At 42.6% G+C, this 144179-nt stretch overlaps 2 protein-coding genes and 2 pseudogenes across 3 annotated transcripts; 1 reads left to right on the forward strand and 3 right to left on the reverse strand.

Moving 5' to 3' along the window:
* Nucleotides 1–49205: 49205 nt before the first annotated feature.
* Nucleotides 49206–52172, reverse strand: SLC25A5 (solute carrier family 25 member 5). The gene is made up of 4 exons (XM_036443492.2): nt 51975–52172; nt 50479–50965; nt 50118–50258; nt 49206–49628 (listed from the first exon to the last, which is right to left on the reverse strand). The coding sequence occupies exons 1-4, from the start codon at nt 52083–52085 to the stop codon at nt 49471–49473; spliced, it is 897 nt and encodes a 298-aa protein (XP_036299385.1). The 5' UTR covers nt 52086–52172; the 3' UTR covers nt 49206–49470.
* A 2873-nt stretch (nt 52173–55045) lies between these two features.
* LOC118722103 lies at nt 55046–55626 on the forward strand (annotated as a pseudogene).
* A 10991-nt stretch (nt 55627–66617) lies between these two features.
* Nucleotides 66618–101649, reverse strand: SLC25A43 (solute carrier family 25 member 43). 2 transcript variants are annotated; one of them, XM_036443501.2, is made up of 5 exons: nt 101217–101643; nt 90201–90442; nt 86871–87043; nt 68317–68451; nt 66618–67326 (listed from the first exon to the last, which is right to left on the reverse strand). In XM_036443501.2, exons 1-5 carry the CDS (start codon nt 101489–101491, stop codon nt 67126–67128), a joined length of 1026 nt encoding a protein of 341 aa, XP_036299394.1. In that variant the 5' UTR covers nt 101492–101643; the 3' UTR covers nt 66618–67125. The 2 variants fall into 2 exon arrangements, with proteins under 2 accessions (XP_036299394.1, XP_036299396.1); XM_036443503.2 differs by lacking the exon at nt 68317–68451 and having other exon boundaries at nt 101217–101649.
* A 34897-nt stretch (nt 101650–136546) lies between these two features.
* LOC118722224 lies at nt 136547–136688 on the reverse strand (annotated as a pseudogene).
* Nucleotides 136689–144179: the final 7491 nt, after the last annotated feature.

The following is a 144179-nucleotide window of genomic DNA, read 5'->3' on the forward strand; positions in this document are numbered from 1 at the left end:
GTTAATGAATCGTAATGTAAATATCTGTGTTTTCCGATGGTCTTAGGTGACCCTGCTAGTGGTTCTCAACCTGTGGGTTGAGAGCTGCTGCTGTAGAGTAGCAATGAACATAATTTTATGTTATAAAATAGTTATGAAGTAGCAATGAAAATAATTTTATGGTTGGGGGTCACCACAACATGAGGAACTGTATTAAAGGGTTGAGGCATTAGAAAAGTTGAGAACCACTGGACTAGAGGGAGCAAGTGGCTACAAGCCCATCATGCCCTCACTATCTCAAAGGACAAATGAATAGAGTACTCTCTGGAGGTGAAAAGATGAACTGTTTAAACTCTAAAGGCCAATTCATAATCTCAGTTTGCTTCTGCAAGTTTAGCCCAAATCTCAGACTGAGGAGGAAACTCAAGGAAGGCCCTGACTATTCTCCAAGGTGGCTGGGGGTTGGGGGTGGAGTAGGGAGTCCAGTCATGCTTTTGAAATGGAGCTGGAGAGAGTAACTTATTTTTTTCATTGAATTTATTGGATAACATTGATTAATAGAATTATATAGATTTCAGGAGTACAATTCTATAATATATCATCTGTATATTGTATTGTGTGTTCACCACCCCAAGTCAAGTGACATTTATCCTGCCTTTAATGTCTTTTATCTCTCCCCACCCCTCTTCCCTCTGGCAATCACCACGCTGTTGTCTGTATCCATGAGTCTTTTTTCCCCTTTGCTTAATCCCTTCACCCTTCTCACCACCCCCCACACTCTGCCCTCCAACAGCTGTCTGTTCTCTATATCCATGAGAGTGAGTTATTAATAGACATTCTTGTGGGGCCTCCACTCTCCCTTGAGTTCCAGCAGGATTTGGAGGGCTTCCACATTGTGGGACCAGCTTGGTTCCCATATTCCCAGGCACCAGACACAATCTCCTCTACTTGTTCATTCATTCTGACCTCAACCCCTACTACAATCTCCCTCAACTTACTCCCCTACCGCTCCAAGAGTCTCCTCCCTGGCCCTCAAATATTCCAGGCACACCACACTCTTAGGCCTTTGCATTTGCTGTTTGCTCTGCTGCATACACTCTTCCCTCAGATATCTGCGTGGCCTGCTCCCTCACCTGCTTTAGGTCTTCACTTAAATGCCATTCTATCTGAAATTTTATCACCTCCCCATGCTTCCTTGCTTTCCCCCTAAAAATCCCTATATATTTTTGTTGCTGGTTTTATTGTTTGGCAATCCCTCTGTAATGTATATGATTGTCTCACCATTATGATACACACCTAAAACTTATACAAAATAATATTAAGTGTAAACTATAATTGAAAAATAAAATATTTTCAAAAAATATCACCTGTACTTTGGCCTAGCCTGTGTGGCTCAGTGACTGATAATCAACCTATGAACCAGGAGGTCACTGTTCGATTCCCAGACGTGGCACATGTCCAGGTTGCGGCTGGATCCTCAGTGTGGGGCATGCAAGAGGCAGCTGGTCAATGATTCTTTCTCATCATTGATGTTTCTCTCTCCTTCCTTCCTCTCTGAAATCAATAAGAATATATATTTTTAAAAAGACTACCTGTGTGTGCACATGTGTGTGCATGCATGTGTCTTTCTAACACTGGAATAAGGGATGGGGAACAGTAATTGCAGTTCCTGGAAATGGTACTGAGTAGTCAGGAAGGCAGGTGGAAAGAGCCATCTCTATATATAAAAGGCTAATATGCCAAGTGTCCTTCCCACCATCAGGGTAATAACATCATGTAGCAAAGCCTGGCTTCCTCTCCCTAGTGACGACTAGCCTCCTTGCAGTTTCTTCAGTACAGAAACACTTTAGCCAGGTGGAGACATTTTACACTGTAACCAAATGTCTGTGAAGTGTTTTCCTGTGCCTCATCTCATTTTATCCTCACAGAAGTCCTGGAGTAGGTAGATAGGAGACTTGGTGGAATCCTATTTTCTTTTCATTAGCCGGAAAATGGAGATTTAGAAAGCTTAGAAACTTGACCCAACTGAAAAGAAGTAAGAAATGGTGGACCTTGAAAATGACTTCAGCCCGGACCGGTTTAGCTCAATGGATAGAGCGTCGGCTTGGGGACTGAAGGGACCCGGGTTCGATTCCAGTCAAGGGCATGTACCTTGGTTGCGGGCATATCCCCAGTAGGGGGTGTGCAAGAGGCAACTGATCGATGACTCTCTCTCATCGATGTTTCTAACTCTCTATCTCTCTCCCTTCCTCTCTGTACAAAATCAATAAAATATATATATTTAAAAAAAAGAAAATGACTTCAGGTTTTCTCACTGTGCAGGATATATAATAGTCAAACACTGCTGCAGTTAAATATTTTACCTTTTGTTCTCCCTGCATGATCTAAAATAATAATCTGCTTCATATTGATATTTACTGATGTGTTGCTGACAATTACCTGAAAGAGAAGTTGGGGTGCTTCACTGGGCTGGAAAAGGTTTAGCTAAATCAGAAAGCATGTCTAATTAAGCAAGTTTATTCTATATATATAAAAGGCTAAGTTGACTCATGCATGCATGATACATATAAAGCTCTCGCTGGTGCCAATCACACACATGTGTTTTGATCTGTCATTGTTGATCATGAATTTGGTTGACACTTCTATTATAGAGAAAGGGCGAGTAGCGATAATTAAAGTATTTCTTCTAATTAATTTCCTTTCAACATGCACAAATCCATGCATCGGGTCACTAGTAAGATGATAATTTGATGGGAGTGATTGGCCCCTAAAGGCTGTGGGGAGCCCCATCTCTCCTCTAAGGTAGAGCTGGAAGCAATACTGACTCACTTTGTATCTGTAATGAGATAGGATGCATCAAAGTAATACCTACTGCATAGCAACTCTATAGGTCTGCTCTTCTCCATGTCCTAAAATTTCTACACTTAGAGTCATAGCTTAGGCAACAAAGCCTTTGTTAAAATGTATGCTCAGCGATAACTCTATGCAGAGAAGCAGGATGAGGCTCCATCACAGACGTTGATTTTGTTCTTGAATTGGATATTTCTTTTTTCCCCTGGGAACCACATTGCTACTGCCAGTTTCTGCTACTGACTCCTAGCTACTCATGGTTGATAAGCTGGTGTCCTGAGCTAGGCACAGTTGGCCGCCTAGCCCACGCTTAGGGCTTTAAGCGAGTGAGTTCTTATTCTAACCACTCCTCATGCAGAGACCCTTTCTTCTCAGAACAGCAAGGTACTGTTGTTGAATGATTGACCATGTAATTCCTGCGTGGATTTTAAAAGCCCGTTTAAATAGGCAGTATACTTACCTTTTGTCACTCTACTACCTGATGGATCATCTATTCTACATTTCACCATTATAGCAGCAGTTTTTCCTTTGTAGTTCATAATTTGTTTTCCTTTGTAATTTTCTACATTTTGTATTTGCCTGCTAATTAGGTTTAATCTTGACTCCTGTAATTTTTGTCTGTTCATAAACAAGCATTTCTTTTCGTTAATGTCCACTCTAAAATAATTTTTTAACTTTATTTTATTGTTTTTTCAATATATTTTATTGATTTTGTACAGAGAGGAAGGGAGAGAGACAGAGAGCCAGAAACATCGATGAGAGAGTCATCGATCAGCTGCCTCTTGCACACCCCCTACTGGGGATATGCCCACAACCAAGGTACAGTACGTGCCCTTGACCAGAATCGAACCCAGGACCCTTCAGTCCCCAAGCCGACGCTCTATCCATTGAGCCAAACCGGTCTCGGCTAAAATAATTTTCTTGATTGGTTGATTGGTTTATGATATTTTAATATAATAGTTTTATTTGCCATTAGCCAGATTGTTGCCATTAGCATAAGTAACTGTTGTAACAAAAATAATAGTTATCTACTGAAGTCCTTGAATACAGATTTTGTTTATGAAATGATTTAGATAAGAAGTTTGTGAATTTAGGAAATAGATGAAAAGTTTGCAAAAGGAACACTGTATCATAATATGTTTTTCTGATTGTCGTGGCTCAGTGGTTCAACCTTGATCTATGAACCAGGAGGTCAGGGTTTGATTCCCGGTCAGGACACATGCCTGGGTTGTGGGCTCGGTCCCCAGTAGTGGGTGTGCAGGAGGCAGCTGATCAATGATTCTCTCTTGTCTCTCATGTTTCTATCTCTCTCTTCCATTTCCTTCCTCCCTGAAATCAATTAAAATGTATTATAAAATTAAAAATAAATGCATAAATAATATAGACATCTCTTGATACAAACTAACTAAAACCTTGAAATCTGATCGCATAGGCCTACCAAAATGATTTATCCTCTGATTTCATTTAAGACCCAAACACCACTTGGCAATCCTATTATATGTCCCTGATCAGCTCCTCTTCAGGGTCCTGAAGCAACCACCCCACAGCCATTTTACTTTCCTCCAGCCCTAAGCCCCATCCTTTTCAGCAGAAGGGCTTGTTTTCATTCCACAGAGAAAATTCAGGCCAACAATGTAAACTTCAGCTTCTCACTAACCCACAGATTCAATGCAAATGCAATAGCACCCCCTTCCTTTCTGTAGTGGACACAGTATGTGCTTCCCTGACTCCCTTCAGTACTGAAGGACTCAGTGCCTGCAGCAGACACCCTTCAGCTGTCAGATCCCTTTGGGGTTTGCCTCAGCTGAAGAAACCTGCTTTGCCCAAGGCCATGCCCCCTTTCCAGGGCAGCCTGAACCCAGTGAATGACTGATGGGGGTATAAGGCTTGGCTCCCTGACCCCAACTCCTAGCTTCAGTGCTTCCCATGGTGCAGGCTGAGGTCTTTGTCAAACCTGCAGTGCAGACCAATGGCTCCCTCCTCCAATTCCTTCTCTTCCATGGCTGGTGTACCCAAGAGTGCTCTCTAATAAACATCCTGCATGCTGATCTCCAAGTCAAATTGGCTTCTCAGCAAATCCAACCTGGAATGCTCTCTTCTATCCCAATTCCATCCTCCTGCCAAAGGCTGAGACCCTGCCCCTGTGTGCTCAGGTCCTGTTCTCCCCTTGGGCCTTCCCTAGGAACCATATTGTTTATTGTTCCATCATGTCATCTCTCTTTCCTGTAACTTCAACTTCTCTATCTCTTCTGCTACACCTGGAACTTTGAACAAATACCTTCAGCAAAAACTCTGACACAGAGTCCCCTTCTAGCTTTTGTTATTTCTTCCCCTTCACGGTCTAAACTTCTGGGACTAGCCCACTGCAATTTAGCTTCTGCCTCCACCACTTGCTGGCATATTTTTGTCCTCCTTGTTCAACCCTGTCTTATTATTGTATTTAAAAAAAAAAAAAATATATATATATATATATATATATATATATATATATATATATATATATATTTTATTGATTTTGTACAGAGAGAAAGGGAGAGAGATACAAAGTTAGAAACATCGATGAGAGAGAGTCATCAATCAGCTGCCTCTTGCACACCTCCCACCAGGGATATGCCCGCAACCAAGGCACATTCCCTTGACCGGAATCGAACCCGGGACCCTTCAGTCCCCAAGCCGACAACCCTGTCTTATTTGACTGCTCTGATGCATCGGGCTCTGACAGCCATTCTCTCCTCCCTTCACTGCCAGAACAATTGGCTCTCCCACTTTTGTTACATTTCTTAAATGTTTGTGATCTTCAGCGCTCCATCCTCAGCTCTCTTCTCTTCTTATTCATCATCTCATTCAGAACTATGGCTTCAATTACCCCATATGTGGAAGATGCCCAAATTCATATCTCTAGCCCAGACCTCTGCTACTGAGCGATAACACTTTTATATCCAAGCAGACATCCCCACCTCCATGTCCCACAAGTATCTCAAACCCCACATATCCACAATGGCCCTTGTCTCCAACCCTGCCCCAGCCTAGGTCTTCTCTGTGTTCCAGAACTCGGTTAATAGCACCACTATGTATTCAGTTACTCAAGTCAGAAAACTTGCACTTCCCTTGGCACAACTTCTCTCCCTTATCACCTACTTCCCACCAACCACCACATTCTGTTAATTCTGCTGATTTAAGGATTCTCAAAGTCCTCCTTTACACCCTCCCTGACAATGTCCTAGTTTGGGCTTTGAGCCTCTATAACCCAAATAATTGCAACAGCTTCCTCACCCATCTCCCTGCCTGGAAGACCCTGCCATTCTCTCTGTTGCCAGAGCAGTTTCTTTAAAAATATTTTTTAATTGATTTCAGAGAGGAAGGAAAAGGGAGAGAGAGAAAAACATCAATGATGAGGGGATCATTGATTGGTTGCCACACTGGGAGATGGAGCCTGCAACCTGGGCATGTGCCTTGACTGGGAATCAAACCTTGATTTCCTGGTTCATAGGTTGATGCTCAACCACTTAGCCATGCTGGCTGGGCCAGAGCAGTACTTTTTTTTTTTTTTTTTTTTTTTTTTTTTTTTTTTGACTTTGAGGTTGCCATATATTTCTTTTTTTTAAATATATTTTATTAATTTTTTTGCCCCCCTCCCTCCCTCCCTCCCTCCTATACATATCCTCCCTCCCCAGAGTTTTATGTCCATTGGTTGTACTTATATGCATGTACACAAGTCCTTCGGTTGATCTATTATCTCCCCCAGATCTTCCTCCCCTCTCCACAGTAATCCCACTTCTAGGAATATATCCCAAGAAACTAGAAACACCAATCAGAAAGGATATATGCACCCCTATGTTCATAGCAGCACAATCTACAATAGCCAGAATTTGGAAACAGCCTAGGTGCCCGTCAGCAGATGATTGGATTCAAAAACTATGGTACATCTACACAATGGAATACTATGCTGCCATAAAAAAGAAGGAATTCTCATCATTTGCAGCAACCTGGATGGAATTGGAGAACATCATGCTGAGTGAAATAAGCCAATCAATGAAAGAGAAACACCACATGACCTCACTCATTTGTGGATGATAAAGAACATTATAAATTGATGAACCAAGAGACAGATACAGAGCAGTACTTCTTAAAAGTAATTTGGATATGGTGCTTGCCTATTCAGAATGCCCCAGGGGCCCCCTATTGCCTGTAGAATCAAATGAAAACTCCTTTAACTGGCACCTCTTAGATCTAGCTGCTGTCTGCCTGGCTTCATCACCCCCACCCCTGCCCCGCCTCCATCTAGCATTGAATATTCTATCACAACTGGACAACTTGAAGTGCTTTGAACATGTTTCACTCTCTCACATCTCAATGCCTCCTTTGTACATGTCCTCTCTGGATAGCGGCTTTGTTACTCCCCAGTTACTCCTCCCTCTCCAGCCCCCATTTATTCTTCAAGCATCCTTGCAAACTTGCCTGACTCTGAAGCTACCTTAGGCCCTGGCACTTCTTTACCTTTTTACAGACACCACTGGACTTATCGCACCCTTACCCAGCTCCTCTCTTTCCATGTCTTTCTACCAGACTGAGTTCCTTGAAGCCAATAGTACTAACCCATAATCCCAGTACCTGGCACAGGGTTTGGCAATTGGTTGCCACTGTGTAAGGGCTTTTTGAATGAATGCTTCAATGGGGCAAGAGTGGGTAGCAGGAGGAGGAAAGGGAACAAGAGCTTGAGGGGAGACCAATGCTCCTGTCTCACAATTTTGTTTTGCCTATACGTCCTGTCTTTAGTATCTGACAGATTGTCCTAAAATGCAATGCGCTTTGCCCAGAGGTCCGTGGGTGGCTGCGATGTCCCCACCTCTGTGCATTAGGAAAGGAGCACAAGTGAGTCGGAGACCACAGAGCCCCTCCATGTGGCTGGGGCAGGCATATAAATAAGACCCTTGCCCTCTGCTCAGTGACCATTCCCACCTGTGGTCTCTTCGGGTCTCTGAGAGGCAGGGCCACCCAATCAAACCTTTGCTGGCTGACTAATACGAAAGAGAGAAAAGAACTGCTTCTTTGACTGCTTTGACATAACCCTTTTAAAGGATTCTAGGAAGACAGAGATATCATACCCTCCAACTTCGGTGTAGCTGGGCCAAATCTGGAACAGCGTTGCTCACTTCCTTTTACTCCAGTGTGTTAGACAAATATTTTCTGTGTGTGCTGTGACATAAAAAAGGGTCATAAACAAAAAAAGTCATAAACATTGTTCAATAATACCGAATAATTCTAGTCAGGTACCAAGAATTTTATGAGTACCCCTCTGGAGCCTTGGCATCTTGAATCTACCTGCACATTTCCTCCCAATTAAAACTTTTTCTCAGGTTTTAAAATATGGTGGAGGTCTGTCTGCCCAGATGGTGTGGCTCAGTGGTTGGACTTGATCCCCAATAGGGGGTGTGCATGAAACAGCCAATCAATGATTCTCTCTCATCATTGATGTTTCTATCTCTCCCTTTCTGAAAACAATAAAAAATATTTTTTAAAAATATGGTGGGGGCCCTAGTTGGTTTGACTCAGTGGGTAGAACATTGGCCTATGGACTGAGGGGTTTTGGGTTCAATTCCAGTCAAGGGCACATGCCCAGATTGCGAGTTTCATCCCTAATAGGGGTGTGCAGAAAGCAGCCAATCAATGATTTGCTCTCATAATTGATATTTATCTCTATCTTTCTCCCTCTCCCCCTCTGAAATCAATATAAATATATATTAAAAAATATGGTGGGGATCTTTGTTTACCTCCATTTTTTAGATAAAGAAATGGAGGCGCCATGAGGTCGAGACAGCAGTCAGAGTCAAATCAAAGCTTACAAGGGTTAGCTGGCTTCCAACGAACAGGAAAATATGGGAGCACAGCTCTTTGTAGTGCAGCAGGCAGAGTGAGGGCCAAGCCCTCTAAGGATGTCCGGCCTTCGTGCATTTACACTCTGCCCACAAGAGGTCAGTAGGTTCCACAGGAGCAGAGTGGGGTACTTAGAAGCAGCCATATTGTGGAAGGTGGAGCCAAGGTGGAGCCGTCCTGTCCTTGCTGATAGGAGCACTGGTTCCTGGCTACACAACAGCTCCCTAAAAGGAAATCCTCTAGCACAGAACTTCCAGGAAGTGCCTCCTCCGTGATGGACCAGAGGTTGTGACTGGCCAAGGGTGTGCTTCTCCCTGGAAGGCTGTGGAAATTTCCTAGGGCAGCCACCTTATTATACGGCCAATCCTTGGGGTATGAGTCATTTGTGGTGGGCAGTGCCTGTAGATGGGGCAGCTGGCATATGTGCCCTCTGCCTGGAGGGATGCAGCCATATTCACAGAAATAACTGGACCCCCCCCCCCCCCCCCCCCCCCAAAAAAATCACAGGACTGTGTCTGTTAGTTGAGGATAGGGGAAACTTGAAGATTATATATATTCTTCCGAATTTAGAGTCAGACAGACCTGGGTTTGAACCCTGACTCTTCCTCTTACTTAACTTCCCTAAGCCTTACTCTCCTAATTGGTAGAACATATTGTAGAATAATAATGCCTGCTTTTCAGGATTGGTCTGAAAAGGGTTGTTTGTTATGCACTTTCTCATTTGACAAACAGCAGAGGGCTCATCTGAGACTTGCTACTACATTCAGGGTATGCGATGCTTAGATTCAATGCCTCGCACGAAGTAAACACTGAATTCATGATAACTTCTCTTTGAAGGTCAGGCCATGAATTTACATGCAAAATAGCTGTCAGTTGGAGGCATTTTGAACAGCAGGGAAATGCTGTTAGGGAACACTCATGTGCAGTATGTAGGCAGGATTGGAAAATGCCAGCATATTATTTCCACAGCATTTTCTGAGCACTGGGAAATACAGGCAGAACAAGTGGCTGAGGGCTAACACTGGCCAGGACTTGAGCCCACCTTGCAGTTGGGGATTGAGAAGAAGCCTCCTGTTCTTTCCCTGGAAGCTGACAGACTTCACTTTGCAGATCACCTTGCATGTCTCTGGGCAGTGGTTCAGGATGTGGGGAGAAGGTGTGGGCACGCATACCCAGCAGCGTGGACTTGAGCCAAGGCATTTGAAGGACATGCAAACACAAGAGCATAAAAATGCCACATTGTGGGTTGGGCCTGATTCCTGTGACTCAGGCAAGGGCATCATGGGCTATGAATACCCAAATGCTGTCTTTGAGTTTCTAGTAAACTATCAGCCATAGCCCAGCCAGTGTTGCTCAGAGGTTGAGAGTCGACCTATGAACCAAGAGGTCATGGTTCGATTCCCAGTCAGGGCACGTGCCCAAGTTGTAGGCTTGATTCCCAGTGGGGTGTGTGCAGGAAGCAACCAATTAATAACTCTCTCATCATTGATATTTCTATCTCTCCCTCTCCCTTCCTCTGTGAAATCAATAAAAAATAAAAAATAAAAAAACGATCAGCCATGAATTGATCTAAGCCTTTCAGAAGCTGCAGTGTTTATTTTCTTTCCAGCCTGCCTCATCATCTGGGATGTTTTCCACACACTTTTGCTTCCTCCTATATCAAAGTGATTTGTTAGGTGTGGAGGCACCAGGCCAGTCCAGGACAATTTCTAGAGAGACAGTATCCGTGAAGCAAAGCAGCAGACTTTCCTGTCAGGCACCAATGCAACATGCTGGTGTGGGAGTCCTTCCAGAGCTGGACTGAGAGTGAAGCAAGGACCCTGTGGAGAGGGGAATATTTAGGCTAAGGAGTATAGGCCTGGGTCTCTAGTCAGGGTCATCTCTGGGTGGTATTGTAAGAAGCAACTAGATCAGATAGTTGACATAGAAAAATCATTTATTTTTTTCTGGAAGAATTGATTGAGCACCTCCAGTGTATCAGGTACTGCCTGGGCGCCGAGGATATCACTATGAATGAAAAGCAAGGTCCCTACTTTCATGGAGTTAGTGAGGTTTTCTTTTGTTTGCTTTTTAAAAAAAGACATATACGTTTTTCAGTCACGTGTCTGTCCTCTACCAGATGTTGGTCAGGGTTGGAGTACCTCTTGAATCTTTGGACCTTGTGTTTCTGGTGCCAAAGGAGTTCTGAACCTTGGGCTTAATCAGTGGTGTGATGGTAAATGTTTAACAACTGGCTCTCTGGGGAGAAGTGTGTGTATGTATATCTGTAAAGAAGTTAATTATAAATTTTACTGATATAAAGGATGTATACCACACAAATTAAACATAATAATAAAACAGACAATGTTATTAAAATAAATATTAATATTTGTAATATTTGTTAATATTAATGATAACATCAATATTATTTACTGCTCAGTAGCCAACTGATTCTCACAGAATGCTTTCATTAATTTTTGCCAGACTCTTGTATTTGGAGCCAAACTATGGTTTGCAATTGATGAACAAATGTAGTTCTAACATGAATGTTGGCTGATATTTTCATTTATGTGTGCAACAGCAAAGACATGTCAGAACTTTCATTAATTCTTCAGTAATGTGAATGACTGCTGAACAGGTTCATGGTTTTCAAACACTGGAAGATCATTTCCTCATATTTTGGTATGATTCACAGTGTAACAGTTACATGGCACACAGCTGAGTTTAATCTGCTTTAGTAACATTTTCTTCCATCACTTTCTTAGATCCAGGTAATGAATAAAATAAATCAAGCCACAATTTGCAGCTTTTACTGACTTCTGGGTTGTAAATACTGCCACCATGGCTGATTTCAAGCTGCCTATCTTAGGTACAATCGCACAGTATTTCAACCATGCAGACAATAAATAATGTCAAGTGCACAGGTAATAATAAAATATAGTAAACTGATTAGGAAGTGATGAGTTTTGGGGATATTTATTACCTTAGTTTTAATAGGATTTATTTCATTGTAAATATGTGTATATATACACACACACCACACACACACACACACACACACACACACACATATGTTTTTATTCATTTCAGAGAGAGGAGGGGAGAGGGAGAGAGGGAGAGAAATAACAATGTTGAGAGAGAATCATTGATTGGCTGTCTCTTCCACGCCTCAATGGGATATAGCGTGCAATCCAGGCACGTGCCCTGACCAGGAATTGAACCTTGACCTCTTAGTTCATGGGTCGACATTCAATGACTGAGTCACACTGCTGGGGCCTATGCATTTTTTTTAAACAATAGCTGTGTTTAACAACTAGCTCATAACATTTCTGAACATGTAGCATTTGGCTTTCAGGTGCCAGAATTAGCCAGCGCCAGCACACCCCTTGGCCTGAGTATAGTTCTAGGTCCTGAACCACCCTCATCCCTACTCCAATTCTGCTTCGTCATTAATTCAGCCCACCACTATGGATAGGGAACTCTAGAACTAACTCTAGCTACCACCTTGAATGAGAGTTCTGGAGACAGTTTGACAATGCTTTACCAGGCTGGGTGGTCTCTTTCTGCCTTAAAAAAAAAAAAAAAAAAAGCAGTGGCCAAGAGCCGGGGACACTTGCAGTGACTCTGGAAGGCACATTGGGCAAGCACTCAAGACTGAGAGAAAGAGAAGAATGAAGGAGTGAGGTCAGGGGAGCTCTGGCTCAGTCCTCTTTCTGTCCACTTGGCCCTGCTCCTGACTGGGCTGTTATTTATTGTCACTAGAAAGGCTGGTGACACTGGAGACTGTAGTTTGGGGATGGGACCAAACCCTTGTCTCTTGCCTTTCAGATGTCAGCCAGAGCCCTGGAAGCTACTCCTGCGGGTAGCCCAGAATCTGCATTTTGTAGCCGTTTCCTTTCCATCAGGTGAGGGTGGCGTTGGGACTGTGTGTCTGTAGTCAGGCGTCTTGCTGACTAGCTCAGTCTGCTTTGGATCTGATGGAAAGCCCATCAGGCATTCGGGGCCATCCTGTGTGTCAGGCCTTGAATGAACCCTGGCTTCTCCGGAGCCACTTGCACTTGTCTCCACTCCCCAGGTCACCCCCAGATAACTTATCAGGCACAACTGCGCTGATGTAGTTGGGGCCGTGTTGGGATATGCTGCTCTGATGTCACTGCACAATTGAGTGTTCTGTGTTTGCACCTAGGCTGGCAGCCCTCCAGGGGCACAGTCCTCAGCCCCGCCCCACCCAGCACTCAGTACAAAGACCAGCCCTCAGTGACTGAATGAATCAATGAGTACAAGCCTGGCTGACATTCAAGATTTCCTCCTGGTGAAACAGAAGCCCAGTGTGGAGTCCTGTGTAGGAGTCCTCTAGTCATCTTTAAAAGGAGTGTCCTTTATTATTGCTAACACTTGGGGGAGGGGAAACTACCCACCCCCCACCCCTTTACACATGCAGGTTTTTATTAGCCAGATGTTCTCTAACCAGGAAGTTCAGACACCAATTGTGTTTTTTTCCCCAACCTATGAGGAAAGTCACCTCTGCCCCCCATGGCCACGCATGCTGCTCCACCCTGTGCCTAGGAGGCTGGCAGAAGTGCTGACTGGAACTGATTTGCTCTTGGCATCAGCCTGAGAACATCCTGTGCAATTGAGAGGGTGGTGCTGCTCTTCCGTTAGTACACGGGATGGGGATTGACCAGGGTGAGAAGGCAGACACTGAGGGCTCAATGCACTCTGAAAAGGAAGGGATCAAACTCTACAGATTTATGAGCGTTCCACTCCCAGTCAGGCGCCCCCGCCCAGCCCACACCCACACAGCATTCCCACACATCCTCCAGCAAATGCCTTATGACAACACTATTCAAAGGGGGGTGGGAAAGAGGGGAGGCCTGCTATAAAGTCTACAGGGAGGCATGGCTCTTCAACAGTCAACTGTCTCTGGGCCCACTATGACTGTTGTCCTTATGATGCTGCATAAAGACTGTTAAGGAGGAATTGTACAGCCATTGTGCAGGGACTCTCCACCCTTGTCTCCAAAGGCAACCACACCTTTTCCCGTCAATCTGCGCTGCACTCAGTGACCCTGTGAGTGAACCAAATTAGAAGCTGTGGTGTCTGCGTGTGTATTTTTGTGTGTCTCTGTGTATTTTTGTGTGTGTCTGTGTTTGTGTGTGCCTCTGTTTGGTGTGTCAGTATGTGGTAAAATATTAGAACTTTGTTTCCAGGCCAGACTTTGCTCCTGTGCTCCAGACCCCACCCCCCAAGAGCCCCATGGACAACCCCACTTAGTGGTACCACAGGCAGCTCAAATTAATATACCCAACCGCATTTATCATTCTTTCCTTCCTTCTCAAACCTACAGTCTGTCCGGCCGGATGATTTCTTTTCTTTCTTTCTTCCTTTCTTTCTTTTTTTCTTCCTTTCTTCCTTTCTTTTTTTCTTTCTTCCTTCCTTCCTTCCTTTCTTCCTTCCTTCCTTCCTTCCTTCCTTCCTTCCTTCCTTCCTTCCTTCCTTCCTTCCTTTCTTTCTTTCTTTCTCTCTCTCTCTCTCTCTCTCTCTCTCTCTCTCTCTCTCTCTCTCTCTCTCTCTCTCTTTCCTTCCTTCCTTCCTTCCTTCCTTCCTTCCTTCCTTCCTTCCTTCCTTCTTTCTTTCTTTCTTTCTTTCTTTCTTTCTTTCTTTCTTTCTTTCTTTCTTATCCTTTTGTGAAAATACTTACACTAGGTTTTCTTTTATTTTCTTCTAAACAATGACCTTTCAAATGAAAACAAAACAAAAACGACAAAACTGATGGAAAAACCAAGTGAAAGTCTTGCATCAGAACTGATCTCTTTCTTAATGAATGACATTACCACTCACCTGCTTAGCCAAGCAGGAAAACTGGACAATCCCTTATTCCACATCTCCACACATTCAGTCATGCAGTCAGGCCTGTTCTGCACATATTCATTTCATCAACCTAGCCCTGCATACCCTATCAAGACATTACATCATGCCTGGCTGGTATTGCTCAGTGGTTAAGGCTTGACCATGCCTGGGTTTGGGGCTCAGTCCCCAGTAGGAGGCACACAGGAAGCAGTTGATCAATGATTCTCATCATTGATGTTTCTATCGGGTCTAGTAATAATTAATGTCGTTTTTTAACATTCGTTTAAAATCTTGCTTGGCGTTGACTTGTATTGACATAACCTTCAAACACGTAGTATCTACAGAACGTGTGAAGTGCAATTAACAAGTTTTGCTTGAAAAAGTTTGTGTTTGGTTTGGTTTTTGTTGCAAAACTAGGGCTAAGAAGATGGCGGATGAAGAGCATATTCGGCACTGCATGCTTTATGAGTTCCAATTAGGAAGAAAAGCAAGTGAGGCTGCAAAAAACATCTGTAGTGCTCTTGGTCAAGATGCAGTTAGCTCCAGAAAATGCCAGTGTTGGGTTGAGAAATTTCGCGAGGGAAATTTTTCGTTAGATGACAAGAGTGGTCGAGGCCGTGTGTCCAATTTTGATCAAGAAGCTCTTCAAGCTCTTTTGGTGCAAAATCCTCAAATTACCCAACAAGAGCTTGCGACAACTTTAAATTGTTCACAAAAAACAATTTCCAATCAATTGCGTGCACTTGGCAAAGTCCAAAAGTTTGGAAAATGGGTTCCTCATGAGTTGACCGACAACAACCGTAATCAAAGGGTCACAATTTGCAGTTCGCTCCTCTCTCGTCAAAACCGTTTGCCGTTTTTAGAGCAAATTGTTACCGGAGATGAACAATGGGTGCTGTATGTTAATTTGAAAAGGCGGCCTCAATGGTTGGACAAAAATGAGGCTCCGCAGCCCAGGCCAAAACCTGACTTGCATGCGAAAAAAGTGATGTTGTGTGTTTGGTGGAATTTTAAAGGAATTCTTCATTATGAACTTTTACCATCTAACCAAAACATTACAAGTGCAGTGTATAGTGCCCAATTGGAAAGGTAAGCCCAAGCTTTAAGAGAAAAAGAACCCGCGCTGATTAATCGGAAGGGCGTAATTCTTCACCACGATAACGCACGACCGCATACTGCAAGAATCACTGCTGAAAAACTGCGCCAGTTGGAATGGGAAGTTCTCCCTCAACCTGCATATTCTCCTGATATTGTCCCTTCCGATTACCATTTGTTTTGTTCTTTGCAAAACTTTCTTCTTGGAAAAAAATTTAATAATGAAGAATGCCTCAAAAATGCATTGACCAAATTTTTTGCATCAAAATCACAAGAATTTTACAAGAGAGGGATTAAAATGCTTCCTGAGCGTTGGGCACAAGTAGTAGAAAACAACGGCAACTATATTGTTGATTAAATTTTGTTGTATTGTTTAAATAAATTCGATTTAAAGTATTAGAAAACGACATTAATTATTAACTAGACCTAATATCTCTGTCTCCCTCTTTCTTTCTCTCTCTGAAATTAATGAAAACCTATTTTTTTTAAAAAAAGACTTTAGGTCAGGTTGCTCTCTTCTTGAAGTACCAGTAGCACCCTCTTGATGAGCTTTCTTGCCTCCAGTTTCCCCATTGTCCCTACCCCACCCCCACTCCAGTCTCCATACTGTCCATAAAACAGTTCTGAATGATGTACCCAAGATAGCAGGAAAAAGGCCTATCTGGCCAAACATATCTTTCACTCCAATTTGTAGGTGCCTGAAGTTCCCCTTATTTCAGTCAGTTCTGAGGATGTGTGCTGGCATATAAGCCAGCCCACTTTTTTTTTAAAATATCTTTTATTGATTTTTTTACAGAGAGGAAGGGAGAGAGATAGAGAGCCAGAAACATCGATGAGAGAGAAACATCGACCAGCCGCCTCTTGCACACCCCCTACTGGGGATGTGCCCGCAACCAATGTACATGCCCCTGACCGGAATCGAACCTGGGACCCCTCAGTCCGCAGACCAGACCGATGCTCTACCACTGAGCCAAACCGGGTTCGGCAGCCAGCCCACTTTTAAGGAGAACCTACCGGCATCAAATTTTCCTTGGCAGAAAGAAAGGAATGTTAAATGAAAAGGCAGTTTTGATACCAATGAGGAAGTCAGGGGAGGGCCCAGAGTAGGATTCCCAGGGCCAGAGGGGATTCCCAGGAATTGGGGGAAGTGGCTTCCAGTAAAGGAGTGGCCTGGGCCCTGAAGATATCAGCCAAAAGAAAGACTGCCCTGGGGAAGGCAAAGCCCTGGGGAAGGGAGCGGTCTCAGCCCGCCAGCTCTTCCTTTCCCAGCAAAGTTTTCCCAGAAGCAAAGTGCTAAGATCTCCCCAAATGTGGTCTGGGCTTCCTTCCAGAGGGAGGAAGAAACTGGGGAGAGGAAATTGGTGGGACTAGAGAAGCAGTTCCCATTCTTCTCCCCTGAGACCTCTGACCTAAAGAGGTGACAGAGCCCCACACTTCTGCTCTGTGTGGGTGCTTATCTCCAGATCATCGTCAGAGACTGAAGGAGGGTTTTCCCTTTTGTGGTCATTGTTTACAAAACACAAGTGTCTGTTCCCTACCCACATCCTCTAGGACTGCTGAGAGACAGGCCCCTGTAGCTAGCTAGTCTTGTCAGCTACAGTTCCAAACCTTCTCATGGCTGTCTCTGACAAATTCAAGACACTACCCTACCTATCCTCCGGGACGTGATGCTATCAGACTTCTTGTGAAGGAACTACTGTATCTCATCCATCTTTGTATCTCTAGTGTGAAGCTTAACCAATGTTGAGAAAATCACCCCTATAATAAGGTGACCGCTTTTGGCGGGACAGTCCCAATTTTTAACAATTTGTCCCACGTCTCCTGGCGTTTTAAATTTTTTTTTTAACAATTTGTCCCATTTCACCGAAACCAGTTTGGCTCAGTGGATAGAGCGTCAGCCTGTGGATTGAGAGGTCCTGGGTTCGATTCCAGTCAAGGGCATGTACCTTGGTTGCGGGCACATCTCCGGTAGGGGGTGTGCAGGAGGCAGCTGGTCGATGTCTCTCTCTCATCGATGTTTCTAGCTCTCTATTTCTCTCCCTTCCTCTCTGTAAAAAAATCAATTAAAAAAATATATTTTTAAAAAGTCCCGTTTTAAAAAAGTCCCGCTGGACAAATTGATAAAAATTGGGACTGTCCCGCCAAAAGTGGGACGTCTGGTCACCTTACTCTATACCTCTCTGCTCAGCCTGCAACATGCCCATATTTTCTTTGTCCTGTACTTCTTGCTTCCTCCAAGACCAAACCCTTTCCTGCACTCTGCTAAGAATACACCTTTTGCCACCCCCTTTCCACTGCATGTGGTGATGGTCCCAAATGTGTAAACTACCAGAAGGAACAAATTAAGAAGCAAAACATGAGTCAACATTGTGGTGCAAGGTCCTTTTTCTCTAAGTATTTGCTTTTATATCTCATTGTTCTCAGGATAAAGTTCAGATTCCAACCAGGATGTGCAAGTCTTTTGAAGATGAATAGTCCTGGGGATCTAATGTACAGTCTGATGATTATAGTTGATAATATTGTATTATATACTTGAAAGTTGCTAAGAGTGGATTTCAAATGTTCTCAGCATAAAAAAGAAATGATAACTATGTGACATGATGGCAGTGTTAGCTAACATATAGTGGTAATAATTTTGTAATATTAAGTGTATGAAATCATCACGTTGTACATCTTAAACTTACACAGTGTTACATGTTAGCTATGTTAGTTAATCTGGGAGAAAAAAGATCTGGCTGCTGCTTTCATGTCTTACCACTTTTCCACCCTCCCATCCTTTGCACCTGACACTTGGTCATGAGTTTTGAGCCTGCAACTGAGGTACGTGCTCTTGACTGGAATCAAATCCAAAACCCTTCAGTCTGGGGGCTGCTGTTCTAACTATGGAGCCAAACTGGCTGGGGCTTAAACTCTTTATTTGGAAAGCATTTCAAATTTACAAAACATTGCAAAAATAAAAATAATACAAAGAACACTCGTATACCCTTTACCCAGATCACCTATTGTTGACATTTTATCCCATTTCCTGTATTATTTGGGTTCTCTTTCTCTCCGCACACATACATGTTATGTAGTGAGGATCATTTATATATATATATATATATATATATATATATATATATATATATATATATAATATTTTTACAAATGTATATACATTATATATATACATGTACATACACATGTTTATCCATTTTATATACACACACAGACACACTTTTTTCTGAAGCATTTGAGAGTAAGTTGTATACTTCACAATCCTTTACCCCTACACTTCAGTGTGTATTTTCTAAGCATAGAAATATCCTCTTCCATAGCCACAGTGCAGCAATCAATTTTGTAAATCTAACAGTGTCATAATACTTTAATCTACTGTTCATATTGCACTTTCATCAGCTGACATACTGATGTCCTTTAGAATATTTCTTCTGCTCCAGTACAGGAGCTGCTCTAGGGTCAGACATTGCATTGGGTTGTTCTTTCTACTTAGCCTTCATTAATCTGGGACATTCCACAGCATTTTGGGGCCTTATTTGACCTTGTTATTTTTGAAGGATATGGAATCCCTTCCTTCTAACATTTTTTCTTTTATAAAAATATTAGAGGCTGGGTGCACAAAATTTGTGCATGGGTAGTGTCCCTAGGCCTGGCTGGTGATCAGGGCCGATTGAGGCCTTCCCACTGCTAACCAGGGCCTTCCTTTGTTCTGTACCTCCCCCTGGTGGTCAGCACACATTGTAGTGAGTGGTCGAACAATTTGCATATTAGCCTTTTATTATATATGATATTTTTATTGATTCCAGAGAGGAAGGGAGAGGGAGAGAGAGATAGAAACATCAATGATGAAAGAGAATCATCAATGGGCTGCTTCCTGCATGCCCCCAACTGGGGACCAAGTCCACAACCCAGACTGGAAATTGAACCATGACTTCCTGGTTCATAGGTCAACACTTAACAACTGAATCACACTGGCTGGGCTTGCTGACATTTTTTAACAGCATGTCTCTCATATTGCATTTGCCTGATGTTTTGTCACATTAGATATTCATCTCTGCTGGCTCACTGGTGCCTAACCTGGGGGTACTCAAATGTACATCTGTCTCTCATTGGTGGTGTTAATGTTGATCACAGTTCAAGGTGGTACCTGATCTCTCTACTCTAGCTACTTTTTTCCCCCTTGCCTGTAATAAGCATTCTGTGGGGAGATGCTTTAAGATCATGTAAATATCCTGCTTCTCACTAAAATCTCCCCTACATTTAGCATCCATTTGTAATTTTTGTCCAATTTGCAAAAAGGGGTTTTCAACTCCCATACTCCCTCCATTCACATTTACCAGTTGGACCTTGCACTCTAGCCATTTGAGCCACTTTTGGTGACCACATCTGCTAAGTACTCTTGGCTAACTCCTGTTCGTCCTTCAGCCTAGACTGTCACAAATGGTGGTGCACAACTCAGTGTAGCCATGCCAAGTGGTAGCTGTGGGTCTTGGTTTAGGTGGAACTTTTTCTCACAAGCTTTTCCAGGTTCTCCAAGTGTCCATTACGTATCCCCGCTGTTCACACCCAAAGCTCTGTTGGCTAACCTCTATCACACCCTTGTCACACTATAGATAGTCCTCAACTTATAATGGCTCCACTTATAATTTTTCTACTTTGCAATGGCACGAGAGCAATATGCATTCAGTAAAAACTTTACTTCAAATGTTGACTTTTATTTTTCTTAGGTTATCGATATATGGTACCACACCCTCTTGTGATGCTGGGTAACTGCTGCAAGCTGCAACTCCCAGTCAGCCATGCGATCATGCGGATAAACAAGCAATACTCTACAGTGTACTATGTTGCCAGCATTTTTTTTTTTTTGATATTGTGTTTTGTGATTTTGCATCCCATCATGTCTGCAAAACGGTGTCTTCTGCTTCTGGTGAGAAGAGGTAGGCAATTACTTTTGAGATGAAACTTTCCTACAGTTGCCAAACTGTAGGAAATATAAGTGTTTTGAGCATATTTAAGGTAGTCTACACTAAGCTATGATATTTGATAGGTCTACACTAAGCTATGCATTCGATAAATGCATTTTGACTTACAATATTTTTAACTTATAATGGGTTTGTTATAAGTTAAGGAGCTTCTATATATTGTAATTGTCTTCTCTGCCTCCCTCATCCTATATAATAAAAGGCTAATATGTAAATTGTCCCTATAGGCAGGAGTTGGATCAACCAGGAGTTAGATGTGTGCTGACCACCAGGGGGCGGTGTGGAACATGGCAGGCGTTGGCAACATGGTGCTGGCAGCAGGCAGCAGTGGAGGTGCTGCCAGCTGGATGGGCCCTGATGAGATGGGACCATGGTGAGATGGTGGAGCAGGTGAGGAGGCGGCACCAGGCCCAGAGGGTGTGAAGGGAGGTCTGGCCAGTGGCAGCAGCAGGCAACCAGGGGAACAGAGGCTCTGGCCTGCAGCCAGCAGCCACTAGGGACTCTACCTATAAATGGATTTCGTGCACTGGGCCTCTAGTTGGGGTATAAACTCCTTTAGGGTAGGACTTTTTCTCTCTCCTCTGCTGTGCTCCACCCAGAATATGTATTCAGCAAATGTCAAATCAGTGAGTGAGTTTGGTTTCATTATAGCTAATCACATATATGACTGGCTTCTCTGGTAGAGGACAAAGTCCTTAAGGGCAAGGACCATTCTTTTTTTTTTAATAGCTTTAAATACTTTTATTTAAAAAGAAGTCTGAAAAGACTAGCATGCAACTTGAAGTTAGAAAAAGGAAAACAGAACCAGTTCATATAAGTTGAAGGAAATGAAACATTAATAAAAATCTAACCCACACTTCTTCACCCTTCCCTAGGAGACTACTGTTGCTAGACAATGTTTCTTCATATCTATGCATTTCTGTCCAAAGATCATCTCCTCTTCCTCTCTTGCCACCCAAAATCTCACTCCAACATCCAACTGCCTGTCCCTATCTCCTCACTCTGGCTGTAGAAATTGGAGAAGCGGTCGAGGACATCACAGAATTCTGTGGGAAGGCACTTTCTGGGGTGGAACAGGTAGCAGAGTGGGGAGACCGGACAGCAGTGTGGTGACAGGACCAGTATAGAAACTGTTGGACTTGGGTTCTCAATAAATACTTTTCTTAGACTCCTCTTCTTCCTCTTTCCCCTCCTCTTCTTCCAGGCCCTGTTCTTCCTCATCCTCCTGCTCAGGTACTCAAAGAGGTTTTCTGAATGAGTCTGTAGGTGTATACTGGTTGTTAAGGATATACCTTTTCCCCTGCCCATAGAAGTGCATTAAACTCTGTGTGGGCAACACCTGGGAACAAGGTGGCATGCCCTTTGAACACCTGCTGTTCTGGCACATCTGGGCCCAGACTTGCCTGAGCACATAGCACAGGGAATGCAGGTGTACGGGTCCGGGTTATTAGGGTTCCTGTCTCTGAGAGATGACAAATCCTGAGTCAGTCTCTAAGGGCAATGGAGCTGTCCAGGACCCACCCTGAGCTCTGAAGCCTTTCTAGGTGACAGTCCCTGGCTCAGTCCGTGGAACATCCCTGGTCATGCTAGATACCTGGCTTAGGTGAGCTGACTTGGGAAGTCTCCCTGGGGCTCAGTCACTGGGAAGGCATGCTCTTGTGTCAGGATAATGCAGAAACAAGAGAGGCCTGGAGTGAAGGCTTAGGAGGAGCTGGGCTAACAACGCAACCATTTGAAGAGCATAGGGCACTTCTTTTGTCTGGAGCACAGCCTGCTATCTGGCAGGATGACCTCTGATAACTACTGAGACCTAGACCTGGATTCTAGGCTGTTATCTTGCTCTGTAGCCCCCATAGGGGCCGAGGCCTGTTACTATAGCAGCATACTAGTACACATCTTTGGGGAGGCTGATCACTTTGCCTAGTTTAGCAGCCACAGCAACTCTTCCCAGAAGGCTGGGGAAGCTCTTCTCACCCATCTGGAGGCAGAACGAGGCCCCAAGAGCAGCCCCAGGCAAAAGTCAGTGTAGTGAGGACTTTATTTATTTTTGTTTTTATTTTTTACAGAGAGGAAGAAAGAGTTAGAAACATCCATGAGAGAGAATAATCGATCAGCTGCCTCTTGCACAACCCCTACTGGGGATGTGCCCGTAACCAAGGTACATGCCCTTGACAGGAATCGAACCCAGGACCTTTCAGTCCACAAGCCGACGCTCTACCCACTGAGCCAAACCAGTTTTGGCCGTAGTGAGAACTTTAGCTGGGACAATCCTATATTTATATAGGACTTAGCTTAGATATAGGTTATTCTTTAAAGTTTCCCTTCTGTGTAAGAGATGCACCATGTAACACAACACTCAGCTTTTTTCCAATAGGAAAAAGATGCACCAAGAGGCCCCAGATAAGTATGTGAGAGCCTTGAAACTTACAGCCAGGGGTTGGGAGGAATGGATCTAATGCAAGAACACATAGAGGGAAAGATGAAAGATTTTGAGTTCTACATAATCAGAGAAGTACAGCTTAGAACCATGACTTGACTTTTACTTATCAGGTTGGGAAAATATTAGAAAGGTTGACCACATCCACAGCTGAAGTACTGAACACAGACCCTCTCACCACTGGTGGGTGTGTAGCCACAATCTTAGTGGAAAGTAGACTAATGGTATCTATCAATAATATATGTGCTCTGGTGGGAATGCAGACTGGTGCAACCACTGTGGAGAACAGTATGGAGTTTCCTCAAAAAACTGAAAATGGAACTCCCATTTGACCCAGTAATTCCACTCCTAGGATTATATCCCAAGAAACTAGAAACACCGATCAGAAAGGATATATGCACCCCTATGTTCATAGCAGCACAATCTACAATAGCTAGGATTTGGAAACAGCCTAGGTGCCCGTCAGCAGATGATTGGATCAAAAAACTGTGATACATCTACACAACCGAATACTATGCTGCCATAAAAAAGAAGGAATTCTCATCATTTGCAGCAACCTGGATGGAATTGGAGACCGTCATGCTGAGTGAAATAAGCCAGTCAATGAAAGAGAAGCACCACATGATCTCACTCATTTATGGATAATAAAGAACATTATAAACTGATGAACCAAAAGATAGATATAGAGACAGTAAAGCAACAAGCAGACTGTCAAATTACAGTGGGGAGGGGAGGGAGATCTGGGGGAGATAATAGATCAACCGAAGGACTTGTATATATGCATATAAGTACAACCAATGGACACAAAACTCTGGGGAGGGAGTGTATGTTTGGGAGGGGGGGCAATGGTAAGATATGTACACAGATAATAATTTAATTTAAAAAATAAGGGGAAAAAATAAAATAAATCTAATTTAATTACTATATATATATATATATATATATATATATATATATATATGTGTGTGTGTGTGTGTGTGTGTGTGTGTGTGTGTGCTGTATACTTATAGGCACATACGGGCAAAGAACAGAGTCTAGAAGAACGTGTTCCAAACTGCTGATAGTGCTTGCCTAGGGGACTAGGGGTGGGGTTGTACAATGCATGGCTGAATTAAAAAATACAATTGTGCCCTAGCTGGCTTGGCTCAGTGGATAGAGCATCAGCCTGGGGACTGAAGGGTCCCAGGTTCAATTCCAGTCAAGGGCACATGCCTGGGTTGTGGGCCTGATCCCCAGTAGGGAGCATGCAGGAGGCAGCTGATCAATGATTCTTTCTCATCATTGATGCTTCTATCTCTCTCTCCCTCTCCCTTCCTGTCTGAAATCAATAAAAATATTTTTAAAATAAATAAATAAAAATTTAGTTGTATTCATGCATTGTGTTATTAAAAATAACTGAAGAAAAATACATACAATAAAATTTTTATTTTAAAAACACTTATATAGCATTTACCATATTCCAGGGACTATCTTTTTTTAAAAAAAATATGTTTTTATTGATTTCAAAGAGAGAGAAAGAGAGAGAGAGAGAGAGAGAGAGAGAGAGAGAGAGAGAGAGAGAGAGAGAGAGAGATGCAAGAGAGAAACATCGACTGTCTTTCATGTGTTCCCCAGATGGCATGTGCCCTGACTGGGAATCAAATCAGCAACCCTTCAGTGCACAGGATGACACTGAACTGACTGAGCCACTGTGGTCAGGCTCTTTAGGCTTTTTTATACGGATCAAGTGAGGGACTCCAGCCTGCCCCCTAGTCACATTTGTAGGAGAGCATATTTATGGGGAGAGAGGGAGAGAGGGAGAGAGAGAGAAAGAGAGAGAGAGAGAGAGAGAGAGAGAGAGAGAGAGAGAGAGAGAGAGAGAGAGAGAGAGAGAGATGAATGAAGGCACTATCTGGATGTTTCTGGAAAAGCCAGCTCTGGCAGGGGCTGAGGCATACCACAGTGGTTCAGAAATGTCTGCATTTTATTTCCTGAGCCAACATTCTGACATGAGTGTGTTTAGAGACTCCCCAAAGATGAGCATGGCATCAAAAATTCTGTAACCAGCCCTGACTGGTTTGGCTCAGTGGATAGAGTGTTGGCCTGTGGACTGAAGGGTACCAGGTTCGATTCTGGTCAAGAGCATGTATCTTGGTTTTAGGCACATCCCCAGTAGGAGGTGTGCAGGAGGCAGCTTATCGATGTTTCTCTCTCATTGATGTTTCTCTCTATCCCTCTCTCTTCCTCTCTGTAAAAAATCAATAAAATAAAATAAAAAACACCTCTGTAACCATACTCTCAGGCAACAACCACCACCAACGTGGAGGCAGAGCTAAGCTTTGGCTTGACACTGAACAGAGCAGGAAGAAATGAGTGCACCAGCATGTTGTTTCAAGTTGTCTTGTGAAAGAGAATGATTTGTTTATAGTAAGCAAAGCCCCAGTGGCCTCTTTGTAAATCTCAATCCTGAGCATGTAAAGCCAGAGCTGCGAGTCCAAACAGGCAATATATGGAGATGCCTGTGGAAATCGCAACTAAACAGTGCAGACACTCAGAGCTGGAATGAAAACCATAAACTTTGGAGCAAACATTCAGACACCCAACTTTTTTGAAGGCCTATGTGTTTGGCACTGGGAATACCAATATGAGTCAGAATGCTACCATTTGTGCTAACATAACATATGCTTGCACATGCATAGACTATCTCTAAAGGGGAGCAGATTACCAGTGGGTGGTTAGGGAACAGTGGTGGGTAGGAGACTAAGTTGTCACGGCAAACTCTTTGTGTCTTGTGAATTTGGTATCAGAGGCACATGTTACATATGAAAAAAATAAATGAGGTTAGAGGGAGAGACAAAAATGTAGGTGTGTAAATGGAGATGTAAATAGAAAAACAAGACATCTCAAGGGTGTGTTCAGCCTTATCAGGTTTGGTTCAGGGGATAGAGTGTCTGCCTGCAGACTGAAGAGTCCTGGGTTCAATTCTGGTCAAGGGCACATATCTTGGTTGTAGGCTCTATCCCCACGTGCAGGAGACAACCAATCGATTTGTCTCTCACCTTGATGTTTCTCTGTCTCTCCCCCTTCCTTCCACTCTCTCTAAAAGTCAATGGAGCCGAAACCGGTTTGGCTCAGTGGATAGAGCTTCGGTCTGCAGACTGAAAGGTCCCGGGTTTGATTCCTGTCAAGGGCATGTACCTTGGTTGCGGGCTCATCCCCAGTAGCGGGTGTGCAGGAGGCAGCTGATCGATGATTTTCTCTCATGGATGTTTCTAGCTCTCTATCCCTCTCTCTTCTTCTCTGTAAAAAAATCAATAAGATATGTTAAAAAATAAATAAAATAAAAGTCAATGGAAAATGGTGAGGATTAACAAACAAAAAGCCCAAAAGGAAACAAGGGTTTCAAAGTGCTTGGGTTGTTGACAATAATGGAGGAACCAGGACACAAAGACTGAATTTACCAATTTGTCTTCCTGGTGTTGGAGAGAATTAAGCTAAAGCCATGACACTTATTTCCCAGAGGTCCTTTTACCATGTCCTAGCTAAAACAGTAAAACAAAACACGTGTTTTCAAGTCTTTTTTCCAAATCATCGCAAGGGCAGATTATTTTTCCAAATAATCTGGCAAGAATGTGGAGGCAGGTAACCCTGCCCAAGGCAGAGTGACTTTGTCCTTCCACAGACTTTGGCCTCCTCCCCCACTTCACAGACAAAGGTGATTTCGTGGTAATAGCCGTTCACCTTGCAAATGTCTGTCCCCAGCCAGACCCGCCCCCAGCAGAGAGGTGTTCCCAACAGGATTTGTGTCCAGCTGGTCACAGGCCAAAACCTCCTGCTCACTCCAGCCTGAACATCCTGGGGAACCAGCACAAGCCTGAGAACAAGGGTCCAGAAAGCAGGTTCTGGTGGTTTTCAGGATGATAAGTGGAACACCTACATTTTGTAGCATGGGTGTTTTTTCAGGATTGTATGCTGACAATTTTCAATTCTGGTCTGACTTTCCCTCACATGCCTCTCCCATTTAAAAGGTTCCTTTTAGCCCTAGCTGGTTTGGCTCAGTGGATAGAGCATCAGCCTGCGGACTGAAGGATCCCAGGTTTGACTCCGGTCAAGGGCACATGCCTAGATTGTGGGCTCGGTCCCCAGTGGGGAAGCAAGAGGCAGCCAGTCAACAATTCTTTGTCATCATTGATGTTTCTATCTCTCTCACCCTCTCCTTTCCTCTCTGAAATCAGTAAAAAAATATTTAAAAGGTGCCTTTTAAATCATAACAATGTGCTGATAATCATGATCATCCTGTCCCCATTGTGGAGGGCTTCCAAGGGGCCAGGCCTTGGGCCAAATGCTTTCCACCAAGCACCCAAGGAGGAAGGACTCCAGCTATCTTCGTATTACAGTTGGAGAAACTCAGCCTGAGAGACAGAAACAACTGGTAAGTGGTGGTGACTGAATTGGAAACCAGACTATGTGGTTATGAGGCCATAACCGCTGTTGCTATAAAGCAGGGGTGACGTCCAGCCTGGGGGCCGTATACAGCCCGAGAAATCATCTGGTCTGGCCCCGCCAAAGCATTAGGGGTGAGCTAATTAAATGTTTTACCAAACATAGCAGGCTAATTTTTAAGTTGCTAATTTTGTATGGCCTGAGAATGTTAAAATATCCAAATGGCCCTTGGCAGAAAAAAATATTTCCCACCGTCCCTTTAAAGGCTTTTAACCATTCTGCTGGACTGCCTCTCATAAAGTTAATTTTAATATTAGCTTAATTCAACCCTATTTAGGAAGGGAAATATGCTGCCAAAAAAACACTTAGAGTATCCCAAACCTAAGTATAAAAGGCTTTTCTATTATCTCATGTTTGGGCTACATAGGCCAAGGCCTGTGTAAGCAAAGGTTATATGGGCACCTACCATACTGGCAGACAGGAAATGAGCCCAGCTCTGCTATCCCTGAGTCAGGGCCCTAAAAACATCTGCTAATGAGGAAAGTTAAGCTTATAAAATTCGCATGGAAATAAAAACCTTTGTCCAGGCCCTAGGATTGAAAATTTTTAAAAAAATATATATTTTATTAATTTTTTACAGAGAGGAAGGGAGAGGGAGAGAGAGTTAGAAATGTCGATGAGAGAGAAACATCGACCAGCTGCCTATTGCACACCCCCTACTGGGGATGTGCCCCCAACCAATGTACATGCCCTTGACCGGAATCGAACCTGGGACCTTTCAGTCCGAAGACCGATGCTCTACCACTGAGCCAAACCGGTTTCGGCTAGGATTGAAAATTTTAAGAACCACCTTTTATTTTGAAAAAAAATATTATTTTGTTGATTTCAGAGAGGGAGGAAAAGGGAAAGAGAGAAAGAAACAGCAAAGGTCCCAGGTTCGATTCCGGTCAAGGGCATGTACCTTGGTTGCGAGCACATCCCAGTGATGGGTGTGCCGGAGGCAGATGATTGATGTTTCCAACTCTCTATCCCTCTTCCTTCCTCTCTGTAAAACATCAATAAAAATATATTAACAAAACAAAACAGCGAGAGAGAGAGAGAGAGAGAGAGAGAGAGAGAGAGAGAGAGAGAGAGAGACAGCAATAGAGAGACTCATGGATCAGCTGCCTCCTGCATACCGCACACTGGGGATTGAGCTGGCAACCTGGGCATGTGCCCTGACTGGTAATTGGAACGTGACCTCCTGGTTCATAGGTGGATGCTCAACCTTTGAGCCATGCTGGCCAGGCAAGAAACTCCTTTTAGTTTACTGCCCTGGGGTGGGAATAAGGAGGACACTAGTCTGGGGATGAGCCTGCTACATCTGAGAGCTGAGGGTTTTGTGTGTAGAAATTGACTCTTAGGTCCCTTTGGACCTCATCTTGGAATTTTAGATACCAATGTGGGGCCCAGAACAAAAGAACCTTCGACTCCCTTATTCTGTATTTTTGTTTATTCCCCCTGGGTCTGTACTTGCAGAGAGAGCACTGGGACTCTTACTTCTTGAGCTTGCTGTGATGATTAACTTTAAAAATTTATTTTGTATTTATTGATTTGAGAGGGAGAGGAAGAGATAGAGAAACATCGATTTGTTGTTCCTCCCATCTATGCACTCATTGGTTGCTTTTTGCATGTGCCCTGACCAGGATTGGAATTGGCAACTTTGATATATAGGGACAATGCTCCAACCAACTGAGCTACCTGGCCAGGGTAACTTTTTGTGGCAACTAGGGTAAGGAATACCCAGACAACTGGTAAGACTTTATTCTGGGCATGTGTGAGAATGTCTCTGGAAGAGATTAGCATTTGAATCGGTAGCCTGAGTAAAGAAGATCATCCTCACCAATGTGGGTGGTGGGTGTCATCCAATCTCTTGAGGGCCTGAATAGAACAGAAAGGCAGAGGGAAGGTGAATTTGCTTTTTTTCTTGAGCTGGGACCTGCATCTTCTCCTGCCATCGACATCGGTGCTCCTGGTACTCAGGCCTTTGGAGTCGGACTGAGTTATGCCACCAGCTTTCCTGCGTTTCCAGCTTGCAGAGGGCAGATCTTGGGCTTCATAACTGCACGAGCCAATTCCTATAATAAATCTATCTATCTTTGCTTTGGTCCTCTAAAATGCTGAGACTGGAAGGCTAGAATCTTCTCTAATGGTTACCTGAGTCACTCTTTCCCTCATGTCATTGCCCTATCTTCTTCTTTTTTAAAATCCTCACCCGAGCCGAGACCGGTTTGGCTCAATGGATAGAGCATCGGCTTGGGGACCTTTCTTGGGGACTGAAAGGTCCTGGGTTCGATTCCAGTCAAGGGCATGTACCTTGGTTGCGGGCATATCCCCAGTAGGGGGTGTGCAAGAGGCAGCTGATCGATGACTCTTTCTCATCGATGTTTCTAACTCTCTATCTCTCTCCCTTCCTCTCTGTACAAAATCAATAAAATATATAAATAAATAAAAAATCCTCACCCGAGGATATTTTCCCATCGATTTTTAGAGAGAGGGAAAGACAGAGAGAACTATCGATGTGAAAGAAACATCAATTGCTTGCCTCCTGCAAGTGCCCTGACCAAGGCCCACGTTAGGGATTTGCCCTTGACCAGAATTGAATCTGGTACCATTCGGTCTGCAGGCCGACACTATCCACTGAGCCAAACCAGTTAGGACTTCCCTAGCTTCCGAATGCTAAAATGAGGAGCTAAGAAGCCTCCTGTGTCTGGCCCTGACAGTCCTGTAGCTGCTCAGCCCCACTGCAGCAGCTTCCGTCCTTGCCAATGCAGATCCAGCGGGCCTGCTGAGTGAAGTCCCTTGCCAACCCTGAAGACATCTCCTCTTTCTCTCTGCCTGGAATGCCCTTCCCACTCTTCTCTCACAACTCTACCTCTTCACCTTTAACAAATCAGGCTAATATCCACCCCTACTCACCTGCCACTGTGTCTTACACATTTTTTTTCTGTATTCAATATATACCATATATTGCCCTAATTGGTTTGGCTCAGTGGATAGAGCGTCGGCCTGCCGACTCAAAGGTCCCAGGTTCAATTTTCGGTCAAGGGCATGTACCTTGGTTGCAGGCACATCTCCAGAAGGAGGTGTGCAGGAGGCCGCTGGTCGATGTTTCTCTCTCATCGATGTCTCTAGCTCTCTATCTCTCTCCCTTCCTCTCTATAAAAAAATCAATAATGTATATATTGATTTTATTTTAAGATATATATTAAAAGTACCATATTGCTTTATTGTTACTACTAACAATGACAAGGATTTCAGATACCATGTATTCAATGCTATTTACCAGGTACTATCTCATTTACACATTATCTCATTGAAACCCCACAATGTGATATGGATGCTGTTATTACTCTCTCCATTTTCCAAATGAGGAAACTGAGGCTCGGGAAAGTGAAGAGGCTTGCCTTAGGACTTTATTAGTAGAACTAAGAAATGGTAGAGCTGGGATCTGAACCCAGGTCTTCCTGATCCCAGAGCCACTCTCTGAACCAGTATGAGTTTGTCTTTTCCATTCGATTTAATTTGTTAAAGGAATCTTTCATTTCTCCTGAATTTCCACTTCCTAACCCCCCATCCTGGGCTCTGCTTGGAGCGGGCACTTGCCCTATTGATCTCAGTTTCCAGGAGCTCACACCATCAGGCCCGCTGGGCATCAGACTCTCTGCTTTTCTCTGGCCCTGTTAGGGAGATGCAAACAGTGAGGCAGACAGGAGCGGGAAGCAGAAGGTAGCTCCAAGTCTGAGCAATAATCGATGTCCTATGTAGTCAGGCTCATCTGTGGCTTCCCAGTGCTCACCTCATGGCTACGTCACAACATGCACACCCCGGGTAGGGCCACTCCAGCTAATCAGGCAGGGGGGATGAATGACACTAATATCCTGTTCATGCTTGTTTGGACAGCTGGAGCTTCTGTGAGGGAAATTGGACTCTGCCAGATAACACTGCCCCCTTGTGGACAAAGCTTTTCTAAAGCTGGAGGAGAAGAGGAAAAACAAAGCATATGCTGTCTCTAATGTTCCTGAAAAAATACCATTGCCTGAAAATCTTGCAGGTTCTGTGAATGGGCCACTGTGACTTTCATTGACCAGAGAGAGCAGGACTCCAGACAGCACATAGCTCCTTGTTGTTTAGCAGTAAAACCCACTTGGCAGTTCTCTGCATCTTTCTGAGTTCATACCCATCTCCCCCTTTACTGTGCAGGCAACTGTCAGCAGTCTCCTTTCAGAATAACAAGTTCCTTTTATCCTCTTTCCTCCATCACCCCTTTCTTTCCATCTCTACTGCCATCACCCTAATCCTAATCTCTTCACAGTTACAACAGCCTCCATACCTGCACCTTCTGCCCCTCTTCCCTGCAGCCTGTGGCTCACACCAGATCCATGCTAATCAGCCAACACCCCACTTTGCATATGAGGCTCCCCACTGCCTACAGAGCAAAAAGTTCAAGGTCCCCAAACTTCCGCTCAGCCAAAAAAACCTCACTGATGGTTTACTATATACAAAGCACTCCTCTAAAATGTGCTCCAAGCAAAGGGTGGCAGCAGACACATATGTCATTGGATCTTCAGGACAATCCTGTGACGTGGGTATTATTACAGAAAGGAAAATGAGTCTCAGATTCCTAGGAGGGTAGCTCAGTTGGTTAGAGTGTCGTCTGATACACCAAGGTTTTGTGTTCAATCCCCGGTCAGGGCACATATAAAAATCAACCAATGAATGAATGAATACTAGTAAGTGGAACAACAAATCTATGTTTCTCTTTCTCTTTCTCTCCCTTCCTTTCTCTTTCAAATAAATAAATAAATAAATAAATAAATAAATAAATAAATAAATAAATGAAAATAAAAGAAAGAAAGAAAATGAGTCTCAGAGATGTTAGGCAACTTGCCCATGGTCACCCAAGCAAAGACTGGCAGAGGCAGTACTCAAACTCAATCCATGCTTTTCCACAAACTGCCACATTTATCCACTCACTCACTTCAACGAATATTCATAAAACCTTTTCTATTGCTGGATACCATTCTTGATATTAAGGATACAAGCCAGGCATGGTTTGTCCCCCATTCTTAGAGCTTCCAGTCTAGTGGGGGAGTCCATATTCTCACTTCAAGTATCGATGTCCTTCTAGTTTCTGTTTGCCTGCTTGTCCTGACTCTCACAATTTATGGGGAGCTTTGATTTCTATTTGACCGAATTCCTCCCTCCCTTTCTCCCTCCTTCCCTCTCTTCCTCCTTCCTTCCTTCCCTCTCTCCCTTCTTCCTTCCTTCCTTCCTGCCTTCCTTCTACAAACACTGGGAGTCTACTATGTGCCAAGTACTATACTAGTCACTGGGGATCAAGCAGCGGGAAAAAGCAGAGCTTCCTGCCCTCCACACTTGCAGTCCCAAACCATTCATACCTTCCTTCCTCTGCACCTTTCATGCCATTTCCTCTGACTAGATGGGCTTCCCTGTGCCTCTCTAACCAAAATCCAATCCAGTCCTCAAGGCTCATCTCAAGGGTGGACTTCACAGTAGAGCCTCCACCCACCCACCCACCATGATTGCCCCCCTCTCTGGTCATTCAACACTGGCCATCTGGACTTATATAATATTGTAGATCCTCCCTTCCCCAACTGGTGGGCGGAATAACAGTAAACATGATGTAACCTGCAGCCCGGAAATACTTGAGTGCCTAACCAGGCATGTTATATGGACTATACATTAAGCCACCAATCAGCGCCCGCTGAGAACCCTATGCCAGTGGTCAGCAAACTCATTAGTCAACAGAGCCAAATATCAACAGAAATGAAATTTCTTTTGAGAGCCAAATTTTTTAAACTTAAGTTTTTTCTAATGACACTTCTTCAAAATAGACTCGCCCAGGCTGTGGTATTTTGTGGAAGAGCCACACTCAAGGGGCCAAAGAGCTCCATGTGGCTCTTGAGCTGCAGTTTACCGACCATGGCCCTAAGCCCCCATTTCTTCCCATTCCTCCCCTCAAAAGGAGTGCTCACCTCTGCATGGGTTGCTGCTCTCCACTTTCGAGACAGCCCAGCAGGTCTCTTTCCTCTGACAAAGCCTGCAATACCTGGTTTTCGGCCCCCGACTGATCTTTCATGGACAGCTCAATTATCTGGACAAGTCATCTGGCACATGTCAGGCACTTATGTTTGTATATGGATCCTGCCGCCTTAAATTGACTATTCGCCTCATCACCCAGGAAACATTGTTGTTTCCTCAAGAAGCATTTAACAAGTGCCTATTATGTACTTTAGCAACCAGAAGCGAGGAGCCTTTATGGAGCCTCTTTGAATTAACAAAGAGCTTTCATAAATACTATTTTATAATTTTTCACAAAGTCATTCCATTTTATCTTTCAACTTTAAAATGTAATTTATCTCTGGCTGGTGTGGCTCAGAAGCATCTTTTTGCACCCTGAATGGTTTTGGGTTCAATCTCTGGTTGGAGCACAAATGGGAGGCCACTAGCCAAATGTTTCTCTCTCTCTCCCATCCCTTCTCTCTAAGAAAATCAAATAAACATATCCTCTGGTGATAATTTAAAAATTTAAAAAATATATTTTATTGAATTTTTACAGAGATGAAGGGAGAGGGATAGAGAGCTAGAAACGTCGATGAGAGAGAAGCATCGACCAGCTGCATCCTGTACACCCCCTACCGGGGATGTGCCCTTGACGGGAATCGAACCCTGGACCTTTCAGTCCGCAGGCCGACGCTCTATCCACTGAGCCAAACCGGTTTTGGCAGGATTTAAATTTTTTAACGTAATTTAAATTACTTAGTAGGTGAATATAGTCTCATGACAGTGAAAACATTGTAGATCTGGCTAATCTTTGACTACTCCTACCCCACACCACTCCAGACCCCCCTCAGAGATGCGGATGAGGAAACTGAAGCTCACAGAGCTGACCTGGCCTGCCCAAGCTCACACACTAGCTGTGGCAGATGAATTTTTTTACTCTAAATCTGTTTCCATTTTTCTGTGTTCCTTCCCATGAGGGCAGGCACCCTGTCCATACCACCTCTCTGTTCTGGGAGCCCAGCACAGAGCTCTGCACCCAGGCTGGTATTCAACAAATGTTTCCACATCAATAGGCGCCCCTGCAGATGGGTTTCCTCCGCTGCAAGGCTTTGCCTGCAAAGGCGGGCTGTACCATTTCTCCCGGGTTGGGGAAGGCTCAAAATGGTTGAGGCCAGGCAGGTGTTCTGCTTGGCATCTCTTCTGCCACCCCTGGGCTCTGTGACATCAGGGTCCCTGAGAGTCTCCTTTGGGTGCTACTGGACATCTAATAGAGGCAAGACAAGTGTTTGCTGGGCACTCGCATTGTGGCCGCGTGCTCCAGGGGCCGCGTGTGTGTGTGTGTGTGTGGGGGGGGGGGGGGGACAGGGGGGGAATAAAAGGCACAATGTTGTGGAGCCCAGACATCCAATGCATCCATACACTTAGGGACCAGCTAGCACTTATCCAAGCGTTAAATTATACAAGCGCGGATGATACTTTGGAAAAGTGGCTGCAGTGATCAGAGCAGGCTTCTTGGAGGCGGTGCCTTTCCCGGAATAGGCGGAGAGGAGTCTGCATGGAGGACACTGTACTCCCAGCAGCCTGGGCAGCAGCGCCAAGGCGGAGGCCAAAGGGCGGGACGGGGGTCGCCTTGGGTTGCTGCTGCGGCGGCGGAGGCTTTCTCAGCCTGTAGCTCTCATCCAGCCTTGCACATCCTACGGCTTTCAGTCGCCATGAAGCCAAGAAAGGACACGTTTTCTCTCTAATTAGTTGTCTTCAGCCACCCCTCCCCCCTCCGCCGCCTCCGCCCACCCCCACCCCGTGGCGGGCGGGGCGTTTTCCACTGCTACTCCCTGTGTCCGCAGCAAAGGACTATTGTAGTCAACTCGCTAAGAGTGCCCTCCTACAAAGTTTGAGGGTGGGGGGAGAAATGGAGGGGAGGGGGTAGGCACCCGAAGGGACAAGGCTGGCCTCTGAGAAACCAGTCACTTAACACTTAAGTGTCTATTCTGTGCCAAGCTCTCAACTACTCATTTTATGCGCCCCACAGTGCCGTTCTTGACCCTGTTTTACTGCTGAGCAAGTTGAGGAGCTGAGAGCTCAGAATCTTGCCCAGGATCTCACAGCTGGACACAGGCAGAGGCAGGCCCTTAACCACTCCACTAAGTGCCTCTCTTTAGGACTGACCAATTATTTTCCAAGCATCATGCCGTCCCGCACTGCTTCCTGGCCCTAAGTGCGTGTGTGTGTGTGTGTGTGTGTGTGTGTGTGTGTGTGTGAGAGAGAGAGAGAGAGAGAGAGAGAGAGAGAGAGAGAGAGAGAGAGAGAGAGAGAGAGAGAGAGAGACAGGGTTGGGGGTGGTGACAGGGGGCTCTGCTTTCAGGGTTTTCAGCTGTAGGTGCTATATGTGGTTTGCCAGGTGCCTCAGTTATCCTCATCTGGAAAATGGCCTTCATAAAGCTGCTGAAAGGATGAAATGAGAGGATCCATACACAATTAGAAGAGTGCCTGGCCCAGAGTAAAAAGCTCAAGAAATGATGATGGGTGAGCAGTAAGAGACCAAGCCCCTGGGTGGGGTGGGGGAGAAGGTGTTAGTGGGGGGAAGAGAGAGAACAAACCCACTTGCTTTCAGAGCAGGTCAAAGAGGGTCATGTCTCCCTGGCTTTCAGTAGCAGGGGCTCTCTTAGGAGCTGGGAACATCAAGCCCAGGCACAGGAGTATGTCTGGTCTAATCAGCCCTAATAAGTCATGTGGTGTGCAGTTGGTACATTTCTGATGGCAGCGTCCTCGTGTGCCCCAGTAACATGCCTGCTCCTCTCCCCTTGGGTGACCTGAGTCATCTTGTGTGACAGTCAGTGTTCAGCATTGTCACCATCACAACCAGACAGCCATCAGGTATTTACTATGCGGAAGGATCCAGGTTAGGGGTTCATGACCAAATAGGCAGCATATGTTCACAGGACGGTAGATACAATCGATATGGTGCTATCCCTGCTTTTTACACAGATTTGGGGAGGGAGGTGCCCCAAGGCCCTGGCTCTCTAGTTCTCTAGCATGGACCATGTAGCAGCAGCCCAGGAACCAGGTGATTTCTAAACTCTTTTAAAAATATATATATTTTATTGATTTTTTATAGAGAGGAAGAGAGAGGGATAGAGAGTTAGAAACATCGATGAGAGAGAAACATCGATCAGCTGCCTCCTGCACACCTCCCTCTGGAGATGTGCCCACAACCAAGGTACATGCCCTTGACCAGAATCGAACCCGGACCTTCCAGTCCACAGGCCGATGCTCTATCCACTGAGCCAAACTGGTTTCGGCTGATTTCTAAACTCTTGCTCTATCCAGAACTTCCCACTCAGTCCAGGGGCTGGGCAAGCAATGGATGCAAGGTAGGAAGGCCCTGCATAATTTGTTACTGTGAAATTACTTCCAGGTGGCAAGGGGCTGGATCCAGACAAAATTCATTTCTGCCAAACCAAAGGAACAAATTCCACATTTTGGTCATTATCTCATTCATTTCTCCCTCCAGTGGGCATTTACCACACACTCATTCTGTGTTGTTTTATGCTCCATGTTAGCAATGTAAAGACAAACAAGACATAGCCTCTAATGAAGACAGACAAGTGAACAATTAGTTACTATACCGTGAAATAAACATCATAATGCATTCACTTAATGATGATTTCTTGCCCAGCCAGTGTTGCTCAGTGGTTGCATGACAACATATGAACCAGGATTCCCAGTCAGGGTACATGCCGGGGTTGCTGGCTCAGTTCCCAGTGGGGGAAGTGCAGGAGGCAGCCAATCAATGACTCTCTCTGTTTCTATCTCTCTTCTCTATTCCTCTCTGAAATTAATAAAAATATATTTAAAAAAAAACAAAAAAACAAAAAACGATTTCTGCCCTGTGGATTCTGACATAGACTACAATATCAGTTCAAAGAAGAAGGCAGAATGTGCTGGTTGCTGGAATCTGGGAAGGCATGCAGAGGAGGTGTGTTCTTGGCTCGGTCTTGAAGGACCGAGGTTTGGCAGCGAGACAGGGAAAGGCAGGCCTGGGAAAAGTAATAGTACAACAAAACTAGTGTAAAAAATAATAAAAGGAATCACTTTAAAAATGGAGCCAGAGCTGCCATGCAGAGAAACTGCCTGGCATGTCTTATGCCTCAAGCCTTGGATGTTCAAATAGGGCAAAATAGCCTTTGGACTGGGCCTAGAGCAACATTGTGCCCCAAAGAACTATTTTCAAAAATAAAAAGAGAGCAGATACTATGACCACAAGAGTGATGACTACCATACTGAAAATTAAAAACATTGTTTAAAATTAGCATCATTATGTTATGTTATCTTTGCCAATAAAAATGCCTTCATTCTGTTGATGCAATTGTGCCTCTTCCCTTGCTCATAAATACCCACTGCCTTTGTCTCATAATTGGAACACTGTTTGGGCTTCTGCATCGTGAATAGCTATCTTTTTAAAAAATCTCAAATAAATGTGTGTTGCCTCTCACTTTGAAAGGCCTTTTATTTTTAGATTAGCACTAGAAAATATGCAAATGAATGGCCTGACTAGGAAATAGCAAGTGGCTTGGCATGGGACTACAGAGCATGTGTAGAAGTAGCAAAACAAGACATGCAATGTACGTTCTCTCCATATAAGGTGCAGTCAAATAAAATATACAAAAGCCCAGGTCTTGGCATTTTTCTGAGACACTCTCATACGTGATGGGGTGCCAAATACCACCTAGTCACGTGGTTGTGTTTGTCAAGTGGGGCGGTATCCAATGGCCCAGTAACCTCAGGACATAACTGAGGAGGCTCAGCCTTCTTTGCTAGGAGCCTTCATTTAAAAGAAAGGTCTATCCTGAAAAAGCAAAGAAACTTAAATCAAATCAAATTTAATTCAAGGAACTATTTTTTATAATAATAATTCTTAAATTGGCTGAAAATAGAAAATAATCCATACTCTAAAAATAGATTCTGCAGATAGTGCTTTTATTATTATAATTTCTATTTAATATCTGTCTGTGGATTTTGTCTGTTGGTATTGAAACTAGTCAGATTTCATATTTTAATATATTTCATGACACAAAATAAATAGTTGGACAGGATCACCTTGAAGTTCTCTTTGAAACCTTCTGTCAGGTGAAGAGCTCAGAGTCTCAGTTTTATCAGTTGTAAAATTAAGTTAATAATAATGTATACCTCGGGCAGTTTTTGACAGGATTGGGATAGTTGATCCATGTTAACTGCTTATCACAATATCCAGCATATAAGAGGCCACAATAATTAGCTATGACCCGATTCTGTAGTTTTAGAGAAATCACTGCTACGTGGTTGTATTGATTTTTTTAAATTTAATAAATCTTATTGTTCAGATTATTACAATTGTTTCTCCTTTCCTCCCCCCCCCCCCATAGCTCCCCTCCACCCAGTTCCCACTCCACCCTTTGCCCTTAACTCCCTCCAACTGTCCTCATCCATAGGTGTACGATTTTAGTCCAGTCTCTTCCTGCACCCCCCACATCCCTTTCCCCCTGAGAATTATCAATCCATTCCCTTTCTATGCCACTGATTCTATTATATTCACCAATTTATTCTGTTCATCAGATTTTTAATTCACTTGATTTTTAGATTCACTTGTTGATAGATATGTATTTGTTGTTCATAATTTTTATCTTTACTTTTTTCTTCTTCTTCCTCTTCTATTTTTGGATTCTTTTTTGTTTTTGCTTTTCTGGTTGTTTTTTGCTTCTTTGTATTTCAAATCTTTGACTTGATTCTTACATACCTCTAGTCTGCTGTTGGGTCTCTGTATAATATTTTTTATTTCATTCAGTGTATGTTTAATTTCTATTGATAGTTGGTCCTTTTTCATATCTTTGAGGGTCTCTTTAAATTTATCGGCCTTTTCTAAGAAATTCTTGAAAAACCTTATAACCATGGTTTTAAACTCTATATCCATTTGTTTGTGTTTCTCCATTTTTTCGTTTGTGATCTGTTTCTTTGTCTCTGCATTTTTGCTGCTTCCTTGAGTTGGTAGGGTGGATTTGTGTGCTAGGTGTCCTATATGGCCCAGTAGGTTGGCCTCCCAGTTACCTGAGGTGGACACTCTTGGTGTACCCCTTTGTGGACTGTGTGTACAGCCTTGTTGTAGTTAAGTCTTGATTGTTGTTGGTGTCACTGGGAGGAATTGACCTCCAGGCCAATTGGCTGTGAGGAGACACACTTATGGAGCAGGACTTGCTTCAGTGGGGCTTTGGTGCTCACTGAGTCTGCCTCTTGAATGTGTCACTTATGGATGTGAGTAGTTGAGATCTGGTGTCGTCTCACACTGACCACTAAATACACTAGCTTCTGGATCTCTAATGGGGGGCAGATCAGCTACTGTCTGGGGCCACCCAACAGGAGCTACAGCAAGAACTACAGTTTTTCTCCTCTTTGCTTGGGGTTTGGAGGTTTTGGAGCTGTCTGACCAGAGCTGCAGTTTGTTAGGTTAAGCTGCAATAGGGCAGGCCATTTATATGCAAAAGCCACTGAGAGCTACCGGGGAGTTTGTAGATTGTGCGGGGTGGGGTCTCAGGGAGTCACTAGTCTAGGGCGTGGCAAACAGCGATGGCTGCCAATCAGCCATCTCTGCATCTCCATGTTTCCAATCCCCTGCATCCCAAGCCCCAGATTAGTAAACAGTGATTGCTGGGCGCACCTCTGCAAGAAAGTCACCCTCATTTTCCGACCCGATGGCAGACAGTCCAGCTTCACCCCATAGGAGTTTGGGTCCTCAGCATCTCCCCAGAAACTAGGGTTCAGAGTAATTGGGACCTTGTCTCCCTTCAGGTTGAAAAGAACAGCGCTCCCAGTCACCTGCTGCCAGCCCAATTCATGCACCTGGGTACCTCAGCTTTTCAGTGCTTGTGCATGTGTCAATGCTCTTTTGTCTTTTTTTCTAGTGGTAGAACTTCCACTCAGCCAGCTTTCCTGTGGTTCTGGGTGATAGACGTTTTGTCTTTTAGTTATAGTTTTGAAACTGTCGTGCGAGGCAGTTTACGTGTTTACCTACGCCACCATCTTGGTTTCCCCCCCTCTCTGTATTGATTGTATTTGAGAAGCAGACTTAACCTAATCCAATCTGTATAGCTCTAGAAATCCTGAAAAGTGCCATAACCCCTAGTAGAAGATTTAAGAAATTACATTGTAACTCAAGAAAAGTTGATTTCCAATTTTCCTGGTGGACAAACTGAAGCACTAACCCATGATGAGGTGTGACATGACCCAAGACAGAGAAGCATGGAGTTCCAGTGGGATTACAAATGCAGTGGCTGAACTGCCAGTTTTCTTTTTTAAATATATTTTTATTGATTTCAGAGAGGAAGGGAGAGGGAGAGAGAGAGAAACATCAATGATGAGAGAAAATCATTAGTCAGCTGCCTCCTGCATGCTCCACATTGGGATCAACCCTGCAACCTGGGCATGTGCCCTTACCAGGAATCAAACTATGACCTCCTGGTTCATAGGTCAATGCTTAACCACTGAGCCATGCTGCAAACTGCCAGCTTTTTATCATAATTGGCAAGCAGCATGCTTTTACCCAGAACCCCAAGCACCTTTACCCCTGGCTTTCATGTCTTGGGTAAATGCCCAACAAGGTTCAAGGTTTTATAATAAACTAGTGTCCCGGTGCAAGAAATTTGGGCGGGGGGAGGAGGGTTGTCCCTCAGCCCTGCCTGCACCCTCTCCAATCTGGGACCCCTGTGGGATCAGGCCTAAATCAGCAATCGGACATCCCTCTCACAATCCGGGATTGCTGGCTCCTAACTGCTCACCTGCCTACCTGCCTGATTGCCCCTAACCACTCTGTCTGCTGGCTTGCTCCCCTTGCTGACCTGATCACCCCCAATTGCCCCCCTGCTGGCCTGATCACCCTTAAATGGTCCCCCTGCTAGCCTGCTCGCCCCCAACTGCCCTCCCCTCCTGGCCTGATCACCCCTAACCGCCTCTGCCTTGGTCCTGCCACCATGGCTTTGTCCAGAAGGTCTCCCAGTCTAATTAATATATTATCCTTTTATTAGTATAGATTAGGGGTGTCGAACTCAATCAGAGAAGGGGCCAAAATCTAAAATCCAGCCTAAATCGCGGGCCGAATGGTTTACTGAACAGTCATAAACTGTCATTGTGATGGAAACGCAGCGGAGTGCAGTGATGACAGCGCGGTGCGGGCCACATTGCAAGGCCTGGCGGGACGGATTTGGCCCGCGGGCCTTGTGTTTGACACATGTGGTATAGATCCATGGTCAGCAAACTGCGGCTTGTGAGCCACATGTGGCTCTTTGGCCCCTTGAGTATGGCTCTTCCACAAAATACCATGGCCTGGGCGAGTCTATTTTAAAGAAGTGGCGTTAGAAGTTCAAGTTTAAAAAATTTGACTCTCAAAAGGAATTTCAATGGTTGTACTGTTGATATTTGGCTCTGTTGACTAATGAGTTTGCCGACCACTGGTATAGATAGTCACTTGCTGTTCCCTAGCCAGGCCATTCATTTGCATGTTCTCTAGTGTTAATCTAAAAATAAAAGGCCTTTCAAAGTGAGAGCTATTTATAATAAATGGACTCCTGAGACCCAAACTTAATTGCATAAGTGAAATGCAATCTTTTGCTTCCCAAGATCTACATTGCCTTTTCCCAGCAGCTTCTTTCCCTAGGGACTGAAATCATAGGATTGAGTGAGCAGGTTGGGACTTTATAAATTCCTTGAAATACAAGAGCAAAGGGAACCTAAGTAATCACATTGTGGCTCTTGGGCCAGCAGGGCAGTGGAGTCTGGTGTGAGGCAGAACAGATTTATTGTTGGCCTTTGCTCTCTTTCATAATCAGTGTTGTAAAATGTGTGCTTTGAGTTAGAGTTTCTGATTATCACATGTTCCTATTCATTGCATTCAAAAAAGATTTCTTTCTTTTAAAATCTATTTTTATTGACTTCAGAGAGGGAGAGGGTGAGATATATATCAATGATGAGAGAGAATCATTGATTGGCTGCCTCCTGTACACCCCCCACTAGGCATGTGCCTTTTACTAGAATCAAACCTGGGAACCTTCAGTCCAGAGGCCAATGCTCTATCCACTGAGCCAAAGCAGCTAGGGAGGGTTCCTTTCTTTCTTTCCATCTTTCTCTCTGATTCAGTTTCTATACTACATGTGATAGTTTCTTGAGACTATTTTAGAAAATCTGTAGGTCAGAGATAAATCCATTACACCAGTATCTCATGAATGAAATAAAAATAATGTACATCTTCCAATAAAATAATAAGTCATAATAATAGCAACATTTGGTGCCTAGCATTGTTTTAAACATTATACGTATATTAAGACTTTTAATCTTCACATACTCCTTCCAGGTAGATACTATTGTTACCATGTGTGCCAGATGGAAAAACTGAGGCCCAAAGTAGTGAAAGCTGGATAGCTGTCAAGTGACAAAGTTTGGTATTTGAAAATGAGACCTCTAGCCTAAAAGATTATCATGAGTGCAACATGAGTGGGAAGATGGAGAGCAGCAGAGAAATCAGATGATGAGAAAGTCCCAGACTGGGTCCCACTTCTGCCCAGGGTGGGCTGCATATTCATTCATCTAAATGAATACATCAGTATGACACCTCCTAGGGGTGGGAAGGAGCCCATGCCAGGGGTAGCCCTGAAGCTAAAGCATCGGTAACTTCACAGTCCTTCTGCCTCTGTCTGTGAGATGTCCCTGCTCGTCGCAGAGCAGGGCATTGGAAGCTCATATTGACAGAGAGTTTTCCTTTTCACTGCCAAACACAAAGCCCTCGGAAGTTGATCTGTCAACAGCAATTTAGCACAAACTTTGCTCTGGTTATGTCTTTATGGTGACAGATATCTCCGTTAGGGGAGTGAAAATATTAGAGACAGTGAAACGTGTCATGTGATCAGATTCTGCACACTCTTAAATCTTAACAGTGCTAAATTTCCTCCTTGCTTTACAAAAGTTGCCCAAGGAAAGGAAATCCCAGGTTGGATGCTCGGCTTCAAAACAAGACTTCTCTTCTACTGTCTCCTTCCTTGATAGTATTGAAAAAGGCACGAATTAATAGGCTCCTCTAATTGAACTCAGTTTTATCTCCGAAGAGAGTCCAGTGAAAACAAATGCCTGACCTGTTTCTTGAACATTGTTTATATATGTTGCTAGGATACCAAAGGCTCTTTTAAGAAGAGCACCATGCATCTGAACTTGTTCACCTGCACATAAAGCAAATAATGGTCCTCTGTACACAAATGATGGGAAGGCTCCTCCAAACATTTTGAGTGGAACATAAGGCATTCTTTATGTGTGTCCAGAAATTGTAATGCCCAATATTTGTTGTGCAAATAAATCTCCACTTGCATGCCGAAGTGCACATCACACATAATAAGATGAATCTTTGACAAGAAAGACGTTAATTATTTTCAGTTAAATCACATCACCTTTGATCCAAACTCCGAGCTGTAATTTTGCTGCTCAGCTTCTTGGTCCCAAAATTAATGTAAATCTTTACATTTGTAATTTGACTTGCAATGCCAACCCACCCACACACTCTGCAAATGACTGCTCTGAGTCAGAGACTATTCACTTACGACTCTGTTAGATATTTAAAAATGTTCTCTGGAAGGATTAAATCACCTAATCCTAGCCCTTTCACAGATTCTGTTTATGTAAAAATGATGGAGCCAGAGAGCATTAAGACGGGAAAGGACTTTAGAGGAGAAACTAAGGCTCTGATGTTAGAAGTGACAGGCTCCACTCAGTGACCAAAGCTTCAACCAGAAAGGGAAGGAAAGTACTGGTTTAGGGTTTCAATAAAGGTTCACACTTAGAGATCCTTGCTCATAGTCCAGAAGCTCCCCTTTCCCCACCCTCCTGCCTCCTGCAGCATCTGTGAGCTCTGGTACCCCACGGCTGACACTGGTTGAAAAGAATCATGCCATTTTGAATGCAAGCAGTGAGAATATGACTCAGATACAAACAAATCAGCTGCAATTACAAGAATATGCATTCATTTTTTGACAGATATATGAGAAACTGTTCATAATGGTTTACTTTTAAGGAGGGGGACTAGGGTTGAGAAAGGCAGGACAGGGAGATATTTGCTTTTCATTTCATATCTTTTCTTCACTATTTGACTGACTGCCATGTACAGATATTAACTGTGTTAAAAACCTAAAAAACAAAACAGAAACACTCTGCTCACAAACTTCACAGGAGAAATGCAATTTACCCCAGCAACACTGATGCCTGAAAAATCTATCATCCCATACAGCAGTACTTTTAAAATTTTTCTACCAAAGTATCCATAATAACAGTGGAGGCTGAATGGGTCCTCCCAGGGGTCTGGGGGCAGAGCCAGAAATGGTCCTCTGTACGCGAGAACTCTCTTTGCAGCTTGTGGTTTAAAAACGCATTCAAATGATACAATAGACTCTCTAACATATCCACGTCTTTTAATATGAAAATAATAGCTTAAATGACTTACCATCCACACGACAACTGCCCCTGTGGGGAGACACCCCCGGTTTCCTTCTCCAGTGGTCCGGAGCACCGGCAGCACGCTGCCTTCACTGACTGGAGGGGCCTCTGGAATGGGAAGCGCGGCTGTGCACAAGCTGACCTGTATTCCGGCTCTCTCACCTGGAATCAGGCTTCACGCATCCTGTTATGCGTTGAATAGTAACAAAACAACAGCATAAATTAGGGTGTTGCTAAGATTGTGTACCATCAATGTTCACATGAGCATAATGGACGTAATGAATTCTATAGCACTATCCTGCACAGCTTGGAGAGATTAAAACCATTTTGTCTTTAAATCAAATTTCAAAAATCATTGAACAAGAAGAATAGAAATAACAGAAAAAACAACCACCACCACCTCATTTATATCAGCCAACCAATTGTGAGAGGCACCACTTCTTGCTTTCTGATCATTTATGCCTAGTCCTAGGTTTATTTTAATAACTGCAGCTCAGTGAGTCTGCATATATTTTAATAACCATAAAGGGGGCTTGGGTTCTCTTGTATTGTGATTTTCAGCCCTAACTGGAGAGCCTCTTAGCTCCTTTCAGGGTCAAAATCTACAACTAAAAAAGACCTAAGCTGAAGTTTATTTTATAGGAATTTTACACAATATAGTATGTCAAGGCTGTTGCAGGAAAAGTGAGCTTGAATTCATTCTTTTCTTTAAAAAAAAATAATATATATATATATATATATATATATATATATATATATATATATATTATTGATTTTTTACAGAGAGGAATAGAGAGTTAGAAACATCAATGAGAGAGAATCATCGATCAGCTGCCTCCTGCACACCCCCCCCCCCCCCCCCCCGCCACTGGGGATGTGCCCGCAACCAATGTACATGCCCTTGACCGGAATCGAAACCGGGACCTTTCAGTCCGCAGGTCGACACTTTATCCACTGAGCCAAACCGGTTTCGGCTTGAATTCATTCTTAACTAGCACTCTGCTGGGGAAAATCTTCATTCAACAAAATGGATGCCTAATTATGAAAAACTCCCATTGGTGTGCTTATTAGATGCCTGGTGCCATACTTACTGCTCTACGTGCTTTATGTTCCTGAACCCTCATTCAAAACACCCATAGGGAATATGGCTGGCACAATTATATCCCAATTTTACAGATGAGGAAACAGATTCAGGAGCAAGGAAGACAGCATAGCCAGGATTCAAATCCAAGTACTTCTTCTTTTTTAAAATCCTCACGGGAGGATATTCCTCCATTGATTTAAAAAAAAATTAATTTATTGATTAAGGTATCACATGTTTGTCCTCAACTTCCCATTCCAATCCCCACCCCCCCACTCATGCCCCTACCCCCCTATTGTCCTTGACCACTGTTAGGCTCATATGTGTGCACATAAGTCCTTTGGTTGATCTCTCCCTTTTATCCCCACCCTCCCTTTGAGGTCTCCATTGATTTTTAGAGAGAGTGGAAGCAATGGGGGAAAGACTAATAGAGAGAAACATATTGACCAGCCGCCTCCCCCATACTTGGACCAGGGCAGGGATTGAACCTGTAACCCAGGCACATGCCCTTGACTGGAATGGAACCTAGGACCCTTCAGTCCATGGGCCTATCCTCTATCCACTGAGCCAAACCAGTTAGGGAACAGATACTTCTTTTGTAAAAAAAATCTATTGATGCTGAAACCGGTTTGGCTCAGTTCAGCCTGCAGACTGAAGGGTCCCGGGTTCGATTACAGTCAAGGGCATGTACCTTGGTTGCGGGCACACCCCCAGTAGGGGGCGTGCAAGAGGCAGCTGATGGTTGATTCTCTCTCATAGATGTTTCTAACTCTCCCTTCCTCTCTGTAAAAAATCAATAAAATATATATTTTTTAAATCTATTGATTTTTAGAGAGAGAAAGGGAGAGAAAGAAACATCGATCTGTTGTTCCACTTACTTATGCATTCATTGGTTGCTTCTTGTATGTGCCCTGACCAGAGTTCAAACCTGCACTGCAACTTTGGGGTATCAGGACAATGCTCTAACCAATTGCACCACCCAGCCAGGGCCTCAAATCCGCGTACTTCTGATTCTGGAATCCCCAAATCTTAACTGCCTCTTAATAATTATCATAGTTACTATTTATAAAGTACTTATTATGTTCTAAAGCAGATGCTTTACACAAATTATATAATTCATGCAACAGCCCTCCAAGGCAGCCAATATCCTCAATTTATAAATGATGAAAACTAAGGCTTTGAGAAATTAGGTAACTTGCCCAACAGCACAACACGAGAACAAGTTTTGGGTTTTTAAAACAACTTTGAGATCTTTTTCTTTTTAATCCTCCTCACTCAAGGATATACTAGAATATATATGTTGATTTCAGAGAGGGAGGGGGAGAGAGAAACATCAACAATAAGAATCATTGGCTGAAACCAGTTTGGCTCAGTGGATAGAGCGTCGCCCTGCGGACTGAAGGGTCCTGGGTTCGATTCCGGTCAGGGGCATGTGCCTTGGTTGCGGGCACATTCCCGGTTGTTTCTAACTCTCTGTCCCTCTCTCTTCCTCTTGTAAAAAATCAATAAAATATATTAAAATTAAAAAAGAATCATTGATTGGCTGTCGCCTGCACACCCCACACAGGGGATGGAGCCCGAAATATAGGCAGTTGCCTTGACTGAGAATCGAACCATGACCTTCCAGTTCATAGGTCGATGCTCAATAATTGAGCCCTGCTGGCTGAGCCCTGCTGGCCAGCCTAAACATTGTATATATTTAAAGGGCACAACTTTGTTTCATATATATAGTGTGCGGAGTTCTTAACTAAGTTACACTTTTCAAGTGATTGAAATATGTAGGGTCTTTTGGGCATTAATGCATGCCATGCAGACCCCGTGATCAGCACTGAAACTTGCATGCATGATGCTCCTCAGGAATGTACACATGAATCACCTATCATCTTCCATTATTAATGCTGTGCCTTGACAACCATGGTGCCTTATTCATAAATCTTGTTACTGGCTTTTGAGGCTCAAGAGCTACAGAAATGGCAAACATTCTCATGTGATCCTAAATAAGGGCTTATCCGTAAGAAACATAAATGTCCTTCATTGACTGGGGTTAATAGCACGTTAAACAAAATGCAGATACATTTCCTCTCTGTAAAATGAATTTTGAGGTCGTGGCAGTTATCCAGATCTCCCTGTAATCTTGAGCAGCACTGCAATCTCAGCACCGCTTAACTAGGCCAGCTCTAATCCTTTGCTTTGAATGGGATTAAAATGGCTTGATCCAGGTGAAGATAGATGAGGGAAGGCAACTGGACAAAAATTGCTATTACTGGATATTATACAATTCTTTTTGTGTGAGGAAATTCACAGAAAACGGTGAACATTTCAGCTTATATTTCTTAACCATAGGACTAGGTAAATTGATACATTTTACTTTTTGGAGAAAGCTCCTTCAGCAATGACCTTCCACAGGCCACGGACCAATGCTTTTTGGATACAGTGGGCCTGAATTTCCCTTCGCTAATGTACTGGGAATGTTCACAAGCTTTTTAAATTTATTAAGGTATCACATATTTGCCCTCAACCCCCCATTCCAATCCCCCACTCCTGCCCACCCTCCTCTTGTCCTTGACCACTGGTCAGGCTTATATGTGTGAACATAAGTCCTTTGGTTGATCTCTCTTTTATCCCCACCCTCCCTTTGAAGTCTAACAGTCTGACCCATGGCTCCTTATCTCTGGGTCTGTTCTTGTTCATCAGTCAATGTTGTTCACCATTTCCCCTAGATGAGTGAGATTATGCCCTACTGGAAATATACTTATAATAAAAAATGAGACAAGCAATAAAATATCAATAATTGTTATGCTGAAAGGCATATTAATCAGTCTGTAGTGAGTTTCTTTCTGAGCCAACAGTTCTTTTGAGACCCAATTTCAATGTCAAACAGTTCCTTATGTATACATGTCAGCAATGATATTTCAGTTCTGGATGGTGGACGACAAGCAACACTTTGATAAGTGATGGCTGAAGGTTGGTTTTAAAAGAAAGCTGTTCATGTCTCAGGAGACACAGCAGTATTTATTACACATGCAGCATTTTCTCAAGTGTAGCACTCACTAAATTAAACAAAACATTTTTACAGGCAAATAAACCACAAACAAAATTATATTTCAGATATTTTTTATTTCTTCAAATTCATTATCAGGAGTGACTGAAATAAAAAATATAATTGAGTCCCATCATCATCATGGAAATGGCTTTTAAGAGAAAACTGGTCAGATGAATATTATTGCTTCCCATTTTCAACCAGTAAAATAGTTGCCACTGATAAACAGACAACCAAAAGTCTGTCAAGAATGCTCACGAGATATTACATGATATAACATGCCTGTTCACGGGGTCTGGGGGAGGGAAGACTAGGAAATAATTTATGTGTACTTCTTGATTTCATCATACAAGACAAGCACAAAAGCACCACCCATGCCTCTGAGAACATTGGACCATGCGCCCTTGAAAAAAGCTTTGCCTCCTTCATCACGAGCAATCTTCCTCCAGCAGTCAAGTGTGCCTGTGTACATGATATCAGCTGCAAAGAAGAAAGACTGAGTTAGTGACAAAAGGCTAACGAAAAGTCCTAGGATTACTGAACTAAACTAGTGCCCCATTTCTAAGAGTTAACAGTTTTTTAAAGCCCAACACTAACACGTTAGTTAATGAAATACTAAATAAATGAATGCTGAAATATTAATGCTATGACTAGAGAACAGTAATATGTAGACTACCCATCAGACTTAACCTCTAATATAATTTAAGCACCCTCATTCATAGGCACCCAAAGGGCCTGGCTCAAAGGCAACTATAAACCGTGTTTCCCCAAAAATAAGACCTAGCGCATGGAAAGATAAGACATCCCCTGAAAATAAGACCTAGCGCAACTTTGGGAGAAAAAATTAATATAAGATACTGTCTTATTTTCAAGGAAAAGGGTAGTAGATACTATCAACCCCATTACCTGATCTGAACAGACTATCAACCCCATGCCCATGTCTTCATCTTCTGCTTAAGGGGAACTTACTTCCTTTGCGTCCTGATTGCATCATCATGCGGCGACGAACAGTGTCAAATGGATAGGAAGTCAAGCCAGCCACAGCTGTGACGGACTGGGCAATCATCCAGCTGATGAAGATGTGAGTATTCTTCGGATCTGGAAGCATTCCTGAGAATAGGAAAGAGGCATCTTTACTAGAAAGAAGTTTTACAGACTTGCTTTCCACATTCCCCTAACATCTCTTCTGGTCACAAAGGTTATACTGGATGACCTTAGCTGCCTTTAGCAATTATTAAAAAAAAAAAAAAATTATCTCTGGCTCCTGGAAAATTAGGATGGTAACCTTCCACACATAAGAACACAACTTCAAAGCATATATAAAACTTACCCTTTGCAGTATCATAGACACCGAAGTAGGCAGCTCGGTAGATGATAATACCCTGTACGGACACATTAAAGCCTTGGTAGAGGCCTCTAAGCCCGTCAGATTTGTAGATCTTAACCAGGCAGTCACCGAGGCCTTTGAATTCTCTTTCAGCTCCGGCTTTGCCCACATCAGCTGCTAGACGGGTACGGGCAAAATCAAGAGGATACACAAAACACAAGGAGGTAGCCCCAGCGGCGCCACCTGATGCCAGATTCCCTGCAAAGTATCGCCAAAACTGGGTTCTCTTGTCCACACCACCCAGGAAGATTTGCTTGTATTTATCTTTGAAGGCAAAGTTGAGAGCCTGGGTGGGGAAGTATCTGATGACATTGGCCAGGTTACCGCGCCAGAAGGACAGGGCTCCTTGCTCCTTGGGGATACGGACCACACAGTCTATAATGCCCTTGTATTGCTTATCTGCAGTGATTTGCTTGCTGGCATGCTGCACCTGAGAGACAAAAAGACCAACAGGGAGACTTATGACCATGAAGGAAAAAGGGAAAAGAATATATCATCTCATCAACGCGATTTAAGATTAGCTCCCTGCCCCCCTCCTAGTCTTCCGTGTCACAGCGGTCACAGGTGGAAGAGGTGATCTGCTTCATTAACGACTTTAAGCCTCCACCCCTTGGGTGGGGAGCAGGCAAGCTCACGCGGACCAGTGCCCTTTAGACCTAGGAGAAAGGGCAGGCCCAAGTTCAGAGGCATTAAGGTGGGTCCCAGGTAGGGTGCGGTCACCTTGGTAACCAGGGCCTATGCCTCAGTTCTCCTGAGCTCTTCCCTCCCTCTCCGTTCAGTTCAGACCCTATTTGTCTCGTGGCGGTGACCCGCGTGCCACCAGGCCACTTCGCCCGTCCGAGGGCGCCACCTAGAGCCGGAACGTGGGAGCGCGCGGCGCCGGGGAAAAGCCGGCGGCTGCGCGGGGGCGGACGCAGCAGGAACACGCGCTTCCCGGCACCGGCTTCCGGCCCGGTCGGAGCGCGGCCGCTCAACCGGCCGCGTGGCTTCCTCAAGGCTGAGATCTCCTTGCCGCGACCTTGAGGTCTCCGGTAAGGCCAAGTGTTCGCCGGCTTTCAGGTTTTGCCCTTGCCCCGAAGGCCCGGGGAGCCAGCTGGGCACTGCCGGAATCGTTCTCTCCCTCCCCCTACCCCCCCCCGCCCCCCGCCCCCCGCCGGCCCGGGTTTGCGGCCTCTGGGAAGCCGAGGCCGGGCCTTGGTCGCCTCCCTCCACCCAAGACCCTTCCCTTCCCTAGATCCGGAACTTAGGGTCACTAAAAAAAGCACCCACCTCAAACCTGCCAAAGCCCGTCTCTGCTGCCACCCTGGCTCCCACGCTGCCCCGTCCTGGGACTTATCTAAAGTGTTCATTCCCCTCCATTCCCTGGGCTCCGCTTTCTGCGCGACCCTCTTCCCTTCCCCTCCCCCACTTCCTGTTCGGGCTCTGATCCCAGGAGGTACCTGCAGCAGCAGCTTGACCCGCTCGATGGGTGCTACCGCGGTCTTGGAGATGGCTGCGGCCACTCCACCTGCCAGGAAGTCCTTGGCAAAGGACACGGCGGCATCTGTCATGTTGAAAAGAAGAAGCGGGCGAATACAGGCCTGGGACCGTAACCGGCTTGAACTCCGGGGCTCTAGGGCGGAGCGAAACAAATGGCTGATATATATACCCGGAGCCGGCGCCCCGGAGGCCGGCCTCGGAGGCGTGGCTGGTAGGCTGGCAGCGCGCTAAGCCTGGCGACTGCTGAGTGGCTTGGGTCGGCCGGGGAGGAGCCACGGAATCGGGCCAGGCCGCCCTCCGCCCTCCGCCCTCCGCCCTCCACCCTCCCTGCCGGTCCACTCGAGCTGACTTAGCTTGTGGGAGGGGTGGCCTTAGGGAATACCCGGGATTCGGACCCTGGACCTTGGGAGGGGTCTGGGAGCGAGAAGGGACGCTGACGTTACCAGGTTCTTGGCCCAAAACCCTTGGAGCAGGGCCCGGACAAAGATGAGGCTCAGGATTTAAGGGAACCGCCAAACAAAACACAACAAAACAAAAAGCACACAACTCGGTAATCAAGATAAAATTTAATGTAACATTTAACATTTTTCCTACAAGCAAACTGAGGCCCGCTGACCGGTAGCCTGTTTTACAATAGTAAATAAAGTTTATTTGGAACCCTCAGGCCTGAGATTAGGTTGAAACAAGTGAGGCAGGGTCATTATGACTTTTTTCCCATTACTTTTGAGTTCTTGAGTTCTTAAGATAGTGCATTATAAATCATTTATTTTGCTTACTAAGTTATTTGGAATTCCCTTACATTTTGTGCCAGTGCAAGTACATCTTCACTCTAGACCTGGTACTGCCCTGAAGTTATGTCTGTGAAGCCAGAGGAAATTGGGGGAACAGCATAGCGGGGACACTGCCAACATGTTCCAGATCCGAGTTTGCAAGTACAGCCTGACAAAGATCTTTCTGGGAACTTGCAGAAGAGAGTCCAAAGGACTCTGCTAGGGGTGGGGAAATTGTAGCCAAAAGCCAAATACAAAGGTTGTACAGGGAAGGTTAAAAGACTGTATGAACTAGGTTGGCATTTAGCTTCCCCAAGTCCAGGTAAAGTGCTCTCGGATTGAATTGATTCCTGAACTCCAAAAAAAGAGGAATCAAAAGAATTAGGTAGACAGCCATTGTTCAATGGACTAGTGCTTACTGAGCCCTTTAATCCCTGCACTGGGTAAGCATTTGCCACACAAATTCTTGCCAGTTTGAATGTACTCTCAGGTTCACAACAGGAACCAAGAGTGTAATCACAAGTCCTATGTCTAAGTGATCGCAACAATGTTTATAAAAATAAGGATAATGCCTGAGAACTGCAACTGTAGCTAAACCCTCGGTGCCCAGCATACTGAAGACAAAGGGGCATATCCCTCACTTTCCTTTCCTCCCTCTCCCACCTTCTCCAGATCTGCCCATTAAAGGACCCTATTTGAGGGTTCCTTCAAGATTGTCAGATCCTCTAAGTATACTTTGCAATTTGCTCGCCCTCCCAAGAAGCCCAGCAACACATCACTTGTTCAAAGAAGAGCAAGTTTGAATTCAGCTTTGTTGATCTTGGGGGGGTATCTTTGACCTGTGTTCATGAGAAGTTACAAGTTTTCTAAATAGCGGATTGTAATTAGTAACGCATATGGATACAAAAGTAACCTTGTTGCACTGTTTCAGAGAATGACAGGATATATTCCTTGAAAGTGATAGTCACTCCTCTACTTCTACTACGGAGGGAATTAACAGGTAAAGCAAATCTCTACAGATCGTTTTATTTAGAGGAGGGTGGTTTTCAGAACACATTTCAAAATGAAATTTTAAACCTTTCTAGTTTGAACCCTTGACATTCTGATTAATGCTTTTTATTCAAATGTTAATTACTCTTTGAAATGGAGGGCAATCACTTATTTACCCTTTTCCTATCTCTCAGGGCCACATCTGCTACTCCCTTGGAGCAAGTATTCTATTCCAGATTCCTTTTGCAGTTTCAAGCACTTCTGCATTTATGCTCTGTCCCATTTCTTTCTCTCCACACAAAAAGATGATCAAATAATTACATAGAATTTTCCCCTTCTTAGCCTTTGGGTAACAAATGTAGTTTTACTGAAGATGAAATACAAGATGGGTCATTTAAAAACAACGTCATGCCATGGCTTGGTATTTTTCCAAATCCACTGAGAGCCGGAGCTCTCCTAGTTGCCTATGAGTAGGTACACTTAGAGGAGTCAGATGTTCTCAAAAGTGTCAAGGTCTTGGAAAACAGAAAAACTGAGGACTGTCACAGATTTAAAGAAACTAAGAAGAATGATAGTTTAATGAAATGTGTCATCCTGGATTGGATCCTGAAGCAGAAAATGGAGACTGGTGGGACTATTGTTGAAATTTGAAGATCTGTGGATTCCTTCAGAGTATTCTACCAATTCTATTATTTTGTTAATCCTCACCTGGATATTTTTCCATTGGTTTTTAGAGAGTAAAAAGGAGAGAGGAGAGAGAGAGAGAGAGAGAGAGAGAGAGAGAGAGAGAGAGAGAGAGATATCAGTGTGAGAGAGAACCATCGATTGGTTGCCTCCCACATGCCTGTAAGTGAGTTAGGTACCCTAGACCAGAGTTGAACCCTAGAGACTCTTCAGTCTGAGGGCCTACGCTCTATTCACTGAGCCAAACCGGCTAGGGCTGCCAATATTATTCTTAGTTGCAATGATTATGTAAGATGTTAACATTTGGAGAAACTGAGTAAAGGATATATGGAAATTCTTTATACTGTTTTTGGGCAATATTTTTTTATGTCTGAAAGTTAAAAAAATTAAAAAGTAAAAAGAAGAAAAAAGAAACCAGTAGCAAGAGCCCAGGAAAATAGAGACAAATGTTCATGATAATGATATATGGCTGATCAATTAATTAAAAATTGATTTCTCCAGCGAGGAATAGTGGGGATTTTGTGTTAGTAAATACTGTGTTTTCAGAAACTATGTAGACTACAAGTGTAATTAAGAAAGAAGAACTAGTGCTCCGCCGCCGCCGGCCATGGGCCGCTCCCGCCGGACTGGTGCGCACCGGGCTCAGTCGCTGGGCCGCCAGATGAAGGCGAAGCGGCGGCGGCCGGACCTGGACGAGATCCACCGCGAGCTGCGGCCCCAGGTTCCCTCACGGCCCCGGCGGGACGCGGGTGCCCAGCCAGACCCGGACCTGCCCGGGGGCGGGGGCGGCCTGCGCGAGGTACTTCATCGATTCTGCCAACCTGAAGACCCACTTCCGGTCCAAAGACCACAAGAGAAGGCTAAAGCAGCTGAGCGTGGAGCCCTACACTCAGGAAGAGGATGAGAAGGCAGCAGGCATGGGCTCCTATGTGCCCCCCAAGCGGCTGGCAGTGCCCACAGAAGTATCCACGGAGGTCCCTGAGATGGACACGTCGACCTGACATGGCCCGAGATGCAGGGCAGAGCGGCCGCCCATGGACTGTGACGCAGGGCTAGGCCGGGAGAGACTGTGCCATCCTTTGGCCCTGAATTTGCAAGTGGATGGCCTCTTCTGGGTGCCCTCCCCCTCAAATAAAGGACCTGGATAAAGAAAAAAAGAAAAGAAAAAGAAAGAAGAACTAAAGCTAAGGCAGTGCCTAGTAATTCTCAAGAAAAAACAAGGATGAGGGTCAGAAAAGATACATACTAGTAAGATCTCAGTTAGTAATCTATGTACCAACACCCAGAATATGGGAATAAAGTAAATGTAAAACATTAATGCAGGCAGAAAAACAATTATATAGGTATTGTTCAAAGTTGGTAAAATGGGACTTCTGACTGGCATCTCAAAATGGAAGGATAAACCTGTTCAGGAAGATACCATATTAAAGGAGAGTAGAGTAGTATTTTATTGGCTTGAGGTTGAAAACGTTCAGTGAAAATGAAAGGGAGAAACGAAAGTGATTGTAGTTGTGCAAATATATAAGAGACTGCCTAGATAGTTCTGAATCGTACTTCATAAAACCATCACATAGGGAAGAAATGGTGATCAAATACATAAGCCATCTGATATATTCTTGACTCTGTTGCTGATGATTATAGTTCTCAGAAGACTGAAGAAGCAGAGAGGAAATTGCTGAACTGGGCTTAATCCTAACAATAAATAAGGAAGATCTGGTTAGCAAAGTAAAAATGACAAGAATCTTGGGGAAACTGACCATGCCATCTGGATCTTTTAAGCAAAAGAATGAAAAGAATGGTAGGCATGGTCAGATGGATTAACTGAAGTGTGTGTGTGTGTGTGTGTGTGTGTGTGTGCGTGAGAGAGAGAGAGAGAGAGAGAGAGAGAGAGAGAGAGAGAGAGAGAGAGAGAGATCAAAAGAGAAAAGATAAACACAATAATATTATCCTGGCCAAATATCTAAAGAGAAAGATAGCTTAAGAGGGCGAGAGATTCCAAAGATTCAGACCTGTGTGTGTGTGTGTGTGTGTGTGTGTGTGTAGCTCAGATTTTGAAAGTACATATATAGATGACAGAAGGAGGGCTAAGGTTTTAAGGATGAAGACCAAAATGTATCACAGATCTCTAGAAACTGAGTCAGAAGAGCCTAAGGCCAGAATAAATTCAGGCTTATAAAGGCATGAAGGGACACATAACGGGTTCTAATGCTTTATTTAATGCAGGACATTTAAGAATGAGGAGCTAGAGCCGATACCAGTTTGGCTCAGTGGATAGAGCGTCTGTCTGCAGACTGAGAGGTCTCAGGTTCGATTCTGGTCAAGGGCATGTACCTTGGTTGTGGGCACATCCCCAGTAGGAGGTGTGCAAGAGGCAGCTGATCGAAGTTTTTAACTATCTAAGATGACCAGACATCCCGCTGGTCACCTTATCTCTATCCCTCTCTCTCCCTTCCTCTCTGTAAAAAAAAAAAAAAAAAAAAAATCAATAAAATATATTATAAAAAAGAATGAGGAGCTAGAGCTTAATGTAGCATTGTGAAGACTGAAGTCTTAGTTGATTGTGAGGTGACACTGCAAAAAATGCTAATGAGAATTGAGTTCAGTCAAGAGGAAGGTGGTGAACTGATCAGGTCCCACTTGGGCCTCCCTAGCTGGCCCATGGAGCTTACTCCTGGATGCCATATTTAAGAGGACATTAACAAACTGGAACGTTCAAAGAAGGCAGTCAGGAAAGGAAAGTGCCTATAAATCACATCATATGAGAAATGGCTGCATGAATGAGAAATATTTAACAGGGAAAGCTTTTGGTGAGGGAGGGACATCTTGTTGCATAATTGAATGGCTTTCAGGTAAAAGAGAATTAGACATTCTCTATGGAATTAACAATAGCTCTTAGAAATTTCATGAAAGTAGATTTCAGCTGAATAAGAAATAACTAAAATATCAGTCACCTAAAAGTGGGACGGGTTGCTTTATGATGTGGGCAACTTCTTGTCACTGGAAATATTAAGAGTGGAATTGGACACTTGTTGAGGACACTGCAGAGGAGATTGCTGTGTTGGCTGAAAAGAGAGTTCTACACCCTCCCAAGATTCTATGGCTATATGCTTTTTTATCCATAAGATTGAATTGGACTTGAGCATCTGAGTTTGGAATCTGTGACAAAATAAGAAGAGAAATAATTTAACCCGGTGTTAACAGGATGGGTTCTTAGAGTCAGACTGAGTTCAAATACTGGTTCTGCCCACTTGCTATCAGGCCTTGGGTAAGTTACTTAACCTCTCCAAACTTCAGTGTCTTCAGGTGTAAAATGGGAATGAGAATAATACTGTAGGGACAATTAAATGAGGCAATAGGCCTAACCAGTTTGGCTGAGTGGATAGAGCGTCGGCCTGCAGACTCAAGGGTCCCAGGTTTGATTCTGGTCAGGGGCACTTGCCTTGGTTGCGGGCGCATACCCAGTGGGGAGTGTGCAGGAGGCAGCTGATTGATGTTTCTCTCTCACCGATGTTTCTAACTTTTTTTCTTTTCTTTTTTTTAAAATATATTTTATTGATTTTTTACAGAGAGGAAGGGAGAGAGATAGAGAGCCAGAAACGTCGATGAAAGAGAAACATCGACCAGCTGCCTCTTGCACACCCCCTACCAGGGATGTGCCCACAACCAATGTACATGCCCTTGACCGGGGATGTGCCCGCAACCAATGTACATGTCCTTGACCGGAATCGAACCTGGGACCTTTCAGTCCGCAGACCGACGCTCTACCACTGAGCCAAACCGGTTTCGGCCGATTTTTCTAACTTTCTATCCCTCTCTCTTCCTCTCTGTAAAAAATCAGTAAAATATATTTAATAAATAAATAAATAAATAATAAATAAGGCAATAGATGTATAATATAAACAAAGTCTGGTAGATAGCAAATATTTGATACATGCTAAATTTCATTACTACTAAGAAAAATACTAAGGACCAAATCACTCCACCCCTGCTTAAGTAGAGTGATAAGCCAGTTCTCTACCCCTGGTATGGGCCCTATCTATAATCTGGTAACCATATCAGAACCCATATAAGCAGGATTTGAGTTTCTAAGAAGTGCCCAGATTAAGCATTCTCAGTTTTCAGACCTAGCTTGCATTTGCAATATGGAAGATCCTAGCATCACACTGATGTTGGCTATGTAACTACTGAGGAGGAAATAATACTCATCATTTGTGGGCCAATCTTGTTATCTCCAGTCTCTCACTTCAGTTTCCAGAATAAACTTGCTCACATCCAGTTTTTATCACATCACCTATATTGCTCAAGAAACCAGTTCTCTTTGCTTAGTGGGTCAAACCTAAGCTCATCTGCCTAGCATTTGAGCCCTTTTCTCTCTCCCTCCCCCCAGGATTTAATTTCTAGCCCCTCTGGGTAGGCTTATAAATTTAGCCTTGGGGTAACTGGTTAAAATAAAAACAGTCTTATTGAGGTATCACACAATAAAGCTGTACATATTTAAAGTACAATTACTACGATTTTTACATATGTATACACCTGTGAAACCATCACAGTTAAGATAGTGAAAATGTCCATCACCACCAACAACCTAAATTTTCTTGTGCCCCATTGTAATCCCTCCTTCTCTCCCCAAACTACCACTGATCTACATTCTGTTACTATAAATTAGCTTATCTTTCCTAGAACTTCATATATTATCATAAAGTATGTACCCTTTTGGGGGGGGTGTCTTCTTTCTATATTCTAGTATGTTGAATTTCACCCATGCTGCTTGTGTATCAATAGTCAATTCCTTTCGATTGCTAAGTAGTTCCATTGTGTGGATATAGCACATATTATTTCTCCATTCATCAGTTGATAGACATTTGGGTCATTTCCATTTTTTGCCTACATATTATGAATGATGCTGCTATAAACATGCCTGTACAGATTTTTTGTTTGTTTGGTTTTGTTAATCCTCATCTGAGGGTATTTTTTCCACTGATATTTAATAAGAACAGAAGGAAAAGAGGAAGAGGAAGAAGGAGAGGGAGGGGGAAAAAGGAGATAGGGAAAAAGGGAGAGGGAAAGAGAGTGAGAGAGGGAGGGGTCGGGGGAGGGAGAGGGAGAGGAGGAAGAGGAGGGAGATGGACAGGACTGCTGGGAATCAAACCTGCAACCCAGGAAATGGGTCCTGCGACCCTTTGGTGCTTGGGCTGACACTCTAATCACTGAGCAACACTGGCAAGGGCACCTGTACAAATGGAATTTCTGGGCTATATAATAACTCCATGTTGAACCACTTGAGGAATTGCCAGGCTGTAAAATGATTGTAGCATTTTACATCCCCAACAGCAGGATACAAGAATTCCAGTTCCTCCACATCTTGCTTGAGGCCTTACTTTAGCCACCATCTCCTCAATGTCATTTTTGTTGCTTCCCCCTCCCCCAGGAGTTTCTTCCCATCTGCTCCTTTGGCTGTCTCATTCAGTCTCTTGGCTATAAATGCCATGTATCTGCTGATGACATCCAAATTTTTGTCTCTAGTCACCATTCTTCCCTGAATTCCAGACTTATCCAGTTTGCCCAGGATAGTTCTCTTTTATGCTTATTATTGGGACATTAGACATTATTATTAATAGTGCTCTGATATATTAATTTTCTATTGCTGCTGTAACAAATTACTGCAAATTCAGTTGCTTAAACAAGACAAATTTATTATCTTACAGTTAGGGAGATCAGAAATCTGATGTGGGTCTTGCTGGGCTAAAATCAAGATGTCTGGCTGGAATATGTCTCTTTTTTATGGCTGTCAGGGAAAGTCTGTTTCCTGGCTCTTTCAAGTTATTGGCTGAATTCAGTTCCTTGTGGTTGTAAAATGACCCAAATGTCTACCAACTGATGAATGGAGAAACTGGCAGTCAGCTGATGGTTATTCTCAGCCTCTAGAGGCCATCCCCATTCCTTAGGTCCTGGGCTCCTTTGTCTTCAAAGTCAACAAAAGTGAGTCAAGTTCCTCACTTGCCCAATTTCTACTGCCTCTTGTTCAGTCCCACTCTTTCACCTTCCTCTTCCAATTTTAAGGATTTGTGATTAAATTGGGCCCACTCAGATAAACAGAGAAACCAAGGTACTCTCTCAATGTCCTTAACCTCAATCACATCTGCAAAGTCCCATTTGCCATGTAAGATAAATATTTACAGGTTCTAGGGATTAGGGTGTGGACAACCTTGGGGCAGGGGGGAGGTGGTCATTATTCTGTCTACCACAGATTAGACAATTACACAGTCTATGATCCAGACAACCGTCTGCTTGGATGTCTCATGTAACATTTAGAATTTCACATGTCCAAAAGAGATCTCTTAATTTCTTCCCCACCAAAACTCTGGCCCTCACAAGTCTTCCCCACATTAGTAAATGGCAACATTATCTACCTTGTTAGTCAAGTCAAAAGCCAAAAACTGCCTTAGCCCATTTGGTTCAGTGGTTAGAGGGTCTCAGGTTCAATTCCCAGTCCTGGTCAGGGCACATGCAGGAGGCAATCAATTGGCATGACTCTCTCACAATGATGTTTCTCTTTCTCTGTCTCTCTCTCCATTCCACTTTCTCTGAAAATCAATGGGAAAAAAAATCTTTGGGGGGATGATTAACAAAGAAGCAAACACCAAACAAAAAAGCCAAAGACCTAGGTGCCATTTTGATACCTTCCTTTTATTCCCTATATTCAATCGCTCAGCAAATCCTCCTGAGTCCAACTCCAAAATATGTCTTGAATCTATTCACTTCTCTCCATCTTTTTAAAAATAGTTTTAATTGATTTCAGAGAGGAAGATAAGAGTTAGAAACATCAATGATGAGAGAGAATCATTAATCAGTTGCCTCTTGCACCCCCACTACTGGGGATTGAGCCTGCAACTCGGGCATGACCATGACCTCCTGGTTCATAGGTCAAAATTCAACAAGTGAGCCACACCAGCCAGGCAGCTCATCTCCATCTTTATTGTTACTATTCTAGCCCAAGCCATCATGTCTTACTTGGACTTTGTAATAGTTTCTTAACTGTTCTTCCCACTCACAGCCTTGCTTCCCTCCAATCTATTATCCACACAGCAACCAGAAAGAAATTTTTAAAATGAAAATCAAATTTTATCTTCTCTACATAAAAACCTTTAATGACTCCCCACTGCATTGCAGGCGTCTTCAAACTACGGCCCGCGGGCCACATGCGGCCCGCAGAGGAGTCTGATCCGGCCCGCCAGGTTTTTTGGGCAGTGAGCGCAGCTGAGGTGTTACAGTAGGAATTAGTAGTTCATATAGTCCGGCCCTCCAGCTCTCTGAGGGACCGTGATCTGGCCCCCACTTTAAAAAGTTTGAGGACCCCTGATAGGGTAAAGTCTAACTTCTTACTATGGACTAAATGGCCACATATGATCTGGCTCTCTATCCGATGTCATCTCATACACTTGCTCACTCACTCATACACTGGCTACACGCACCCATTTTCTGTTCACTAAGTCTTCCAACTACCAACACCACTTTGGCATCTTCTGCTTTCTCAGGCAGAAATGTCCTCCCTAGTTATTTGCATGGTTGGCTCATTCTCACCCTCCAGGTCTGATCTAAAAGGTCACATCTCAGAGTGGCCTTTCCTGGCTTCCTGATTTAAAATATTTGCCTCACTCCCACATATTTCTATAATAAAGTGCCCTGTTTATTTTCCTCATAACTTTGCAATCTGTTGATTTATTTATTTATTGACAGCTGCTTTCATTAGAATGCAAGCTCCAGGAGGGCAAGAACATTATCTGACTTATGTACCACTGTGTCCACAGTGCCCAGCAGCTGAATAAATACACGAAGCTAGTCTTCTTCCACTCTCCCATACACCTTTAGCTTGTTTCCATCTCTGTGACACTGCACATGACCTGCCTTCAACCTGCAATATCCTCCAACTTATTCTTTTTTTGTGTTGTTAAACCTCACCCAAGGATATTTTCCCATTGATTTTTATTATTTTTTATTTTTTAATTTCTTTATTGATTAAGGTATTACATATGTGTCCTTATTCCCCCATTACCCCCCACCTCCCATATGTGCCCCTACCCCCTTGTTGTCTGTGTCCATTGATTAGGCTTATATGGATGTATATAAGTTCTTTGGTTGATCTCTCCCTCTTATCCCCACCCTCCCCTACCTTCTCTGTGGTTTGACATTCTGATTGATGTCTCTCTGTCTCTGGATCTATTTTTGTTCATCAATTTATGTTGTTCATTATATTCCATAAATGAGTGAGATCATGTGATATTTATCTTTCTCTGCCTGGCTTATTTCACTTAGCATAATGCTCTCCATCTCCATCCATGTTGCTGAAAATGATAAGAACTCCTTTTTTAGCACAGCGTAGTATTCCATTGTATAGATGTACCACAGTCTTTTAATCCACTTATCGGCTGATGGGCACTTAGGCTGTTTCCAAATCTTAGCTATGGTGAATTGTGCTGCTATGAACATAGGGGTTCATATGTCCTTTCTGACTCATGTTTCTAGTTTCTTGGGATATATTCCTAGAAGTGGGATCACTGGGTCAAATGGGAGATCCATTTTTAGTTTTTGAGGAAACTCCACAAACTGTTCTCCACAGTCCCTGCATCAGTCTGCATTCCCACCAGCAATGCACAAGGGCTCCTTTTTCTCTGCATCTTCACCAGCATTTGTCATCTGTTGATTTGTTGATGATAGCTATTCTGACAGGTGTGAGATGGTACTGCATTGTTGTTTTGATTTGCATCTCTCTGATGATTAGTGACTTCGAGCAGGTTTTCATATGTCTCTTGGCCTTCCTTCTGTCTTCTTTCTAAAAGTATCTACCGTGTTTCCCCCAAAATAAAACATCCTCTGAAAATAAGACCTACTTACAGGTTTCCTTCTGAGTGAAATATAAGGCATCCCCCAAAAATAAGGCCACCCTAGGCTCTGTCTCAGAATGAAAATTAATTTACTGTAAACTGGTCGTTAGGGCCTCCCTGACTGGCATATCTAGCAACCAGTGATGTTAAGGGAGTCCTGACGTCACTGCTGTGTGGAGGCGGAGCAGAGGTCGGAGTGAGCGGTGAGTGGGGTGAGAGGAGTGAGTGGTGAGGGCAGGGCGGGAGAGAGGAGGAGACTTTCGCAGATGTGTGTAGAACAGGAGGATTAGAGCGGATGGGACACAGCAAAGGTGGTGAGTGCTGGTCTGTCTCTGGTGACACTACCTGATGCTCGCGGCCACCCTCATGATGACTGAAGGTTCTCAGTCAGTGGCAGACCCTGCTCCAGCCCAGATCCAGGCCTCAGCAAGCCCAGTGACAGTCCCCAGGCAGGCCCCAGTGGGTAAATATCTGATAAAGGGGTAGGGGGGATGTCTGGTGAAGGTGTTCAGTGGCACAGGGGTGGGGGGAGGGGAATCACTTAAAATGACACAGGAGGATCAAAAGGGGTTACTAAAATGGTAATCCCCCCTCTGATTCTCCTGTGCCATTTTGATTCCCCCCTCTGATTCCCCCTGTGTCATTTTAAGTGATCCTCCTCCCCCCACCTTGGTACATGAGAGATTTGGTCCACTGATTCTGAAAGAAATGGAGTCACAAGAAATTCACCAGGAAATTCAGGAATTGGATTGTTATGATGATGTTCCAGAAGATGATGACATGATTGTCATTGAATAAATGAGTAAATTCTTGATACTATAGGATTCACAGTTTGTCTGGTTTGTGTTGACAACTACCATACTACCATACCGTATACAGGTAATAAGTTTCCTTTATTTTCATTGTTAAATAAATGTGTACCGTATTCTTCTTCATGGAAAAATAAGACATCCCCTGAAAATAAGACCTAGCGCATCTTTGGGAGCAAAACTTAATATAAGACACTGTCTTATTTTCGGGGAAACAGGGTATTTAGATCAGTTGCCCATTTTTTTTTTTTTTTATTGGTTTCTCTTTTGGTTAAGCTGCATGAGTTTCCTGTAAATGTTGGAGATTAAACCCTTATCATTGATATCATTAGCAAATATGTTCTCCCATGTAGTGGGCTTTCTTGTTGTTTTATTGATGGTCTTCTTTGCTGTGCAAAAGCTTTCTATTTTGATGTAGATTGATTTTTAGAGAGTGGAAGGGAGGGGAAGAGACACACATAGAGAAAAACCTCAGTATTAGAAAGATACATCAATTGATTGGCTACCGCAAGTGCCTGGCTAGGACCTGGGATTGAGCTTGCAACTGAGGTACATGCCTTTGACAGGAATCAAACCTGAGACCCTTCAGTCTGTAGGTCATCACTCTATCCACTAGCGAGGCCTCCAACTTATTCTTGACCAATTAATATCTTCTCATTTCCTTCAAATTTAGTTCAAGCCCTAGCTGGTTTTGTTCAGTGGATAGAATGTTGGCCTGCCGACTAAAGAGTCCCGGGTTTGATTCCGGTCAGGGGCACATGCCCGGGTTGTGGGCTCAGTCCCCAGTGTGTGGCATGTGAAAGCAGCCGATCAATGATTCTCTCTCATCATTGATGTTCCTATCTCTCTCTCCCTCTCCTCTCCTCTCTGAAGGAATATATTTAAAATATAAAAATATATTTAAAATATAAAAATACATTTAAAAACAAAACAAAAAACAACTCAGTTCAAGACTCATTGCTTCCGAAACCCCCTGCTCATTACTGACTTCTCACCTGATGTCCTGTTAATCATTGATTCAGTAAGTATACACAGAACCCCTTAGCAATCTTGCAAACAGCTGTTATCACATTATCATGCCTTTGCTTGTATTTGCTTTGTAATCATAGTCATTTCATGTATGTAAGTAAGTTTTGTTCCCGAAGACTGTAAGTTACTCCTGGGTCAATATTGCATCACACTTTATATAATTCCACTAAAGTACTTAGTCCATTTTGGTGCACACTGCCAGCCATAAAGCAGAACACTCCCTTCATAGCTCAGAGAAAATGCAAATAGCTGGAAGTTCATTTTAGGAACAGAGCTAGTCTTTTAAAGAGTTGTTTTGAAATTAGAAAAAGGAGGCATATTGCTTTCCCCTCTTTACTTAAAAAAAAAATCAAAACAACAGCTCCAAAACATTCCTGTGTGTGACAGTAGCAAGAATTTAGCTAGCTATTTCATCATACCTGTGGAAGAATGCACAGAAGATATGAGGTAAGTAAACTGAGGTTAAGATTTTAGATTTAGTTATAAAATTTTTTTTTTGCAGCTTTCAGAATGTAAAAAAGTGCTTCACCTTCAGGGAAATAAAGAATAACAAACAAGAACTATTCACTCCAGGTAAAGAATTTCCACCCTCCAAACTCAAATGGATTGGGCTACTGATGAGATTTTCATGTGTATATTAACTGCTATTCCCCGTGAAACACTATCTGCCAGGGCAATTGGAAAAATGAGTTATTTTGGTATATTTCAATAGGACAAAGTTCTGTGAGATTAAAGGTTGGGGCCAGTATATATTTTACCATAGTTTTATAACTCAGATTAGTAATAATAAATGACCAACACATAATTTTTATTTGGAAAATAAGTTTAATAGGGAAAATACTTTCAACATATTTGTATAAATTAGTATCATAATATTAGACATTTTTTAAATACAAAACAGGCACTATTTGAAAGTACAGTTCTATAAACTTTACAGAATCTCCAAGGTGGAACAATCCAAAATTTGCCTTTTTAAAAATCTGGTAGACATGATTAGCCTAAAGTGTTTGTTGAGTTATTTATAGGTTTTTGTGTGTGTTTTTTTTTTGTTGTTTTGTTTTTTTTTTTTGTATGTGTGTCAAATGCTCAATTTGATCCTTTCTACGCAACTGGGACATCTTCTGAGAATAACTTAAGTTGACTAAATAATTTATTTTCAGGGTAAGCTTGCAAAGCAACTAAAAAAGGCAGAGAATTCAGGCCACTTACACTATACATGACTGCAATTCAAAGGAGGTCTTTTGAGGCATAATTAGGCAGTCATGATAAAAACTGCCTTTCTGAAACAAGATTTAAGCCTAGACTGCTTCAAATTTAGCTAAAGGATAGTTCTACTATGATACTAATAACTTTTAAACATTAAATATTTTCAGTTAGGGAGTAATGGGGGAATAAGGACACATGTAACACCTTAAGCAATAAAGAAATTTAAAAAATATTTTCAGTTAGCTTCTGAGAAGGCATAATTTACACTGTGGAATGTGCACTCATAAGTCAGCAAAACTTATGAGTTACAGAGCAAGTATATTAGGAAGCCTCAGGTCAAATGGAGCAAAACTAAGCTGATGTGGGTTAGTGCAAGCTGTGACTGAGAGCACGACATGGCCTCTGCTCAGCCACTTCAACTACATGTTGCTCTGAGGTGTCATGAGAACGCCCTCTCTTTGGTATTGTGTAAATAGCACATATCATTACTGCTAGCTTTTGTTATAAAATCTGGTGGCATGCCATCAGGGGACGGTCATGTTGGGAAACCTTCCTGAGGTGCAGGTGCTCCCAGGAACATCAATTTGGAGCTCAGAGGTGGCATACAGCCGAGTCTTATCACTTCCAAGAGCAGCAGACAGGAGTACCCTCTCCTCACTCCACAATTGTGCAATTTTGAAGCTAAATTTATCCGTGATTGCAACACGCCTTCGGTCAGTGCACTTCTAGTTCCATTCAGTTTTAAAGAGTTGGTTTTCTAGAATTTAGTTTTCCAGTTTTGAAGAACTTCTTTAATTCCCGTAATTCCTGGGGTTTCAAACTCTGATCTACCCCTGGGGTCAATTTATAGCTCAGAGGAGACACAATGTAACCATTGTGGTAGAGACAGATTCTCTTGCAGAACTCAAAGGTACCAAACATAACTCCAAAATAGGGAACTATCTGTTTAAAATGAAAATGAAAATCATGTTAAAAATCTTATAAGTGTCAATGTGTCTGCAATCAATTTGAGTCAGGGTAAACTGAATTAAAGGCTGTGGATAATACAACATAGTAATTCTTTTTGGGAATCAGAGAAGATAGGGGTGTGGGTGAGGAGTGGCAGAGCAGTTGAAGGGCCTTGGGGAATACAGTTCTGGATTAATATGCAGAACTGACACTTCTTGTCAACATATGCTTGTCTTGACTGAAACCATTTATGTGTCGATTAGTACAAGGTTTAGTCCAGAATTCTTTTTTCCCCCTAATAGAACGTAATATGTGAATTTTTTTCTTTTTTCAATCTTCCCCTGAGCATATGTTTAGAGAGTGGAAGGAAGAAAGAGAAAGAGAGAGAGAGAGAGAGAGAGAGAGAGAGAGAGAGAGAGAGAGAGAGAGACTGACTGCCTCTCGCATGCACTCCCACCAGGGATGAAACTTGCATCTGAGGAATTGAACTCAATTGACCAGGAATTAAACCCACAACCTTTTGGTGTACAGGATGATGCTTCAACCAGCTGAGCCACCTGGCCAGGGCAGTCTAGAGTTCTTAACTTTTTTTTTTTTTTTTTTTTTTTTTGTTATGGAATTTTTTGGGAATACAATAAAAGCTATGGATCCTTTCCCCAGAGAGAGAGGCATATCTGCACACACATCTGCATTTTCCCATATAATTTTAGGATGGAAGGTTAGGTTCCCCTTGGGAGTCCATGAACCCTCATGGTAGGAACCTGTACACTCAATGGTCAGCTCTTCTCGGATGGGGTATCAGATGCCCCAACTCTGCACAGGTTCCTCTCTCTTTAGGGCTGACAGCCAGGCTGCACTTGAGGGCCTTAGGCTACCATCAATGCTAGAGGGGTCATTTTCATGGAAACTGTTCTAGAAGTGGCAACAGAACAGGCTAGAACTATAAGAGGCAGAGAAACAGTAGAGACTGACCACTCTTCTCACCTTCAGTAAGTTGGCTGCCAATCCATTCCAGAGCCCCAGTACCCCATGGGCCTTCACTATCTGCCGGAAGCAGTCCGTGGCTCCTGAGAAATGGACATCTACTCCTCCACCGCGGGGAAGAAAGGGGCTCTGAGCCTGACGGGAAATAGAAGATGGGATGAGGTGATGTAATCACCAGGAAATAAATGTTCTAGTCAAATTAGCCGAGGTCTCAAGTCTGGATTCTGGATGCCATGATTCTGTCCCAGAGGATGGCAAAGAAAGGCTGTAACAGGGTTCTTCTTGTTCCATGGGCTTAAAATGAATATGAACATGAAGTAAAGTCATGGCACATCGCTCACGAATTTGTGGCTTATTTTGCTTAGAAGGAAGCAGCCATTTGGGACAGACTCAACTTTACACTTAACGTTCCTTCCCAACTTATGCCTTTTAGACATGTTCAACACACAACTCCCATACACTTAACCTTTTCAAAGTGCTCCCGTTTACTTGTCTGATACATCCCTTGTTTATTGTTTATTTTTTAAAAATAGTAACAAACTCACAGGTACAAAGACATCAATTTTTGTTATTTTTAAAATGTGTGAGAGAGGGAGGGAGACAGAGGTTTGTTGTTCCACTTATTTGTGTATTCGTTGGTTGATTCTTATATTGCCCTGATTGGGGATGGAACCCATAACCTTGACGTATCAGGATGACAATATTAACAAATTGACCCACCCAACCAGGGTCTCATCCTCTTGTTTAGACCTCTACTGTGGCACAGCCTATCTGGCATGAGTTATTGGGTACAATATCTGGGCTGGCAGCCAATGCACTTAGGGGAGCAGGTACTGGGCCTCCCTCCCTGTTCTAGCTCTTCGGGGCCTAACATACCTCTTTGCACATATCAGGCAACTCAGAAAATGTAAAAACAAAATTCTCCTCAATATCAGTGTCACTAGTAGCCTTTCCCAAATATAACTGTTTACCTGTAACTAAGCTCAAATAAGCTATATGAATAGTCATGAAGTTAAAAAAGATGGCCAATATTTAAAGAGGAAAGTACATTATAAAATATTTACTGAGTGTTAGGTGTCAGGCATTATTACACTGAGTACATGTTCCAGCTCACTTAATCTTCCCAAAAACCTCATGAAATAGGTAATATTGTCTTATTAGCACAATTTTATAGATGACAAAATGGAGTCAGTGAAAGGATAAATCTCCAAAATCACAAATAAGGTATCAACTTGAATTTGGGTCTGTTCAATGTGGAATGAAGCTCTACACCACTAAGCTACCCTGATGCCCAGCACTGAGCATGCTATATTAGCCCTTGATACTCTGCTTACCACATATCAACATTGAATGTGGCTGCCATAGCATGTACACTGAATAAATTCTGGAGCTCATGGTGTGGTGCCTTTACAAGTGTCATCCTAAACTGACATTCACAACACAAAAGAGAGCATGTATTGATAGTTGCTTCCTGCTATTGACTGAATGTTTGTGTGCCCCCACAATATGTTGAAGCCTTAATCCCCAGTGTGATAGTATTTGGAGCTGGAGCCTTTGACAAGTGATTAGGTCATGAAGGTAGAGCCTTCATGAATGGGATTAATGCCCTTATAAAAAGAGACTTAAGAGAGAGGATCTCTCTCACACTACCAGGTGAGGACATAGCAAGAAGGTGGCTGTCTGCAAACCAGGAAGTGGGTTCTTGCCAGACACTGAATCAATCTACTGCCACCTTGATCTGGGACTTCCCAACCTGAGAAATACGTGTTGTTTAAACCATTCAGTCTATGGTATTTTGTTTAACAGCTTGAACTAAAACACACCCCAAAAAAGAAGGAATGGTAAGGCTAAATACCATTGCTTCTCAACCCTTAGTTATATGTTAGACTAACCAGTGATGCTTTTCAAAACCATCCATGGCCCGGCTGGTGTGGCTTAGTGGTTGAATGTCAACCTATGAACCAGGTCACAATTGGATTCCAGGTCAGGGCACATCCCCGGGTTGTGGGCTCAACCCCCAGTAGGGGGCATGCAGGAGGCAGCCTATCAATGATTCTCTCTCATCGCTGATGTTTCTCTCTCTCTCTCCCACTCTGTAAAATCAATCAAAATGTATTTTAAAAAAACAACCATTCATGCCCTAGCTGGTTTGGCTCAATGGATAAAGCGTCAGCCTGCGGACCAAAACGTCCCGGGTTCCATTCCGGTCAAGGGCACATACTTGGTTGCAGGCTCCTCCCTGGCCAAGGCTCATGCAAGAGGCAACGAATCGATCTCTTTCACATGGATGTTTTTCTCTCTTCCATTCTCCCTAAATATATCCTTGGGTGAGGATTAACAACAAAAATAACAAACAAACAAAACCATCCATGATTGGAATCACTCCTAGAGACTGCAATTTACTGACCTACTAGGTTTAGGCATGGAAATCAGCATTTTGGCAAGCTCCTCAAGTGGTTCTGATGTGCAGCCAGGGTTGTTGAGGCCCTCCAAAGCACAGGTCTGCTCAGGGCTCAGACCAAGTTTCCTGGCTTGCTGCTGACATTGAGAGTGCTTGGGAAAAGTACATGGGCCCTAAAGCCCGACTGCTTGGACTGAATCCCTGCTTTGCCACTCACTAGCTCTGTGGCCTTAAGCAAATGCCTGACCTTTCTGAGCTTCAATTTCCTCATCTGTCCAATGGGATAATAATAATACCTACCTTATAGGATTGTTGTTGAAATTAAATGAAATACATACAAAATGCTTAGAACAATATTTGACATATAACAAGCACCAAAAAATAATCACCATTATTAATATCACTAGTGACCCAGAGTGTGAAATCACCAGAAACCCAGGCCCCAGGGAAATCGCATGAGACCAGGGACCCCAGACCCTGTCTCATTGCGAGACCCAGAGTCAAGTCACCGCCCACCTACATGCTTCTGGCACGCAGCCCCACCCACCCACCATGCAAGCCTTGCCACACGCAGCCTCCTGGTGACTTGTCTTTGGTGGTTGTGGCTTTAGGGCCATTGGGTTTTTATAATATAGATTAGTATTTATTATCTAAACTTGGAGAAGAGACAAGTATGCTGAAAACTAAACCAGTCCACTAGACTGGAATGTTAGACTGCCATTTGCCCAAACGGTATCTTACTAGTAAAGAGAAACAAACATGTCAGGCTGCTAGTCACACAGGACCGGAGCTTAAACACTCGCACATGACCCCAGGCAATTATCCCATAGTATCTAGTTTAGTTCTATAGATCCCAGGATGGACATTCTGCTTTGTTTCCCCTTTGAAGTTTGTTACTATTTTGCTTAGAAGACTAAAAGTGAAGGTAACAGTAGGATTAAAAATTGGTAAAATATTTCTAAAACGTAACAAACCAACTGACAAAATTATATTAAATAATTTGTAAAACAATCAATAAATAGTATAAAAGAAAGTACACTATAAAATATTTTTAAACTAAAATGATAAAATGCAGTCAATTGCAATTCATACTCAATATGTACTAACCTTTGATAGCATTGTAAACTTTCTTTTTTAGTTTTCAGTATATTTTTCTGTTTATTTCTTTTAAAAAATCTTTGTTGAGAGTATTACAGATGTCCCCCCTTTCTTCTCCCTTGTTCCCCATAACTACTGTTCCAACCCCACCCCAAGCCTTCACCACCTATTGTCTGTGTCCATGGGTAATGCATGCTAGTATATGCATATAATTATTTGGTTAATGTCTTCCGCTCCTTCTCCCCCCGAGATTTGACCATCTGTTCCATGTTTCCAGGGCATGCTGCTTTTGCAACATAGCACCATCTGAAAAAAATCAGAGGGAACAGGTCCTATTCCTGGCTCTGCCACTATCTATATAACCTTGACCAAGTCGTTTAGTTCTTTGAATCTAAGTTTGTTCACATGTCAAGTGAGGAAATTGGAATTAAATGACCTTGAATGCCCTTTCTTGATTCTATCAATATAATCCATGCTGTTGCTCCTACTCTACGTTTCTGACATTAAGCCTTCAAACCTGCCATTTCCTCTGCCTAGCTGAGTCTCTCTTACTGATCAGAATACATATCACTTCTTCCAGGAAGTCTTCTCAGATCCCCAAAGTCAGGAGCCTAGTAAACACATTTGGTCACCCTGTACTTCTCCTTTACGGCATGTGACACACTCTGTAATGATTTGGTGTATAATTATTTCTTTCATGTGTACTGCCCCTGATAACCCTGGCCTCCTGAGCTGTAAATACCATGAGGGCAGTGACCATGTCTGCCTTGTTTGTGGTTTTATCCTCAAAGCCTACCAACATGCCTGGCATGCAGCATGTGCTTAATACATATTCGGGGAAAGAAGAAGCAAACTTGCAGTAGATCACAATAAAAGACAAATACTTCAAAGAAAGCCAAGCATTTGATGGTTTCTGTGATAAACTTCACAGAGGCCTTCCAGCAGAGGTAACATTTCAGGCTGTTCATTTTTTCCATGAGTACTGAAATAAAAAATATTTTAAAAAATATATAAAACTCATACCCTTTGACCAAAGCAACCCTACTTCTAGAAATTTATTCTACAGATATATTTGTCCATGTGAGAACTGATGTATTTTTTTGGTATTTATTTTTGTATTGTCTAAAGTTTTATGTAAGTTTTCTTTTTCCTCAATTAACTCCCCCCAGCCATTCTCATGCCAGGCAAGCTCCCATGGCCCCAGTGTCTGTGTCCATTGGTTATGCTAATATGCATGCGTACTAGTCCTTTGGTTGCTCTCTAACTCCCCCCTCCCTGCCATTTGTCTCTGGATCTATTTTTTTTTTTAATATATTTTATTGATTTTACACAGAGAGGAATTGAGAGGGACAGAGAGTTAGAAACATCAATGAGAGAGAAACATCGACCAGCAGCCTCTTGCACACCTCCCACAGGGGATGTGCCCGCAACCAAGGTACATGCCCTTGACCGGAATAGAACCCGGGACCTTTCAGTCTGCAGGCCGACGCTCTATCCACTGAGCCAAACTGGTCCCGGCTGGATCTATTCTTGTTCATCAAATTACGTTGATCATTATATCCCACATATGAGTGAGATCATGTGATATTTATCTTTCTCTACTGGCTTTTTTTGCTAAGCATAATGCTCTCCAGGAGAACTGATGTATTTTATAAGGACTTTAAAAAAATATATTTTATTGATTTTTTTACAGAGAAGAATAGAGAGCCAGACACATCGATGAGAGAGAAACATCAATCAGCCGCCTCCTGCACAGCCCCCACCGGGGATGTGCCTACAACCAAGGCACATGCCCTTGACCGGAATCGAACCCGGGACCTTCCAGTCCGCAGGCTGACACTCTATCCACTGAGCCAAACTGGTTCCGGCTCTAAGGACTTTTGTTGCAGCATTATTAGTAACACCAGAAAATTGGAAATAAATTTAATGTCCACTAATACGGGTATAGTTAAAGAAACAGTACATCTATTATGCTAAGTGAAACAAGTCAGATAGAGAAAGACAAATACTGTGTGATTTCACTTAAAAAAACAACAACCAGAGACAAATTCATAGATACAGAGAACATTTTGATGGTTGCCAGATGGGAGGGGGATTGGGAAGATGGATAAAAAGGGGAAATGGCTAATATCCATAACAGTGACACCATCAGAATGCTGGTGTGTGTGTGGAGCAACTGGAACTCTCATTCATTGCTGGTGGGAATGCAGAAAACAGTATAGCCTCTTTGGAATACAGTTTGGCAGCTTCTTACAAAATGAAACATTATGTTAGATCTTGGTATTTACACAAATAAGTTGAAAAGTTATGTCCATACAAAAACCTGCACATGGATGTTTATAGCAGCTTTATTAATAATTATCAACGCTTGGAAACAGCCATGATGTCCTTGGTTGTCCTTAGGTGAATGGATAAATAAACTGTGGTACATTCAGACAATGGAATATTATTCAGCATGAAATAGAAATGAGCTGTCAAGCCATGAAAAGACACAGGGAGAACTAAAATGCATACTACTATGAAAAAAGCCAATCTGGGTGCCACTATAGAAAGCAGTATGGAATTACCTCAAACAATTAAAAATGGAACTACCATATGACTTAATGATTCCACTTCTGGGAATATATCTGAAGAAACTGGAAATACCAATTTGAAAGAATATATACACCTCTATATTCATTGCAGCGATATTTACAGTAGCCAAGATTGGGAAGCAGCCCGTGCCCATCAGTAGATGAGTGGATTAAAAGCTGTGGTACACCCTAGCTGGTTTGGCTCAATGGATAGAAGAGTGGCTTGTGGACTGAAGAGTCCCAGGTTCGATTCTGGTCAAGGGCACATGCCTGGGTTGCGGGCTCAATCCCCAGTAGGGGGCATGCAGGAGGCAGTCCATCAATGATTCTCATCATTGATGTTTCTATCTCTCTCCCCCTCTCCCTTCCTTTCTGAAATCAATAAAAACATTTTTTAAAAAGCTGAGGTACATTTACACAATGAAATACCACTCAGCCATAAAAAATAAGGAAATCTTACCCTTTGCAATTGCATGGATGGACCTGGAGAGTGTTATGATAAGTAAAATAAGCCAGTCCATGAAAGAAAAGTACCATACGATTTCACTTATATGTGGGATATAATGAACAAGATAGACTAACAAACAAAATAGAAACAGTCTCAGATACAGAGAACAGAATGACAGCTGTCAGAGGGGAGGGGAGTTGGGAGGCTGGGAAAAAGAGGTGAAGGGATTAAGCAAAAATCACACATAATTCATAGACACAGACAATAGTATGGTGATTACCAGAGGAAAGTGGGCTACGGGGAGGTAGAAGAAGGTAAAGGGGGAAGGGGGAAGAATAAATGATGATGGAAGGAGACTTGACTTGGAGTGGTGAACACACAATACAATATACAGATGGCATATTATAGAATTGTACACCTGAAACCTATATAATTTTATTAACCAATGTCACCCCAATAAATTCAATAAAAAAAAGAAATGATTTGCCCTAACTGGCTTGGCTCAGTGGCTAGAGTGTCAGCCTAGCCACTACAGTATAAAGATCAGTGATTGCCATGATTTGGGGGAGAGAGGAAGGGTGAATAGGCAGAGCAGAGCATTTTTAGGGCAGTGGAAATACTCTGATATTATAATGAAAGATGCAGGCCACTATTAGACATGAGCAGAGAAAGGACAATGGGCCAGGTATAGAAGCTCACCAGGGCAGAAAGCTCCGGATGCCTAGCAAAACTGGGAAAACAAGAACCTTGCCCCCAGGGTAAACCTTTTCTCAGTCATGCAGTTTGGGCCCCTGATCTTTCATATCACTGGTCAGGTAGTTTAGACCCTCTGACCTTTTCCTCTCTACAGATAACTTCTAGGCCTCGGTTGCTTTTCAGCTCCAGGCCCAAAAAACCAGACAAGTGGCTCTGTGGCTGCCTCAGGACCAGCTACATTGACTAATAATCCCCTGCCCTGGCACCGACCAATCAGTAGAGACCATGACCCTGAGAAAGCACACCTGGAAAGCTGATATTATATTGAGACCCACTCTGAGGACTCCCCTAAGATTTCCACCTGCAAAAGAGAGATAAATATGCTCAGGGAAAGACCCCATGTGAGCTCTCCCTCCAAGAAGCATGACTGTGCCAATCCCCCACAGGCACATATTCCCTAAACTGTATGGGACCCCATGAGACTTGCAACCAGGGGAGTAATGGGGAGTGACAGCTTGTCCCAGGCTAACTCTCTGAACCTGTCTGCAAGGCCCCCTTCTCTGACTTCCCAGTGAGCCAAAGCAGCCCAGCCTAGGCTCTCCTATTGCTTCTTCTATGCCCTTCATTGTTTCATTGTTCTAGGTATATTTTTGCTGTCATCATGGACCCAGTGCCCTTTGACTCAGTGCTGTGTAGCCCTTCCTTTTGGATATCTCCATCTTTCAAACCTTTTCCTTAATTAAGTTCAATTTTCTTTAATCACTGTCTGAGATGGCTATTTTGCCTGCCCACACATCACAGACTTAACTTTTCAGTCATTATACATTTGTCCAAAGCCATAAAATGTACACAACCAAAAGTGAGCCCTACAGTTAACTATGGACTTTGGGTAATTGTGATGTGTCTATATAGGTTCCTCAATTGTAACATGTAGCCATTCTGGTGGAGGATGTTGGTAATGCATTGTATGGGCAGTGAGTGTGTGGAGAATCTCTGTAGCATCTTTTCCATTAAAAAACATTTTGAATTAAAGTAAATTGGAATACAATATTGTATTCATTTCTGGTGTACAACATGATGATTTGAAATTTATATACCCTACTAGAGGCCTGGTGCACAAAATTCATGTGGGGTTTGTGTGTGTGTGTGACCCAGCCCAGTCTGCACCCTCTCCAATCTGGGAACCCTCGAGGGATGTCCAACTGCCTGTTTAGACCCAATCCCACTGGTGGGATTGTGCCTAAATGGGCAGCTAGACATCCCTCTCATAATCCAGGACTGCTGGCTCCCAACTGCTCACCTGCCTGATTGCCTTATTGCCCTTAACCGCTTCTGCCTGCCAGCCTGATCACCCCCTAACCACTCCCCTGCCAGCCTGATCGAAGCCTAGCTGCTCCCCTGCTGGCCTGATTACTCCTAACTGCCCTCTCCTGCCTGACTGGTCACCCCTAACAGCCCTCCCCTGCAGGCCTGGTTGCTCCTAACTGCCCTCCCTTGCAGGCCATCTTGTGGTGGCCATCTTGTGTCCACATGGGGGTAGTCATCTTTGACCACATGGGGACGGCCATATTGTGTGTTGGAGTGTCAGTCAATTTGCATATTACCTTTTTATTAGATAGGATGTTGTGATCACCATATGTCTATTAATCATCAATCACTGTGCAAAGTTATTACAATATTACTGGTTATATTCCCTGTGCTGTACATACATTACATTCCCATGGCTTATTTGTTTTACAACCGGACGTTTGTCCCTTTTATTCACCTTCTTCTTTTCACCCATCCTGCACCCCTTCCTGTCCATTTTGAGGTCAACCTAAAACTGTTTTTTTAAATATAAGTTTAAAAAGGCATTTAAAAAGAGAGATAAAAGAAAGAAAAGAAAAGTAAAAGAACCTGCTAGTTGGAGCAAACAGGAGCTCGGAACCCTTTGCTTGTTATTTGGAAATGACATTATCTTCTGTGGACATATAGGATACAAGCCGGAGATGAGGCTGTCCAATTCCCAAACCATCTGAGGGCACACCTGCCTGGAAGGCAGTTGTGGTGGGAGGCTTTTGTCATTTGGTAAACCCCCAATTATCAAACAAAGAAAGCCAATCATATTGAAGTAAAAGAACCTTTTTGTACTGTAAACCACATGGCCCAAGTTTCTTTGGGCAGAGCCAGGTGCTCAGAGCTGGGACACACTAAGGCTCTGCAGTGGGGATGCCCATAAAAGTGGGTGTAGGCAGCTGCCCCCAGCATGGCCTGCCTCAAAGATACTCTCCATCCTGGCTGAAGTTGGAGCCTCGTGGTTCAGCAGCAGGCTAGAGGGCTGACCAGCTGCTCAGAAAGCCCGGGCTAAGGGAGGGGGGAGTAAGCAAATGGACAGCAGGTTAGTATTCTGCTTGGAAAGAGAAGACAAACAGTCTGTTCCTGTGTGATGGTGGGGGGTGGGGTGGGGAAACAAATAGTGCAGCTGGGCCAGGCTGGAGAAAGCAATTAAGATGCAAGTGAGGGAGCTGCTGCAGCTGCCCAGGAGGAGGCCAGGGGAGATCAGGCAACAGTTGCTGGAAGAGCTAACTTTTAGCGTCACCTTGATTGGAGTGTGATCCACCAGGAAGGGTGAGGGAGCAGATAGGGAAGATGACAGTTTTCAGGAGACTGAGAATGTACAGATAGGTGCATTACTTGTACATGGTGATCTCTAGGTAAATGCCTGTTAAAGGAACTCAACAAATGAATAACTCTCCTACTATCCCTGCTCATTGTTATCTACAGAGTTGAAGGTCTTTTGAGGTTTTGTGATGTTAACTCGTTTGTGTATTCATAGCAATTATGGGGAACATAGAAACACATCTGGGCCAGCTTTTATCATTCTAATCAGGCCTTCAATGCCATGCATAGATTCTGAAGAGATGCTTTAAGAACAATAGAAACAGCACCTCGGCTTTATTGAATATTTATTCATGAATAAATATCATGTGCCTGGCTCTGTATCTGCATTAACCAAATTCAATGTCCTTTCTCGGTACATGAGCTAGGAACTCTGCTTTTCCCCGTGGTGAGGAAGATGAGGCTCAGAGAGGGTTCCTGGCTTACCCACGTCCATGCAGGAGTAAGGGCAGAGTTGGCGTCCAAAGTCCACACTCCGGACCATGAAAATACTCTACTGATTAAACCTTTAAACCATAACCAATATACATATGTATGGACACAGACAATAGAGTAGTGGAGGTCTGGAGTGGGGCAGAGGCTGGGTGGAGGGGGGAAAAAGGGAGACATTTGCAATCCTGTCAACAATAAAAAATAGCTGAAACCGGTTTGGCTCAGTGGTAGAGCGTAGGTCTGCAGACTGAAAGGCCCCGGGTTCGATTCCGGTCAGGGGCATGTACGTTGGTTGCGGGCACATCCCTGTTAGGGGGTGTGCAAGAGGCAGCTGGTCGATGTTTCTCTCTCATTGACATTTCTAGCTCTCTGTCTCTCTTCCTTCCTCTCTGTAAAAATCAATAAAATATATTTAAAAAAAATAAAAAAATAAAGGGGAGATATCAGCCCAAGGACTGTGTGCATGCATATAAGCCTAACCAGAGGTCATGGACAACAGCGGGCGGGCATACATGGGGAGGGGTTTTGGATGGGAATAGGGGGATGAGGACAATTATGTGACACCATAATCAATGAAGAACTTTAAAAAAAAAATAAAGTACAAATGAGAAGTTAAAGGATGTCCTGAAAAGTGGGTGTAGGCAGCTTCATCAGCGTGGCCTGCTGACAAGGTACCCTCCATCCCATTTCTAGAAGTGGCTTGAGGCCAGCAGGGGAGGGGTTTGAAAGCTCTAGGCATCTTCTGACAGCAGCTGCAGATGACTGCTCACAGTTGTGGGTCTTTCTCAGCTGACAAGCAGGCCTTTTCTGGCACCTTTGTTTCCCTTTCCCTGATCTCTCTCTTCATCCCCATTTTGAGGTGGGCTGGAAGTGGAGAGAGGGGTAAGCTCCCATCTTAGCTGCTATTACTTTTTTGCTGGGGCTGAAAGAAGTCTGCTTAGGACATTTTGATTCCCAGATTTTATCTCTTCAAAGGAGTAGGCCAGCCCAGGTCAGGAGAAAAGGGCAGAGTGATTTGACAAAGAGTGGAATGAAGGTTCCTCCCTGCATTTCCTGCCTTGCCTTCTAGGCACAGTCTTGTTTTCATGGTCAACAACTGCCATCCCTACTGTATTTAGGGCATTCTATATCTTTTGAAAAAACCCCAAAAGGGAGCATTTTCCTTTCCCCATATTTTAACCATGATGCTCAAACAAAGCCAACCAGCCTAAGGAACACCTAGACTTCTACCTGGCACTGAAATGTGACTTTTTTCTCTCAGACTGCCAAGGCAATGCCACTGGCCTCTGACTTAGGCAGAAGTCAGTCCCCAAAGGGGCCAGACCCCAAAGTAAAATGACAGCAAGGAGCTGACCAAAGCTGGGCTCTTGCCTGTTTTTGAGATTACACACTATTTTGTGGTGTTTTTTTCCAACTGCTTTTGCAACTGTGAGGGGAAGCAGAGTTTGCCACCCCAAAATATGCTTCTTGGGATATTAATTATTTTAAGCTGGTTATTAAAAAACAAAGGACTCAGAAAGTACCTTTGACCCTCCCCCTAATCTGCCTAAAGGAATTCAGATAGAAAAATCTGCTTAAAGAAAGGGATTATCGCCTTAGCATCATAATAGGAACTAAATGTGGCAGTCTGTTAGACTCCTATATGTGCGTCCCATTGTTTCTGGGTGGCCAAGAAACAATTTTTCTCCACATTTGCTCCTTCTTATCTCCTTATGAATTGCCTACTTTTCTTTTGAAGTTCCAGACCCCTACTCCCCTCTCCTTAGTCCAAAATGGCACATGAACCTCAACTGCCCAGCTGTCCTCAGGTCTCACATTCTGAGGGAACCCCTGTATGTACATATGTAATACATTTTCTCCTGTGAATCTGTCTCATGTTGATTTGATTATTAGTCCAGCCAGAACTTAGAAGAGTAGAAATAAAACTATTTTTCTGCCCCACACTGTGAGCTCCTAATTCTCAAGGTCAGGTTTTCTTCTCCCTCTTTCACTACTCCCAAGCCTCAGGCAAAATAACTGGAAAATAAAATGAACTGATTACTTAGGATCTAGGAACAAATCCTTGTATTTCTTCCGGTGGATGAAGCACAGGCCTGAAGAAGGAGACAACTGAATTCAATCCCAGCTCCACCACTTGCTAGCTATGTGACTATTAGGCAAGTTACTTACCTTCTCTGTGCCTCATTTCCTCATCTAGAAAATAGGAATCATAACAATACTTACTTATTTTATAGGGTCTATAAAGAGGGTGGAATGGGATAATAATCTGCCTTGTCATATTAAATGACCAATAAATGGCAGGTACGTTATTATAATTTTTGAATCCTAGGGAACACTCTCCTTTCATTACCTCCTCCTGACATATTTTGTCCCTGTCCTTACCCCTGACAAAAGCACCCCACCAAGGAAAGCACAGATTTAGACACATTCGTTTACATCAGGTCACAATTACTGAAATCAAGAAACTAACAAATACAAATTCTAAGATGCTAGGATTTGTCAAGCACTTCTAGGCACCATACAAAGTGGTGGGAGGTTGCATTGAAGAAGAGGTGCATATCCAAATGGTTTCATGATTTTTCTCTGGGTCCTTTCAACAATTTGCCTATCTTCAAATGCTAATAGCTGTTTGGGCTGAGATAAACAGAACGAGAAAGCTAAGGTAGGAGATGGAAGATAGTGCATTATCAGAGCGAGGATTATAGGCAGGGGACTAGCAGAGGCTTCCTTAGAGCAGGCTGTTCTTACCTTCCTCAGGGGTAGGGACAAGCACACAGACTTGGAGTTCACTCAGCAGCAGCTAAGGTTCGATTCTGTACTCACAGTGACATCCCATAAGCCGGCCCTGAGCTCCATTCATTTTTAAACAAGTATCAAGTGCCTGCTACAAGAGGCAACATACTGTGAGGATATACAAATGTGTAAGACATGCTTCCCAAAGGCAAAGAGCTGTGGAGGGAATAGTGACATAGAAGATCATAACACAACGAAGCATGTTTCATGGGCCTGAGAGAGCTACAGTGAGAGTATGCTATGTGCATTCAGGAGGAGACTCCTGCTGCAGGAGGTGAGAGAAGACCTCAAGGCGTGGCTTTGACAGGGTGGAGAAACAGAGTAATGATGTAGAAATGGGAGCAGTGGAGGCATGTACAAAGTGCTTTGAAAATTCAGTTGGCTGGGTCAAAGGGCACACAAGGCTAGTAGCATCATTTAAAAGGGGTTATTCACCCACAAAACTCCCACAAAATAACAGTGCCCTTGGGGGTAGGGTGGGGAATGACAGTGAAAATGCAGCGTCTTCAATTTTATTGCTAGAGCACATTGTTAGTTAACTGGCTTTTCCTGCTTCACAATGCCCTCTGCAGTGGTCTGGCACACCCCCATTGCCACTCTGCAAAGGCAAAACCCCCGCCTTTATCCATCAGGACGGGGTAGCTGACTGGGGATGAAAAGCCAACTCATCTGTCAAACAAAAGCAACACATGTGTGCTATTTTAAGTCAGAAGAGACAGCAACCACTGAGGCAAACCTTAGTTGAGCCTTTAAGGAGATGGAGCCAGAGGTGCCTGAAATGGGAAATACACTTATTCTTTAGGGGGTTGGGGAAGGTGGACTGAGATAATTTTGATTGAATTGGAGGTCTGAAAAGAGCAGAGGTTATTGAAAGGGGTGCTTTATTTAACCCAGGCAGAATTTTCCCAATTTTATTTGCCAACATTAGGCAATTGGGAGATTTTATATAAAAATATGGATTTCAGGCACTTTTCTAAATGGCATTCGTGCTTTGGAGAAGGAGAGCTTGCCACCGCCACCGCTGGCTCACTTCATTCCTTCCTGCTGTTCACATTTAGATGCTAATCACATTTTGTGAGCACAGTGTCTTGAGCTCTCTTAGCTCTCCGGAATGCTTTTACAAGCCAAAAGCCTGATGGCTCAGAACACACTTGATAGCTTATTCTTTAGGGGGCAAGTGTATGCTATTTAGGTTTCCTTATTTTCTCTTTTTTCATGTTACTTCCAAGTTCTTATTAACGTTTGATTTTGCAACTCCTCATATAGAGGGCCTCCGTGCCATGAGGGTGGCACAATTGGTAAGGGCAGCATGCCAGGCCCAGGAACTCAGTCTTTGTTCTCTAGGGGCAAAAAAGAAGGACAAAACACAGGCAGATCTTAAGAAAATTAGTCTGGAAGAAGCTATGGACTGGCTTGCAGGGACTGAAATTACTATTGGCCCTGGAAGCACACTATCTGGTCTTAAATTTCAGCTCAGTGACTGGGTAGGTGAACTCCGGCAGGCTACAGAAGCTCCCACTGCCTTGGTTTTATCATCTGTAAAATGGGCTTGAGAGGAACAGTACACACCCTATAGGGTTGTTGTAATGATGAAATAAGATACTGAGCATAAAGATCTTATCACAGTGCCTGGTACATTATTGCTCCGGGATCTTTTTTAGAATCAACCCTGGAGGCCAATTAGAGGATTACTGCAATAGCCTGGTATGAACTGATAAGTCCCCAGATTTTCGTGGGGGCATTGGGAGTGTTGGGAATGAAGAACCAACTGACCTCAAGGTTGATTGGGGGTTGGGGAAGAAGCAGCTCAAAGATAACTTGTGGATTTCCAGCCTAGGTAATGGGGAATGATTGCATTGAAATGGAAAACTCTGGGAAGACATTTTCATAGGAAGGGAAGTTAGTTTGATATATATTCAGTTAGAGGTGCCAGTGGAGAGGTGGTAGCCAAATAGTGATGCCCAGCAATGTGGGAGCAGGGATGAAGATGTGGATTTGAGCATGAGAAACCACATGTGGGGAAGGGGCGCTCTGGGAGGGCCTGGCAAAGCAATAGTGTTCAGTTGACCAAAGACAGCCCGAGGCATTAAGCATCTGGGGCAGGCTCAGCATCTCTGTTTGAACAGGCCAGGGCCTACCTTCACTCAGGTATTGTGTGTATTCTGCTCGGTCAGCTGTGCCACTCAGAGACTACCTTTGTCCTTCATCGTATGCGCTTTCAGTTCAAATGCTGACCTGGCCCAATCCTGCTTACCTTGTGAGCTTGATGGGGCCAAAGTCCCCTTGGGTGTAAAGCAACAGGCTGACATTCAGTTTTATATTTGATGAAACGGAGTCACCTAATACAGGCAACGGAGGGGGGGGGGTGTTGTAGGCACAGTTGTGGGGGGACCAAGCTCGTGCCTGGTGCCTCCCTCCTGATCCTCTCAAGGAGATCCCATGTTCTTAGCTGCTCCCTAGATTTTCAGGGCAGTCTGTCTCCCTCTCTCCTCTGCATGTGCCTGTCCAGAGAACCATTTGCTCAGGAATTCCAGGTCCTTATTAGGAGTCTACAGATTAGCCAGATAAATTAATTCCCATCAATATTTTACCCTTTACTCTCTCAATACACTAAGTGTTGCCGACCTCTTCAGGCCCAGGCTCTGAGCCAGGTATGGGAGTTTAAAGATGAAAAGGCCAGGCCATACCTGGAAGAGCTGGAAGTAAAATGCACTGAAGTGTGGCCATGAGATTTCAGGCAGGGTGCTTTTAGGGTACGTGAAAGCGCACCAGGTGGGGGGCACAGAGGGCTGACCCACCCCCCTTCCCACCAGAAACCATGCCATCAAAACATGCACATGCACAATTTATTTACCTCTCCATTCTCTAGCATGTCAGCCAGGAGCCAGGGCAAGAAAAAGAAAAAGGAATAAAATAAGTGTAAGCACAGTGAAGGAAGAGCTCAGCTGATTAAACAAGACTTCTGATTATTGTCATTAATGTTCAAGAGAATTCCAATTTGATGCGGCATTAAACAGGCAGGTGTGTAAAACTATATTAGGAGGAGCCATTCAAACAAAGGGGCCAGTCAGTGTCGGGGTTGACCAAATTCCCTGGCCAACAGGTTATGTAACGGACACCTGACATGGATTTGCTTCCTCCAGGCAGTGCAGCAAGGAAAGCCGATGGAATGCAAATGTTCTCACTAAACGTGCTCAGGTAAGAGCAGCCTGGCTGCCCTGCAAAGCTTCTTCCTTAGAAATTCTGCTGGCCCTAGGAGACCATAAAAGTTCTCTTTTTTTGGAGAATTTGGATTGTATGCTTTGCAGGAAAAAACAACTCCAGCAGAATGTAGAGTTTGTTGTTTCTAGAGTCTTATCTTCCAAACTGAAGGTGTATTTCGAGCAGGGATTAAGAGGTTGTTAGTGGACAGAGATCACTAGATCCATGGCTCTAATACCCTCAGATAGTGCTCAAATACCCTGCATTTACTGCAGCGACATCTTTTGGCCAGAGAAAGCAATGCATGTTTACATTTAAAAAAGCATCTGGTTCAGTGGTTCTCAACCTTTCTAATGCAGTTGACCCTTTACTACAGTTCCTCATGTTGTGGTGACCCCCAACCATAAAATTATTTTCGTTGCTACTTCATAACTGTAATTTTGCTACTATATGAATTGTAATGTAAATATCTGTGTTTTCCGATGGTCTTAGGCTCTACATTTTGAGAACCGTTAGCAGGGTCGCCCAAGACCATCGGAAAACACAGATATTTACATTACTATTCATTAACAGTAGCAAAATTACAGGTATGAAGTAGCAACAAAAATAACTTTATGGTTGGGGGTCACCACAACATGAGGAAACTGTATTAAAGGGTCGAGTGGCATTAGAAAGGTTGAGAACCACTTTCTGGTTCTATTTTGGGGATTCGTTTTTTCTAAAGTAGAGTAGACAAGGTATTATTATATTTATTAACCCCTATTAAATAACACTTTGACCACAACCCTAAAATTTCTTTTATATATCTTTGTGTGTTTTTCTTCTTTTAATCCTCACTTGAAGATATTTTTCCATTGATTTTTAAAAATATATTTTATTGATTTTGTACAGAGAGGAAGAGAGAGAGATAGAAACATCGATGAGAGAGAGTCATCGATCAGTTGCCTCTTGCACACCCCCTACTGGGGATATGCCCGCAACCAAGGTACATACCCTTGACCGGAATCGAACCCAGGTCCCTTCAGTCCCCAAGCCGACGCTCTATCCATTGAGCTAAACCGGTCCTGGCTGATTTTTAGAGAAAGTGAGAGAGAGGGGGAAAGACAGAGAAATATCGATGGGAGAGAAACACATTGTTTGGTTGCCTCCTGCATGAGCCCTGACCAGGGCCTGGGCTGGGCAGGTGCCTGCAACCAAGATACGTGCCCTTGACTAATCAATATGTTTCTCTCACATCGATGTTTCTCTCTGTCCTTCCCTCTCTCTTTCACTCTCCCTAAAAACAAAAACAAAAACAAAAACCAACCAAACAAAAACTCACTAGAAAAATATCCTTAGGTGAGGATTAACAACAACAACAAAGAAATAAAAAGAAATCAGTGATGAAGAGTAACCTTCCTACCCCCTGGAACTTTATTCTCTGTGGGAATTGAGGACTTAAAAAAAAAAAAAAAGATTTGCCCAGAAGAGGTCAGAAAGCAGGAAAGCCTGTGAACTGGAGTTGAATTAAAGGCAGATACAAAACCTCAGAGTTGTTGATTCTGAGCCCATCCTTAGACTTGCTTGTAACCCCCAACTTTACTTGGCCCGCTGATTTTTTTTTTTTTTTTTTTGTAAAAATTGACTGATTCTAGGCTAAGCCAGTTACTCACTGTGGGACTCTGGATACCACCATGCTTTTGCCTCTGTAGTCAATAGAGAAAATGTGTTTCCCAGGCAACAGTTAGGAAAACGCAGGGCAACTCCCACTAAGACACTGGCCCATTTCAAATGTAGTTACGTCCTTAGCAAAGGAGTAAAGGACTATTGGAGCTTGGTTCTCGAATAGCTCCTGGCTTATTCTGGTTCTTTCCGGTTTGTTTCACTGAGGTAAGGGGTGGCTATGAAAGTAAGAGTGCCCTCCTCTCACTGTGGAGGCCCTGGGAGAGGGAGCTAGGAGGCTGCTTTGATGTCAACTATGCTTTGGTGGCAACTATGGGAAAGAGAGGAAAGAAAAGTGGGCCTCATCTGGAAGGGCTAAAAAGTCCTAAAAAATCAGAGTATGTGAATGAAATAGTAGCTTGGGCTGGAGCCAACAGCCCTGATGTTAGCAGCAGAAATGCCCGGAGTGGGGGTTTGCGTAGTATTTGTGTGAATAGTCATGATCCCCTTGGAAACCTGGCATTGCTCAGGGTCAGTGTTCTCTGCTATTGTTACCAACCCACCAACACTTCAAGGAATCTCCCCACTGCCCTGCTCCACCATCACTCCTCACCTGCATCTTCCTCTTCACTGTATCACATGGAAAGGAGAGCGTCTGGGTAACCGCAGCAGCTAGGCAGATGTTGGCAAAGTTCTGGAGGAGAGAGAAGCGATCGCGGGGTCCATTCCAAATTTTTTCCAGATTCATGTAAACTAGAAGAGAACCAGCAGAGAAAGGGAGAGCACCTGCAAGACAAGGCCAGGAAGAGGCGGCTGAGGTCTAGGCAAACACAAGTTTGGGAACACAAATCCCTGTGGGGAATCAGGAGCAAGTAAACAGGACCCTCCCTGGGCTTCTTAAGACCAACCCAACAGAAAGAGCGGGAAGAAACTTTCTTGGGTGATGATAATGTGCTCTATTTTGATAGGGATTGTGTCATTTGTCAAAATGCATCACATGGTTCACAAAAGGTTTGCACACTTTACTGTATATAAATTTTACTTTAAAAAGTAATAAACAGCCCAGCTGGTGGTGCTCAGTGGTTGAGCATCAACCTATGAAACCAGGATACGTGCTTGGGTTGTGGGCTTGATCCCCAGTGGAGGGAATGCAGGGAGCAGCCAATGGATGTCTCTATCCCTCTCCCTTCCTCTCTCTAAAAATCAATAAAAACAAATTTAAAAAAAATTGACAAGTACTGAAGTCTAATCTAGTTTATGATACACATATCAAAGGGTTGAGGGGTGAAGTGCATCTTATGTTTGCAACTTACATGCAAATCATCAAAAATATATAAGATGAACTGATGAATGGCTAGAAGGATGGATAGATGGACCAATATGTAATAAAGCAAAACGTTAGTTGTAGCACGTAGATGGTGTATTTTTAATATGTGTATTTCTAATTCTTTTAACATTTCTGGGTGTTTGAAATGGTAAAAAATAAAATGTTTGAAGAAAATCACTTTCATCAGAAAAAGTTAGTGATTGTCCTTAGTCAACTTTTGGAAGGTAGGAGGGAGTGGTCTCTAGCTGAGAAGGAAACATTCTGTGAAAACTGGAAAGAGGGAGGTTATTTGACCTTGCCTTTGGAAATGATGTGGCCATGTCAGGGTTCAGGGGCACCCTGCGCTGTATGGCATCCTCACCTTGCTAGGAAAATATGGTGAGCAAGGAGTACAGTAGATGGCACTTTCACAAACTTCCAGAAACTTTGGGAACTATCTTAATTTTACAGAGTGACTAAATTTCTTCCTCAAAAAGGGATTTAAAAGAGAGAATAATACAGTGGGGTTGATTGTCCTTAAAATAATATAATACTTTTATGTAATAAACACATTTACAATGATGTATCAGCCTTGGCTGGGAGCATCATCCATACACCAAAGATCACTGGTTTGATTCTCATTAGGGCACATACCTAGGTTGTGGGTTCAATCCCCAGTCAGGGCATGAACTGGAGGCAACCAATCAATGTTTCTCTCTCATCTCATCTCTCTCTTTCTCTCTCCCTTCTTCCCTCCCTCCCTCTCCAAAATGCAATAAACATATAAAAATGAGGATTAAAAAAATTTTTTTTTCAAAAAGATGTACCCACGCCCCATTTATTTACTTTCATTTGGAAAACACGTGTGAAACTTGTGTTCGGGGACCTAGGCCAGGTGCAGGAATACAAAGAGTAAGTAGGCTAATTCCTGGAGCAGCTCACCATCTAGTGGTGAGACAGCTCATAGGGGCGGGGCTGGAGTGGGGAGGGCTGTACAAAGCGCTTTAAGTACACCAGGAGAGGAGTTAATTTTGCCTGGGGGAATCAAGAAGGACTTCACAGAAGAGAGAACTTCTCAACTGGGTTTTGAGGAACTAATAGGGGTTCATCAGACATAGACAGGCAGTCTAGGCAGAGGGAACAACATGTACAAAGGGAGAAATGTTCCCAGGAAATGCAAGTATTTCTGTATGGATGGAACATCAGTGCAAGTGGAGGTGTGACAGGAGAGGTTAGATGAGCTGTTCTGAAGGATCTGGTAGGCTATAAAGAATTGGGGTTTTCCACTGTAGTTCAGGAGGCAGTGAAGACTTTTGAGGAGGGCAGAGAAGGGAGGGTGGTGAAATGATCATTTTGCATTTAGAGAGATCACCACACCCTGGCTGCAGTGCACAGGGCAAACTGGGGTGGGAGAGAACCAAGACTGGGAGCAGGTAAGAGGTGCTTCTTGTGTCTAAGAGAAAGATGGTGATGAGAGTGCGACCTAGGGCAGAGGAGATAGAGATGGAGAAGGGGGATAGACTTGAGAGTTCAAAGAGGTCATTTTGAAAATACTTGGTGACTAAGGTAAGAGTGGAGTGAGTAGTAGAGTTGAAATGAATCTAGGTTTCTTCTGTCTCAGGCCACTGGGTGAAAGAAAGGTCTTATTCATTAGAGAACACAGAAGGAGAGCAGGTGTGAGACTAAGGGAGCATCAAGTGAGGTGTCCAATAGCAGGTATTCATTCTGCCACTGGGAATTGGTAGCAGACAGTGGTTAAGAGAGAGGGCTCTGGATTATATTGCTAAGTTCCTTCACTTTCTACCCATGTGACCATGGCAGGTAACTTAGCTTCCCTAAGAATCTATTTCCTCATCTGTTGTAAAATGAGGCTTAAATGAGAATCTGTATGCAAAGCATTTAACACACTGCCTGGCACATAGTAAGCACCAATAAATGTTACTATGGAGATTATGTTAGGGGTCATTGGAGTGTAATGATACTTGTTCAAGCCACTAGCCTACATGAGGCCACCTAAGGGGGTATGGAGGGTAAAGGAAAAGTTAAGGAAGGAGCTGGGGGAATAGTGTAATGTAGGGGGATAGCAGTGTCAGATGAGCCGTTGAGTCAGACAAGAAAGCTATCCAGGAGACAGTGGGTCCTAGAAGCCAAGTTTCCAGAAGAAGGGGTAATCAATCTTACCAAATGTTGCAAAAAAGATCAGACAAAGAGCAAAAGTCTGCTGTTTTGGCCAATGGGGGTCCCGGTGACCTGTGTGTGTGTGTAGTCCTGGCACAAGCTCCAAAGACCACAGAAGCTACAACTGCTACCATGGTTGTGCTCATATTTGCATGTATGCACACTGAGACTCCTTCCCATAGTTGGATGAGGAATGTGTGGGATTGTCTTCCTATCAGTTTGTGCAGAGGCACCTCCAGGCACTGCCGTCCACCCTTCTCTGGGGTGCAAAAGGTCAAAGTTAGGAATGGGGTATACAGCTGTAGAATAGAATGAAGTTAGATGACCATCTATGGATTAAGTTTATATGACCTTGACTTCAATAAAATGGACTTAACTGGTTACAAAGGCATACAATTATTCATATATGTCAAAGAATGCAGCCTTTCCTTGGACACAAGGAGAACATTTCCATCTTACCTAAAACTGTAAGGGAAACTCCTCGATAAAGGGCCAGGAATCCTTCCTGTTGATAAACAGTAGAAAAAGCATGGAGGATCCCCCTATAAGATGGTTCCAGCACATTCTGCACAATTAAGCGTGTTTTGATGAGGTCTGAAGGATATGTTACAATGGTGGAAACCATGCCTGCGAGACTTCCAGCCATGATGGCACTCCACTGGGAAATATGGCCCAGGTCATCCATGAAGAGTACGACAAACCTGGGAGGAAACAGAGGATGAAGGCCAAGGGAATCAGCTCTAGAATGTGCTAGAGTGCTCTACATTACTCTCACATCTTCCAGCATTTGAAAATGCTTTACAAAGTGCTAATTCATTTAGCTAAATGCTTTACCATACTAATGAATTAGGATTAATAACTAACACATTTAAATCTACTATATTTATTTAATTCTAGTTAGCTATAGGGAAAAGATGCCCAACTCTCTTATTTATTTATTTTCCAACTCTCTTATTTATAGCTAACCTAAGTCCTTCCCATTTCACTTTAAACACATAACTGTCAACTCTGGCTTGCCTGTGGGGTGTAAATTTGCAGAAGTACTTGGTAAATATCAAACTAATGTATTACTTTGCTTCTTTTGAAACTTAAAAGAAATGAAATTGTTTAAAATGATGACTTTGAACATCCCTAGCAATTGAGTTTAAAAAATATATTGGCCTAATTATAAGAGAAGTACCCCCCCTAGTGTCAGGGAAATAAAACAATAATACCATCTCTCACCTAGCAGATTGGTAAGGATTAAAAAGTCTTATAATATTAAGTGATGGTGAGGATGAGTGGACACAGGACCTCTCACCCACTGCTTGTGGAAGTGAAAATTGGTACGGCCACTTTGTAGTATTTAGGGGGGGGGGGGGAAAGCTGCCTACTTTCACCCCAGCAATTCCATTTCTAGGTGCATATCCTAGAGAAATTCTTGAACATGTACATATGAACACACATCATTGTTAGTAAGTGTGAAAAAGTCAAACCACCATACAATGAACACCATAGTTTAAATGAATGAGCTTAGGTCTATGTAATAACATAAACACATCATAAAGTTGCATGAAAAAGCAAGTTGCTGAATGACTTATAATCTATGACAATGATCTATTTATTTTATTTTATTTATTTTTTCTTAAATATATTTTTATTGATTTCAGAGAAGGGAGAGGAAGAGATAGAAACATCAATGATGAGAGAATCATTGACCGGCTGCCTCCTGCACACCTCCTACTGGGGATCAAGCCCACAAACCAGGCATGTGCTCTTGACTGGAATTGAACCTGGGACCCTTCAGTCTGTAGGCTGATGCTCTATCCAATTTTAGTATATGTGCTGCCAAAGCGAGCACTGATGCTCTATCCATTGAGCCAAACCAACTAGGGCAACAATGACTTATTTAATTAAGAAAAACATCCACAAAAACATATATTATTCATGGGTAGATATAGATACACATAAAAACTATAAAAGAGATCTTTGGGAAGATGGAAGAGGGGATGGACTGGGAAAGAGAATGAAGAGGACTGTAGCTTGATCTATAACACTTTATTTCCTATTATTAAAAAAAAACCAAAAAACAGCTGAAGCCAGTTTGGCTCAGTGGTAGAGCGTCGGTCTGCAGACTGAAAGGTCTCAGGTTCGATTCCGGTCAGGGGCATATATCAATACATTGGTTGCGGGCACATCCCCGGGGGGGGGAGGGGGGGGGGAGGCGTGCAGGAGGCAGCTGGTCGATGTTTCTCTCTCATCAACGTTTCTAGCTCTCTATCTCTCTCCCTTCCTCTCTGTAAAAAAATCAATAAAATATATTAAAAAAAACCCACAACATTTGAGGTATCTTTTATATTACCATGATGTCAATTCTGGATGTGGGTGTTTGCTAGATTATGTTTTGTGTTTTTCTTCAGTTTTACAATGCATTAAAAAATGGTTTTGGGTGGGTTTTTCCAAATGCAAAATAGAAAGCCATTCTGTTACAGTACCTCTTTTTTGGAAGGAGCATACTCCCAGGCATGAGGGCCTACTCAGCAGAAATTGTTATAAGGAGATTTTTATATGACACATGTTTCTTGGTCAAGAACAAATAAATTTCACTCCATCTTGCTGAATAGGATAAAATAACAAAGGTCTTGAAAATCAGGGGGGAAAGATTTCTGCCAGAGTGGGGAGGGAGGGAAAGAGAGAAATAGTAAGGGTGGGTTTAAATTAAAAAAAAATGAACAGAGCTAGGATAAAATAATACATTGTAGAACATCCCTAGTGCTTTGGCTTTCAAACTTACAATGGAGAGGTGCCTTTCCTGCTCCTCCAGTTTGTCAGAAAATCAAGGCCTTAAATAAGAAGAGTGGGTGTTCAGATGCAGTTATTTAAGGGCTTCTAGGATGGCTCCTTGCTCCCAAGTAAACACTCATTGATAAAAACAAACAAACAAAAACAAAACACATCTCCTTCAATCTATAGGAAAATATTTACTTCATTTTGTTAATGTACTTTATTTTTTATTATTTTTAAAAAAAATATTTTTATTGATTTTTCACAGAGAGGAAGGGAGAGAGATAGAGAGCTAGAAACATCGATGAGAGAGATACATTGACCAGCAGCCTCCTGCACACCCCCCACCGGGGATGTGGCCGCAACCAACGTACATGCCCCTGACCAGAATTGAACCTGGGACCTTTCGGTCCACAGGCCGACACTCTATCCACTGAGCAAAACCGGTTTCGGCTAGTTAATGTACTTTAACTGCACCACTGAAACAATCATATGAATCAACCTTTTAAAGATGCAGGCAACTAAATCTGGCAACCATCAATGTGCCATTTACCTCAGTTTAACTCCCTGCACACTTCCTTTTTTCTTCTGTTTAAATGTTTTTATTTATTTTTGAGAGAGAAGAAGGGAAAGGGAGAGATAGATAGAAACACTGATGAGAGAGACATCAACAGGCTGCCTCCTGCACACACTCTACTGAGGATGGAGCCCACAACGTGGACATGTGCCCTGACCAGGAATCAAACCAGTGACCTTTTGGGCTTGGGACAATGCTCAACCATTGGGCCACACCAGCTGAGCCACACTTCCTTGTTTCTTACTCCTCTCTCCTCTGGTCAGTTCAGTTGGGGGAAGAACCTTAAAAGGGGAAGGGGAGATTGAGGAAATGAAAATGCTTGACTGGAGGAGTGGACCACAGCAAATTGGAACAATCTGAAGATGGAGTTTGAAATGCCAAAGGAAACACCATTCATTCTCATTGCCTCATCCTTATTCCCTATCCCACTTGTCCATTTCCATGACATTAACTAATCCATTACCCATTTATTGAATATCTACAATGTGACAGACACTGTGTTAACACTGAGCAAAGATCACAAGAGAGTTCAACAGTCCTGCTGAAAAAACGACTGATAAAAGTAACAGGAGAGGAAATAAGCTTTTGGTTGACTTGATGAACTAGGAAGAAGAACCCTGTCTTATATCAGATTGCCTTATAGAGTCATGTCTTACTATCAAATACATAAAATGAAAAGAAAAAACCAGCCTGGCCGATGTGGCTCAGTGGTTGAGCATCAACCTATGAACCATGAGGTCATGGTTTGATTCCCAGTTGGACACATGCCCCACTTGCAGGCTCGATCTCTAGTAGGGAGCATACAGGAGGCAGCTGATCCATGATTTTCTCTCATTATTGGTGTTTCTATCTCTCTCTCCCTTCCTCTCTGAAATCAATAAAAACATTTTTAAAATGTCAAAACGAAAGGAAGTCCCTTCTTCTCAAATTTTGTCCATCTGACACAGAGACAATGGCCACTAATTGATTCCCTTTAGAATCACAGAGTCAAGGCAGGCAACCCTAAAAGGCCAATGATGTCATTCTGATCCCCACATCTTAAGATCTTATCTGATTGGTCAGGGTACCAGTGTTCCCCTTTATGCTGTTCTCCTCCCACCACCACACGCACAGTAGTTTTTGCCAATTAGATTGGATAAGCTGGTGAACAGCAGTAGCCCCTTCTTTTCAGCCACACAAATATTACACACACCCTGGATATATGTAGTTAGAACTTCTAACACTTTGACCTAATACAGATTAGTAGCCAAACATAAGCTCATGAAGTTGTTACACAATAAGGAGTTGGTGTCGGTGATGAACAACTTCAGAGCTGTAAGGGACCCAAACCAATGCTTATACAGCTAGGTGAACAGTTGTGGTGTAAAGGACGATGGTGTACTATTTGATGTATTTGAAAGCCATCTTTCCTGTTAGGTTCTATTTATTTATTACAAGTACCAAGCTCCTAATAGATTCTCCTGAATGGACTCTTTTGATCATTAGCCCAAGCAAGTAGACATTTCAGCATCACAATGGTGGGCAAATTCCTGGACTATGGAACCAGAAGACCTGGTTTCAAGCTCCAGCTCTGTCATTAATTGTGTTTGTGGACAAGTTACTTAACCACTCCATTCTCAACATTTGGGATGTTTGTTTTGCTAAAATTCATGATCATAAGCTGTACCATTACCCCCAGCAAACTATTTTGCAAATTCATGGTCAGGAAAGAGTAGATATGAATCAGTATAATGATGGAGAAAAAGTATCCTCTTTATGTAGGAAGGATGGCACCATGATTAACCAACCACTTTACTTTCTACCTATGTCTAGCCATTCACTGAAATAATACCTTCTAGTTTCAAGAAAGAAAATAATATTTTGCTTGTTTCCCTCCATATCCCCCATTGACCTCTCACCAGCCAAGAAAATAATCTTGCAAGAGAAACCAAGATGGCGGCATAAGTAAACACTTGAACTTGCTGCCTCGCACAACCACTTCAAAACTACAACTAAAAGACAAAACGGACATCATCCAAAACCAGAGGAAGGCTGACTGAGTGGAAATTCTACAACTAGAAGGAAAGAGAAAAGCACACTGACACTCAGAGGAGCTGTGGAAGTAAAGTGCAGAGGTACAGAGGCCCGCGTACGAAGAGGGCTGGCAACAGAGTACATGGCTGTCTTTTTCAAGCAGGAGGGAGATACAAGCTCCACAATACGCTGAACTCCAGTTCCGAGTGAGACTCTGGGGACCCAGACTCATACAGGGAGAAACTGGACTGTCTGGCATTGGGCGTAACTCCAGGGTGGCTTTCTCTCAGAGGTGCTTGCAGCGATTACTGAGGGACACTGAGACCCAGGGGCCTCTTAGGGCAGGGCTGATGGGAAGCCATTGCTATTTGCTTTGCCCTGAGACCTTGCCCCTCTACACACCAAGCTGTGTGTAGAGGCTTTGCATATGAATGGCCTGATCCTTTTCTTTTTTATTTATTTATTTATTAAAATATATATATATTTTATTGATTTTGTACAGAGAGGAAGGGAGAGAGATAGCGAGTTAGAAACATCGATGAGAGAGAGTCATCGATCAGCTGCCTCTTGCACACCCCCTACTGGAGATGTGCCCGCAACCAAGGTACATGCCCTTGACTGGAATCGAACCCGGGACCCTTCAGTCCCCAAGCCGCTCTATCCATTGAGCCAAACCGGTTTCGGCGGCCTGATCCTTTTAAATCTAAAATTATCTAACAAACTGAAGCTGAGTCAGAGAGACCCACAACATCCAAAAGAAGGCCCAAGGCCTCATACCAGCTTGCATTGCTTCACAGCTGGGCCTCATCTGAGCACCTCCAAACCCCAGACAAAGAAGAGAAACCTACAGATCTGTCCATAGCTCCTGCTGTGTGGCCTCAGACAGAAGCTAAATTAGCATCTCCTTGGAGATCCAAGAGCCAGTGTACATAATGGTCAGAGTGGGACAATCAAGATTACAACTCCTCAGATCCATAAGGGACACTCTCAGGGGGCAGACTCAGTGAACACCAAAGCCCCACTGAAGCAAGTCTTTGCCTCATAAGGGTGTCTTCAGCACAGAAGTTCTCACAGCACAGACACAACTGATCCTCACAGCCAATTGGCCTGGAGGTCAATTCCTCCCAGTGATACCAACAGCAATCAAGGCTTAACTACAATAAGACTGTGCACACAGCCCACAAAGGGGTACACCAAGAGTGTCCATCTCAAGTAATTGGGGAGACTGAGCCACTGGGCCCTATAGGACACCTAGCACACAAAGCCACTCTATCAACTCAGGAAACAGGCAAAATGCGGAGACAAAGAAACAGGTCACAAATGAAAGAAATAGAGGAAAGCAAACTACTGGATATAGAGTTCAAAAACATGGTTATAAGGTTTTTCAAGAATTTTCTAGAAACCACCAATAAATTTAGAGAGACCCTTGAGGATATGAAAAAGGACCAGCTAGAAGTTAAGCATACACTGACTGAAATTAAAAATAATATACAGAGATCCAATAGCAGACTAGAGGATCACAAGAATCAAGCCAAAGATGTGAAATACAAAGAAGCAAAAAACACCCAACTAGAAAAGAAAAAAGAAAAAAGAATCCAAAAATATGAAGATAGTGTAAGGAGCTTCTGGGACAACTTCAAGTGTACCAACATCTGAATTATAGGGATGCCAGAAGAAGAAGAGAGCAAGATACTGAAAACCTATTTGAAGAAATAATGACCGAAAACTTCCCCTACCTGGTGAAAGAAATAGACTTACAAGTCCAGGAAGTGCAGAGAACCCCAAACAAAAGAAATCCAAAGAGGACCACACCAAGATATATCATAATTAAAATGCCAAGAGCAAAAGACAAAGAGAATATTAAAAGCAGCAAGAGAAAAACAGTTATTTACAAGGGAGATAACTGCTTTCTCGACAGAAACTATGCAGGCCAGGCGAGAGTGGCAAGAAATATTCAAAGTGAGAAATAGCAAGAAACTACAACCAAGATTACTCTACCCAGCAAAGCTATCATTTACAGTAGAATTGACAGTCAGATAAAGGGCTTCACAGATAAGAAAAAGCTAAAGGAATTCATCACTGCCACACCAGTATTATATGAAATGATAAAAGGTATTCCTTAAGAAGAGAAAGAAGAAAAAGGCAAAGATAAAATTTATGAACAACAAACACATATCTATCAACAAGTGAATCTAAAAATCAAGTGAATTAAAAATCTGATAAACAGAATAAACTGGTGAATATAATAGAATGAGGGGTATAGAAAGGGAGTGGATTGATAATTCTCACGGGGAACGGGGCATGGGGGTGTGGGAAGAGACTGGATAAAAATGGTACACCTATGTATGAGGACAGTGTGTGTGGGAAGTGAGGGCAGAGAGTGGGGTGGGAACTGGGTAAAGGGGAGCTATAGGGGGAAAAAAGAGGAACAATTGTAATAATCTGAACAATAAAGATTTATTAAATAGCAAAAGAGAAAGAATGAAAAAAATAATCTTGCAGGGAAAAAACTACTAGCAAACCTAGCTTAATAACTATCTCTTCTTCCTCTCCGATCCATCAAATCTTCTTTACTCACACTGTCACCAGTCTATTGCAGGTGTACTCAGCTGTTACTGGTCAGTGCAATAGGTTCCTAACTGGTTCTGTCACCCCTCTCCAGTCTTCCTCCTCTCTAGTCATCCTACCCTGCATCCAGGTGACAATTATTCCTGCTGACTTGCTTTAATGAGAGCATGTTCCCCTGAAAAAACTCCCACAGCTACTCTTGCATACCAAGAAAAGTCCAAACTCTTTTACCTGACCCTCCAACATCTGATTCTAACTTGCTTTTCTGGCTGTATTTCCCATTACTGCTGTAGACACCCCTTATGCTCCAGTCATGCTACATGCCTTCCCACCCCTGCACTTTTGCTCATAACATTACCTGCAATATCTTTCTCCCTATCTTTGCCCAGCAAACTCCTACTCATTCTCCTAAGACCAAACTCAGATGGTTTTTCTCCTCTGTGAAGTCTTCACATCTCTTCCTCTTCATCCCTCATCGGAACTGTTTATTTCTATAGCACTTCAACCATGGCAATCTTACACTATGGACACACTACTCACTACTCTTATTCTTCTATTACTTTTCAGTTCTGGGGCACAGGGACCAGGCCCCTTTCATCCCTGCCTCATTCCCAGTATTATGCACACGATTGGTACTTAATGAAGACTTGCTAAATTAATGTGAAATAAAGTCAGAGAAAAAGGCAACATGATGTAGTAGAATATGAGATTGAAGTCAGAAAGCCCAGCAGTGGAGCTCAGCTGTCATTGATTAATGGTATGGCCAGTTGGAGTACAATTTTGCATCTGTAAAATGGGCATATTTCTCATGCTATGGACCTTACAGGAATTTTAAAAATTCAGTGATGTACACATGCATGTATACACACACACACACACACACACACACACACACACATAAAATAACTATATAGAGGTGACATATATTAATTAGCTTGATTGAGGTAATAATTTGAGTGTACATAAAAATACCAAGTTGCACACTTCAAATATAAACAATTTTTGTGTCAATTATATCTCAATCTGTTTTAAAAATCAAATGATGTATACAGGTATACTGCATACTAGGTGGTTAGCAGAAAAGCCACAACACTTTAACCTGCCTTCTTCCCCTGGGTATGCTTCGTGGAGAAGAAAGTGAAGTGAGAAGATGAGCCATTATAGCTCAGCTGTTTACAGACTTCAGGCCAGAAGTTGCTGATGGTAATGGAGTTCTGGGGAGGAAAGAGAGCCTTGACAGAAATGCCTGGTACTCTCACTATCTTCCTTCTCAGAGGAAGACAAGGTAACTCTACTCCCAGGCGTAGATGAAATGAGCCCTGACCTGGAGGACTCAGTGATAAGGTTGATTGAGGTAATAATTTCAATGTATATTCCATCTTGCTTGTCAGCTGCCAGGTGAGCCTTCCAGCTCTGGCCTCCCAGAGTCAAAGGCAAAATTCTTTGACTATTAGCTTCCAAGGCTAAACAATGTGGTCAAGACTGTGGGCTGTTTGTCTAATTCAGAGCCAAGGTCAGTCTTCAGAGTTAGGAAGCACTGTGTTCCCCTTCCTAATATAGGAATATTCCCTCTTTGAAATTGCATCACTTACGATTTCATTCTTTTAGGCTTTGTTTTCAGCTAAAAGGAAAAAAAAAATCTATGAGCTCTGAGGAAGCTTTAAGACTCATTTGGCCTCATCCTATCTTATAAGAGCAATATGAAAATTAACCATCACTCTGCTACACCTGCAAGCCATGCCCACAAGCCACGCCCACCAACCAATCAGGAGCAAATATGCAAATAAACTCAACCAAGATGGCTACGGCCATAGAGAACAGGAGGAGGCTTGGGTTTCCCCAGCAATGGAGGAAGCCTAGCTTTCCACCTGCTCTTGCCAGCCTAGGCCTCCACTCAAGGCTACAAAGTTTCAATGATGGAAAATACATAAATCCAAACAGAAATGGCAGCAGCCACAGAGCTGGAAAGAGCAGGAGGCTAGGGTTGGCCCTGGTGATGGAGAAAGCCAAGCTTTCTACACACCCTGGCTGGCCCAGGCCTCTGCTTAAGGCTACAAAGTTTCAATTATAGAAGATACACAAATCCCAATAGAAATGGCTGCCACTAAGAAGCAAGCAGAAGGCTTGGCTTCACTCCAGGCTACAAAATTTCAATTGTAGAAGATAAACCCCAAATACCAGGGCCTCTGCTTGGGTTGCCAGGGGGCCTGGCCAGCCTGCAAACTACCACAGGCCCCTCGCCCAGGCTGCCCCATGCCCCAAGAGAACCCCCAACCTGATCCGGGATACCTTTCAGGGCAAATCAGCTGGCCCCCACCTGTGCACCAGGCCTCTATCCTGGTAATATGCAGATTGACCATCACTCCAACACACAAGATGACTGCCCCCATGTGGTCAAAGATAACTGCCTCCATGTGGACACAAGATGGCCACTACAAGATGGCCAGCAGGGGAGGGCAGTTGGGAGAGACCGGGCCTGCAAGGGAGGGCAGTTAGGGGTGACAAAACTGGCAGAGGAGGGAAGTTGGGGGTGACCAGGCCTGCAGGGAAGGGCAGTTGGGAGAGACCCAGGCCTGAAGGGGAGAGCAGTTGAGGGGGACCAGGCCTACAGAGGAGAGCAGTTAGGGGCAAACAGGCTGGCAGGGGAGCAGTTGGGCATCGATCAGGCTGGTAGGGGAGCAGTTAGGCATCGATCAGGCTGACAGGCAGAAGTGGTTAGGGTCAATCAGGAAGGCAGGCAGGCGAGCAGTTGGGAGCCAGCAGTCCTGGATTGTGAGAGGGATGTCCGATTGGCCGTTTAGGCCGGATTGGAGAGGGGTCCCCAGATTGGAGAGGGTGCAGGCTGGGTTGAAGGACACCCTTCCTCTCCCCAGGGGGAAAAAAAAAAAAGAATTTAGTGCACCAGGCCTCTAGTCGTTTCATAAAAAGCAGCTGTTGAGGTAAGCCTGAAGCCCTAACATAAGAATGAGGCCAGTGAGCATGAGAAGCAGCTGTGGCCTCTGTTGGACCCTAAAGACTGGCTTCATTTGTGTGTGTGTGTGTGTGTGTGTGTGTGTGTGTGTGTGTAGAAATCTGGTCTTTTTGTGGCAATGGATTGAGCCCTCTACCCCTATCAAACACGTTCTTCTGTGGGCTTTGGTCACACAGACACAGTTGCATACACTCGCCTTCTTCCAAGGGGTCTCTCCTAGGCTAGCCAAGGCAGTTTCCAAGTTGGTGGACTGTGGAATGAATGGTTAGGAGCCATCTGCAGGGATCTCTTCACTTCCTCCCCCAAATCTCCTTTTGTCACATTGCACCTCCTCACTGATCCAACCCGTTGAGCCTGTCTGGGCCAGTGCTACCCCCACAAAACCGCACCTGAAGAGGCAGGAATACCAAGAGCACGTGACAAACTTAGGGACTGCGCTTTGGGCCCTCGTTGTCACCTTTTGGCCAAATTGGCTCTGAGGGGCTCCCACGCGATCCGAAAAGGGCCTAAGGCAGGGACCTGATCCCAGGATCCCCAGCGATCCCTCCTCCTGGCCCCGTCCACCAGCTCGCCCGGCCCTTACTTGCGGTAGGCGGTGAGTTGCACGGCGCTGTAAGGGAAGAGGCGCAGGCACGCCACCGTGTTCCCCTTCCACAGAGCCCTGGGCCCCTCCGCTCGCCAGACGCCGAGCCCCGCGGCCCACGGTCCCCGGCCGCGACCCCGCACCACGCCGACCTGGGCTAGCACGGTGGCGAGCTCCAGCGGCGCGGTGAGGCTCAAACTGAGCACGCCTGACAGCCCCGCGCACAGAAGCCGCTGGCTGCCAGTGAGCCGGCCATCACGTCGCCATGTCGCCATAGCGCCCCACCACCTGAGCCCCGGCCCCGGCCTCCGGGACCACAAGTGTCTCGGGCCTGGGGTTCCCGGGCTCCCGGGCTCCCGGGCTCTCGGCGGAGGGGGCGGGCGCGGTCCGCCCGTAGAGGGACGGACTCGGCCGGGCCGGGAAGCGAGGACCGCCCTGACGGCCTCAGGGTGGAGTGGGTGGGGCGGAGGAGGCCTCAGAGTCGGAAGCCTCTCGGATTTGCCATCTGCTCTGCAGTTAGCAAGTTTCTGTTTGCTGTTGAGAAAGAGTCTCCACGCTCCCTCAAGGCCCAGCCAGTTAGACTTCTTGTTTCCTAAGTATTCAAGGTTCCCTCTCTTCTCGTTTACCCAGTAAGGATTCAGAATCAGTCACACTAAGACGTGCCTCTGTGGTATGCAGGCTGTTTTGAGCTAAAGGGAACAACAGAGACCCTGTAGGCTCAAGTTAAACTTTTACCTCTCTAAGGAATGTAAATTAGGGCCCTAGCCCATAAAAAGACTTATCATCTGAAATAACCCTTTGTGACCTAACTATAGGGCAGGGCAAACTCCTAATTACTGAGTATCTGCTCCTCTTATCAGCCTGGGAAGCCCCACAGCACTTTACTCATCCTTAGCTTAGAATGTCATATACACCTCATTTTTCCTTTCTGTCTCTGAACCTCTCATGTATGTGCAATCTCTGACTCTCTCATGTATGTGAGGTCCCCAAACATACATATGTAATTAAGTTTACTTAATTTCTCTTGTTAATCTGTCTCATGTCTATTTGATTATTAGACCAGCAAAAGGAACCTAGGAGGGTAAAGGAAAGTTTCTTTCTCCCCCAAAACCCCAAGACTCCCCTTCCATATTCTACCTCACCCCTTTCTCCCCTGGCTTCTGTTCTTTTCCCTCCAACCTCTTGGTTTTTCTATCCCGAGACAAGGCCATGCAGATTTCTAAGTGCAGAAGGAAAAATCTATAATACACACAACTGCTACCTGTCAGACACTTGTCACATATTGGGCTTTACATACATTATTTTATTAATCCTCATAACATCCCTTAGTAAATTATAGCCTCATTTATTGCTCTCATTTGCAGAGGCTATAGGTGTGGTGGTTAGAGTCTGGACTCCGGAAACTGCATTAGAATTTTGGTTCTTCAGGTTACCAATTGTGTGCCCTTGGGGAAGTCAATTTTCCTCTCTGTGCCTCAGTTGCTTGCAGGGGTGGGGAACATCTGGCTCATGAAATCATTTGGTCTGGCCCTGCCAAGGCATCAGGGTGAGTTAATTAAATGTTTGGCCAAATTATACCAGGCTAATCTTAATTTTTTATTTATTTATTTTTTAAAAAATATATATTTTATTGATTTTTGTACATAGAGGAAGGGAGAGAGATAGTTAGAAACATCGATGAGAGAGAGTCATCGACCAGCTGCCTCTTGCACACCCCCTACTGGGGATATGCCCGCAACCAAGGTACATGCCTTTGACCGGAATCGAATCCGGGACCTTTCAGTCCCCAAGCCGATGCTCTATCCATTGAGCCAAACCAGTTTCGGCTAATTTTTAAAATTGATCTTTATTTTTGAAAGTATTATAGATGTTCCCTTTGATTTTCCCCATTGACCCACTCCGTCCCACATGCTATCCTCCCAGGCTTTCATCACAATATTGTCTGTGTCCATGGGCAATACGTATTTCAATATATGTTCTTCAGTTAATCTCTCTCCACCCCACCATACCCCTGCCTTCCCTCTGAAATTGGTCAGTGTGTTTTATGCTTCTGTGTCTCTGGATCTATTTTGTTCACCAGTTTATTTTATTCATTAGAGTCCACATATGGATGAGCTCATGTGGTACTTATTTTTCTCTGACTGGCTTATTTCACTTAGCATAATACTCTCCAGGTCCCTCCATGCTGTTGTAAATGGTAAGGGTTTCTTCATTTTTACTACCACATAGTATTCCATGGTGTAAATGTCCCACAGCTTTTTTATCTGCAGATGGGCACTTAGGCTGTTTCCAAATTTTAGCTATTGTAAATTGCACTGCTATTAACATAGAAGTGCATATATCCTTTCTGATTGGTGTTTCTAGTTTCTTAGGATATATTCCTAGGAGTGGGATTACTGGGTCAAATGGGAATTCCATTTTCAGTTTTTTGAGGAAACTCCATACTGTTCTCCACAGTGGTTGCACCAGTCTGCATTCCCACCAGCAGTGCATGAGGGTTCCCTTTTCTCCGCATCCTTGCCAGCACTTGTCTTTTTTTTTTTTTTTTAAACATTCTCTATATTTAATTTCAACTTTATAATAGATTAAAGGAAGATGCTCATGAAACAAATACAAATTTGCTTCAGTACATGTCTTTAAATGATAGACTTATAAGTATGTTTGGAGTTCTGTGCACTTCCTGGACTTGTAAGTCTAATTCTTTCACCAGGTGGGGGAAGTTTTCTGTCACTATTTCTTTCAGTATGTTTTCGATATCTTGCTCTCTCTCATCTTCTGGGACCCCCATAATTCTGATGTTGGTTTGCTTGAAGTTGTCCCAGAAGTTTCTTACATTATCTTCAATTTTCTGGATTCTCTTGTCTTCTTGCTTCTGCGGAGGAGTGTCTTCTGGCTCTTTATATTCCCAATCTTTGACTTGATTCTTGTGATCTTTCATTCTGTTTTTAGGACTCTGTATAATATTTTTTATTTCAGACAATGTATTCTTTATTTCTTGTTGATCTCTTATCATTTTCTCATTGATTCCTTATTAATTCTAGTTGATCTCTTTTCATATCCTCATAGGTCTTATCGACCTTTTCTAGGAAATTCTTGAAAAACCTTATAAGCGTGGTTTTGAACTCTATATTCAGTCGCTTTTTGTCTTCCATTTCTTTTGTTTGTGATCTGTTTCCTTGTCTTGGTATTTTCGCAGCTTCCCTGAGTTGGTAACCTTAAAAGTCTCTGTGTTCATCTTGAATGGGGCAGAGTTTCAGGGTGGAGCCTACAGCCTGCTACCAAACAGTCTAGGCCACATGTGTCAAACACAAGGCCTGTGGGCCAAATCCGTCCCGCCAGGCCTTGCAATGTGGCCCGCACCGCGCTGTCATCACTGCACTTCGCTGCGTTTCCATCACAATGACAGTTTATGACTGTTCAGTAAACCATTCGGCCCGCGATTTAGGCTGGATTTTAGATTTTGGCCCCTTCTCTGATTGAGTTCGACACCCCTAGTCTAGGCTCTCCCCCAATGAGCCCAGAACTAGGGTTCAGTTCAGTTGGAAGTGGGATTGGAGGTGGCGTTCAGAGCAGTCTAGAGCCTTTGTCTCCTTCCTGCCAGGGCTATTCCATGGCACAGCCAACCATCCCTTCTCTGCATGCAATGTGCACGCCTCTGGGACCTCCTTTCGCCGTCCCCTCTCCCCCCCCTTCGGGGTTCTGCCTTACAGCCCAGCTCCCTATGGATGAGCCTGGGTCCTCGGGATCTGGCCTAGAACTGGGGTTCAGAGCAGTTGGAACTGGGGCCCAGCACAGTCGGAGCTTTTTTTTTTTTTTTTTTTTTTTTTTTTTTTAATATATTTTATTGATTTTGTACAGAGAGGAAGAAAGAGAGATAGAGAGTTAGAAACATCGGTGAGAGAGAGTCATCGATCAGCTGCCTCTTGCACACCCCCCACTGGGGATATGCCCGCAACCAAGGTACATGCCCTTGACCGGAATCGAACCTGGGACCCTTCAGTCCCCAAGCCGACACTCGATCCATTGAGCCAAACCGGTTTCGGCACTGTCGGAGCTTTTATCTCCTTCCCGCTCGGGAACGCTAGCCAGGCAATCAGCCTCCCTCCTCTCCAGCTTCGTCCTCTCCGCGCGCGCCTTGTGTCTCCGTACCTTGGGCTTTTACAGCTCCTCTGCGCTTCCTTCTGGTTTTCTCCTTGCTTCTCGTTGTAGAATTTCCAGTCAGCTGACTTTCCTGTAGTTCTGGGTAATGTCCATTTTATATTTTAGTTGTATTTTATTGAAATTGTGTGTGCAGCTGCGGCTAGGTGTTTGCCTGTGCAGCCATCTTGGATTCTCTAAAATATATATATTTAAAATATATTTTATTTTATAGATTTTCCACAGAGAGGAAGGGAGAGGGATAGAAAACTAGAAACGCCGATGAGGGAGAAACATCAACCAGCTGCCTCCTGCACAGCCCCTACCGAGGATGTGCCCGCAACATACATGCCCTTGACTAGAATCAAACCTGGGACCCTTCAGTCCACAGACAGACGCTCTACCACTGAGCCAAACCGGTTTCGGCTCTAAAAGTTTCTTATTAACTTACTGAAGATAAGAGATTTTTATTTGAGGATTCAAAGACAGTCTTTAAGATTTTGTTAACTTTCTTTAAAAAAGGAAATTTATCTGTGTTTCTTTTAACTTATTTTTTTAAAAATACATTTTTAATGATTTTCAGAGAGAGGAAGGGAGAGGGAGAGATAGAAACATTAATTATGATAATCATTGATGGGCTACCTCCTGCATGCTCCATACTAGGGATTGAGCCAGGAACCAGGCATGTGCCCTGACCAGAATAGAACTGAGATTTCCTGGTTGAAAGGTGGATGCTCAACCACTGACCATCACTGGCCAGGCTATCTGTACTCCTTTTAAAGCTTCCTATTTTCTAATCAAGGAAAACCTTCCATTTATTCAGTTCAGTTTTAAAGCCTACTTTTTCCAACTGAGCACATACAAAAAAATTAATTTTGAGGTGTCAAATTAGCTCCTATTTTGGCCATCATCAACTGATATCAATTTTAATGAAACTTCCTCATTTCTGTAGATACTAGCAAGTTAAGGCTCTGTATGTATTATATATAAAAACAAAACAAAACAAAACAAAGCAAAACAAAACAAACAAAAACTTGCCAGAGTACTAAAGAGAAGCTTACTATTGTAAGACTTTGTTTGCCTCATCAGCAGAATTTCCCATCTTAATTTTAATTTTTCTTTTGAGCCAATTTTAAAAAGCTGAAATTAAAACCAGTTACATAAGAACAGCCCAAGGTAAGGAACCACTATCTAAAGTAGCTGCATTCGGGATTCCAAGGAAAGACTCACTCAAGTTCACCTGATGTGAGGTTTGTAGCTGGTGATCACAAAGAGCCATTGCTGGTACCTGGCACCTGGTCTGCGCCCCAGGGACGGTCCTGGGTGGGCTTCTTCAGAATCCTGCTGTACTACGCCAAGTAAATGTCCCTGTAAGACATGCCCAAATCTATATGTAAGAGTTTATTTAAACCAAACTGAGGACATATGCCGGGGAGCAAGATCTCAAATGCTCCAAAGAATTATAGTTTCCAGTTTCTTTTTTTTTTTTTACTCTTTATTGATTAAAGTATTACATATGTCTCCTCCCCCTATCCCCCCTCATTGACCTCTCCCTGGCCACTGTCACCCTCCAGCATCCAGTTTCTTTTCTGCATTTGAAATTAAGGAGGGGCCATTAGGAAAATTACATGAAGGTAGGAGAAAACAAGGCAGGTATTGGATTATAGGAAGTTAAGATTATGTGCTCTCTTTATTGATTGATTGATTGATTGATTGATTTTTTATTTTTTATTTTTTTTTCTTACAGAGAGGAAGGGAGATAGTTAGAAACATCAATGAGAGAGAGTCATGGATCAGCTGCCTCTTGCACACCCCCTACTGGGGATATGCCCGCAACTAAGGTACATGCCCTTGACCAGAATCGAACCTGGGACTCTTCAGTCCCCAAGCCGACTCTCTATCCATTGAGCCAAACCGGTCTCGGCAAGATTATGCACTCTCTTGAGGGTAGTCACATTTTAATTTTCTTTCTTTTTTTTTGAGAGAGAGAGAGAGAGAGAGAGAGAGAGAGAGAGAAACAACAACATTGATGTAAGAAATATCCATCTGCTGCCTCCAACATGTGCCTTTGTGATCCAACCCAGTGTGCCCTGACTGGGAATCAAACCAGCGACCCTTTGGTGCAAGGAACAATGAATACTCAGCCAAGTGAGGCACACCAGTCAGGGCAGGGTGGTCACATTTTAGAAGCACAGTTCTGTCAGGAGGTCACAATTCGAAACCCAGTCAAAGGACATGCTCAGGTTGCAGGTTGGATCCCAAGTAGGGGGCGTGCAGGAGGCAGATGATCAATGATTCTCATCATTGATGTTTCTATCCCTCTCTCCTTCTCCCTTCCTCTCTCTGTAATCAAGTAACAAAAAACATTTAGAAGGAGGATACTTAAAGGAGGCATTTCTGAGGTGTGTTAACATAGGTGCACAGAAACAGTGATCAAAGCTTTTTTTTTTTTTTTTTTTTTTTTTAATCTTCACCCAAGAACCCTTTCCCATTGATTTTTAGAGAGAGTGGAAGGGAAGGATAGAGACAGAGAGACAAGTGTCAATGTGAGAGAGACATATTGATTGGTTGCCTCCCAAATCTGCCCCAACCAGGGCCAGGGATCAAGCTTGCAACCAAGGTATGTGCCCTTGACCAGAATTGAGCTCTTGACTGAAATCAGACCTAGGACCCTTCAGTTCACACGCCGATGCTCTATCCATTGAGCCAAACCAGCTAGAACAAAGTAGGCTTTTTAATAAAGAACTTATATGCCTGGGGTGTGGGCTGTGTGAGCCTTTTCATTCATTCATTCACTTGTTGACTTATTCATTCCACAAATATTTATTGAATACTTACCGGTACTCTATATCAAGAACTATGCTGGAGATACATATACCACTTAATGGAAGTTAACTTGCTCCCATTATCAGGCTACGATGGTACACATTTCAATGATTTTTCATGGGAGTCACATGATATTTTTGTTTCATTGCCATTGATATTTTTACATTAAGAGATGGTCCAGTTGGTGGAATGATAAATTTCTGATACCATCCAGCCAGCATGGCTCAGAAGTTGAGCATCAACCTATGAACAAGGAGGTCATGTTTCAATTCCAGGTCAGGGCACATGCCTGGATTGCAGGCTCGGTTCCTAGTGAGGGTCATGCAAGAGGGGGTAATCAATGATGAGATGGTTCTCTCATCACTAATGTTTCTGTTTCTTTCTCCATTTCCTTTTCTCTCTGAAACCAATAAAAACATTTAAAAAAAATTCTGATACTTATCTGAAGACCTAAGGCTAAACTTCATGTTTTAATCACTTCACCTCTATACTTTTGCAATTTATGTATGGTATAATTACCTTGTAATATTTGTTATAGACTTCTAGGAGTTTTAACTCTAGATCTGTGTGATTATTACCACCACAATCAGAATACAAAACTGCTCCATTGGCCCTCAGAATTCTCATGTGCTGTCCCTTTGCAGTCAAGGCCTTCTTCCACCCTTAGCCCTTGGCAACCACTGAGCTGTTCTCTGTCCCTATAGTTTTGCCTTCTGAGAATGTCATATAAAGCATTGATGTACAGGGACCTTAAAGGCCCTATACTGGTTCTCTGGGTTGTGAAGTGCTTTGCAAGATGGCAGGGATCATTGGCAATATACAGATGGAGGAAACAAGAGGACAGGGTGCTGGATGGTTGGCTATGTGAATGTTGAAATCACTGAGGATTGGAGAAGTTGAGGCAAAAAGGACATATAATGAGTCAAGAGCTAAAGCCTTTATGAAGGAGGGTAGTGACCAGGAGAGTGACAGAGAACTATTACCAGGATGGGGAGAGGGTGAAATATTGTGATGGTGTGAGCCAAGGAGGAGCCAGATATTTCTCAAAAGTGGGAAGGAGCAAAGGTCAGAACGTGGCTTTGGGGAGCAAGGAGAGCTCCAGCTCTGCCTCTTGGCATTCAGTCATTTAGTTGCAGGGAAATGAGAGATACGCCTGCATTTTAGAGAGGCCAACAGACAGCCACGGTGTCAGTCACCATCAAGATGTAGAGGGAGCCAAAACCGGTTTGGCTCAGTGGATAGAGCGTCAGCCTTCGGACTCAAGGGTCCCAGGTTCAATTCCAGTCAAGGGCATGTACCTTGGTTGCGGGCACATCCCCAGTAGGTGGTGTGCAGGAGGCAGCTGATCAATGTTTCTAACTCTCTATCCCTCTCCCTCTCTGTAAAAAATCAATAAAATATATTACAAAAAAAGATGTAAAGGGAATGAGGAGAGGTTTAAGGCTATTGGGACTTAACCCATGACAGACAGGGAGTTGTAATCTTTTTATTTTTTAAAAATATATTTTATTGATTTTTTTTACAGAGAGGAAGGGAGAGAGAGATAGAGAGTTAGAAACATCTATCCCTCATCCTCACCCTAATCTGTTAGTAAGTTCCAGGTATAAAGGTATAAAGTGTTCCTTTACTTCTATGTCAGCTGGTACTGGCAGCAGTAGTGAAGGTAGCAGCAGCTGGTGGCGTTGAACCATAGAGCCCTATGCTACTGGGGTCCCAGGAGTGGTGTTCAGTGTGCCTTTGGGTGTTCTCCAAGACAGGGCCCGAGGACCTGGTTGCATTTATAGGGCTGAGCTCCTCATACAAGTGTGACATGTATGGTTCTGGTATTTAACATTCCCATTCGGAGACTAGCCACATCTACCACAATATGGCCATGCTGTTGCTATTTTGCATATAATCTGCATGAGGTTTGTTGCATTTAAAAGATGTCAAAAGGAAGACTTACTGACTACTTAGCCAGTCTTCAAAGGACCGCAGGACATTGGTGGGAGTCCTTGTAATCTATTTCTTAATTTTATGGATCCAGGAATTCAGCTTTATCAGTGTATCCTATAGTGAGTTGGTTCAGGGGACTGACTCCTGGTCAGTCCTCAGTCTCATTTGCAACTTTTTCCCTCATATCTGCAACCTCTAAGTATTAGAATGCTCCAGACTCAATCCTTGAGCTTCTTCTCTATTTAAACTGACCTCCTCCCCCCTCCCTGCTCCCCACCCAGGCCTTCACTGCATTATTTTCAGTGTCCATGCTTATGCATTTATGCATATAAGTTCTTTTTTTTATTTCTTCTCCCTGCCCCATAACTATTTTCTATTTGTTGCATTGTCCTTCTTTCCTTCCCACACTCTCTTTCTGTCTTCTATGGTTTTAATTGAGATTTTTGTATGATTTCACTTTATTTCATCCTTAGTATATAACATATTGGTTTCCCTAGAGTTTATAAAATATACATTTTTAAGTAAGCTAAGTTCACCTTCAAATAATTCTGTTATTTCTTGTGTCATACAGGTATCTTATAACAAGAATATTTGTTACAGGCCTCCAAAGTGCTCTGCTGGCAGCTGCAGCTTATAGTTCAATGGGACTGCTGCTGTGCCCCTGACAAAAGTGTGCTTTTTTTGGGGACAAGCACTTCTTACACTGCAGAGCTCAAACTTGCGAGAACAAAAGCACAATGTCTCTCTACTAGTAGGTTTTTTGAAATGGTGGTATATGGGTTCACTCCTGCTTCCACCAGTTGGCTCCTGCATCCATATATTTTTTCCTCTTGGGAAAATGGTGCCACATACAGATCTCTGATTTAGCATTCTCAGTTTATCCTGGAGGATGGTACCTTGCAGAGTATTGCTTCTGAGCTGGTGCTTCAGCTGCACCTTCAGCAGGCTATTCCATCGCTCTTTCCAGGCCAGCTACTTCTCACTGGTGTGGAATGTGACATGCCCAAGGAGTCCTATGGTCACAGGCACACTCCCACACTTTCTTTGCTTTGAAGTAAGTCCCCTGGTCAGATGCTATAGTGTGAATCACACATTCCTTAAGTCCCTGGTGACTGGAACTGGCTAAAGTTCTATGGGCAGTAAAGGCAAAACCATACGCAGAATAAATATAATTTCTATGAGAATGAACTTGCATGTCCTTCCAGGATAGAAGAGGAGCTCTCATCTCCATTCCTAGTTATGAACCCAGCTCTGTGATTGCTCCTCCTACAGTCTTCCTTGGTCTGCAAAGGAGTGCCACATGTATTTCTTAGTAATGCTGGTGCTTTTTCACCAGCACACTCTTCATGGCCTTGGTGAACAGTGTGCTCCCATAGCCTTCCTGTGGAACATAATCCTCCATTGGGTATTCAGATGTCATATAACATATTCACTCAGCAGGCTCTACTCTGAGCTTTCTAATCACTGTCTGTCAGGGCAATTCAGGCACTTCTACCCAACTTAGTGTCAGCCAACATGCTTTCTATGCTTCTAGGGTCCTCCTAGCAGTGTGTTTTTACCATCTTCCAGGATCCTTGCCAGGGTGTTAAATCCTGGATTCCAGGAAAGAGTCCTATATTTGTAAACTATATTTTATCCAAATTTGTGTTCTACTTTCCTATTTATTACCTAGAACCCCTTGCTAGAGAGACACTTTGGGTTTCTGGGTATCAATCTCCAGGAGTTCTCTAAAATGTCTTCCCAGCATACACTCACTCAAGTAAATGGCCATAGGTCACTTCAGAGGACTGGCACTATCATTATGGTATGTAATTGCCATGGTGATATAGGGTTCTTCTTCCTGGGGACCTAGCCACCTCTATAGTCAACGGGTTATTGGTCTTAAAACTGACTCAGGTTCAGGAACTGGGCAGGGGATCATGGCTTTTTATTGGGGTGTTTGGGGTGTTAACATTTGGCATCTCTCTGTCTCTCTCTCTCTCTCTCTCTCTCTCTCTCTCTCTCTCTCTCTTTTCTTTCTCTCTCTCTCTTAAACAGTGTTAGCCTCTTTTCTATTGCTGCTTTTTAAAAATTATATAATTGCCCGGCTGGCATGGCTCAGTGGTTGAGCATCAAACTATGAACCAGGAAGACATGGTTTGATTCCTGTTTGGGGCATATACCTGGGTTGCAGGCTTGATCCCCAGTACGGGGCATGTAGGAGGCAGCCAATTAATGATTCTCTCTCTTCACTGGTGTTTCTATCTCTTCTGTCTCTTTCTCCCTCTCCCTCTCTGAAATCAATAAAAATATATTAAAATATTAAAAATTATATAATTAAGCCAAAACCGGTTTGGCTCAGCGGTAGAGCGTCAGTCTGCGGACTGAAAGGTCCCAGGTTCTATTCCGGTCAAGGGCATGTACGTTGGTTGCAGGCACATCCCCGGTAGGGGGTGTGCAAGAGGCAGCTGGTCGATGTTTCTCTCTCATCGATATTTCTAACTATCTCTCTCCCTTCCTTTCTGTAAAAAATCAATAAAATATATTTTTAAAAAATTATATAATTAAATAATATTCTTATTGACAGTCTTTTTATTTGCCTCTAGGGACACCATACTTTATTAATTCTCTTGACTCCCTGAGTGTCAAGTCCCCTTGGCCGCCTCTTTGAAGTTGCCATTCATTGTGGTTATTGTGGCCTCCTGGTTTAGGGCAGTTAAACACAGCCACCTCTATTAATGAGCACAATTCTGTGATTGCCTCTTCTGCCATTTCCCCTAGCTTGCAGAGAAAAGCTACCACAGAACTTCTCACCGGTGCATTTTTTTTTTCTTAAAAAAAAAATCTTGATTTTTTACAGAGAGGAAGGAGGAGAGAAAGAGAGTTAGAAACATCGATGAGAGAAAAGCATTGATCAGTTGCCTCCTGTACACCTCCTAATGGGGATGTGCCCGCAACCAAGGTACATGCCCTTGACTGGAATCGAACCTGGGACCCTTCAATCCCCAGGCTGACACTCTATCCAGTGACCCAAACCAGCCAGGGCTGTTTTTTTGCATTCTTTTTGGATTTCTGACACTCTATCCAGTGACCCAAACCAGCCAGAGCTGGTTTTTTGCATTCTTTTTGGCTTTCTTTCTTTTATTTTCTTTCTTTCTTTCTTTTTTTAAAAATATATTTTATTGATTTTGTACAGAGAGGAAGGGAGAGAGATAGAGAGCTAGAAACATCAATGAGAGAGAGTCATCGACCAGCTGCCTCTTACACCCCCCCCCCACTGGGGATATGCCCACAACCAAGGCACATGCCCTTGACCGGAATCGAACCCGGGTCCCCTCAGTTCCCAAGCCGACGCTCTATCCATTGAGCCAAACCAGTCTCGGCTCTTTTTGGCTTTCTTAAATGGTATGTCTCCTGAGCCTTCCCATGCAACATAATTCTCTGGTGGCTCTTCTGGCATCAGGTAATGTATCTGCTCCAGCATGCTTGCTTCCTTGAGCCTTTTGCTTCCTTTATTTACAATCTGCTGTGGCAATTTTAACCTCATCCAGTGTGGGTCATCACTTTCTCCAGGCTTTTAGGAGTCACCATAACAGCTGGTTTGTACCTACCTTTAGGATCCTTAGCAGGGTGTTAAGTCAATAAACTCTCTCTTATCTAGTTTTATGTTCTGGCCCAATTGATCAAACACACTTGAAATACTGTCCATGGGAGATCTCTGACTTCTTCCAATATATATTGGCTAGGTCTTACAGCTCCTTTGGTGTATAGCCTCTTTCTTAGCAAGCCCAGCACATCTCTGGCTGGGTTATACTCTGACTTAACCCTAGCCTGATATCCAGGAGAAGAGGTAGAGGCAGACCTTGTTTCCTTATAGGGGAGTGGCCTTTGCACTATACTCTCTCTCTCTCTCTCTCTCTCTCTCTCTCTCTCTCTCTCTCTCTCTCTCTCTCTCTCCTTCCCTCCCTTCCCTATAATTTCCCATTGATTTTTAGAGAGGGGAAGGTAGGGGGAGAGATAAAAAGATAAAACATTAATGTCAGAGAGACACATTGAACACATTGTTTAATTGCCTCCCACATGGGGCCCGACCAGGGCCAGAGATAGAGTTTGCAACTGAGGTACATGTCCTTGACTGGAATCGAACCAGGGACCTTTCAGTCTGCAGAACAATGCTCTATCCACTGAACCAAATTGGCTAGAGCTATACTATCTCCACTTAAGGGATGGTGTGAATGCTAGCCCTAAATAGAGAGAGTGGGTTACTTTTGCAGGCTCTGTGAATTCAGTCTGTGGAGGCAAAAATCTCTAGGGGCATCCACTTGGATGTTTCAATGCCATACATCAGGATCCTGGGCTTTACCAACTAGAACCCTGACCTTGGCATAACAGACAGACTTGCCTTAATAGTCATTTGACTGACCATTAAGTTCTGAGTTTGGTCTTTAAGTTTTTCTGTTCACCCATTGAAGGAAACAAGCAATTCTTCATGAGTTACCAAAGAGGCACTCTGGCCTTTACACTTAGTTTTCTATTGTTAATTGCCCTCAGCAGTTAAAAAAAAACAACACCTTTCAATAGGCTGTCAATGAAACTTAATAACAATGGCCAATTCCACTGTCCTTGGAAGCAATGTTATATACATCTATTTTTCATTGCACCTGCCAGAGCATTATCTTTCACCAGAACATTATCCCAACTCACTTCCAGTGAAAGTTTTAGCACTTGGACCACCATCTTGTACCAGTGACCATCATTGGACCACATACCACCTAGGATGAGTCCTCATTTCATTCCAGGTAGTAATTAATCCAGTCCCAAAGCCTGGGCTTACCTCTGCTTTCTCAGACCAATCCTAGCACCAATTGTGTCCATTGAGGTCCTTTGCAAAGCAGACACTGAGACAGAGTTAGGAGGGCAAGAGGTTTACCGAAGTACTGCCTGTGAAAGACAAAGTTGGTGGAAGCAGGATTAAGCAGGAGATACCTCACTCCATGATGTGAACAGAAAGGGAATAGTCAGCAGAGTTAAGAAGGGAGAGTCTCAGCTTCAGTGCAGATCTGACAAAGTTTAATCTCAAAGTGTCAGAATGCTCCAGAACTCAGTAGTTGGCCCTATTCTCTAGCTACACTCACTCCCTTGATAATCTCTTCCATTCCCATGGCTTTAAATACCACCTGTACTAATGACTCTAAAATGTATATCTGCAACACAGACCTTTCCTTTGAGCTCCAAATTTATATATTCAACTGTCCACTTGACATTTCTACTTACTAAAGATTTACTAATTTCTAATTTAACATGTCTAAAACACAACTCTTGATTCCCACCATGATCCAATCGGTGCTTCCTAGAGTTTTCCTCATCTCAGTAAATAGCTGCCACTGTTCACCAAATTTCCAGGTTAGTCATCTTTGTTTGCTTTCTGTTCCTCATTTCCCACAATGTTCAGTGCATTAGCAAGTTCTGATATCCCATCTGTTCTTCAAACACACTAAGGTGTTTCCATATGTACTTCCTTCTTCTGCTTGCAATGATCTTCCCCTTTACTTTATGTGGGGATCCTTCTCCTTCAACTCAGCTTATAGATTATTTCTCTATACTTGAATTATTATGGTGATCACTTTGTAAATTCTACACTAATTTGAAAAAATATATGCACCTGTATACCCTTATGTTCACAGAAGCATTATTTAAAATAACCAAGATCTAGAAACAGTTCAAGTGCCCATCAGTATATCAGTAAATAAAAAAAAGCTGTGGTATATTTACACCATGGAATACTATTGTTGGTAAAAAACAGAGGAAAAAAAAGAATCTTAACTTTTGCAACTGTTTGGATAAACATAGAAAGTACAATACTAAGTGAAATAAGTCAGTCAGAAAAAGATAAATACCATATGATCTCACTTATATATTGAATCTAGTGAACAAAATAAGCTGACGAACAAAATAGAAAGAGCATGGATACATGAAACAGACTGACAGCTGTCCAAGAGGAGGGTAGTTGGGGGGCTGGATGAAAGAAGGTGAAGGAATTAAGCAAAACGATATATATATATAACATAGACACAGATAACATTGTGGTGATAGCCAGAGGGTAAGGGTGGTGGTGGGATGGGGGGAGTAGGTGAAGGTGGGCAAAGGTGGTGAAAATGAGGATAGAAAGAGACTTTGCTTGGGGAATTGGGAGCGTGGTGCAGTGTGCAATGATGTTTTATTGAGTTGTATACTTGAAATCTGTACCCTAAAAAATTCAATAAAAATAAATGTCTACTCACTATGCTGTACACCTAAAACTAGTATAATATTGCATGTCAGCTGTAATTGAAAACATTTTAAAAAATAATAAAAAGAAAAAAAAGATGATCTCTCCAGAGAGAACTTCTATGGGCACTCTCTTATACTCTTTCATAGTGCCCTGTATTTTTTTTTTTAACATCACTTTAAAAGTTTGTCCCTTTATATTTATTTGTTTCATGTCTGTCTCCCTCATTGGTACATAAGCTCCATGAGGAGAGAAGCTTGTCTGTTTTATTCCCTACTATTTCTTTTCTCCCATACTATTTTTAAAAAATATTTTTATTGATTTTTTTTAGAGAGGAAGGGAGAGGGATAGAGGGCTAGAAACATTCATGAGAGAGAAACACCAACCAGCTGCCTCCGGCACTCCCCTCCCCGACTGGGGATGTGCCCACAACCAATGTACATGCCCTTGACTGGAATCAAACCTGGGACCTTTCAGTCCGCAGACCGACTCTCTATCTACTGAGCCAAAACCGGCTCCCCCACACTATTTCTTTAGTAAGTGCTATGCAGTGTTCAATGAATATTTATTGAATGAAGAAATTAGTTAAATATTTCCAACTATTTATTGTCTTCTACCATTGATTAAAATATTTTAAAAAAATGTGGATTAGGGAAGTAAATAGGTGCCCTTAAGACCATCAAGTTCCATTAATATGGTGAAGAAGATCAATGTTTCCCAACTGCATTAATAACATTAATGTTAATTAATATCATTAACACAACAACAGTAACGAAGTTGCACAGACTGAGTATTGCATAGACTGAGTACAGACATTTATTGTCTCATAGGTCTGGGGGCTAGAAATCTGAGATCAAGGTGTAAGCAGGGTCTGTTTCTTCTGAGGCCTATGAGAGAGAGTATTTTCCACGCTTCTCTCATAGCTTCTGGTGGTTTGCTGCCAATCTTTGGTGTTCCTTGGTTTGTTGATAAATTGCTTCCATCTCTGTCTTCATCCTCACACAATGTTCTCCCTGCGTCTGTCTTTGTCCAAATTCCTCCCTTTAAATCACATAATTTATATTGGATTAGGGCCCACCCTAATGATCTCATTTTAACACGATTACCTTTGTAAAGGCCCTATTTCCAAATAAGCTCATATTCTGAAGTACTGGGGGTTAGGACTTCAACATACCTTTTTTTTGGTTGTTGTTGTAATGCAACCTATAACACCAGCTCTTTTGAGGAAGGGTATAAAAATATTAGAATATATTTTTACATTTTAAACCAAGAAGTAAGATATTCATATTTAACATATGGATTGATATCATGATAATGCTCACTTTGTGTTATGTCTGGCAGTAGGCGTCAGAAACAGGAAACAGGAAACAGGATATGCTGAAAGAAGAGTGGGAGTTCCACAGCACAGAGGGCTCAGTGGTGGTGCCATACTCATTCTTTTATTTCTAGTATAGTACAAGGTTTTGCCATTCACTACGTCAAGTGAAGTGAATATATTGATATGATCTTCTTTTAATTAAACTAACTCTTACAAAATGTAAAAGTTGATTAAAAAGATTCTTGTAAAAACACAAACTGATGAACAAAAACAGATCCAGAGACAGAGAAGCATCAGTCAGACCGTCAAACCTCAGAGGGAAGGTAGGGGAGGGTGAGGTTAAAGGGGGAGAGATCAACCAAAGGACTTATATGGACACAGACACCAGAGGGGTGAGCATATGAGTTGGGGGGTGTTGGGGAGTAATGAGAGGATAAGGACACATATGTAATACCTTAATAAAGAAGTTAAAAACAAACAAACAAATAAATACCCCTCTGCTCAACCAATCCACAAATCCACCTAAAGAATTAAAATAACACTAATACTGCCCTGGAAAGTTTGCTCAGTGATTAGAGCATGGGCCCATAGACCGAAGGGTCTCGGATTCGAATCCCCAGTCAAGGGCACATACCTTGGTTGCAGGGTCCATCTCAGAACTTGTGGGGTGTGTGTAGGAGGCAACTAGTTGATGTATCTCTCTTACATCTATGTTTCCCTCTCTCTCCCTCACCCCCTTCCACTCTCTCTAAAAAAATCAATGCAAAAAATATTCTGAGGTGAGGATTAAAAAAAAAAAAAAGAACACTAATACTCTAAGAACAAATGAATAGCAAAACAAATGAATAACAAAAGTGGGGTGGGGGAGAGAAAAAGTAGGGAAAACAGAAAGCACAAATTAAAGTGACAGAAAGAAATGCAATAAACCAGCAATGACAATGGTAAACAGATGAAACTTACAAGATAAACAGCAGAGATTGACAAATTATATTTTTATAAATCCAGCAATATCCTGTTTATAAGAGATACACCAAAAATATAAGGCACAGAAAGTTTGAAAGTAAAAAGACAGAAAAAAATGCCTAGGAAATATAAGCAAAAGAAAACTGGTGCCACAACATTAATATTAGACAAGACAAATTTTAAGGTAGAAAACATTATTAGACATAATACAGTCACTACATAATGATGAAAAATTCATCAAAATAAGCTGGCATGGCTCAGTGGTTGAGCATCAATCTATGAACCAGGAGGTCACAGCTCGATTTCTATTCAGGGCACATGCCTGGGTTGCGGAGTTGATCCCTAGTCGGGGGCATGCAGGAGGCAGTCGATCAATGATTTTCTCTCATAATTTCTGTTTTTCTCTCTCTCCCCCTCCTCTCAACGAAATAAATTAAAAATATATATATTTAAAAAAATTCAGCCCCAGCTGGTTTGGATAGAGCATCAGCCTGCCGACCTAAGGGTCTCAGGTTCGATTCTGGTCAAGGGCACATACCTCGGTTGTAGGCTCCTTCCCAGCCCAGGCCCTGGTCGGGGAACATGGAGGAGGCAACCAATTGATGTGTTTCTCTCACGTTGATATTTTTCTCTGTCTTTCCCTCTCTCTTCCACTCTCTCTAAAAAATCAATAGAAAAATATCCTCAGGTGAGGATTAAACATTTTTTTTTATCAAGAAGATATAATAATTCTAAACTTGTATGTGTCCATTTATTTTCAAAAGCAAAAATAGACAAAACTACAAGAAGAAATAGCATACACAAATAGGTAAGTTTCTTTTTATTAAAGTATAGTTGACAAAAATAGGAGAGATTTTAACATACTTTTCTTCATATTTGAGAGATTATGTAGATAAGAAATTAATAAAGTATGAAAGACTTAACAGTATCATTATCAGGCTTTCTCTAATGAATATGCATAGAACCTTATATCCATCAATTGGATAATATATATTCTTTTTAAGCACATATATAACAGTTTTAAAAATTGATCATTAACTTGAAAACTAAATAACAAATACAAAGAATATGTATCATGGAGATCATATTTTCTGACCACAATGAAATTATATTAGAAATAATAAACAAGAGCATAATTTTAACAGAAACCGGTTTGGACTGAAAGGTCCCAGGTTCAATTCTGGTCAAGGGCATGTACATTGGTTGTGGGCACATCCCCAGTAGGGGGTGTGCAAGAGGCAGCTGATCGATGATTCTCTCTCATGGATGTTTCTAACTCTCTATCCCTCTCTCTTCCTCTCTGTAAAAAAAAACAATAAAATATATATATATTATAAAAAAGAGGATAATTTAAAAAAATATATTTTATTGATTCTTTACAGAGAGGAAGAGAGAGGGATAGAGACAGATATTGATGAGAGAGAAACATCCATCAGCTGCCTCTTGCACACCCCCTACTGGGGATGTGCCCACAACCAAGGTACATGCCCTTGACTGGAATCGAACCTGGGACCTTTTAGTCCCCAAGCTGATGGTCTATCTACTGAGCCAAACCAGTTTTGGCTGAACTAAATTCAAAAAGAGGATAATTTTAAAGCCACGTGTATTTGGATATTTATAATCACTTATCACATGGGTCAAAGAAAAAATTGTACTGAAAACTAGAAAATATTTAGAATCAAATAACTGAAAATACTAAATACCAGAGCTTGTGAGGGTGCAACTAATTAAATACTTGGGAAAAATATATACCTCTAACTTCTTATATTAGGAAAGTATAAGGCTAAAAAGTAATGAAGAAGTTAGAAATAAAACAACAGGAAAGCAGAAAGAAATAATTTCAAAAAGCCAAGAACAGAAATTAACAAAATAGAATACAAACCAAATAAAAAGGAACAACACAATAAAATACTAGTTTTGAATATGAATATAAGTATAACAAATATACACTCTATATAAGTCAGGCTAGGCTTGATCTCATATATTTAAGTGTTAAACAGAAAATTATTGTTGTTGAAGTTTGTAATTCTCATGTAATTGTATTATTTCTTTTCTTTTTTTTTAAATTTATTTATTTATTTATTTTTACATATTTTAATGATTTTTTTTGCCCCCTCCCTCCCTCCCCCATATCCCCTCCCTCCCCATAGTTTTATGTCCATTGGTTGTACTTATATGCATGTATACAAGTCCTTCGGTTGATCTGTTATCTCCCCCAGATCCTCCTCCCCTCCCCGCTGTAATTTGACAATCTGCTTGTTGCTTTACTGTCTCTATATCTATCTTTTGGTTCATCAGTTTATAATGCTCTTTATTATCCACAAATGAGTGAGGTCATGTGGTGTTTCTCTTTCATTGATTGGCTTATTTCACTCAGCATGATGTTCTCCAATTCCATCCAGGTTGCTGCAAATGATGAGAATTCCTTCTTCTTTATGGCAGCATAGTATTCCATTGTGTAGATGTACCATAGTTTTTGGATCCAATCATCTGCTGACGGGCACCTAGGCTGTTTCCAAATTCTGGCTATTGTAGATTGTGCTGCTATGAACATAGGGGTGCATATATCCTTTCTGATTGGTGTTTCTAGTTTCTTGGGATATATTCCTAGGAGTGGGATTACTGGATCAAATGGGAGTTCCATTTTCAGTTTTTTGAGGAAACTCCACACTGTTCTCCACAGTGGTTGCACCAGTCTGCATTCCCACCAGCAGTGCACGAGGGTTCCTTTTTCTCCGCAACCTCGCCAACACTTGTCGTTTGTCGATTTGTTGATGTTGGCCATTCTGACAGGTGTGAGATGGTACCGCATTGTTGTTTTGATTTGCATCTCTCGTATAATTAGTGACTTTGAGCATGTTTTCATGTGCCTTTTGGCCTTCCTTCTGTCTTCTTTTGAAAATATTCTATTTAGGTCCCTTGCCCATTTCTTAATTGGATCATTCATCTTCCTTTTATTTAGTTGTATCAGCTGTCTGTAGATGTTAGAGATTAAACCTTTATCAGTGGTGTTATTTGCAAATATGTTCTCCCACACAGTGGGCTTTCTTGTTGTTTTGTTGATGGTTTCTTTTGCTGTAAAAAAGCTTTTTATTTTGATGTAGTCCCATTTGTTTATTTTCTCTTTAGCTTCCATTGCCCTAGGGGCAGTATCAGTGAAGAAGTTCTTTTGGCATACGTCTGCGATTTTGCTGCCTGAGGATGCTTCTAGTATTTTTATGGTTTCCCGTCTGATGTTTAAGTCCTGTATCCATTTTGAGTTTATTTTTGTGTATGGTGTAAGTTGGTGATCTAGTTTCATTCTTTTGCATGTGTCTACCCAATTTTCCCAACACCATTTATTGAAGAAACTGTCTTGACTCCATTGTATATTCGTGCCTCCTTTGTCAAATATTAATTGAGCATATTGATTTGGGTTGATATCTGGGTTCTCGATTCTATTCCATTGATCTATATGTCTGTTCTTGTGCCAGTACCAGGCTGTTTTGAGAACAGTGGCTTTGTAATACAGTTTGAAGTCCGGTATTGAGATCCCTCCTACTTTACCCTTCTTTCTCAGGATTGCTGTGGCTATTTGGGGTCTTTTATTGTTCCAAATGAACTGTTGGAGAGTTCTTTCTAGGTCAGTGAAATATGCCCTTGGTATTTTAATGGGGAGTGCATTGAACCTATAGATTGCTTTAGGAAGTATGGACATTTTGATGATGTTGATTCTACCAATCCATGAACATGGTATGTTCTTCCATCTCCTTACATCATCCTCTATCTCTTTTTTCAATGTCGTGTAATTTTCTGCATAAAGATCCTTTACTTCCTTAGTTAAATTTATTCCTAGGTATCTTAATTTTTTTGGTGCGATGGTAAATGGAATTGCTTTTTTAGTCTCTGTTTCTGTAGTTTCACTGTTGGTGTATAGAAATGCCATGGATTTCTTGGCGTTAATTTTGTATCCTGCTACATTGCCAAATTCATTTATTAAGTCAATTAGTTTCTTAATGGAGTCTTTTGGGTTCTTTATGTACAATATCATGTCATCTGCAAATAAGGATAACTTTACTTCTTCTTTTCCAATTTGGATGCCTTTTATTTCCTCCTCTTGTCTAATTGCAATGGCTAGTACTTCCAGTACTATGTCAAACAGGAGTGGCGAAAGTGGGCATCCCTGTCTTGTTCCTGTTCTTAGAGGGAATGGTTTTAGTTTTTGCCCATTGAGTATAATGTTGGCTGTGGGTTTATCATATATAGCTTTTATTATGTTGAGGTATGATCCTTGTACTCCCACCTTGTTAAGAGTTTTTATCAGGAAAGGGTGTTGGATTTTATCGAATGCTTTTTCTGCATCAATTGATATGACTATATGATTTTTATCTTTCAATTTGTTTATGTGATGTATCACGTTTATTGATTTGCGGATATTGTACCATCCTTGCATTCCTGGAATAAATCCTACTTGGTCATGGTGTATGATCTTTGTGATGCTCTGCTGGAGCCGATTTGCTAGGATTTTGTTGAGGATTTTGGCATCTATGTTCATGAGGGATATTGGCCTGTAATCCTCTTTCATTGAGTTGTCTTTATCTGGTTTTGGTATTAGGGTGATGCTGGCTTCATAGAAGGAGTTTGGAAGTGTTCCTTCCTCTTGAATTTTTTGGAAAAGTCTGAGGAGGATAGGTTTTAGTTCTTCCTTGAATATTTGGTAAAACTCTCCTGTGAAGCCATCTGGCCCTGGGCTTTTGTTTGCTGGAAGCTTTCTGATGACTGTTTCAATTTCTTCCCAAGTCACTGGTCTATTGAGATTTTTAGATTCTTCCTGATCGAGTTTTGGAAGTTTGTATTTTTCTAGGAATATGTCCATTTCCTCCAGGTTGTTCAGTTTGTTGGAATAGAGTTGTTCGTAGTATTTTGTAACAATCCGTTGTATTTCGTTGGGGTCTGTTGTTATTTCACCTCTTTCATTTCTGATTTTGTTTATTTGGGTCCTCTCTCTTTGTTTCTTAGTTAGCCTGGCTAGAGGTTCATCTATCTTGTTTATCCTTTCAAAGAACCAGCTCTTGGTTTTGTTGATCTTATGTATTGTTTTTTTGGTCTCTATGTCGTTTATCTGTGCTCTGATTTTTGTTATTTCCTTCCTTCTGCTTACACTGGGCTTTTCTTGTTGCTCCTTTTCTAACTCTTTGAGTTGTAGAGTTAGATCATCTGTTACCCTTTTTTCTAGTTTTTTGCAATAGGCTTGTAAGGATATGAACTTCCCTCTTAAGACTGCTTTTGCTGTGTCCCATAGATTTTGGATTGTTGTGTTTTCATTGTCATTTGTTTCCAGGATGTTTTTAATTTCTTCCTTGATTTCTCTGGTAACCCAGTCCTTGTTTAATAGCGTGCTGTTTAGTCTCCATGTGTTTGATTTCTTTGGATTATTTTTATTGTAGTTAATTTCCAGTTTTATGCCATTATGGTCTGAGAAGATACTTGATATGATTTCTATCTTCTTGAATTTGAAGAGACTTTGCCTATGACCCAAAATGTGGTCTATCTTTGAGAATGTCCCATGTGCATTTGAGAAGAATGTATATTCTGTGGCTTTGGGGTGGAGTGTTCTGAAGATGTCAATTAATTCCATCTGGTCTAGTGAGTCCCTTAGGATTGATATTTCTTTGCTGATTTTTTGTTTAGATGATTTGTCGAAGGGTGACAGTGGGGTATTAAAATCTCCTACTATGATTGTATTGCTATTAATCTCTCTCTTAATGTCCTCCAGCAGTTTTTTAATGTATTTGGTTGCTCCTGTATTGGGTGCATATATATTTACCAGGGTTATTTCTTCTTGTTGGATTGTTCCCTTTAGTATTATGAAGTGGCCTTCATTATCTCTTATTATGTCCTTCACTCTGAGATCTAATTTGTCAGATATAAGTATTGCTACCCCAGCTTTTTTTTCATTTCCATTTGCCTGGAAAACTTTTTTCCATCCCTTCACCCTCAGTCTGTGTGCATCTTTTTTTCTGAGGTGGGTTTCTTGTAGACAACAGATGTATGGGTCTTGTTTTCTTACCCAATCTGTTACCCTATGTCTTTTGATTGGAGCATTTAATCCATTTACGTTTAAGGTTATTATTGATAGGTACACATTTGATGCCATTTTTATTCTATACCCGTGTTCCTTCTTCACTTCCTATTTCTTTATTTTTACAGTAGACCCTTTAGCATTTCTTGCATTGCTGGTTTGGTGGAGATAAATTCCTTCAGTCTTTTTTTGTCTGTGAAGCTCCTGATTTCCCCTTCAATTTTGATTGATAGCCTTGCTGGGTACAGTATTCTTGGATTCAGACCCTTCCTTTGCATGACTTTGTATATTTCATCCCATTCCCTTCTGGCCTGGTAAGTTTCTGTTGAGAAATCAGTTGCTAGTCTGATGGGGGTTCCTTTGTATGTAACTTCCTGTCTCTCTCTGGCTGCTTTTAAGATTCTTACTTTGTCATTGTTGTTTGCCAATTTGATTATAATGTGCCTTGGAGTCTGTCTTCTGGGATTCATTTTGCTTGGGACTCTGCGAGCATCTTGGATTTGTGTGGGTTTTTTCTTCTCTATTTCAGGAAAGTTTTCTGTCATTATTTCTTGAAATACTTTTTCCATGTCTACCTCAGTTTCCTTTCCTTCTGGAACCCCTATTATTCGAATATTATTTTGTTTTGTAATGTCCCAAAGCTCCCGTAGGCTCTCCTCCTACTTTTTAATCTTTTTTTCTAGAAGCTGCTCTACTTGGGTATTTTTTTCCATCTTATCTTCTAGCTCACTGATGCGGTCCTCTGCTTCCTCTAGTCTACTCTTGATGCTTTCTATTGAGTTCTTCATGGTAGCGATGTCATTTTTCATTTCTTCTTGGTTCTTCTTCAATTCCTCATGGTTCTTCTTCAGTTCCTCATGGTTCTTCCTCATTTCTTCTTGGTTATTGTCAAATTTCTCTTCCATTCTTTTTAGCCATCCTATGATCATTATTCTGAATTCTTGCTCTGGTAGGCTGCTTACCTCGGGCTCGTTTACTTCCTTTTCTGGTGATGCCTGCTTTTCTTTCATGTGCGGACTATGTTTTTGTCTCCCCATGGCCTCTCTTCTCAGGATGTCTGGTTATGTGGTGTTCCTTCTCCTTTCCGTGGGTGACCGAAGAATTCCCCGGATTCCACGCGCCCGTGCCGATTCGGGCTTCTCAGCTGCTTGATGGACCTCCCCGCTGCGTGTTTTTCCAGGCCTCAGGGATGCTCCTCCTTTCCTGGTAAGATGGCGCTGCCTTCTCTCCGCGAGAGCTCGCTGGGAGAGCCGCCGCAGCCGCGGCAGTGCTGGCCTCTTGGTCGGAAATCCTGTCCAGCGGACCTTTCCTTACCTTCCTAGAGAATTCCGAAGCCCCTTAGCTGCCAATCAACATTCCCTGAGCGACTCAGATGCTGTTTCTATCTGTTCTGGGACCAGAGTCAGAACAAGTCCGACTGTTCGGTCGCCATCTTCAAGCTCCGCCCCCCCATCTTCAAGCTCCGCCCCCCGTAATTGTATTATTTCTAATAAACATTATTGATTAGTGGATTAAATGTGACATAGCTTTTGTAAATTCATCCTGCAAATGTACACACACACACACTACAATGAAAACCTGGTTGTTTGAAAAAGATGGATAAACAGACAACTCTCTGGAATAAAAGGAGAAAAGGTACAAATAAACAATAAAGATGAGAATAGGTGTAAAATAACTGATATAGTAGATAAGCTAGTTAAACAATAAGAAAATTTTTAAAAAAATATATTTTATTGATTTTGTACAGAGAGGAAGGGAGAGAGGTAGAGAGTTAGAAACATCGATGAGAGAGAGTCATCGATCAGCTGCCTCTTGCACACCCCCTACTGGGGATATGCCCGCAACCAAGGTACATGCCCCTGACAGGAATCGAACCCAGGACCCTTCAGTCCCCAAGCCGACGCTCTATCCATTGAGCCAAACCGGTCTCAGCAATAATAAGAAAATTTTATGGACATCTTTATGCATATGAAAACTTAGATGAGATAGATTATTTCATATAAAACTACAATTTACTAAAGTTTACTGAAGAAGAAATGGGAAAACTCAGTAGGCTTATGATTATTAATGAAATTGAGGCAGCATCTCTCTGGAGCATGCCCATGCCTTTTCTTAGCATGAACTTTTTATTTTCTTTCTCCTAAACTCTGAGGGTTCCGAAGAAACTTGCAACTAGGAGAGCAGTGAGCAGCAGCCCTGAACCTGTCTCCAATGTCCTCTTTTCCTCGGACTTTCCCGTAAGCTACTGGCAACCCCACTTTGGCTCACTTCTGTCATTATAGCTTTTCTCAGTGAATTCACACAGCCCAGTGTGACTCACTACTTTCCTATGTTTCTAGAGAACCAAGGCATCCCTGTCTAGGCTCTCTCCTGTTGCTCCTTCTACCCTAAGTTCTCCCTTTGTTTCACTGTTCCCAGCTTTAATAAACATACTCTCAAAACAAAAATAAAAAAGAAATTGAAGCAGTAGTTAAATCTACCAACTAGCCAACCAATAGGGAAGTACACAACTCACTACATATCCCCTGGATAGTTGATTGTACAAATAAGTTCCATCAAACATTAAAAGAACAGGTCATCTCAATAGCATATAAACTATTGTAGTAAATCCCTTCCAAATCATTCTATAAGGCTAGCATAACCTTGATGCCAAACCATGCAAGGCTATCATGATAAAGGAAAATTACCTTCATTTCAGCCTGGTGACACCCTGAACAGAGAACCCAACAAAGTTCTGCCCAGATTTCTGACTGACAGAAACTATGAGGTATAAATTTGTGTTTTTCTGTTTTTGTTTTTTTTTTCATTCATCCTCACTGGAGGATATTTTTCCATTGATTTTTAGAGAGAGTAGAAAGGGGGTAGGAAAAAGAGAGAGAGGGAGAGGGAGAGGGAGAGGGAGAGGGAGAGGGAGAGGGAGAGGGAGAGGGAGAGGGAGAGAGAGAGAGAGAGAGAGAGAGAGAGAGAGAGAGAGAGAGAGAGAGAGAGAAACACCAATGTGAGAGAGACACATCGCGGGTGCCCCACCAGACAACCAGAGCCAGGGATTGAACCTGCAGCCCAGGTATGTGCCCTTGACCAAGAATCAAACCCATAACACTTCGGTGGTCAGGCTGACACTCTAACCATTGAACAACACTATCGAGGGCTAAATTTGTTTTAAGCCACCAAGTCTTTGGAAATTTGTTATACAACAATAGGAAACTAGCCATAGACAATATGTAAATGATTGAGCAAAGGAGGCCTGTATTCCAATAAAACTTTATTTATGGATGCTGATATTTGAATTTCATAAATTTTCATGTGTCACAAAATATTATTATTTTGATTTTTTAAGATAATTTAAGTATATAAAAACAATTCTTAGTTCACGGGCTATACCAGTGTGGAGGGATGGATTTTGGTCTGTGTGTTATAGTTGGCAACCCCTGATCTAGGAATTAGTGCATTTTCTAATCAAACTCTCAGAACTTTTGAGAAATTTTCAGGCCTCATAAGAATATAGATATGAGTCTTTAAAATATTCATTGCTTCAAGTTATGAAATAAGTTACAGCTTATTTTCTTCACATAGCACAATAAACATCAGCATTTTTCAAATGTACAATACATTTTATTTTATCTTTTTTCTATATTAACTCAATTTATTTGTATTTTCAACTATTACTCATGATTTCCCCCACCCCCATTTTTCTTTTGATTATCTGTGTTTTCTTTCTTTCTTTCTTTCTTTCTTTCTTTCTTTCTTTCTTTCTTTCTCTTTTTTAAACAAACCTTTATTGTTCATATTATTACAAAAGTTCCTCATTTTTTCCCCCTCTACCAGGTTCCTACCCCACCATCTGCCCTTTCTCCACCCCCCATTGGCCTCATCCATAGGGGCACAGTTTATGTTCAGTCTCTTCCCGCACCCCCCACTCCCCTTTTCCCCAAGAATCATCAGTCCACTCCCCTTCCATACCTCTGATTCTATTATATTCAACAGTTAATATTGTTCATCAGGTTTTTTAATTCCCTTGGTTTTTAGATTCACTTGTTGATAGTTATGTATTTGTTGTTCATAATTTTTATCTCCTCTTCCTAAAGAACCCCCTTCAGCAATTTATATAATTCTGGTTTGGCAGTGATAAACTCCTTTAGCTTATTTTTATTTGTGAAGCTCTTTATCTGGCCTTTGATTCTGAGTGATAGCTTTGCTGGGTAGAGTATTTTTGGCTGTAGGTTCTTGCTATTCATCACCTTGAATATTTCTTGCCATCCCCGTCTAGCCTGCATGGTTTCTGTTGAGAAATCAGCTGACAATCGTATGGGTGCTCCTTTATAGGTAACTACCTTCTTTTCTCTTGCTGCTTTTAATATTCTCTTTGTCTTTTGCTCTTGGAATTTTAATTATGATTTGTCTTGGTGTGGTCCTCTTTGGATTTCTTTTGTTTGGGGTTCTGTGTGCTTCCTGGACTTGTAAGTCTAATTCTTTCACGAGGCCGGGGAAGTTTTCTGCCACTATTTCTTTCAGTATGTTTTCGGTATCTTGCTCTCTCTCTTCTTCTGGGACCCCCATAATTCTGATGTTGGTTCACTTGAAGTTGTCCCAGAGGTTTCTTACATTATCTTCAATTTTCTGGATTCTCTTGTCTTCTTGCTTCTGCGGAGGAGTGTCTTCTGGCTCTTTATGTTCCAAATCTTTGACTTGATTCTTGTGATCTTCCATTCTGTTTTTAGGACTTTGTATAATATTTTTATTTCAGACAATGTATTCTTTATTTCTTATTGATCCTTTATTATTTCTTGTTGATCACTTATTATTTCTAGTTGATCCCTTTTCATATACTCATAGGTCTTATCGACCTTTTCTAGGAAATTCTTGAAAAACCTTATAAGCGTGGTTTTGAACTCTATATCCAGTCGCTTTTTGTCCTCCATTTCTTTTGTTTGTGATCTGTTTCCTTGTCTCGGTATTTTCGCAGCTTCCCTGAGTTGGTAACCTTAAAAGTCTCTGTGTTCATCTTGAATGGGGTGGAGTTTCACGGTGGAGCCTACAGCCTTGGCTTCCGTCAGCCACGCCCTATGAGGCTCCTGAGTCTCAGTGTTCCTCAGGGTCCTTCAGTACTCATTGCAAGCACCTCTGAGAGAAAGGTGCCCTCGATTTTCGCCTGCTACCAAACAGTCTAGGCTTTCCCCCAATGAGCCCAGAACTGGGGTTCAGTTCAATTGGAAGTGGGGTTCAGAGCAGTCTGGAGCTTTTGTCTCCTTCCCGCTAGGGCAATTCAGCGGCACAGCCAACCGCCCGTTCTCTGCGCACAACGTGCGCACCTCTGGGACTTCCTTTTGTAGCTCTACTGGGTTTCCACCTTACACCCCAGGCTCCCTCTGTATGATCCTGGGTCCCCAGGGTCTGGCCTAGAACTGGAGTTCAGTGCAGTCAGAACTGAGGCTCACAGTCCAGAGCTTTTGTCTCCTTCCCACGAGGGCAATCTAGCTGCAGAATCAACAGTCCATCCTCTGTGCGTAATATGTGCGTGCCTCTGGGGGCTCTGCCTTTCGCCACTCCCCTGAGATTCCGCCTACCAGCCCAGGCTCCCTCTGTCTGAACCTGGGTCCCCAGGGTCTGGCCTTGAACTGGGGTTCAGTGTTGTCAGATCTGGGGTTCAGCACAGTCCGGAGCTTTTATCTCCTTCCTGCTAGGGAACACCAGGCAGGCACTTAGCCTCCCCCTCCTCTCAGGCTCCATCCTCTCCTCGTGTGCAACGTGTCTCTGTACCTTAGGCTTTTACAGCTCCTCTGATTTTCCTTCTGGTTTTCTCTTTCCTTCTCGTTGTAGAATTTCCAGTCAGTTGACTTTCCTGTAGTTCTGGGTAATGCCCATTTTGTATTTTAGTTGTATTTTATTGAAATTGTTGTGTGAGGCTGCAGTTAGGTGTTACCTATGCCTCCATCTTGGATTCTCTCCTATCTGTGTTACAATACATTTTAAAATAATTTTATCTAACTGTATCAAACTAGAAATAAACTCATTCACTATGAAAATTTATTGCCTTGGTATTTGCACATCTTTTTCTATCTCCTTGTGAAACTGGTGTGTCATAATTTTATTTTAAAATCAATATATTTTTGAGAGGATCCATGATAGCGGCGTAGATAAACATCTAAACGGCTGCTGTGAACAACAATTTCAAAACTACAACTAAAAGACAAAACGTCTATCACTCGGAACCATGGGAAAGCTGGCTGAGTGGAAGTTCTACAACTAGAGAAAAAGAGAAAAGAGCATTCAGGGCACAAGCACTGAAAAACTGAGGTACGGCGACGCACGTGTGATATGGGCTGGTGGCAGATCCCAGCTGGTGGCGGGTGTGGCTTTCTTCAACCCAAAGAGAGACAAACTCCCCATCTCTCTGAAATCCAGTTTTGGGGGAGAAGCTGGACTGTCTGCCATCGGGCTGGAAAGTGAGGGTGGCTTGTTTGCAGAGCTGTGTGCAAGAAAAATTGTTTGCTGTGCTGGGGCACGAGACAGGGGACATGGTCAGAGAGGCAGAGATGGCTGACTGGCAGCCATCACTGTTTGCCATGCCCTAGCCTAGTGACACTCTGAGACTCCACCCCACACAATATACAAACACACTCAAGCTCCAAGCACAGGCTTTTGCATGACCTTTTCTATTGCAGTTTAACCTAGCAAACTTGCAACCCGGTGCAGACAGCTCCAAAGCCTCCAAGCTCTAAGCAGGGAGGAGAGGACTGTAGTTCTCACTGAAGCTCCTGCAGGGTGGCCTCAGACAGTAGCTGAACTGCACCCCATTGGAGATCCAGAAGCCAGTGTATCTAATGGTCAGTGTGAGACCAGATTTCAACTCCTCATCCATAAGTGACACATTCAAGAGGCAGACTCAATGAGCACCAAAACCCCACTGAAACAAGGCCTGCACCACAAGCACGTTTCCAGTGCAGCAGTTCTTCAATTCCTCCAAGTGTACCAACAGCAGTCAAGGCTTAACTACACTAAGACTTTACACTCAGCCCACAAAGGGGTGTACCAAGAGTGACCATCTCGGGTGATTGGGGAAACTGAGCTACTGGCCCCTATAGGACACATACCACACAAAGCCATTCCATCAACACAGGGTGGCAACCAAAATGAGGAGACACAGAAGCATGTCACAAATGGGAGAGATGGAGGAAAATAAACTACTGGATGACACAGAGTTCAGAACCACATTTATAAGGTTACTCAAGAATCTTCTAAATTCTGCTGAGAAACTTGATGTTAATATTAGGGCCCAAGTTTGACCCTTTTTACTATGGATAGCTATCATTTGTTTTGTAGTGAGGCGGACTAGTCATTTTTGTATTGCGACTAGACGATTATTAATTAGGTGAGTTGATGATGGAAAGAAAATGCTTGGGAATGCGATAATAATAACAACAATAGGGAGTCCTATTAATGTAGGGGTAATGAAAGAGGCAAATAGATTTTCGTTCATTTAGTTTCTCAAGGAGTTGTGTGTTTTTGGGATTTAGTTGGGGAAGGCTCAGGGCTAGGGTAGAAGTAATGTTTTGAGATTTTTAATTGGAAAATAATGAATAGGGTTAAAATTATTGATACGATTGTAATAAACCAAGTTGATGTGTTGAGCTGTGGCATATCATTAAGGAAAGGTTTAAGCTTTCAATCTCTAATTTAAAGGGTTAGTGCTAATTAGCTTCTCAATGAAATTATGTTATAGATAAAGATCATTTTTCAAAACATTTTAGGGGAACTATTTCAAGAACAATAGGCATAAAGCTATGGTTAGAACCACAAATCTCGGAGCATTGTCCGTAATACAGGCCTGGTCAGGTGGATAATAGTGTTGTTTGGTTTAAACATCCTGGGATGGCGTCTGTTTTCAAACCAAGAGAGGGACGGCTCAAGAGTGCAGGACGTCTTCTGATGAGATCAATATTCGGATGGTTATTTCAGTGGGTAGTACTACTCGATTATCAACTTCAAGTAGACGTAGCTGCCCCGGGCCTAGTTCATGGGTTGGGATTATATAAGAATCGAACATTAAGTCTTCATAGTCCGTATATTCATAACTTCAGTATCACTGATGTCCTAGGGTTTTAACAGTTACTGCCGGGTTATTAATTTCATCTATTATATAAAGAATTCGTAAGGAAGGCAGGACAATTAAAATCAGAATAATAGCTGGGAGGATTGTTCAGATTGTTTCTACTTCTTGGGCATCTATAGTGCTAGTGTGGGTTAGAACCTTAATGAGAAAAAAAAAAAAAAAAAAAAAAAAAAAAAAAGGAAAAGGACCAGTCAGAAATTGAGCATACACTGTCTGAAATAAAGAATATACAGAAACTCAACTGTAGATCAACATACACCAAGAGTCAAACCAAAGATCTGGAATGTGAGGAAGCATAAAGCACCCAAACAGAGAGGCAGAAAGAAAGAAGAATCCAAAAGTGTGAGGATAGTGTAAAGAACCTCTGGGACAGCTTTAAGTGTACCAACATCCAGAGTTTTGGGGTGCCAGAAGAAGAGAGAGAGCAAGATACTGAAAACCTATTGGAAGAAATAATGACTGAAAACTTCCCCTATCTGGTGAAAGAAATAGACTTACAAGTTCAGGAAGCACACAGAACCCCAAACAAAAGGAATTCAAAGAGGACCACACCAAAACACATCATAATTAAAATTCCAAGGGCAAAAAACAAAGAGAGAATATTAAAATCAGCAAGAGAAAAACAGTTAGTTACCTACAAGGGAGCACCCATCTGATCATCAGCTGATTTATCAACAGAAACTATGCAGGCCAGATGGGAGTGGCAAGAAATATTCAAGGTGATGAATAGTGAGAACCTAAAACCAAGATTATTCTACCCAGCAAATCTATCATTCAGAATTGAAGATCAGATAAAGAGCTTCACAGACAAGAAAAAGCTAAAGTAGTTCATCACCACCAAACCAGGATTACATGAAATGCTGAAGGGTATTCTTTAAATAGAGGAAGAAGAAAAAAAAAAGATAAAGGTAAAAATTATGAACAACAAAAAGACATCAAATACATACCTACCAACAAGTGAATCTAAAAATCAAGTGAATAAAAAAATCTGAAGAACAGAATAGACTGGTGAATATAATAGAATCAGGGACATAGAAAGGGAGTGAACTAACAATTCTCAGGGGGAAAGAGGTCTGAGGGGTGGGGGAAAAGATTGGACAAAAATCTTACACCTATGGATGAAGACAGTGGCAGGGCGTAAGAGCATGGGGTGGGGTGGGGAATCAGGTGGAGGGGAACAATGGGGGGAAAAAGAGGAACACCTGTAATAATCTTAAAAATAAAGATTTATTATAAAAATAAAATTAATATATTTTTGAATCAATATTTTAATAATAATATTGAAGTTTTTGTTGACTAATAAGAAAATAAAAATTTTTCTCTAATGGTCTAAATTTCTTCTAAATATCAAATCTAAACTGCAAAGCCATTTAGTTTGCACATCAATTTTAACACTCAAATAGGTTCAAAGGAACATTGCCAACTATCTAATAAAAGTACTGTATTTATTTATTTATTTATTTTACATCCTGAAAGAAACCCTCTTTATTCTTTTGATTGTATGATTCTGATTAGTTGATACACATGCATGGCCTTTTTAAAAATATATATTTTATTGATTTTTTACAGAGAAGAAGAGAGAGGGATAGAGAGTTAGAAACATCTATGAGAGAGAATCATTGATCAGCTGCCTCTTGCACACTCCCTACTGGGGATGTGACCGCAACCAAGTACATGCCCTTGATCGGAATTGAACCCGGAACCCTCTAGTCTCTAGGCCGATGCTCCATCCACTGAGCCAAACCGGTTTCGGCTGCATGGCCTTTCTTAAGATGTGTTAATTAGTGTGAATGTTGCTATAATACTCATGTAGTAATTTACATTTTCTGAATATATAGTATATCATGCATTATGTTTTATCATTTAATGAAATTACTAAGTCAGAATTTAAAATGCTGTGCTTAAGCTTTCTTTATTTAGAAATTGAGATATGAAAGCAGGCTGGGCCCTTGGAAATGCAGTTTGATAGTACGAGGTAGACATGCTTCTGGGAAAACTTTCTGGATTAGTTTGTTAGGGCTGCTGTAACAAAGTACCATAAACTGGGTGACTTAAAACAATAAAAATCTATTCTCTCACAGCTCTGGAGGCTGGAAGTCTAAAATCAGCAGGACCAGGCTCTTTTCTGTAGGAAAGAATCCTTCCTTCCCTCTCCCCTAGCTTTTGTTTTTTTGCTGGCATTCATTGGTGATCTTTGGCTTGTCTCTGCTTTTGGCATCACGTGGCTGTCATCTCTCTGTTTCTTCCCTCCTTCCCTCCCTCCCTCCCTTCTTCTTCTTCCTCCTCCTCCTCCTCCTGGTCCTCCTTTCCTGTCTTTTAAATAAACAAAAGCATGTATTAAACCATTTTGCTGGAAATTGGTTAAAAATGAAAGTACTCTAAACTTTATAGTTTTCCTCAGGTTACCATTTTTGGCCACTGTTAGTACTATTTCAGAAAAAAGGCATATGGACTAAGACCACCTACCAGTTGCCTTGATGTGGGTTTTATATTGAATGAAAAGATTAAACACAGTATTTTGTTGTTGTTAATCGTCACCTGAGGATATTTAAATATATATATATATTAAACATTTTTTTTTTTTTTTACAGAGAGGAAGGGAGAAATATAGAGAGTTAGAAACATTGATGAAAGAGAAACATCGACCAGCTGCCTCCTACACACCTCCCACTGGGGATGTGCTGGCAACCAAGGTACATGCCCTTGACCGGAACTGAACCGTGGACCCTTCAGTCTGCAGGCTGATGCTCTATCCACTGAGCCAAACCAGTTAGGGCTGAGGATATGTTTTTTCATTGATTTTTTTGGGAAGAGTGGTTGGCAGGGAGGGAAAAAAGGGGGGACAGAGAGAGAGAGAGAGAGAGAGAGAGAGAGAGAGAGAGAGGGAGAGAAACATTGATTTGAGAGAGACACATCGATGAGTTGCTTTTAGTATGCGTGCTGACCAGGGATAGATCCCTTTGGTGCAAGGGCTGAAGCTCTAACTATTGAGAAATGCCACCCAGGGTTAAATACAGTATTTTTAACAATGGTAGCTCTACTTACGGCTCAGTAACCTAAATTCAAGAAACAGTGTGATTTTATGTACTACTGTATTAATAAAAATTTCATTAAAGTCTATTAGTATCTTTATGAATAAAAGTAGAAACTCAAAATTTGTATGCTGCTATAAAATACTTACGAATTTTCACTATACTTTAATTTGTTATCAAATGCCCAAGAAGTCATAAAAATAAGACTAAAGGGTTTGTTAAAGGTTGTATTTTTAGTTCATAAAATTTTCAGTGTAGAGCCCTGGCCGGTATGGCTCTGTTGATTGAGTACTCTTATGCACCGAGGTCACTGGTTCAATTCCGGGTCGTGTGTGTGTGTGTGTGTGTGTGTGTGTGTGTGTGTGTGTGAAGCAGACAATCCATGATCTCTCTCTCTTATCAATGTCTCTGTCTCTGTCTTTCACACATAAAAACATATTTTGAAAATTTGAAAGGTCTTTTCCAGTTTAAAAAAATTCAGTATATTCGATAGAAATGTTAATAATTCATAGTTAAAAGGTATGTCAAGTTGCTTAATAATTAAAAAAATTCTTTATTGATTTTTTTAAAGAGAGAGGAGGAGAAAGGGGTATAGAGATTGAAACATCGATGAGAGAGGAATATTGTTGATGGGCTGCCTCTGTAGGCCCCTCACTGGGGACTGAGTCTGCAACCTGGGCATGTGCTCTGACCAGAAATCAAACTGGTAACCTCTTGGTTCCTGGGTCAATGCTCAACTGCTGAGCCATACCAGCCAGCTAAGTTGTTTAATGATTTTTAAAAGTATTAAACTGATAAGAACAAATACTACACTTGATCTTAGCCAAAAGGCCGAGTTTGGATCACATTGATTTGCATGTAAGATTTATTTGATGCTTAAGACAGTTGTCTCTAATAGTATGACTATGAGCGTGAAAATGGAATGAATCATTTATTTTATGTGCCTGTTGAGCTATTTTCTCAAAGCTAAATGTTTCCTTGCTAAATGTTTCTGAATGTCTTCTATTCTTCTTTTAAGGCACCAGTTGTATTAGACTAGGGCCCACCTTAAAGACTTTATCTTAACTTGATTACATCTGCAATTATTTCCAAATAAGGTCACATTTACAGGTACCAGGAGTTGGGACTTCCAATACCTTTTTGGGGGATATAATTCAACTCATAACAGTTTCCCAAAGAAAAAGACAAGAATGTTAAAAAGACCCAGAATATTAGAATAGGAATGATCTTAACATTTTCCTATATTAACCACCTAGTTTTACATTTGGAAAAATGGAGGCATAGAAAGATTAGGAGACTTGATTAAAGTCACAGAGCTAGACAGAGTTGGGACTGGAAATCAGTATTGACAAGGGAAATGTAGAAAGCATGCAAGTATATTTCTGGGTAAACATCTGAAATACTCAAGGATGACCCGAAAAGAATGGGAATTAGACAAACTCTGAGTATTTTTTTTTTTTTACCTCTTTTACACCCATTTTCCTCCCTGTTAGAACCTCCTTACCCTTGCCTCTCTCCTCTGAAGCAGGTGACATTTACTGAGTGCCTTCCTATGTGCTGGGCATTGTACTAAGTCTTCTGTGGTACTATCTCATTTAATTCTCATAACAGCAATAAGTGCTATTATGATCCCATTTTACAAATGAGGAAACTGAGCCTCAGAGAGGTTATCAATTTATGCAGAGACTCACAGTTTGCAACTGGCCTGGTTGAGATGCAAACACAGGCAGAGCCCACATTCTTAAAAAAAAAAAAAATGTTTCTACTGATTTTAGACAGAGAGGAAGAGAGAGGGATAGAGAGATAGAAACATCAATGAGAAACATCAATTGGATGTCTCCTGCTCGCCCCCTACTGGAGATCCAGCCTGTAACCTGGGCATGTACCCTCAAACAGGTGATCTCTTGGTTCACGGTTGACGCTCAACCACTGAGCAACACTGGCTTGGCAGAGCCACATTCTTAACTACTTTGCTACTCTGCATCTTCTTCATTGCCATTGACCTCTCGCGCCACCATATGCTTCCACACCCTTTATATTTTGTGCATGGACCCTCCTGGAGGCCCACCTTAATACCACCTTACAAGTGAGGGTCTTACATTTCAGAATAATCTCTTGAACCCTGCCTATTGCCATGATGAGGTGAAAAGAATCCCCCCACCTAAATTTCGAGTGGTTGATTCCTCATCCAGAATTCCAATTATGTAGAAATTTGCACTGAGAAATATGCCTGCCGAGTGTTGCCAGTATTGAAAAAAAAAAAAAAAAAAAAAGGAAAGGAGCACTACTAAGATAGGGCCTTGTCAGGAGGCCTCTAGTGAGATTTTTCATGGCCATGATCTGAGTCCTGGTCTACCCATACCAAAGGGATTAGGGTAATGGGGTGGGAATGCTCTCAATAGGCTTGACTTTTGGATAGCAGAATCCCAGGGGCTGGGTTGTCTCAGCACTTTTTGGAAGCCTGAGGAAGAGATCCAGGCACTGTGTGAAGAGCCAAGGTTCTAACAGGAAAGCCAACATCATGAATTGAATCCAAAGGATGTAAGGAGACATGAAGGGGAACATGAGCAAGGGATTTGTTAGCTCAGAGAGGCAGGGGCAGGTAGGCTGAAAGGAGATGCAGCACCAAATTCTTGGCTCATTCTGAATCTGGATTTGGGTCTGCATGAGGTCATCCTGTTAATCAGATCTCAGCTCTCTTCTAAGGGCTTTGACTTGACCTGATCTTCAGGTTTTGGACAGTCTATGCTGCCGATGGTAGAAGCCTTCTCTGGGAAAAGCAGATTCAGATATGTAGCCACAAAACTATGGTTTCTGAGGTCTCCACAAGCTGCCCTGGAAATATCCTGCCACTTTTTACTTCCTGAGTCTGTGATAACACAGAAGAAAAATGCAGAGTTCCATGCATGGGTTTCCGCTTTGGTGGCCCAAAAATACAAGTGAGGAAATATTCCATAGTCAATTCCATAGTTTGTTCCAAGAGCTAAAAAGGCTTTAGGCAAAATTTTTACAAGAGACATGTTGAATTTTTTCCCAATGTTGCTTGCTTTCTTCTTTTTGAATCATTATATTCAAATTTTCTACCTCTGTCATATTCCTTTCTATTATACTTTTGGACATTTCTGTGATAGGCATTAACTTCTTATTTTGTTAGTAGCCATTAATTATATACAATCAATCAGGGTCATCTCAACTTTTCCTGTAGTTCAGTCCCTTTCTTTGACAGCTAGCTTTAGAAACCACCAGGCCAGTGAGCTGCCTTGGATTAGAGCATTATCTGTTAATCACCAAGGGCACAAGTGCCTGGCATATAGCAAAACTTAAATATTAATTGAATGGATGAAGAAATAAGCATGTGATTAAATGAATCACTGAGGACTCACTTGTAAACTTTGCTTGTGGTCCAGTTTGTCCAAACATTTACAAGAAAGCAGGTTGTAACTACTTTCCAGTAAAGTTATGAGACTTTTAAAAACATTACAGAAAGGTCTGCCTGAGAAATATGTCCTCCATAGTGTGAGGGAATGACTCAGCATAGGAAACTGGGGTGTCTGCATTCCTAGCTCTAACAGAGCTCTAACAGAACCCCCAACTCTGGTCTCTGCTCACAGAGCTCCAGTCCACTCTGCTCTCCGTCTGCTGGAGCCCAAGACTCTGAGTAACTGGAGGATGAAACAGGCTGTAAAAGATAAGTCTCTTTGGAGTCCAGATGAGTCCATTACTCAGAAAAGAAATACATTTTAAAAGCAGACCAAGAACAGGACATGCTTTGCCTTGGTTGCTATGCCCAGACCCTGACCCCCTCTGGGAGTTTGCCTCAGAAATGCTGACCATTCTCTGGGCCCAGGAACAGGCTGAGCTATTTGTAACATCATAGAAGATTAGCCACCTTTTTATTGGATTTCGAACTCCTGGAGGCCAGAATGCAGACTCTGCCCTCCCCTTTCCATGTTACATTTGCAGCTCACAGCTACATATAGTTATCTTTCCTCTTCTCTAATATAATTAGCCAACTGATGAGGGGGGTTAGGGCAGAATTTCTACGGTGACTGACTGCTCTTTCCATAGTACTGGCATCATTGGAATAAATGCTCAAATATGATTCAAAAAAAGTTTACACAGGTTAATGCATTCTCATCATGAAAGGTTTGAACAGGCCTAGCCGGTTTGGCTCAGTGGATACAATATTGGCCTGGGGACTAAAGGGCCCCAGGTTCATACTGTGGTTGCAGGCTGGACCGCCAGCCTTGGCCAGGGCACGTGCAGGAGGCAGTCAATCAAGGTCTCTCTGTCACATCGATGTTTCTCTTCCTCTGTTTCTACCTCTCCCTTCCACAATAACAAAAAGACTCAAACATTCTAGAAGTATTAAAAAATAAAACCCTTATTAACCTTTCTCTCGCCACCTGAATTCTAGTCCCTTCCTCAGAGGTAACCATAGTTCATTGGGACCACATCAAGATATGTCAGTGTGTTCCATACTTACGGTCTTATTTTGTTCATTAGATTCCACAAATAAGTCAATTCATTTTGTTCATTAGATTCCACAATTAAGTGAGATCATGTGATATTTGTCTTTTTCAGTTTGGCTTATTTCACTTAGCATAATATTTTCCAGGTCCATCCATGCTGTCCCTCTTTTTTATAGCTGCATAGTATTTCATAGTGCAAATGTCCCACAACTTTTTTATCCACTCATCTACTGATGGCCACTTAGGCTGCTTCCCAATCTTGATTACTGTAAATAAGCTGCTATGAGCACAGGGGTACATATATTCTTTCTGATTGGTGTTTTGGGGGTTTTAGAATATATTCCAAGGAGTGGCAGAAAATTAAAAATGGAACTGCCTATCATTCAGGCTGTTTCCAAATCTTAGCTTTGGTGAATTGTGCTGCTATGAACATAGGGGTGCATATATCCTTTCTGATTGGTGTTTCAAGTTTCTTGGGATATATTCCTAGAAGTGGGATCACTGGGTCAAATGGGAGTTCCATTTTTAGTTTTTTGAGGAAAAAAACAATAACTTCATACTGTTTTCCACAGTGGCTGCACCAGCCTGCATTCCCACCAACAGTGAACTAATGTCTCCTTTTCTCCACATATTCACAGCACTTGTCATTTGTTGATTTTTTTTGATGATAGTCATTCTGACAGGTGTGAGGTGATATCTTATTGTGGTTTTAATTTGCATTTCTCTGATGATTAGTGACTTTGAGCATTTTTTCATGTGTCTCTTGGACATTTATATCTCATCTTTGGAGAAATTTTTATTCAGGTCTTTTGCCCATTTCAGCATTGATTTTTGTTGTGAATATGCAAAACAGTTTTTTTCTGGGATGGAGGGTAAGTTTCACACTGAAACCAGGTGCAAATCATCAATCTCATTCATATATATATATATATATATATATATATATATATATATATATATGGCTAAGTGTCTATCCGACCAGTAGCTATGACACACACTGACCACCAGGGGGCAGATGCTCAACAGAGGAGCTGCCATGCTGTGCACTGGCCATTTAAAAATAAATAACACCACAGACCTGGTGGAAACAAACCAACACTCGGTTTCCCCCAAGTGGGACACAGGCCCTGCCACCACCCAGGAGTGACACCCCACCAAATTTCAGCCCAAGCTGCCAAGACCCCATGGTGCAAAATGTAGCCCACAGCCAGCCCAGCCCGGAAACAGTCATTGTGGGTGCCGTATACTATGTCTCATAGGAACACGGGCTTCCTCTCCCTAGTGGCAAGCCTCTTTGCGGTTTCTTCAACCCAGGAACCTGAGTAGCTTTATAGCCATTTATGAATGCAGACATTTTATAGTTTAGCCAAATGTTTGTGAAATGTTTTCCTGTGCCTCATCTCATTTGATCCTCACAGAAGTCCTTGAATAGGTAGATAGGAGACTCAGTAGAATCCTATTTTCTTTTCATTAGTAAGACATGAATACGATATTAAAATATTTCTTCTAATTAATTTCCTTTCAATGTGCATGAATCCATTCACCAAGACACTAGTATAATATATAATGTTGACCAGCTGGTACCAACTGCATCTCCTCAGACCCATGGTAACAAAGCAACACTATTAAACAGTATGTATCATGCCTTGATGAGAGGTCAGTGCCATGTGGGAGCTTCAGTAAAACAGCTCTGGCTAATTCTAGGTCTATATGAATTAACCTCACACCACACACACTTTTTCCTCTCTTTTTAAGCCTTTGTACCCTCTTTCCCATCTTCATTCTTATCTGGTAACCTGGCTCCCCATTTCACTAGGAAAATAGAAGCAAGCAAAAGAGAACTTCTACAAGCTCTCACCTCCACAGCCTACCCTCTTACCTGCAACAGTCTTTATTCCTTGCTGGCCCTCTTGTTGCCCTAAACCAAGAGTTCATGATTCTGTGTAGGGCCCATCCTTCTCTGTGTGCACTAGATGCCATCCTCTTTCTCCTACTCAACGACCTCACTCCAGCAGTTGCTCTTTCTCTCCATTGCATCATTCCTATCAGCATACAAAGATGTTATTTCTACTCTCTGTCTTTCTCTTGAACTCACTTCCTTCTCTAATTACTGTACTTTGTCTTTCTCTGCTCCCCTCTAAAACAACGTTTCTCAAAAAAGTTGCCTGTTCTTGCTGACTCCAATTCCTATCTCCCATTCTCTCTGGCACCCACACTAGTTATTGTTTCACTCTCACCAATCTGCAAAAATTGCGCACAACAGCCTTACAACAAGGAATGGTCTGACCTAAATTGTCAAAAGTGCCCAGGTTGAGAAACTATGCTGTATCTGTTCTGCTCTTCCCCAAATATCTACGTGAATCATGCCTTCACCTCCTAGTCTTAGCTGAAATGTCACTTCAGAGATGACTGCAGTATTTACAATTGTAATCCTTACAACCCCCATCTTTCTAAAAAGTACTGATCACTGTCTGATATACCATATGTTTTATTTATTTTTTGTTTGTTTCCTTTACAAGAATATAAACTCTGTTTAAGGCAGAAATTTTGAGTGTTGCATGTGTATATCAAATATGGCTCAATAAATATTTGTTAAATAAATGAATATCCAACTTTATCTTATAGGACTATTCTCTCCCATATATTTGATTATGTTTCTATATCCCATTCTGCTCCATTACATTGTCAGTTCCTGTATCACACTTTTAATTACTGTAGTTTTATAATACACTTTACTATTTGATAGGATTCATTTTCACTTGTTATCCTATATCCCCAGATTTTAATGTATTTTATGATAATTTTGCCAAGTTCCCCATTTCTCCCTTCAGAGAATTTTTTCTAGAATTTTGTTTGGGCATATGTTAGATTTATAGATAACTTTATGGAGAACTATCAATATTATAATGTTGAGTCTTCCTATCTTATCTAATAAAGATAAAATATTCTAATTGACCATCATGCCCTCACAAAGATGGTGGTGCCCACAGGCACAAGATGGTGGTTCCCAGTCCCCGCAGCCCCCCAGGCACCCAGGTCAGTTTTGAGGCTTAGGAAAGCCTCTTATGTCGGCTGCCCAGCTGCCCAGGGCTGGCCCAAGGTGCAGGAAAGCCTTGGATGGTGGCTGTCCAGCTGCCCAGGGCCACTTGAGGCTCAGGTAACTGGAGCTAGCCAAGGCTTGTACTGCCAGCAGTGGCAGCAGCAGAGGTGTGATGGGGCATTGCCTTCCTTTAATTGCTGGGTTGCTTACTGCCCCTAAGGGCTCCCAGACTCTGAGAGAGGGCAGGCCTGGCTGAGAGACTGCCCCCCTCTATTGCATGAATTTTCATGCACTAGGCCTCTAGTTCAAGAATAAAATATATTTCCATTTATTGATGTCTTATTTTATGTCCCACAAGAGGTTTTTATAGTTTTCTTTATAGAGGCCCTCCTGCTCAATTCTTAATTAATCTGAGATATTTTATGGGTTTTATTTAATGCTATTGTGAATGAAATAATCTCATAATTAGCCAACTCAGTCAAGTATGAGGAAAATCATTAAATAGAGAATATTCTTTTTCCTGGTTTTGCTTCCCTATCTGGAATGCTTGAAATATCTGTTTCTACATTATGATATTCTTAACAACTTCACAGATTTTTGTGATCTGAAAGCTTTTTTTTGTTCAAATTTTTTTTGTAGCTTGGATGCTCTGTTTTGTTTTCCTTACTTTGAACACTTACTGAATTCAATATTTACCTCTAAAACACCTGGACTATTGTGGAAAAAACACACACAAATTGTGAACTCTATTCTGTGGGTAATTGACAGCATTTTATGGAGTTGATTTGTTGATCATTAAGAAAATTAAAAATTCTGCAACTC

This window comes from Pipistrellus kuhlii, unplaced genomic scaffold, assembly GCF_014108245.1.
Source record: "Pipistrellus kuhlii isolate mPipKuh1 unplaced genomic scaffold, mPipKuh1.p scaffold_m20_p_19, whole genome shotgun sequence".
NCBI classification, from domain to species: Eukaryota; Metazoa; Chordata; class Mammalia; order Chiroptera; family Vespertilionidae; genus Pipistrellus; species Pipistrellus kuhlii.

Excerpts from the sequence above, each read along its gene's own strand:
- SLC25A5 (XM_036443492.2), bottom strand. The coding sequence starts at position 52,085 with ATGACAGATGCCGCCGTGTCCTTTGCCAAGGACTTCCTGGCAGGTGGA. Across the intron at positions 50,966-51,974 it reads GGGTCAAGCTGCTGCTGCAG|GTGCAGCATGCCAGCAAGCA; the intron begins GTACCTCCTGGG and ends TTTGTCTCTCAG. Across the intron at positions 50,259-50,478 it reads TGTCTATGATACTGCAAAGG|GAATGCTTCCAGATCCGAAG; the intron begins GTAAGTTTTATA and ends TCCTATTCTCAG.
- SLC25A43 (XM_036443501.2), bottom strand. The coding sequence starts at position 101,491 with ATGGCGACATGGCGACGTGATGGCCGGCTCACTGGCAGCCAGCGGCTT. Across the intron at positions 90,443-101,216 it reads CAACTCACCGCCTACCGCAA|GTTTGTCGTACTCTTCATGG; the intron begins GTAAGGGCCGGG and ends GTTTCCTCCCAG. Across the intron at positions 68,452-86,870 it reads CAGTGAAGAGGAAGATGCAG|GCTCAGAGCCCCTTTCTTCC; the intron begins GTGAGGAGTGAT and ends ATTTCCCGTCAG.